This window comes from Gopherus flavomarginatus, chromosome 18 (assembly GCF_025201925.1).
Source record: "Gopherus flavomarginatus isolate rGopFla2 chromosome 18, rGopFla2.mat.asm, whole genome shotgun sequence".
NCBI classification, from domain to species: Eukaryota; Metazoa; Chordata; order Testudines; family Testudinidae; genus Gopherus; species Gopherus flavomarginatus.
In genome coordinates this window covers 3541362-3673186 of record NC_066634.1, presented here as the reverse complement: position 1 = coordinate 3673186, position 131825 = coordinate 3541362, and the positions used below count along the sequence as shown (strand labels likewise).

Below are 131825 nucleotides of genomic sequence, written 5' to 3'. Positions count from 1 at the left end.
ACCAGCAGGGCTGGGCTGGGCTAGCAGGGAGCTGTGGGTCGGGAGTGAGGGGCACCGGCAGGGCTGGGCTGGGCTAGCAGGGGGCTGTGGGGTGGGAGTGAGGGGCACCAGCAGGGCTGGGCTAGCAGGGCCTGCGGGTTGGGAGAGGGGGGGTTCTGGCAGAGCTGAGGGGGGAAGCCTGGGGCTCCCTGTGCCCCACATCTTTGTTAGGCCCCCTGCTCCCTCAGCCCCCAGGGAGCATACGCCCCTCAGGTGCCCCCCAGCCTTTGCCAAGCCCTCCCGATCACATCCTCCCACAGGGAAGGTTTCAGGGGTGGGGGATGGCTGGGTGGGTCTCTGGTTCCCACGTTGGGGTTGGTGGGGGGGGACAACGGCAACAGGAACCGAGAGGCAGCCGCACCCCGAAAGGGTTAAGAACAAAACAGTTGGGGCAGGCGGGTGGGGGCACCGCAGGGTCACAAACCTCAGTTACAGAGGTGCTGCAATTCGGGGGTTAGGGGCACCGGCAGGGCTGGGGGGGCAGGGGGCTGCAGGTCAGGAGTGAGGGGCACCGGCAGGGCTGGGCTAGCAGGGGCTGCGGGTCGGGATTGAGGGGCACCGGCAGGGCTAGGGGGGTGGGCAGGACTGGGCTAGCAGGGGGCTGCGGGTCGGGAGTGAGGGGCACCAGCAGGGCTGGGCTAGCAGGGGGCTGCAGGTCGGGAGTGAGGGGCACCGGCAGGGCTAGGGGGGTGGGCAGGACTGGGCTAGCAGGGGGCTGCGGGTCGGGAGTGAGGGGCACTGGCAGGGCTGTGGGCGACACTCTGTCCCCCAACTTCAAGTCCAGAATCCTCTTTAGATCTCGGTCTTCACACTCCTGCCCCTCATCCAAGGCCCCCACCTCACCCTGCACCCTGATCCCAACTTGGACCCCCCGCTCTGCACCCCCCATCCCAGCCTGGATCCCTGCTCTGCACCTCTCGGCTGGCGGGGCGCGGGCCCAAAGTCACTTTAAGGATGAATCTGAAACTTGTAACCATGAGCAACACGACCCCCCCCTTGCCCCCACCCAGGGATCCCCGCGCTGATGCAACGTGACTTGGTGGTGAGAGAGACACTGAGCCGGGGAGGGGGGCACCAGGAGCGCACAGGTTGGGGTGGAGGCAGAAGGAGGCAGTGAATATGGGGGGCAGGTGGCATAGAGAGCAGGGGGCAGTGGATGGAAGGGGCATAGAGGGCAGGAGGCAGTGGATGTGGGGGGCAGGGGCAGTAGGGGGCAGAAGCAGTGGATGTGGGGGGCAGGGGGCAATGGATGGAGGGGGCAGGGGGAAGTGGATGTGGGGGGCAGGGGCAGTAGAGGGCAGAAACTGGATGTGTGGGGCAGGGGGCAGTGGATGTGGGGGGAAGTAGCGGGGCAGGCCAGGGAGGCAGTTTTGCCCCAAATATTCCAAACCCCTAAATCAGGCCCCAAATGGCCTGGATTCTCCCCCAGGCCTGGGGGGCGGCAGCCAGGTTTGGTGGAACAGAGATGTGGGGGCTGGTTCTTGCTGCCTCCTAGGACTCTGGGACCTGGGAATTTATCAGGGACAGCCCCCCCCCAGCCGTGTCCTGCAGCGTCACTGGGGCGGGTGAAGTGTGGGGTGGGGGAGCCGGATGGGTGGAGGGAATGGGGGGCAGTGGGGTTCAGACACTGAGCTGGGGGTTGCTGGGGGGGTGCTGGATTGGGCCCCCGCCCCCGCTGTCTCCACCTTGGCTCCCGTCCCCGTAGTGTGGAATCCAGCCCGGATCTTCCCGCCCGGCCTGGCCTGGCCCCTTAATGTCGGCCTGATGCTGATCTGTCCTGACACCCCCTGCACCCCCCCTCGCGCCCCCATTGCCCTGAGGGCCGCATCCAGCTCCCTGTCACCAGCTCTGCTGCAGCGCTGCTGGGGGAGGAGCAGGAGGAGGGGGGTAGCGGGGGACAGGGGACAGCAGATGAAGGGGGCAGTGGGAGATGGGGGACAGCGGATGGAGGGGGCAGTGGGGGATGGGGGATAGCAGATGGATGGGGGCAGCAGGGCATGGGCAGGAGGGGGCAGTGGGGGATTGGGCAGTGGATGAGGGGGGCAGTGGGGGATGGGGGGACAGCAGATGGATGGGGGCAGCAGGGCATGGGGGACAGCGGATGGAGGGGGCAGTGGGTGATGGGGAGACAGTGGATGGAGGGGGCAGTGGGGGATGGGGGGACAGCAGATGGATGGGGGCAGCAGGGCATGGGGGACAGCGGATGGAGGGGGCAGTGGGGGATGGGGGACAGCAGATGAAGGGGTCTGTGGGAGATGGGGAACAGTGGATGGAGGGGGGAAGTGGGGGATAGGGAGACTGCAGATGGATAGGGCAGCAGGGGATGGGGGGACAGCGGATGGAGGGGGCAGCAGGGGATGGGGGGCAGGAGGGGGCAGCAGGGGATGGGGGACAGCAGATGGATGGGGGCAGCAGGGCATGGGGAGCAGGAGGGGGCAGCAGGGGATGGGGGGACAGCAGATGGATGGGGGCAGCAGGGCATGGGCAGGAGGGGGCAGGGGGGGATGGGGCAGTGGATGGGGGGGCAGTGGGAGTGGGTGGGACTAAGGGGCTGAGATGGGGGGACAGGGGGTATCTGCCCCCCCCCACAGCTCCCCCTGCTGGGGGATGCTAGGGCTGAAGTATAAAGGAGGCCCCCCCCGCCACAGCTGGAGCGTCCCTGCTCCCCACCGCCCCCCCGCTGGTGACAGGGGGGTGACATTAACAGGAATAGCTGGGGGGAGCAGCACCTCCCCCACCCCGGATGCCCCAGGTGTTTCCTCCTCAGGTCCCTGCCCCCCCCCGCCCTTGTTGACAGCCAGAAGTCGTTTCCTGCGGCAGCCGGCGTGTGTTTATTGTAGGGTCTCCCTGGCTGGGAGACGGAGGGGCCTGTGGGGCTGATGGCTGGCGCTGGGCTGGGGGGGTCTTTCCCTCACAGGCGGCTGGACAGACGGACTACGGGGGCCTGTCGTTATTTACAGATGGGCTTTATTGACACACCAGACAACTTATCACAGCGGGGGGCTCAGAGTGAGGTCATGGGGATGTCGGAGGCCCGGGGGGGACAGGTCAAGGGTCAGGGCAGTGGGAGAATTGGGCCTTTCTCTTCCCCCACCCCAGGGTCTCTCATCCCTAGATGGGTCCGTCCGTGCAGGGAAAGATCTGGGGGTTGGGGGGAGCAGACAGGCCCCCCTTCCTGTGATGGGAGTGTGGGGGGGGCACCCACTATCCCATCATGCCCCAGGACGACGAGGAGCTGACACGTTTCCCAGAATCCTTTGCCAGCCCGGCTGAGTTGACGCATTTCCCAGAATCCTTTGCGAGGCCTGAGCACTTCTCCCAGAATCCTTTGCAGGGTCCATGGAGTCCCAGAATCCTTTGCAGGGTCCTGTTGGTTCTTTACTGCCCCCCTCTCTAGGGGTGGGGGTGGGGAACACAAGACGGGGGGGTGCCACCCCCCCCAGTGGGGAGGGGAGGGGGACATGGGGAAGAGCTCGGTAATGGGGGGTTTGTCCCCCCCCAACACACACCACACTGGGTCACAGCGGCTCTAACAGACACCGACATGCAGGAACTGGGGGGGATGACTGGGGATGGGGGTGCAGGGGGCTCCCCCTTCCTGGCCATGACTTACCCTGGAAAGCTGGGGGACTCCGCCACCACCCCCACCCCCGGGGGGCAGGCACAGCCATCCCCCCCCCACACCCCCTGGAAGGATCTGCTTTCTCTCATCTTTACAGACGTGGCCAATACTGGGGGACCTCCGGGTCCCCACCAGGGACCTGCACGGGGACTGACACGCCGGGGGAGAGGAGACCTGGGGGCAGAGAGAGACGGGGCGTTAGGCGGGCAGGAGAGAGCCCCAAAGGATCCAGGGGCAGCTGGCCATACGGGCCGTGCCAGGCCGCGGAGTCTCTGCCCAGGGGCAGCTGGTCCATACGGGCCGTGCCAGGCCGTGGAGCCTGTGCCCAGGGGCAGCTGGTCCATACGGGCCGTGCCAGGCTGCAGAGCCTGTGCCTAGGGGCAGCTGGTCCATACGGGCCATGCCAGGCTGCAGAGCCTGTGCCTAGGGGCAGCTGGTCTATACGGGCCGCCAGGCCGTGGAGCCTGTGCCCAGGGGCAGCTGGTCTATATGGGCCATGCCAGGCCGTGGAGCCTGTGCCCAGGGGCAGCTGGTCTATATGGGCCATGCCAGGCCGCGGAGCCCGTGCCTAGGGGCAGCTGGTCCATACGGGCCGTGTCAGGCAGCAGAGCCTGTGCCCAGGGCAGCTGGTCCATACAGGCAGTGCCAGGCCTGGGGACGTAGAAGAGACCAATGCCCAAGATCACCCAGTAATCCCATAATGCCCTGGGGGTGGCCCCAGTGCGTGGGGGGTAAGACAGCGTTGGCGTTGCTCCCAGAATGCTTTGCCCGCCCCTGGCCTTAGCCCTGCTCCCAGGATGCTTTGCCCCGGGGGGCCCCCCCTCACCGGTGGAGGTGTTGGTGCCGGCGCCCAGGCTGGGGGTCCCCATGTGGGCTGGGAGCTGGGCCGGGCCGTATGGGTCGTAGCCGCGGCCCGAGGAGCCACCTGGGATCATGCAGGAGAAGGACGAGCTGCCCTGGCTGGCGACAGGCTGGATGGCCTGCAGGGTGGGGGGGAGGCTGTGAGACTCCTGTGCTGAGCCCCCCCAAAACCCCCAGCCTAAGCCCTCCCCCCATGCCAACCCCACATACCCCCCTGGGCTGAGTCCCCCCTCCCAACCCCCACAGTCTGAGTTCCTCCCCGACCCCACATATCCTGTGCTGGGCCGAGCCCCCCTCACTGACCCCCACATAACCCCCCCAGGCCTAGCCCCCCTCACTGATCCCCCTCAACCCCCACGGTCTGAGTCCCCCCCCCCACATACCCCCCTGGGCTGAGTTCCCTCCCCGACCTACCGCAATCCCCACGGTCTGAGTTTCCCCCCGACCCCACATATCCCCTGCCAGGCCGAGCCCCCCTCACTGACCGCACGTAACCCCCCCTGGGCCTAGCCACCCCAACCCCCCGCAATCCCCACGGTCTGAGTTCCCCCCCACCGACCCCACATATCCCCTGCCAGGCCGAACCCCCCTCACTGACCCCACGTAACCCCCCCGGGCCTAGCCACCCCAACACCCGCAATCCCCACGGTCTGAGTTCCCCCCCGACCCCACATATCCCCTGCCAGGCCAAGCCCCCCTCACTGACCGCACGTAACCCCCCCCGGGCCTAGCCGCCCCAACCCCCCGCAATCCCCACGGTCTGAGTCCCCCCCCCGACCCCACATATCCCCCGCCAGGCCGAGCCCCCCTCACTGACCGCACGTAACCCCCCCTGGGCCTAGCCACCCCAGCCCCCCGCAATCCCCACGGTCTGAGTCACCCCCCCGACCCCACATATCCTCTGCCAGGCCGAGCCCCCCTCACTGACCGCACGTAACCCCCCCTGGGCCTAGCCACCCCAGCCCCCCGCAATCCCCACGGTCTGAGTCACCCCCCCGACCCCACATATCCCCCGCCAGGCCGAACCCCCCTCACTGACCCCACGTAACCCCCCTGGGCCTAGCCGCCCCAACCCCCCACAATTCCCACGGTCTGAGTTTCCCCCCGACCCCACATATCCCCTGCCAGGCCGAGCCCCCCTCACTGACCCTATGTAACCCCCCCCCGGGCCTAGGCCCACCCCCAACCCCCCACAACCCTACAGTCTGAGTTCCCCCCCACCGACCCCAAATATCCTCTGCCAGGCCGAGTCTCCACCTGACTCCATGTAACCCCTCTCTGGGCTGACCCCCCGCCACGCCGACCCCATGTACCCCTCCTAGGTTAAGCTCTCCCCCCAAGGACCTCCCCCAGGCTGAGACACTGCCCACACGTCAACCCCATGTACCCCCCCAGGTCCCCTCCACGCCCGCCTCCCCCACCCCAGCAGGTCCCCGCCCCTCTCACCTGCATGGGGAGGCTGTTGGCCATGGAGAAGCTGGGCAGTGGGGGGAGGGCTCCATAGCTGTTGGGGAGGGGGCCCTCACTGCGCCCCAGCATGGCACCTGGCAGGAGAGGACAGTCATCCACTGGCTGGGGGGGTCAGGGAGGGATATGGCGTCCCTTGGGAGGTGTTTGGGGGGAAGAGGATGGTGGGGGGGTTGAGGTAGCGACGCAGCGGGACAGTTCTTAGTGTTGTCTCTAAAACTACGTGCCTCAGTTTCCCCGGCGTGTTACTCAAGTATCTCTGTGGTGGGACAAGGCAGGTGAGGGCTGCAGGTGGGACCCCGCCGCCCACGGACAGGTGTGTGTGTCTCGGGGGGGGAGTTGGCTGTTGGGGAGGGGGGTGGCACCGACTAGGGTGTATGGGGGTGGGCTGGAGGGGGTGAGGGAGCAGTTGGGGGAGGTACCTGATCCAGCAGGGGGTATGGATGGGGACCGGCGGGGTACCAGGGGGCAGTGGGGGCAGGGGACAGCGGGGAGGGCTGGAGGGCAGATGAGACAGAGAACAGTGTGGGTGGGTGGGGGTAGTGGGGGGTACCTGGGGGTAGTGGAGGGTACCCAGGGGCAGTAGGGGTACTGGGAGGGCACTGAGGGGTACCGGGGGCTAGTGGGGGGTACCAGCGGGTAGTGGGGGGTACCCAGGGGCAGAAGAGGTACCGGGGGCAATGGGGGGATGCCAGAGAGCAGTGGAGGGTACCTGGGGGTAGTGGGGGGTACCCAGGGGCAGTAGGGGTACTGGGTTGGCATCGAGGGGTACCAGGGGGTAGTGGGTGGTACCCAGGGGAAGTAGGGGTACAGGGTTGGCACTGAGGGGTACTGGGGATAGTGGGGGGTACCCAGGGGCAGTAGGGGTACTGGGTTGGCACTGAGGGGTACCTGGGGGTAGTGAGGGCTACTCAGGGGCAGTAGGGGTACTGGGTTGGCACTGGGGGGCAGGGGGGGTACCCAGGGGCAGTAGGGGTACTGGGTTGGCACTGAGGGGTACCAGGGGTCGTAGGGGGGACCCAGGGGCAGTAGGGGTACTGGGTTGGCACTGAGGGGTTCCGGGGTGTAGTGGGGGTTACCCAGGGGCAGTAGGGGTACTGGGTTGGCACTGAGGGGTACCAGGGGCAGTGGAGGGTACTCAGAGGCAGTAGGGGTACCGGGTTGGCACTGAGGGGTACTGGGGATTGTGGGGGGTACCCAGGGGCAGTAGGGGTGCTGGATTGGTACCGGGGGTAGAAGGGGGTACCCAGGGGCAGTAGGGGTACTGGGTTGGCACTGAGGGGTACCGAGGAGTAGTGGGGGGTACTCAGGGGCAGTAGGGGTACTGGGTTGGCAGTGAGGGGTACCAAGGGGAGTGGAGGGTACTCAGAGGCAGTAGGGGTACCGGGTTGGCACTAAGGGGTACTGGGGATTGTGGGGGGTACCCAGGGGCAGTAGGGGTGCTGGATTGGTACCGGGGGTAGTAGGGGGTACCCAGGGGCAGTAGGGGTACTGGGTTGGCACTGAGGGGTACCGAGGAGTAGTGGGGGGTACTCAGGGGCAGTAGGGGTACTGGGTTGGTACCGGGGGGTAGTGGGGGGGACCCAGGGGCAGTAGGGGTGCTGGGTTGGCACTGAGGGGTACCGAGGGATAGTGGGGGGTACTCAAGGGCAGTAGGCGTACTGGGTTGGTACCAGGGGGTAGTGGGGGGACCGAGGGGCAGTAGGGGTACTGGGTTGGTACCGGGGGTAGTGGGGGGTACCCAGGGGCTGTAGGGGTACTGGGTTGGCACTGAGGGGTACCGAGGAGTAGTGGGGGGTACTCAGGGGCAGTAGGGGTACTGGGTTGGTACCGGGGGGGTAGTGGGGGGACCCAGGGGCTGTAGGGGTACTGGGTTGTTACCGAGGGAGTAGTGGGGGGGACCCAGGGGCAGTACGGGTACTGGGTTGGTACCGGGGGGGTAGTGGGGGGAACCCAGGGGCAGTAGGGGTGCTGGGTTGGCACTGAGAGTTACTGGGGGATAGTGGGAGGTACCCAGGGGCAGTAGGGGTGCTGGGTTGGCACTGAGAGTTACTGGGGGATAGTGGGGGGTACCCAGGGGCAGTAGGAGTGCTGGGTTGGCACTGAGGGGTACCGAGGGATAGTGGGGGGACCCAGGGGCTGTAGGGGTACTGGGTTGGTACCGGGGGAGTAGTGGGGGGGGACCCAGGGGCAGTAGGGGTACTGGGTTGGCACCGGGGGGTAGTGGGGGGTACCCAGGGGCAGTAGGGGTGCTGGGTTGGCACTGAGAGTTACTGTGGGATAGTGGGGGGACCCAGGGGCTGTAGGGGTGCTGGGTTGGCACTGAGGAGTACCGGGGGGCAGTAGGGGTACTGGGTTGGTACCGGGGGGTAGTGGGGGGACCCAGGGGCAGTAGGGATACTGGGTTGGTACCGGGGGTAGTGGAGGGGACCCAGGGGCTGTAGGGATGCTGGGTTGGTACCGGGGGTAGTGGGGGGGACCCAGGGGCAGTAGGGATACTGGATTGGTACCGGGGGGTAGTGGGGGGGACCCAGGGGCAGTAGGGGTACTGGGTTGGTACCGGGGGGGTAGTGGGGGCGACCCAGGGGCAGTAGGGGTGCTGGGTTGGCACTGAGAGTTACTGGGGGATAGTGGGGGGTACCCAGGGGCAGTAGGGGTACTGGGTTGGTACCAGGAGGTAGTGGGGGGTACCCAGGGGCAGTAGGGGTGCTGGGTTGGCACTGAGGGGTACCGAGGGATAGTGGGGGGTACTCAGGGGCAGTAGGGGTACTGGGTTGGTACCGGGGGTAGTGGGGGGTACCCAGGGGCTGTAGGGGTGCTGGGTTGGTACCGGGGGTAGTGGGGGGGACCCAGGGGCTGTAGGGGTACTGGGTTGGTACCGGGGGAGTAGTGGGGGGGACCCAGGGGCAGTACGGGTACTGGGTTGGTACCGGGGGGTAGTGGGGGGAACCCAGGGGCAGTAGGGGTGCTGGGTTGGTACCGGGGGGTAGTGGGGGGAACCCAGGGGCAGTAGGGGTGCTGGGTTGGCACTGAGAGTTACTGGGGGATAGTGGGGGGTACCCAGGGGCAGTAGGGGTGCTGGGTTGGCACTGAGGGGAACTGAGGGATAGTGGGGGGACCCAGTGGCTGTAGGGGTGCTGGGTTGGCCCTGAGGGGTACCGGGGGGCAGTAGGGGTACTGGGTCGGTACCGGGGCTAGTGGGGGGGACCCAGGGGCAGCAGGGGTACTGGGTTGGTACCGGGGGGGTAGTGGGGGGGACCCAGGGGCAGTAGGGGTACTGGGTTGGTACCGGGGGGTAGTGGGGGGACCCAGGGGCTGTAGGGGTACTGGGTTGGTACCGGGGGATAGTGGGGGGGACCCAGGGGCAGTAGGGGTGCTGGGTTGGCCCTGAGGGGTACCGGGGGGCAGCAGGGGTACTGGGTTGGTACCGGGGGGGTAGTGGGGGGGACCCAGGGGCAGTAGGGGTACTGGGTTGGTACCGGGGGGTAGTGGGGGGACCCAGGGGCTGTAGGGGTACTGGGTTGGTACCGGGGGTAGTGGGGGGACCCAGGGGCAGTAGGGGTGCTGGGTTGGTACCGGGGGTCGTGGGGGGGACCCAGGGGCTGTAGGGGTGCTTGGTTGGCACTGAGGGGTACCGGGGGGCAGTAGGGGTACTGGGTTGGTACCAGGGGGTAGTGGGGGGACCCAGGGGCAGTAGGGGTGCTGGGTTGGTACCAGGGGTAGTGGGGGGACCCAGGGGCTGTAGGGGTACTGGGTTAGCACTGAGGGGTACCCGGGTGCAGTAGGGGTACTGGGTTGATACCGGGGGGTAGTGGGGGGACCCAGCGGCTGTAGGGGTACTGGGTTAGCACTGAGGGGTACCCGGGTGCAGTAGGGGTACTGGGTTGGTACCGGGGGTAGTGGGGGGACCCAGGGGCTGTAGGGGTACTGGGTTGGTACCGGGGGTAGTGGGGGAACCCAGGGGCTGTAGGGGTGCTGGGTTGGCACTGAGGGGTACCGGGAGGCAGTAGGGGTGCTGGGTTGGTACCGGGGGTAGTGGGGGGACCCAGGGGCTGTAGGGGTACTGGGTTGGTACCGGGGGTAGTGGGGGGGACCCAGGGGCTGTAGGGGTGCTGGGTTGGCACTGAGGGTTACCGGGGGGCAGTAGGGGTGCTGGGTTGGTACCGGGGGTAGTGGGGGGACCCAGGGGCTGTAGGGGTGCTGGGTTGCTACCGGGGGTAGTGGGGGGGACCCAGGGGCTGTAGGGGTGCTGGGTTGGCACTGAGGGGTACCGGGGGGCAGTAGGGGTGTTGGGTTGGTACTGGGTGTAGTGGGGGGTACCGGGGGCTGTAGGGGTGATGGGTTGGCAGTGAGGGGTACCGGGGGGCAGTAGGGGTACTGGGTTGGTACCGGGGGTAGTGGGGGGGACCCAGGGGCAGTAGGGGTACTGGGTTGGTACCAGGGGGTAGTGGGGGGGACTCAGGGGCAGTAGGGGTACTGGGTTGGTACCGGGGGGTAGTGGGGGTGCTTGGTTGGCACTGAGGGGTACCGGTGGGCAGGAGGGGTGCTGGGTTGGTACCGGGCGGTAGTGGGGGGTTCCCAGGGGCAGTAGGGGTGCTTGGTTGGCACTGAGGGGTACCGGGGGGCAGTAGGGGTGCTGGGTTGGTACCAGGGGGTAGTGGGGGGACCCAGGGGCAGTAGGGGTACTGGGTTGGTACCGCGGGTAGTGGGGGGGACTCAGGGGCAGTAGGGGTACTGGGCTGGTACCAGGGGGTAGTGGGGGGGACTCAGGGGCAGTAGGGGTACTGGGTTGGTACCGGGGGGTAGTGGGGGTGCTGGGTTGGCACTGAGGGGTACCGGGGGGCAGTAGGGGTACTGGGTTGGTACCAGGGGGTAGTGGGGGGGACTCAGGGGCAGTAGGGGTACTGGGTTGGTACCGGGGGGTAGTGGGGGTGCTGGGTTGGCACTGAGGGGTACCGGGGGGCAGTAGGGGTGTTGGGTTGGTACCGGGTGTAGTGGGGGGTACCGGGGGCTGTAGGGGTGCTGGGTTGGCACTGAGGGGTACCGGGGGGCAGTAGGGGTACTGGGCTGGTACCGGGGGGTAGTGGGGGTGCTGGGTTGGCACTGAGGGGTACCGGGGGGCAGTAGGGGTACTGGGCTGGTACCGGGGGGTAGTGGGGGTGCTGGGTTGGCACTGAGGGGTACCGGGGGGCAGTAGGGGTACTGGGCTGGTACCGGGGGGGTAGTGGGGGTGCTGGGTTGGCACTGAGGGGTACCGGGGGGCAGTAGGGGTACTGGGTTGGTACCGGGGGGTAGTGGGGGGTACTGGGGGGCTGTAGGGGTGCTGGGTTGGCACTGAGGGGTACCGGGGGGCAGTAGGGGTGCTGGGTTGGTACCAGGGGTAGTGGGGGGGACTCAGGGGCAGTAGGGGTACTGGGTTGGTACCGCGGGTAGTGGGGGGGACTCAGGGGCAGTAGGGGTACTGGGTTGGTACCGCGGGTAGTGGGGGGTTCCCAGGGGCAGTAGGGGTGCTTGGTTGGCACTGAGGGGTACCGGGGGGCAGTAGGGGTGCTGGGTTGGTACCGGGAGGTAGTGGGGGGTTCCCAGGGGCAGTAGGGGTGCTTGGTTGGCACTGAGGGGTACCGGGGGGCAGTAGGGGTGCTGGGTTGGTACCGGGAGGTAGTGGGGGGTTCCCAGGGGCAGTAGGGGTGCTGGGTTGGCACTGAGGGGTACCGGGGGGCAGTAGGGGTGCTGGGTTGGTACCGCGGGTAGTGGGGGGGACTCAGGGGCAGTAGGGGTACTGGGTTGGTACCAGGGGGTAGTGGGGGTGCTGGGTTGGCACTGAGGGGTACCGGGGGGAAGTAGGGGTACTGGGTTGGTACCGGGGGGTAGTGGGGGTGCTGGGTTGGCACTGAGGGGTACCAGGGGGCAGTAGGGGTACTGGGTTGGTACCGGGGGGGTAGTGGGGGTGCTGGGTTGGCACTGAGGGGTACCGGGGGGCAGTAGGGGTACTGGGTTGGTACCGGGGGGTAGTGGGGGTGCTGGGTTGGCACTGAGGGGTACCGGGGGGCAGTAGGGGTACTGGGTTGGTACCGGGGGGTAGTGGGGGTGCTGGGTTGGCACTGAGGGGTACCGGGGGGCAGTAGGGGTGCTGGGTTGGTACCGCGGGTAGTGGGGGGGACTCAGGGGCAGTAGGGGTACTGGGTTGGTACCGCGGGTAGTGGGGGGGACTCAGGGGCAGTAGGGGTACTGGGTTGGTACCGGGGGGTAGTGGGGGTGCTGGGTTGGCACTGAGGGGTACCGGGGGGGCAGTAGGGGTACTGGGTTGGTACCGGGGGGTAGTGGGGGTGCTGGGTTGGCACTGAGGGGTACCGGGGGGCAGTAGGGGTGCTGGGTTGGTACCGCGGGTAGTGGGGGGGACTCAGGGGCAGTAGGGGTACTGGGTTGGTACCGCGGGTAGTGGGGGGGACTCAGGGGCAGTAGGGGTACTGGGTTGGTACCGGGGGGTAGTGGGGGTGCTGGGTTGGCACTGAGGGGTACCGGGGGGCAGTAGGGGTACTGGGTTGGTACCGGGGGGTAGTGGGGGTGCTGGGTTGGCACTGAGGGGTACCGGGGGGCAGTAGGGGTGCTGGGTTGGTACCGGGGGGCCGTAGGGGTACTGGGTTGGTACCGGGGGGCAGTAGGGGTACTGGGTTGGTACCGGGGGGTAGTGGGGGTGCTGGGTTGGCACTGAGGGGGTACCGGGGGGCAGTAGGGGTACTGGGTTGGTACCGGGGGGTAGTGGGGGTGCTGGGTTGGTACCGAGGGTAGTGGGGGGGACTCAGGGGCAGTAGGGGTACTGGGTTGGTACCGGGGGGCAGTAGGGGTGCTGGGTTGGTACCGCGGGTAGTGGGGGTGACTCAGGGGCAGTAGGGGTGCTGGGTTGGTACCGGGGGGCAGTAGGGGTGCTGGGTTGGTACCGAGGGTAGTGGGGGGGACTCAGGGGCAGTAGGGGTACTGGGTTGGTACCGGGGGGCAGTAGGGGTGCTGGGTTGGTACCGCGGGTAGTGGGGGGGACTCAGCGGCAGTAGGGGTACTGGGTTGGTACCGCGGGTAGTGGGGGGGACTCAGCGGCAGTAGGGGTACTGGGTTGGTACCGGGGGGTAGTGGGGGTGCTGGGTTGGCACTGAGGGGTACCGGGGGGCAGTAGGGGTGCTGGGTTGGTACCGGGGGGTAGTGGGGGGACCCAGGGGCAGAAGCGTTACCAGGTGCAGTGGGGGGTGCCAGAGAGCAGCGGGGGGTACCTGACCCGGTGGGGGGCGCGGCCGGGAAGGCCCCGGTGCCCAGGGGCAGGTGCCCGGACCCGCCCGCTTGGCGCCGCTGGTTTCGGAGCTTCTCCTCACGCCGCCACTTGGCCCGTCGGTTGGAGAACCAGACCTGCGGGGGGGGGGAGGCGTCAGGGTCCCTGTGCAGGTGGGGGGCCCCCCAGACAGAGCTGTCCCCCCGGGGGCCCTGTGGGGGGTTCCCTTGGGGTGGTGAATGGGGGGCCCCACTGGGGCGTCCGGGATCTCCCTTGGAGCGGGGGGTTCCCCACTGGGGGCTGAGGAGGTAACCCTGGAACCAGGGGGGTCTCCTTCGGGGCAGGGGGCCACCTCTGGGGATCGGATGGGTGTCCCTGGGCTTGAGGGGTCTCCCTTGGGGTGGGGGGCCCTGGGGAGGTCTCCCTCACCTGGATCCGGGCCTCGGGTAGGTCGATCTTGGCGGCCAGGCGCTCGCGGGCGAAGACATCGGGGTAGTGAGTCCGCTCAAACTCTGCATGGCGGGGGAAGCATAGTCAGAGACAGACCCCCTCCCCAGCCCCCGTATACCTCGAGCATCTCCAGCCCCCCCGAATATGCCCAGGGCACCCCAGGTCCCCCCACATCTCCGGCCCCCCCGGATATGCCCAGGGCACCCCAGGTCCCCCCACATCTCCGGCCCCCCGGATACGCCCAGGGCACCCCAGGTCCGCCCACATCTCCGGCCCCCCGGATATGCCCAGGGCACCCCAGGTCCCCCCACATCTCCGGCCCCCCGGATACTCCCATGGCACCCTGGTCCCCTCGCATCTCCAGGCCCCAAGATATGCCCAGGGCACCCCAGTCCCCCTACATCTCCAGTATCCCCGAAGTGGGAAAGTTCTTAATGTTTTCTCTGAATACTGGGAGGGTGCCTCAGTTTCCCCTGTGCAGTTCTCAAGGATCTAGGGGGTGGGTGTGATGAACTGGGAAAGTTCTTAATGTTTTCTCTGAATATTGTCTTGGTGCCTCAGTGTCTCCTAGGCAGCTCTGAAGTATCTAGGTGGTGGGTTAAGGGGGTGTGATTGCTGCAGAGGAAGGGGCCAGTGCACCTACATGCCTGGCACTCTGTCTCCTGGCAACGGATGGCCTGGGCCCCCCCTCTGCAAAGGTGCCAGCTGAAGGTGTTGGAGACAAAGGGATCAGATGATCTCCTGGCCCGGGAAAGGGGCTGAGCAGAGGAGGGGCTGCAGGGGGTGTCAGTCTGGAGCTGGCTGGGGACGAGGAGTGAAGTGCAGACGTGGGGGTCTGGCTCGCTGCCCCCCAGAATGGACCCAGCTGAGGGGTCCCGTTCTCTGTACCTACAAGCTCTGTGTTAGACCCTGTTCCTGTCATCGAATAAACCTCTGTTTTACTGGCTGGCTGAGTCACGTCTGACTGCGGAGTGGGGGTGCAGGACCCTGTGGCCCCCCAGGACCCCGCTGGGGCGGGCTCGCTGTGGGAAATGCACGGAGGGGCAGAGGATGCTGAATGCTCCAAGGTCAGACCCAGGAGGTGAAGCCGTGGGAGCTCCTTGCCCTGCAGACAGTCTGCTCCAAGGGACAGGAGGCTCCCCAAAGTCCTGCCTGGCTTGGTGGGGGCAGTTCCCGAGCATCGCCCGGGGACCCGTGACAGGGGGATAAGGGGGTGTGATTGGTGCAGAGCCCCAGAGGGCAGGGGAATAGCTGACGCCCTGTCTCCTGGCAACTAATGGCCTGCTCCCCCCCGCCCCCCCCCCCAAGGTGCCAACTGAAGGGGCTGGAGAACAAAGGGATCTGGTGACCTCCTGGCCCGGGAGAGACCCAGGCCAGAGGAGGGGCTGGGGGGGGTCAGTTTGGAGCCGGGTGGGGAGACAGGGGGAGGCAGAACCGGGGTCTGGGGTCCCCCCCCCAAGATGGACCGGACTGGGGGGTCCTGGTCTCTGTATCCACAAGCTCTGGGTTTTGGGCTGTTCCTGTTAGCGGCCGACGGAGAGTCCCGGGGCATCGCAGGAAATGTGGGGTGCAGGGCCCGACTCCCCCACACTCCGGGATGGGGATAAAGGGGGGCTGAGCACTGCAGTGACCCCTAGAGGGCAGGTGGGATCTCGCCCCTGGGCCGCCTGGGCACAGAGACTGGCCCCCCTGGCAACTGATAGCCAGGCCCATCCTCTGCAGGGAGCCAGCCGGCCCGGAGGTGCTAACGCCCGCGGGTGCCCCCTGGGCAGGGAGCTGGGCGGGTGTGACAAGCTGGTGGACGAGGGGCCGGGGGGGTTGCTCCGTATGGGGCTGGTGGGGGGAGCTGGGGCACTGGCACTAAGGGGTCGGGGGGCTCTGGGCTCGGGCCCGACCCAGCCGGGCTTGGCTGTAATTTCTGTCCTTGGCTCCAAGGGGGGGGGGTCCCAGGGGGCGGGAAGCTGCGGGGCTCACTCCAGTGAGAGTGACCTCTGGGGGGGGCAGGCTGCAGGGCCCCCCCCCCCACGTGCTGGGCCAGGCCAGGTGGGAGCACCGGGCCCATGGACCTGAGACACCCCAGAGTCCAGCTCAGCCCCCACATCCCCGCTGACCCCCCCTCACCTTTCTCCAGGGCCTCGATCTGCTCCTGGCTGAAGGACGTTCGGTTCCTTTGCAGTTTGCGTTTCAGCTGCAGCCTGAGCTGCGAGTCGTCCGGGTCGTCGGCGCTGGCCCCGGGCAGGGGCTCGGGCTCCAGGCCACCTTCCAGCTGCTGGCAGCTGTCTGGGGGGGCAAAGGGGAGACACATCACCCCCCCAGGGAAGGGGAGTCCCCTATGGACTAGCTCCTCCCGTGGGGAAGAGGGGCTGGGCAAGCAGCGGCTGTGGGTCGGGAGTGAGGGGCATGGGCAGGGCTGGGGGCGCTGCGGGTCGGGAGTGAGGGGCACCGGCAGGGCTCGGGGGGCTGCGGGTCGGGAGTGAGGGGCACCGGCAGGGCTGGGGGCGCTGTGGGTCGGGAGTGAGGGGCACCGGCAGGGCTGGGGGGGAGACCAGGGCTGGGCTGGCAGGGGGCTGCGGGTCAGGAGTGAGGGGCACCGGCAGGGCTGGGGTGGCTGCGGGTTGGGAGTGAGGGGCACTGGCAGAGCTGAGGGGGCTGCGGGTCAGGAGTGAGGGGCACTGGCAGAGCTGAGGGGGCTGCGGGTCAGGAGTGAGGGGCACCGGCAGAGCTGGGGGGGAACCTAGGGCTAGCAGGGGCTGTGTGTCGGGAGTGAAGGGCACCAGCAGGGCTGGGAGGGCTGTGGGTCGGGAGTGAGGGGCACAGGCAGGGCTGGGGGGGGCTGCGGATCAGGAGCGAGGGGCACCGGCAGGGCTGGGGGGGAGGGGGGCTGTGGGTCGAGAGTGAGGGGCACCGGCAGGGCTGGGGGGGAGCCCAGGGCTGGGCTGGCAGTGGGCTGTGGGTCGGGAGTGAGGGGCACCAGAAGGGCTGGGGGGGAGCCCAGGACTGGGCTGGCAGGGGGCTGTGGGTCGGGAGTGAGGGGCACCGGCAGGGCTGGGGGGGCTGTGGGTCGGGAGTGAGGGGCACCAGCAGGGCTGGGGGGGGCTGTGGGTCAGGAGTGAGGGGCACCGGCAGGGCTGGGGGGGAGGGGGGCTGTGGGTCGGGAGTGAGGGGCACCAGCAGGGCTGGGGGGGCTGGGGGTCGAGAGTGAGGGGCACCGGCAGGGCTGGGGGGGAGGGGGGCTGTGGGTCGGGAGTGAGGGACACCAGCAGGGCTGGGGGGGAGGGGGGCTGTGGGTCGGGAGCGAGGGGCACCGGCAGGGCTCAGGGGGGCTGCGGGTTGGGAGTAGGGGGCACCGGCAGGGCTGGGGGGGTGGGGGTCGAGAGTGAGGGGCACCGGCAGGGCTGGGGGGGGGCTGTGGGTCGGGAGCGAGGGGCACCGGCAGGGCTGGGGGGGAGGGGGGCTGTGGGTCAGGAGTGAGGGACACTGGCAGGTCTGGGGGGGGCTGCGGGTTGGGAGTGAGGGGCACTGGCAGAGCTGGGGGGGCTGTGGGTCGAGAGTGAGGGGCACCGGCAGGGCTGGGGGGGAGGGGGGCTGTGGGTCGGGAGTGAGGGACACTGGCAGGTCTGGGGGGGGCTGCGGGTCGGGAGTGAGGGGCACCGGCAGGGCTGGGGGGGGCTGCAGGTCGGGAGTGAGGGGCACCGGCAGGACTGGGGGGTCTGTGGGTTGGGAGTGAGGGGCACCGGCAGGGCTGGGGGGGAGGGTGGCTGTGGGTCGGGAGTGAGGGGCACTGGCAGGTCTGGGGGGGCTGTGGGTCGGGAGCGAGGGGCACCGGCAGGGCTGGGGGGGCTGGGGGTCGAGAGTGAGGGGCACCGGCAGGGCTGGGGGTCGGGAGTGAGGGGCACCAGCAGGGCTGGGGGGGGCTGTGGGTCGGGAGTGAGGGGCACCGGCAGGGCTCAGGGGGGCTGCGGGTTGGGAGTAGGGGGCACCGGCAGGGCTGGGGGGGAGGGGGGCTGTGGGTCGGTAGTGAGGGGCACAGGCAGGGCTGGGGGGGGGCTGCGGGTCAGGAGCGAGGGGCACCGGCAGGGCTGGGGGGGCTGCGGGTTGGGAGTGAGGGGCACTGGCAGAGCTGGGGGGGCTGCGGGTCAGGAGTGAGGGGCACCGGCAGAGCTGGGGGGGAACCTAGGGCTAGCAGGGGCTGCGGGTCAGGAGTGAGGGGCACCGGCAGGTCTGGGGGGGGCTGCGGGTCGGGAGCGAGAGGCACCGGCAGGGCTCAGGGGGGCTGCGGGTTGGGAGTGAGGGGCACTGGCAGAGCTGGGGGGGCTGTGGGTCGAGAGTGAGGGACACTGGCAGGTCTGGGGGGGGCTGCGGGTCGGGAGTGAGGGGCACCGGCAGGGCTGGGGGGGGCTGCAGGTTGGGAGTGAGGGGCACCGGCAGGGCTGAGGGGGCTGTGGGTCGGGAGCGAGGGGCACCGGCAGGGCTGGGGGGTCTGTGGGTCGAGAGTGAGGGACACTGGCAGGTCTGGGGGGGGCTGCGGGTCGGGAGTGAGGGGCACCGGCAGGGCTCAGGGGGGCTGCGAGTTGGGAGTAGGGGGCACCGGCAGGGCTGGGGGGGGTGGGGGCTGTGGGTCCTGAGTGAGGTGGGGGACAGCAGCATTGGGGGTGGCTGGATACATTCTCCCGTATCTCTGCCCCCCGCCGGCCCCCTCCCGCTGCCCCCCCAGCCCAGCGCCGCCCGTGTCCTGTATCCAGCCCGTCAGCTCGTGCTGCGCCGGGCGCCCGCGGGGACACAAACCCGCCCGTCAGCTCTGCCACCCTGATGCGAAGCGACAGCCCCGGCTGGGCTCCCCCCCCAGCCCCCGCCGGGCAGGTGACAGGCCAGGGGCCGAGCGCTAGAGCCTGGGGGAGGTCTGACCCCCGGCCCCTGTTCTCCGCCCCCCCCCTCCGCCAGCCTGGCCTCGGCCCCAACCGTCTCCTTGGGGGGGATCTGCTGGGGTCACAGTGAGAAACACGTCCCCCCCAGCTACGGGGGGGTGAAGGAGAGGGGGGAGTGTGGCGGGAGAAGGAGGAGGAAGAGGGAGGCAGTGGGGGAGGGGAGCAGAGTGGGGGGCACAGGCTGGGGTGGGGAGGGAGCCCGGCAGTGGGGGAGGGGCAGTGTGGGGCGCGCAGGCGAGGGGGGGATCGGGGAGAGAGCCTGGCAGTGGGGGGGCAGTGTAGGGTGCGCAAGCCGGGGGGGGTCGGTGAGGGAGCTCACCAGTGGGGGCGGGGTGGTGTGGGGCGTGCAGGCCGGAGGGGGTGTCAAGGAGGGAGCCTGGCAGTGGGGGAGGGGTGGTATGTGGTGCGCAGGCCGGGGGGGGGATCGTGGAGGGAGCCCGGCACTAGGGGGGCAGTGGGGGGGCGCAGGATGTGGGGGATCGGGGAGGGAGCCCGGCAGTGTAGGGGAGGGCAGTGTGGGGCACGCAGGGCCAGGGGGGAATCGAGGAGGGAGCCCGGAGTGGGGGGGGGGCAGTGTGGGGTGCACAGGCCGGGGCAGGTATCGAGGAGGGAGCCCGGCAGTGGGGGGGGGGGCGGTGGGGGGCGCACAGGCCGGGGGGAATCGGAGAGGGAGCCAGGCAGTGGGGGGGGAAGTGGGGGGCGCAGGATGGGGGGGATCGGGGAGGGAGCCCGGCAGTGGGGGAGGGCAGTGTGGGGCACGCAGGGCCAGGGGGGAATCGAGGAGGGAGCCCGGCAGTGGAGGGGGCAGTGCGGGGTGCGCAGGCTGGGGGGGAATCGAGGAGGGAGCCCGGAGTGGGGGGGGCAGTGCGGGGTGCGCAGGCTGGGGGGGAATCGAGGAGGGAGCCCGGAGTGGGGGGGGCAGTGTGGGGCGCACAGGCCGGGGCGGGTATCGAGGAGGGAGCCCGGCGGTGGGGGGGGCAGTGGGGGGGCGCACAGACGGGGGGGAATTGTGGAGGGAGCCTGGCGGGGGGGCAGTGTGGGGCGCGCAGGCTGGGGGGGGATCGGGGAGGGAGCCCGGCAGTGTGGGGGGGGCAGTGCGGGGTGCGCAGGCCGGGGGGGGGATCGTGGAGGGAGCCCGGCAGTGGGGGGGCAGTGGGGGGCGCGGAGGCGGGGGGGGATCGGGGAGGGAGCCCGGCAGTGGGGGAGGGCAGTGTGGGGCGCGCAGGCCGGGGGGGGTATCGAGGAGGGAGCCCGGCGGTGGGGGGGGCGGTGGGGGGCGCACAGACCGGGGGGGAATCGTGGAGGGAGCCTGGCAGGGGGGCAGTGTGGGGTGCGCAGGCCGGGGGGGGGATCGTGGAGGGAGCCCGGCAGTGGGGGGGCAGTGTGGGGCGCGGAGGCGGGGGGGGATCGGGGAGGGAGCCCGGCAGTGGGGGAGGGCAGTGTGGGGCGCGCAGGCCGGGGGGGGATCGGGGCGGGAGCCCGGTGGGGGGAAGGGGAGAACAGGCTGAGGGCTCAGGGTCCCCCCACCCACCCCTGCCCCACACCTACCTGGGTTGGGCTGCCCGGGGACCAGCCCGTCCGGGTACCAGTCCTGCCGCCCACCCCAGCCTGTGCTCTGAATGTTCAACATCCTGATCTTCTCATACATCCCATCTGCCCCCATGGACCGGCACCGGGGGGCGGGCGGGGGGCCGGAGGTCACCCCCTCGGCCGGGTCCGGGGGGCAGCAGCTGTCCCAGGGGCCTGCGGAGAGCGGGACGAGTCAGACACAGACGCAGCTGGTGAATGGGGCGCGGGGATGCGGCTGGCTCTGGGGTGGGGTGCGGGGGGCGGCAACACGGGGATGTCGCCCTGCGGAGCAGACGTCTTTGCTGCCAAATCAGCCAGGCCCAGGCGCTGCCGTGTCCTTCACAGGACCCTCCCCCATGGGGGCAGCTGCCGCTCCGGGGGGGCAGGGGGCACTGGGGAGGGGGTGGGCTTCTCCTTTGCCCTTCACTCAAGACCCACAGCCCCCTGCCAGCCCAGCCCTGGGCTCCCCGCAGCCCTGCCGGTGCCCCTCACTCCCGACCTGCAGCCCCCACCAGCCCGGCCCTGCCCCCCCCAGCCCTGCCAGTGCCCCTCACTCCCAACCCGCAGCCCCTGCCAGCCCGGCCCTGCCCCCCCCAGCCCCACCGGTGCCCCTCACTCCCAACCCGCAGCCCACAGCCCTGCCGGTGCCCTCACTCCCGACCCGCAGCCCCTGCCAGCCCGGCCCTGCCCCCCCAGCCCTGCCAGTGCCCCTCACTCCCGACCCGCAGCCCCCAGCCCTGCCGGTGCCCTCACTCCCGACCCGCAGCCCCTGCCAGCCCGGCCCTGCCCCCCCCAGCCCCACCGGTGCCCCTCACTCCCAACCCGCAGCCCCCAGCCCTGCCGGTGCCCCTCACTCCCGACCCGCAGCCCCTGCCAGCCCAGCTCTGGGCTCCCCCTTTGCCCTGCCGGTGCCCTCACTCCCGACCCGCAGCCCCTGCTAGCCCAGCTCTGCCCCCACCAGCCCTGCCAGTGCCCCTCACTCCCGACCCACAACCCTGCCAGCCAGCCCTGCCCCCCGGCCCACAGCTCCACTGATTGGGGACCCAGCTGCGTTCTCTCGGCCTGTGACTCGCACACGAGAGCCGGGCTGGGGGCCGGGAGGAGGGTGGGGGGGTCTCAGGTTTCCAGCTCTATATAGGGGGAGCAGGCTGGGTCGAGAGTGGCTGGCCCCTCCCTGCAGTGGGGCTGGGGACAGACAAGAGGGACCAGAAAGCAGCAGCTTCGGTGGTCTCAGTCGATCTGTCCATCCGTCCGTCCATCTCCGTGCATCCATCCATCTCTGTCTGTCCGTCCGTCCATCCCTCCCTCCCTCCCATCCATCCATTTCCGTCCGTCCATCCATCCATCTCTGTGCATCCATCCATCTCTGTCTGTCCATTCGTCCATCCCTCCCTCCCCACCATCCAGCCATCCATTTCTATCCGTCCATCCCTCCATCCGTCCATCTCCGTCCGTCCATCTCTGTCCATCCCTCCATCCATCCACCTCTGTTCATCCATCCGTCTGTCTGTCCGTCCGTCCATCCCTCCCTCCCTCCCCACCATCCATCCATCCATCTCTGTCCATCCATCCATCCCTCCCTCCCTCCCCACTATCCATCCATCCATCCACCTCTGTTCATCCATCCATCTCTGTCTGTCCGTCCGTCCATCCATCCCTCCCTCTCTCCCCACTATCCATCCATCCATCCATCTCTGTCTGTCCATCCATCTGTCCGTCCGTCCGTCTATTCAACCATCCATCTGCCCGTCAGTCCAGCCGGCTGGCCATCCATCCACCCATCACCCTCCATCCATCTCCCCTTCATCGATCCTTCTGTCTCTCATGTCATACAACCCCCACATGGCCCATCCCCTCCCACACCCCTCTCAGCGTGGGTCTCTCGTCTGGCTCTTAGCGCGTTGGGGTGTCCCTCCCTGGCCCCAGAAAACCCTCAGTTGAGAGGAAACAGCCCAGAGGGCCCCCCCCAACCCCCATGAGTGCAGCTTGAGAGTCAGGATTGAGGGGCCCAGCAGAGCAGGGGGGAAGTGGGGGGCTGTGGGTTGGGATTGAGGGGCCTAGCAGAGCAGGGGGGAAGTGGGGGGCTGTGGGTCAGGATTGAGGGGCCCAGCAGAGCAGGAGGGAAGTGGGGGGCTGTGGGTCGGGATTGAGGGGCCCAGCAGAGCAGGGGGGGAAGTGGGGGGCTGTGGGTCAGGACTGAGGGGCCCGACAGAGCAAGGGGGAAGTGGGGGGCTGTGGGTCGGGATTGAGGGGCCAGACAGAGCAGGGGGGAAGTGGGGGGCTGTGGGTCAGGATTGAGGGGCCCAGCAGAGCAGGGGGGAAGTGAGGGGCTGTGGGTCAGGATTGAGGGGCCCAGCAGAGCAGGGGGGAAGTGGGGGGCTGTGGGTCGGGATTGAGGGGCCCAGCAGAGCAGGGGGGAAGTGGGGGCTGTGGGTCGGGATTGAGGGGCCCAGCAGAGCAGGGGGGAAGTGGGGGCTGTGGGTTGGGATTGAGGGGCCCGGCAGAGCAGGGGGGAAGTGGGGGGCTGTGGGTCAGGATTGAGGGGCCCAGCAGAGCAGGGGGGAAGTGGGGGCTGTGGGTCAGGATTGAGGGGCCCGGCAGAGCAGGGGGGATGTAGGGGGCTGTGGGTTGGGATTGAGGGGCCCGGCAGAGCAGGGGGGAAGTGGGGGCTGTGGGTTGGGATTGAGGGGCCCGGCAGAGCAGGGGGGAAGTGGGGGGCTGTGGGTCAGGATTGAGGGGCCCAGCAGAGCGGGGGGAAGTGGGGGGCTGTGGGTCGGGATTGAGGGGCCCGGCAGAGCAGGGGGGAAGTGGGGGCTGTGGGTTGGGATTGAGGGGCCCGGCAAAGCAGGGAGGATGTAGGGGGCTGTGGGTCGGGATTGAGGGGCCCGGCAGAGCAGGGGGGAAGTGGGGGCTGTGGGTCAGGATTGAGGGGCCCGGCAGAGCAGGGGGGATGTAGGGGGCTGTGGGTCGGGATTGAGAGGCCTGGCAGAGCAGGGGGGAAGTGGGGGCTGTGAGTCGGGATTGAGGGGCCCGGCAGAGCGGGGGGAAGTGGGGGCTGTGGGTCAGGATTGAGGGGCCCGGCAGAGCAGGGGGGAAGTGGGGGCTGTGGGTCGGGATTGAGGGGCCCGGCAGAGCGGGGGGAAGTGGGGGGCTGTGGGTCAGGATTGAGGGGCCCGGCAGAGCGGGGGGAAGTAGGGGGCTGTGGGTCAGGATTGAGGGGCCCGGCAGAGCGGGGGGAAGTGGGGGCTGTGGGTCAGGATTGAGGGGCCCGGCACAGCAGGGAGGATGTAGGGGGCTGTGGGTCAGGATTGAGGGGCCCAGCAGAGCGGGGGGAAGTGGGGGGCTGTGGGTCAGGATTGAGGGGCCCGGCAGAGCAGGGGGGAAGTGGGGGCTGTGAGTCGGGATTGAGGGGCCCGGCAGAGCGGGGCAAAGTGGGGGGCTGTGGGTTGGGATTGAGGGGCCCGGTAGAGCGGGGGAAAGTGGGGGCTGTGGGTCAGGATTGAGGGGCCCGGCAGAGCGGGGGGAAGTGAGGGCTGTGGGTCGGGATTGAGGGGCCCGGCAGAGCGGGGGGAAGTGGGGGCTGTGGGTCAGGATTGAGGGGCCCGGCAGAGCAGGGGGGAAGTGGGGGCTGTGGGTCGGGATTGAGGGGCCCGGCAGAGCGGGGGGAAGTGGGGGGCTGTGGGTCAGGATTGAGGGGCCCGGCAGAGCGGGGGGAAGTGGGGGGCTGTGGGTCAGGATTGAGGGGCCCGGCAGAGCGGGGGGAAGTGGGGGCTGTGGGTCGGGATTGAGGGGCCCGGCAGAGCGGGGGGAAGTGAGGGGCTGTGGGTCGGGATTGAGGGGCCCGGCAGAGCGGGGGGAAGTGGGGGGCTGTGGGTCGGGATTGAGGGGCCCGGCAGAGCGGGGGGAAGTGGGGGGCTGTGGGTCAGGATTGAAGGGCCCGGCAGAGCGGGGGGAAGTGGGGGGCTGTGGGTCAGGATTGAGGGGCCCGGCAGAGCGGGGGGAAGTGGGGGGCTGTGGGTCAGGATTGAGGGGCCCGGCAAAGCAGGGAGTTTCCCCATTTTGTGTCCTGTCACCCCCCAATGCCCCAGACCACCCAGAAATGCGCCCCCCCCCACCCCACGTATGGGTCTGTCCCCCTATGAAGCCCACATGACCTGCCCCACCCGTGTGCCTGGGTCTGTGGGTGGAAATACCTTGGATCTGTCTGGCTCTGGTGTGTGGATCCTGGTGAGGTCGGGTCAGAACCTGTATCTGGGTCGGTGCTGGGATCCGTTCGGTGCCGGGATCAGGTCGGTGCCAGTGGAATCGGGTCAGTGCCGGGATCGGGTCAGTGCCGGTGGGATCGGGTCGATGCTGGGATCAGGTCAGTGCCAGTACCGGGTCAATGCTGGGATCAGGTTGGTGCCGGGATTGGGTCGGTGCAGTTACCAGGTCGGTGCTGGAATTGGGTCACTGCCAGAACTGGGTTGGTATTGCTGGGATCGGGTCAGTGCCGGGATCGTGTCGGTGCCGGCGGGATCAGGTTGCTGCCAGTACCGGGTTAGTGCCGGTACTGAGTCGGTGCCACTGGGATCAGGTTGGTGAGACGGGGATCGGGCTGGTGCCAGGATCGGGTCGGTGCCACGGGGATCGGGCTGGTGCTGGGATTGGGTCGGTGCCGGTGGGATCGGGTCGGTGCCACAGGGATCAGGCTGGTGCCACGGGGATCAGGCTGATGCCGGGATTGGGTCGGTGCCACAGGGATTGGGCTGGTGCCACGGGGATCGGGCTGGTGCCGGGATTGGGTCGGTGCCACAGGGATCAGGCTGGTGCCACGGGGATTGGGCTGGTGCCGGGATTGGGTCGGTGCCACAGGGATCAGGCTGGTGCCACGGGGATCGAGCTGGTGCCGGGATCGGGTCGGTGCCACGGGGATTGGGCTGGTGCCACGGGGATTGGGCTGGTGCCACGGGGATCGGGTCGGTGCCAGTGGGATCGGGTCGGTGCCACAGGGATCGGGCTGGTGCCACGGGGATTGGGCTGGTGCTGGGATCGGGTCGGTGCCGGTAGGATCGGGTCAGTGCCACAGGGATCGGGCTGGCGCCGGGATCGGGTCGGTGCCGGTGGGATCGGGTCAGTGCCACAGGGATCGGGCTGGTGCCAGGATCGGGTCAGTGCCACGGGGATCGGGCTGGTGCCACGGGGATCGGGCTGGTGCTGGGATCGGGTTGGTGCCGGTGGGATCGGGCTGGTGCCACGGGGATCGGGCTGGTGCCGGTGGGATCGGGTCAGTGCCACAGGGATCGGGCTGGCGCCGGGATCGGGTCAGTGCCGGTGGGATCGGGTCGGTGCCACAGGGATCGGGCTGGTGCCACGGGGATCAGGCTGGTGCTGGGATCGGGTTGGTGCCGGTGGGATCGGGTCGGTGCCACGGGGATCGGGCTGGTGCCGGGATCGGGTCGGTGCCACAGGGATCGGGTTCGTGCTGATACCGGGTCAGTCCAGGGGTACTAAAGCAGCGAGTGCCATCCACCCACCTGCAAAGTAAACATGGGAAGAAAATTCAGAGGTGGGGGGAGGATGGACACACACCCCCGCCCCCTGCCCTGTCCTGGGGTGCAGCTGCACAGACCCATCGTTATGGATGTAATGGTACTAACGAGGTGGGGGGAACTGGGAAAGGTCCATGAGGGAGGGGCAGGGACCCCCAGAAAGGAATCCCTGGGGATTTTTGGGGATGCGGCACCAGGGACACCCCATTGTCCTGGCTCCGGGAGCCCCCCAATTCCTCTATCACCCCCTAGCCTCTCTGATACCCCCCTTCAATGCCACAACCCCAACCCCCTGCTGCCCCCAACCTCAGCACCACGACACCCCTACCCTCTGCTGCCCCCCAACCTCGACGCCCATTCCACCGGCACCAGGACCCCCTGCACGCCCCAATGTGCCTGTCCCAGGACCCCCAGGCGCGCTCACCCCCACAGACCTCACCTACGATCCTGGACAAAGTTGGGGTCCCCTCATGAGCAGCGTCTAGCCCCCCATTGTACTAGCTCAGCACCCCTGTCTCTGCCCCCTGCGCACCCCCTATCTCTGAGTCCCCCGGCTGCCCCCCAGGGCCCTGCTACGCACCCCTGTCTCTGCCCCCTGCGCACCCCCTATCTCTGAGCCCCCCGGCTGCGCCCCAGGGCCCCGCTACGCACCCCTGTCTCTGCCCCCTGCGCACCCCCTGTCTCTGAGCCCCCCGGCTGCGCCCCAGGGCCCCACTACGCACCCCGTCTCTGCCCAGCTCCGTGCCAGGTCTGCTGCCAAGCGGGCGTCGGAGAGAAATAAAGTTCCCAGGCGCTGTGGGGAGACAGGGGGGCGGGGGGGCGCTGGGGGGAGCGGGGGGGGGCAGGCCGCCGTGTGGTGACATTTGTGCTAAGCTGCAGTGTCAGCTTTGAACTTAATTCCCTCCAATGGGTTGTGGGGGGGGGTCGGGGGGCAGGGGGGCTCTGGGGGGGCCGGGGGAGAGTCCTGGACAATCAGCCCACGCTCCAGTGCTTGAAAAGATCCCCCAGAGCCGCTCAGGACTGGGGACACGGGGGGGGCACAGGGTGGGGGGACAGACCGGTGGGGGGAGCACTGGGGAGTGTGGGGCGGTGTCTCCTCCTACCCCTACGGCCCTCAGGCCCCCAACCCCCGCCCCACGTGATTGGAGGGAGCCTGTCCATGGGGGGGGCAGGGAGGTGGGGGAGGAGCCGTGGGGGGGGCGGGGACAGGTGAGCACAGCCCTGGGCTGGGGGTGGGGGCAGGGCTGGGCAGACAGGGGCTGCAGGTCGGGAGTGAGGGGCACCGGCAGAACCCCCCACACACATACCCCCCCTTTCCTGGCCTGGAGCCCCGTGGAGCAGCACCTGGGAGGGGACTGGGGTCCACTGGTTGGTTGGGGGGGCTGGGAGCCAGGACTCCTGGGTTCTCTCCTGGCTCTGGGAGGGGAGTGGGTCCTAGTGGTTAGAGCGGGGGGGGCTGGTGGATTCCTCTGTGTCACTGGGGGTGGGGGTCATTGTTGATACCAAGTGGGTTGGACCAGCCCCAGCCCAGCCCCTCCCCGCCTGGCCCCATAGCACAGCTGGGAGCTGTGGGGGAAGCCTGGGCCTGCCCTATCCGCCCCCTCTGTGCCTCCCTGCCCCCCACAACACACCCTCATCTTCCCCAGCACCCCCCACTGCCTTCATCCTGTACCACCCCTCGCACCACCACTGCTCCAGCCCCCCCTTTCCCCTCCGCACGGCCCCCCGCCCAGCCCCCCTCCAGCTGGCAGTGCCGGCCACGCTCCGATTCTCCATAGCCTGGAGCCCCATCTCGCGTGTCTGACACCAGATCCTGCCTGGCAGCCCCCCCTCCCACCTGGCAGCCTCCTCCCCCCTTTGCCAGCCCACCCCAACCCAGCAGCCCTCCACCCCCTGCTGTCCCCAAACCTCACTCTGAGAGCCCCCCCTCCTAGGCTCAAAAAGGGGGTAAGTGACATCCCCTCCCGCTACACGCTGCCCCCCAAGAAACCCCCTGAAATCCCACAGCCCCAACCTTTCTCCCCCAGAAATGGGGCAGCACGAACACACGCCTCTGTGAACCCCCCCAGCACTGCCCCACATCCCCCAGCTCCCTGAGCGCCGACACCCCACAGCTGTGGGGAGCGGGGGCAGCGGCACTGGGGGGGGCTGAGGGGAAGGGGGCTGTGGTGGGCAGGGCTAGAGGAGGCTGGGGAGCTGGGGGGTGGAGCTGTGGGGATCTAGGGGGCAGAGCTGAGGGGGAAGCTGGGGGGCGGCCCAGGGGGCAGGAGGTTAAGTACAAATTCATGTAGCTGAGACAATGTCAATTAAAAATGCAAAGCGAGCGAGTGCTGTGGGAAGGGGGGGAGCACAGTGCGTGAGGGGGGGACACAGGGGAAGTGGGGCTCTGTCAGAGCCCATCCATCCACCGGGCCAGGGACCGGGCTAGGGCGGAGGATGGGACAGAGCAGGGGCCGGGGGGCGCAGGTTTGGGTCTGTAATTCCCCCTCCCCACCCAGCCACCGCATCTGGGTCAAGATGGAGCAGCCCCTGCTATTGGGACAAAGCCAATAATTCCCCCCACCCACCCCAGGGAACCCTCTAAAACCCCACCTGGACGCCTGGGTTCGCCCTCGGCCTCCTCGTCTGCTCACATCCTCCCCACGAAAGGCACAGGGATTGGAGGGGCCCAGATACCCCCCTTCTTGAACCCTGCCCTGTCAGGGACCCCCCCCATCTCGCACCCGGGAGCCCCTCTCCTTAACACTGGGGCCTCCCCCGAGCCCCCTGAAGCCCCCACCCCAGCCCCATCGGATCCGATTAGCACCGAATCCTGACAGGAGCCTGATCTGGCTAATTGCGGCTGCCGAGCCGCTGTGCAAAGCGCCCGGGGGGGTGTCTATCCCCCCCTCCCCTCCCTAGCCCTGACACCCCCCATCAATCCATTTTCCCAGCAGCCCCTGCGGATCCACCCCCCCTCCAGGCCCAGATTCAGAGGTGGCAGGGGGGCAGCTCCCTGATTTACAAAACAGGGAAACCCGACCCCCACAGAGCTCCGAAGGGAGCAGGTCACACACCCGGACGCCTGGGTTCTATTCCTCTTCGGTTCCCCCTCCGCTTGACCCATAGCAGAGCTGGGACAAATCTGGGCATCAAGAAATACAAGTGGCCAAGGAAAGGGGCTGCGGGTTCGGAGTGAGGGGCACCGGCAGGGCTTGGGGGGGCAGGGGTGTCTGGGCTGTGACTCTGTGGCGGGCACCCCGGGATCCTGGATGACAGGGGGGCAGCTCCGCTCTAATGCTCTGGATCGGGCCGGGCTGCTCGGCCACCTCACATCGAAGTGACATGTTTAGGAGAAGGGGGCTGGGGGGGGGTCACCTGATGCCACCTTGTGTTTGGCCTCTGCTCAGTCAGCGCGGGGTGGGGGGGGCTGACCTGGCCTCGTCCTGCAGCATCATTTGCCATTAGGGACGACAGCCTGCACCGGTGCCCCTCACTCTCGACCCACAGCCCCGCCGGTGCCCCTCACTCCCGACTCGCAGCCCCCCAGCCCTGCTGGTGCCCCTCACTCCTGACCCTCAGCCCCACAGCACTGCCAGTGCCCCTCACTCCTGACCCGCAGCCCCCAGCCCTGCCGGTGCCCCTCACTCCTGATCTGCAGCCCCCCAGCCTGCCGGTGCCCCTCACTCCCGACTCGCAGCCCCCCAGCCCTGCCAGTGCCCCTCACTCCTGACCCTCAGCCCCTAGCCCTGCCGGTGCCCCTCACTCCTGATCTGCAACCCTCCAGCCCTGCCGGTGCCCCTCACTCCCGACTCACAGCCCCTGAGCCCTGCCAGTGCCCCTCACTCCTGACCCTCAGCCCCCCAGCCCTGCCAGTGCCCCTCGGTCCTGACTTGCAGCCCCTGAGCCCTGCCAGTGCCCCTCACTCCTGATCTGCAGCCCCCCACCCCTGCCGGTGCCCCTCAGTCCTGACCCGTAGCCCCACAGCTCTGCTGCTGCCCCTCACTTCCGACCTGCAGCCCCTGCTCACCCAGCCCTGGGCTCCTTGCCCCATAGCTCTGGGCTGTACACCTCCCATGCCCCAGGCAGTAAATACAGGCCTCAGGGGACCCCTCATGCCTGGGGGGCGAACCAGCCTCGTAGCTGGGCAGGGGATGCGGATCCTCAGGCTCCTCTCCGAGCCAGCTGGGGAAGGCTGGGCAGGAGCAGAGCAGCTGGTGCCCCCCCTCCCATGGGCCAGGACCAGCCAGATGGGGAGAAGCCTCCAAGCTGGGAGCCTGGGATCGGTGTCATGAAAACACATGGGGGCGAGGGAGCCTAGGGCTGGGCTGGCTGGGGCTGCGGGTCGGGAGTGAGGGGCACTGGCAGGGCTGGGGGGAGCCCAGGGCTGGGCTGGCAGGGGCTGCGGGTCGGGAGTGAGGGGCACCGGCAGGGAAAGGGGGGAGCCCAGGGCTGGACTAGCAGGGGCTGCGGGTCGGGAGTGAGGGGCACTGGCAGGGCTGCGGGATGTGGGTCAGGGCACTGATTTCCTGCAGAGATTCATTAGCACCTGCCCAGAACATCTGGGCTCTAATGAATTAGGGGTGAGACCTTGAATCCAGACTCCGGGGTTCTCTCCTGGTTCTGGGATGAGAGGGGGGCCCAGTGGTTAGAGTGGGGGGGGGGCTGGGCGCCCGGACTCCTGGGTTCTCTCCTGGCTCTGGGAGGGAAGTGGGGTCTCTAGCGGTTAGAGCAGGGCGGGGGCTGGGCGCCCGGACTCCGGGGTTCTCTCCCTGGCTGTGACGGGCAGTGGGCCGAGGTCTCTGGATACCAAACCCTGAACCTTGTTTAACACAGTTTCTGGGACCTGTTCCCACTTTTGGCGCTTTGGGCCCATGGAGCTAAGGCAGCCTGCCTCAGTTTCCCCTCTGCGCACAGCCCTGGTCCTGGGGGCTCTGGGCCCCCCACGGGGCAGCCCAGCAGTTGGACAGTGGGTCCCGGGGGCTGGGTCAGGGGCCCAGCTCTGCTGCTGCGTCCCGCCCCACAGCTGCCCCAAAGCCCCACCCCCCGCACGGCACGTCACCAGCTGGGACAGGGGAAGCTGGGGCTGTGCTGCCCCCTGGCGGGCGAAGGGAGAAACGTTCCGCGCAACCCAGAGACAAGCCGAGGGGCGGCGGGGGGGGGGTGGCTGGACGGACAGACGGCCGGGGGAGGGGTGGGGGGACAGCCAGCCAGGGGAGGGGTTGGGGATGGCTGGATGGACAGACGGACGGAGGGGTGGAGGATGGCTAGACGGACAGATGGCCGGGTGAGGGGTGGGCGGCCGGCTGGGGGAGGGGTTGGGGATGGCTGGACGGACAGACAGACGGAGGGGTGGAGGATGGCTGGACGGACAGACGGGCGGAGGGGTGGAGGATGGCTGGACGGACAGACGGACGGAGGGGTGGAGGATGGCTGGACGGACAGACGGACGGAGGGGTGGAGGATGGCTGGACGGACAGACGGGCGGAGGGGTGGAGGATGGCTGGACGGACAGACGGGCGGAGGGGTGGAGGATGGCTGGACGGACAGACGGGCGGAAGGGTGGAGGATGGCTGGACGGACAGACGGGCGGAGGGGTGGAGGATGGCTGGACGGACAGACGGGCGGAGGGGTGGAGGATGGCTGGACGGACAGACGGGCGGAGGGGTGGAGGATGGCTGGACGGACAGACGGGCGGAAGGGTGGAGGATGGCTGGACGGACAGACGGGCGGAGGGGTGGAGGATGGCTGGACGGACAGACGGGCGGAGGGGTGGAGGATGGCTGGACGGACAGACGGACGGAGGGGTGGAGGATGGCTGGACGGACAGACGGGCGGAGGGGTGGAGGATGGCTGGACGGACAGACGGGCGGAAGGGTGGAGGATGGCTGGACGGACAGACGGGCGGAGGGGTGGAGGATGGCTGGACGGACAGACGGGCGGAGGGGTGGAGGATGGCTGGACGGACAGACGGACGGAGGGGTGGAGGATGGCTGGACGGACAGACGGACGGAAGGGTGGAGGATGGCTGGACGGACAGACGGACGGAGGAGTGGAGGATGGCTGGACGGACAGACGGACGGAGGGGTGGAGGATGGCTGGACGGACAGACGGGCGGAGGGGTGGAGGATGGCTGGACGGACAGACGGGGGGAAGGGTGGAGGATGGCTGGACAGACAGACGGACGGAGGGGTGGAGGATGGCTGGATGGACAGATGGGCGGAAGGGTGGAGGATGGCTGGACGGACAGACGGGCGGAGGGGTGGAGGATGGCTGGACGGACAGACGGACGGAAGGGTGGAGGATGGCTGGACGGACAGACGGACGGAGGGGTGGAGGATGGCTGGACGGACAGACGGACGGAAGGGTGGAGGATGGCTGGACGGACAGACGGGCGGAGGGGTGGAGGATGGCTGGACGGACAGACGGGCGGAGGGGTGGAGGATGGCTGGACGGACAGACGGGCGGAGGGGTGGAGGATGGCTGGACGGACAGACGGACGGAGGGGTGGAGGATGGCTGGACGGACAGACGGACGGAGGGGTGGAGGATGGCTGGACGGACAGACGGACGGAGGGGTGGAGGATGGCTGGATGGACAGATGGGCGGAAGGGTGGAGGATGGCTGGACGGACAGATGGACGGAAGGGTGGAGGATGGCTGGACGGACAGACGGACGGAAGGGTGGAGGATGGCTGGATGGACAGACGGCCGGGCGAGGGGTGGGCGGCCGGCTGGCCGGAGGAGGGGTTGGTGATGGCTGGATGGACAGACAGACGGAAGGGTGGAGGATGGCTGGATGGACAGACGGACGGAGGGGTGGAGGATGGCTGGACGGACAGATGGGTGGAAGGGTGGAGGATGGCTGGATGGACAGACGGCCGGGCGAGGGGTGGGCGGCCGGCCGGCCGGAGGAGGGGCTGTCCAGGTGCCCCGTGAGGCCGAGCACCGAGAGGGCACCCATGGAGCGATCACTCGGTGACCCGGGCGGCTTCATCCCAGAGCGTGGGGGAGGGGATTGTCCGGTGTCACCCGCGTCTCTGCTCCTGGGGCGCTCGGGGCCTGGGGCGGGGGGGGTTCATCGCGGGTGGGACCCCGGGTCGGCGCCGGGCTGGCGAGAACAGGGTTCTTGCTCCGCTGGGGGCGATCGCTGGATCTCTGAAGGCCGGTGAGGGGAACCCGGCGTCTGTCGGGATCCGCAGCTGGAGCAGCCCGGGGGGCCCAGGAAGTTGATGCTGAAGCAGGAGTGTCCCAGAGGCAGTTTGGAAATTCAGGCTTCTGCCCAGTCACCTTCTGCTTTGGGAGCCTTTCGGGGGCCCCGGGGGGCACATTTTGCAGCTTTTTCCGCAACCACCAGGGCCAGAAACGTGCGTTTTCTTGAAGGCTGAAATCATCCCAGATCCCCGTGGCCTGAGCGGTTTGAGGATGGTTTTGGAGAGTCCCGAGATTCCTTCAGTGAGAGCGAAGATGGGACAGGAATTTTCCGGAACTATTTTGTAGGGACACAGTGCGTGCCTCAGTTTCCCCTAGGAGATGCTCTGTGCCCTGCAGGTGGCACAGGGCTGGTTACTCCCTGAGGAGGCCCAGAGATTCAGCTGTGACCTGAGCCGGGTGTCTGGGGCCCGGTCCTGGTCCCGGAGACCCAATCACCTGGACATTGGCTACCTGGCAACTAACAGCTGCGGAGGGGCCCCCCCTTGCAGGAGACTGGCCGGCAGCTGGATCTGACCAGCCAGCGAGCAAAGGGGGGGCGTCCCCAAGCTGGGGATAGGGACCGAGCAGGAGCCAGGGGGTCACTGCTGGGCCAGGCTCTGGGGCACCGGAGCAGGCCAGGGGGTAACTCCTCACTCTGCTACCCAAGGAGCGTCAGTGCCACGTCCCAGCTCCTGACAATCCTGACCAGCCTCGACCGGCCATGGGGTGCCCCCCGGGGGGTACAGGGGTCTGTCGCTGGTGGAGGGAAGCTGGTGGGGCTGCAGGCTCTGGGGGGGCTGCAGGCTCCAGGGGGGCCAGGCAGCCGTGGGGCTGACCTTGGCAGAAGAGCGGGACCCCTGGGGGTCTGGCCCATGGATGGGGGCCTCCCTGAGGCTGTCTCAAGGCTGGGGGCAGAGCCGAATCCTCCTCTGCCTCGTTCCCCTCCCTGCCCCACGCTTCCTGTGTGAACCTCGGCCCGGGCCCCACCTTCCCTTGCTCAGCCCCGCAGCCCAGGGTGAAACGTTCCTGCCCCACGTAGGCCCCGAGAGATGGGGGTCGAGCCCCCCACCTTCGCTCAGCTGCCCTCTCTCCAGTTCAGCACCAGGATCCCAGCCACGGGGGCCCCACTGGGACGGGGAGGGAGCTCTGGTGTGTGGATGGGCCCATGTGATGCCATAGGGATGCTGTATGGGGCTTGGTCAGAACCCACAAGCCCCATTCCCCATCCCCCTGCCCCGCCCCCACAGACCCCCGATTCCTACCCCCCGGCCTTGTCCCCCCCACAGCTCCCTGGTCCCCTAAGTGCTGCCCTCCAGACCCGGCACATCCCCTGCCCCCCACAGCCCAAACCCCATCCCTGTCCCCCATTCCCACAGCCCCCCCACAGCCTTGCCCCCCATTCCCACTGAACCCCCGTCCCTGCCCCTATTCCCCACACCCCAAACCCCGATCCCCACAGACGCCCATACCTACCCCCCTCTTCCCCAACCCCCATCCCTGCCCCCATTCCCACCGCCCCCCGCGTGTCCCCCTTTTCCCGGGCCAGGAGTAAAACTTGCGGGAGATACTTTGTGTCAACGTGGCGCCGGGCAGCCAATCAGCGAGCGGCCTGGCCCCGTCCCCTTGGCGATACCGACCTCCGATTGGCAGCACCGGGCCGGGGGCGTGGCCCCGTGAGGGCGGAGTTTCAAGGGTTGGGGGGAGCTGCGTCCCCCCCCCGTCGAAGACGGGAGCCTGGCGCGGCGCGGTGCGAAGCTGGGCGAGGTATGGGGGGGCCTGAGTCTGGGGGACCCCCTGCAGTGGGCGAGGTATGGGGGGGCCTGAGTCTGGGGGACCCCCTGCAGTGGGCGAGGTATGGGGGGGTCTGAGTCTGGGGGACCCCCTGCAGTGGGCGAGGTGTGGGGGACCCCGAGTCTGGGGGACCCCCTGCAGTGGGCGAGGTATGGGGGGGCCTGAGTCTGGGGGACCCCCTGCAGCTAGGCGAGGTATGGGGGGACCTGAGTCTGGGGGACCCCCTGCAGTGGGCGAGGTATGGGGGGGCCTCAGTCTGGGGGACCCCCTGCAGTGGGCGACGTATGGGGGGGCCTGAGTCTGGAGGACCCCCTGCAGCTAGGCGAGGTATGGGGGGGCCTGAGTCTGGAGGACCCCCTGCAGCTAGGCGAGGTATGGGGGGCCTGAGTCTGGGGGACCCCCTGCAGTGGGCGAGGTATGGGGGGGCCTGAGTCTGGGGGACCCCCTGCAGCTAGGCGAGGTATGGGGGGGGCCTGAGTCTGGGGGACCCCCTTCAGTGGGCGAGGTGTGGGGGGGCCTGAGTCTGGGGGACCCCCTGCAGTGGGCGAGGTGTGGGGGGCCTGAGTCTGGGGGACCCCCTGCAGTGGGCGAGGTATGGGGGGGCCTGAGTCTGGGGGACCCCCTGCAGCTAGGCGAGGTATGGGGGGGGCCTGAGTCTGGGGGACCCCCTTCAGTGGGCGAGGTATGGGGGGCCTGAGTCTGGGGGACCCCCTGCAGCTAGGCGAGGTATGGGGGGGCCTGAGTCTGGGGGACCCCCTGCAGTGGGCGAGGTGTGGGGGGGCTGGGTCCTGGGGGACTCCCTGCAGTGGGCGAGGTGTGGGGGGGCTGGGTCCTGGGGGACTCCCTGCAGTGGGCGAGGTGTGGGGGGCTGAGTCTGGGGAACCCCCTGCAGCTGGACGACGTGTGGGGGGGCTGGGTCCTGGGGGACTCCCTGCAGTGGGCGAGGTGTGGGGAGGCTGAGTCTGGGGAACCCCCTGCAGCTGGACGACGTGTGGGGGGGCTGGGTCCTGGGGGACTCCCTGCAGCTGGGCGAGGTGTGGTGAGGCTGAGTCTGGGGGACTCCCTGCAGCTGGACGAGGTGTGGGGGGGCTGGGTCCTGGGGGACTCCCTGCAGTGGGCGAGGTGTGGGGAGGCTGAGTCTGGGGGACCCTCCTGCAGCTGAGTGAGATGTGGGGACCTGGGTCATGGGGGATCCCCCAGCAGCTAGTGAGGTATGGGGGGCTGGGTCCTGGGGGACCCCCCTGCGGATAGGTTGGCATATCCCCCATGTCAGTGGAGTCCTAGCCTCTTGATTCCCCTCAAGAGGATTTCCCCCCCAGGCTCTGTGGAACAGGGGCGGGGGCAGTGGGAGAGCTGTGGGGCAGGAGTCAGTGGGGTTCTATGGGGCTGGCTGGTGGGAAGTGGGGGTAGGTGTCAGTTGGGGAGCAGCTATGGGGCAGGCTGGTGGGAAGTGGCGGCAGGTTTCAGTGGAGGAGGGGCTATGGGCAGGGTGGTGAGGGGCTGTGGGGCAGGCGTCAGTGGAGAGGCGCTATGGGGCAGGGTGGCGAGGGGCGGTGGGGCAGGCATCAGTGGGGGAGGGTGGCGAGGGGCTGTGGAGCAGGTGTCAGTGGGGGAGGGGCCATGGGGCAGACTGGTGGGAACTGGGGCAGGAGTCAGTGGGGGAGTGGCTATGGGGCAGGGTGGCGAGGGGCTGTGGGGGAGGGGCCACGGAGCAGGCTGGTGGGAACTGGGGCAGGAGGGTGCTGCGGGTGCCAGACTGGCCCTAGGGCACGTGGCGGGGGGGCCCCGCCCCCACGGCCAGTGCAGCCCCAGCCCCCACCTGTCCCCCCCAGGGCTGCGGCAGGCCGAGGATGCTGTGGAGCCGGGGGCTGCTGGTGCTATGCCTGGGCCTGGGGCTGGGGCTGGGGCTGGCCAAGCCGCCCCCCGAGAAGCGGGACCGGGTGCACCACGGGCAGGAGCTGAGTGACCACCCGCACGACGACCGCCAGGGCTTCCAGTACGACCACGAGGCCTTCCTGGGCAAGGAACAGGCCAAGACCTTCGACCAGCTCACGCCCGAGGAGAGCCAGGAGCGCCTGGGGTGAGCCAGGGAACCCCGGAGTCCGGGTCCCAGCCCCCGCTCTAAGCACTGCACCCCACTTCCCTCCCAGAGCCGGGGGAGAACCCAGGAGTCCTGGCTCCCAGGCCCCCTGTGCTCTAACCACTAGCCCCCACTCCCCACCCAGAGCCAGGAGTGAACACAGGAGTCCTGGCTCCAGCCCCCCGCTCTAAGCACTAGACCCCCCTCCCCTCTCAGAGCCAGGGAAAGAACCCAGGAGTTCTGGCTCCCAGCCCTAATCCTCCTGCTCCAACCACTTGGCCCCACTCCCCTCCCAGAGCTGGGGAGAGAACTCAGGAGTCCTGGCTCCAGCCCCCCCCCAACCACTAGACCCCACTCCCCTCCCAGAGCCGGGGAGAGAACCCAGGAGTCCTGGCTCCCAGCCCCTCCACTTGCTCCAACCACTAGACCTCACTCCCCTCCCAGAGCCAGGGAGAGAACCCAGGACTCGTGGGCTCTCTCCCTGTTTTTGTGGGACCCCTCCATCCATTCTCTGTAGAGGGGTCAAGGGTGGGACCCAGGCGTCCAGCGCCCCCTGACTTCTCCCCCCCACCCCGGCAGGAAGATCGTGGATCGGATCGACCGGGACCGGGACGGCTTCGTGACCCAGGCCGAGCTGAAGGACTGGATAAAGCACACCCAGAACCGGTACATCTTCGAGAACGTGCAGAAGAACTGGCGGGACTACGACCGGGACGGCGACGGGCGCATCGCCTGGCCCGAGTTCAAGAACGCCACCTACGGCTACTACGAGGGTGAGGGGGACCCCCCCTGCCCCCCAGGGTCCTTCTCCAACTGCGTGAGACCCAGCGCCCCCCCGCCCCGGGTTCTCTCCCTGGCTCTGGGAGGGGAGTGGGGGCTGGGAGCCCGGACTCCTGGGTTCTATCCCTGGCCCTGGGAGGGGAGAGGAGGTTGGTGAGTTAGAGCAGGGGGCGCTGGGAGCCAGGACTCCTGGGTTCTCTCCCCAGCTCTTGGAGGGGAGAGGAGGCTGGTGAGTTAGAGCAGGGGGCACTGGGAGCCAGGACTCCTGGGTTCTCTCCCCAGCTCTGGGAGGGGAGAGGAGGCTGGTGGGTTAGAGTGGGGGGGCTGTGCACCAGGACTCCTGGGTTCTCTCCCTGGCTCTGGGAGGGAAGTGGGGCTTGGTGGTTAGAGCAGGCGCGTGGGGGCTGGGAGCCCGGACTCCTGGGTTCTATCCCTGGCCCTGGGAGGGGAGTGGGGGCTGAGATGGAAGGTGAGATGCCCGGCCGTAGGGAGGGGTCGCTACTGAGGGGTCAGGGTGGCAGTAGAGTGAGACTGGGGGTGCTGGTGGTGAGCAGGCTGTTATGCTGGGGGGCGGGGTCAGGCCCCAGCTGGGGTGGGAGAGGCAGGGTGGAGGGGGCCAGGCCCTGCTATGGGGCAGGATAGGGCAGCCCTGAGAGAGGGAACCCCCTCCCCCCCCCGCCAACTCCCTTGAGCAGGTGGGTGGTGTCTCTGTCACCACCGTGTGGCTAGCGAGGGAATAACCCGCTTGATATGGGGGCGCTGGGCGCCAGGACTCCTGGGTTCCATCCCCAGGCGGGGGGCTCACAGCTCCGCGCCCCCAGGGGAGGAGTTCGGAGACCTGGAGGACAAACAGTCCTACCGCAAGATGCTGGCGCGGGACGAGCGGCGGTTCAAGGCGGCCGACAGGGACGGGGACATGGTCGCCACGCGGGAGGAGTTCACCGCCTTCCTGCACCCCGAGGAGTTCGACTACATGAAGGACATCGTCGTCACGGTGAGGGGCCCGGACGCCTGGGTTCCCTCCGCAGCTCTGGGAGGGGAGTGGGGGCTGGTGGTTAGAGCAGGGTGGGGCTGGGAGCCAGGACTCCTGGGTTCTCTCCCTGGCTCTGGGAGGGGGGTGGGGTCTAGTGGTTAGAAGGGGGGGCTGCGACCAGGACTCCTGGATTCCCTCCCCGGCTCTGGGAGGGGAGGGGGAATCTAGTGGTTACAGCAGGGAGGACTGGGAGCCAGGACTCCTGGGTTCCCCTGGATGCATTCACTGCACTCCCATCCCCCAATTCCTGTCTCTGGCCAGGAACCCCTCAGCCCCAGGAGAAGCTGAGGCTGGGGGAAGGGGGGGTCAGTGTTTCCACAGCTGTTCCCATGATGCTCAGCAGCACCTAACTCCTGCCCCCCCCAGGAAACGATTGAAGACATTGACAAGAACGGGGACGGCTACGTGCAGGTGGACGAGTACATTGGTGAGTGGGGGGGGTCCCTGCGGGGAGGGTTGGAGTCAGCAGGAGCCTGGCCTGGGGGGGCGTTCCAGGCCCTGAGCCTCTCCGCGACCCCCCCCCCCCGGTGACATGTACACCCCCGAGAGCGGCGAGCCGGAGCCCGAGTGGGTGCAGAGCGAGCGGCAGCAGTTCCTGGATTTCCGGGACCTGGACCGGGACGGGCGGCTGGACCGGGCCGAGATCGGCCACTGGATCCTGCCTCAGGACTACGACCACCCCGAGGTGGAGGCCAAGCACCTGCTGTACGAGTCCGACAAGGACAAGGTGAGTGGCGGGAGAGGGCTGGGCTGACCCGAGGGGAGGGGGAGCCTGGACCCCCCCACACACTGTAACAGGCTCTGCCCCCCCAGGACCAGCGGTTGACGAAGCAGGAGATTCTCGACAACTGGAACATGTTCGTGGGCAGCCAGGCCACCAACTACGGGGAGGATCTGACCCGCAAACACGATGAGCTGTGACCGGGGGGGGGGGCCTGGGCCCCCTTGTCCTCCACAACACCACTACAAGGACCCGGGGGGAAGGGGACTTATTTATTGGGGGGCTATACGGATTGGGAGGTGTGGTAGGGCATGGACTAGGGGCTAGGAGCCAGGACTCCTGGGTTCTCTGCCCCCCCACTCCGGGAGGAGAGAGGGGTCTGGGGGTTAGAGCTGGGGAGGGGCATCACTCCTGGGTTCCATCCCCAGCTCCGCATGCCCAGGGAGAGCCATTCCCTTCCCTGTGCCTCAGTTTACCTGTGAGCTGCTGGCAGAATGGATCCCTCCCCCCCACCCACCTGCACTGCAAAAAGCAACAGTATTAACATGGGGGGGGCGGAGCTAGACACACAAATCCCTGCCACCCCCAGCTGAGACCGAGGTTTCCAGGCCCTGTCCCTCACTCACACAGCCGGGGGGGGGCACCAAAATGGCCCCTGTGGTGGGGCACAGGAGCGGCTCCCCCAGGCCCCCTTTCTGCAGCAGGCGTTAGTTGCCAGCGAGTGGGCGGGGGGTGCAGGGATGGGGGGAAATCGGTGCTGCTGCAGGGGCGGGGTGTCCCAGAGCTGTACACGCACACGCTGCAATAAACAAGGTCCCCCCCACCTCTGTCAGGCTGTGTGTGCTGTGTTGGGGGGGAAGGGCCTTTCCCCACGGGGGGGGGCAAGCACTGGCCCTTTCATAGACTCATAGACTCATAGGTCAGAAGGGACCAATCTGATCATCTAGTCTGACCTCCTGCACAAGGCAGGCCACAGAACCCCACCCATCCAATTTTATACAACCCCTATCCCAGGACCGAGTTATTGAAATCCTCAAAAATGGTTTGAAGACCTCAAGCTGCAGAGACATCACCAGCAAGCGACCCGTGCCCCACGCTGCAGGGGAAGGCGAAAAACCTCCAGGGCACCTGCCAATCCGCCCTGGAGGAAAATTCCTTCCCGACCCCAAATATGGCGATCAGCTAAACCCTGAGCATGTGGGCAAGAGTCACCAGCCAGCACCCAAGAAGGAGTTCTCCGCAGCAACTCAGTACCCATCGCATGCAACATCTCCCCGCAGACCATTGAGCAGACCTCTCTGGTGGTAATTCAAGATCAATTGCCCAAATTAACGATCCTATCATAACATCCCCTCCATATACTTATCAAGCTTTGTCTTAAAGCCAGGAAAGTCTTTTGCCCCTACTACTTCCCTCGGAAGGCTATTCCAGAACTTCACTCCCCTAGGGACTGGCTGGCTTGGGGGGGTGGGAACAGGGCTGTTCCCCTCAGGGGGCAGTGGCCCCAGGATGGGGAGGGGGCACAGGGCCATTTCGATGCTGTGAGCCGGTTCTCCCTCTGCTGACACCCCCCCCGGGCCTCTGCCGTGTGTGGCGGGGCCCTGGGGCTGGGCAGGGGGCTGTGGGTGGGAGCCAGGGGCAGCTGTTGGGTGTGGATGGGTTTGCTCTGTGGCCTGCACTGGCTCCAGCCCGGTAGCCAGCCCAGCTGCTCCGGAGTGAATTGCCCATGGAGACCACAGGCTTGGGGCGGGGGGCCCCGCTCCCCCCAGCCAGCCAGACACCCCCTCTGCCTCGCCCAAAACAGCCCCTGCTCTCAGCCTGGCCTAGCTCTGTACCCGCCCCGGGGCCAGGGTGCTGCTTTGCCATCTCCTGGGCTTGCGTTCGTGTAACGAGCCGGTGCCTGGCACTGCTCAGGAGTGGGGAGGGGGGTTTCCCGACCCCTGCAGTTCCTGCCCCCACCCGGGGCTATAGGGCCAGAAAGGACATTGCCCCAGCTCCAGTCAGAAATGGCGCTCAGCTTGGGCTGGGGTCTTCCCCTGGAGCCTTGTGCTCGCCACGTCCTTTCCAGACGCCGGTGACCAACGCTGGACGCAGTTCTCCAGCCACGGGAACTTGGCGGGGCGGCGGCAGTGGCGAATCCGCCCAGGAATACATCCCCTCCCGTGAAATGCAAACCAAAACCGTGCGCGCTTTTCTCGCAGTGGCACCGGCTTATAGCGCAGGCTACCTGCAGACTCAGGCAGGCACCGCCGCAAAGCGACTCCAGCCCTGAGCCCCGCCGCAGCCCAGCCCGGGTCTGGGTTGCCCGCAGGCGGATCCCAGGGCTGCTGGGCCGAGCTACCCTGGGATGGAGGGTGGGGGGATGAATTAGCTGCAAACGGGAACGTGGTCGGCAGGACATGACGACACGGTCCCATGGCGAGAGCGAAAAGGAACCGAAGGACTAATAGGGGAGGCTCGACGCCGCGGTAGCCTCACACAGAGGGAGGCTGATGTGGCGGCCCAAGAAGCTTCTCGGCACCCCAAACCCCAGGGGGGATCCAGACAGGGGAGGCGGCCATGGGACTAGTGCGAGCGGGCAGGGACTGAAGCGGGAAAGCCGAGTTCCCGCCAGTGAGGAAGGGGAGACCAGCAGGGGCTCCTCAAACATGCTCGAGGACGGGCTGGGTCGGCCGCGCTGGGGACGGGAGAAGATGGGAAGGTGGCGCTGCTCCCTGCCGGCTTCGCTCCCGGCTTCTCCCAAAAAATAACGCAACCGGACACCTAGCGCCGTTACCCCAGGCCAGAGGGGATGGGACGGGATGCAGCTCGGGACGGGTCGCTTGAGATCTGGCCAATCGCAATGAATTCACGTCTCGGGGCCGGGGCCAGAAGAACCTCGGAGCCACTGGCGATGATAACGGCAAACACAGCTGACAGGAGAGTCCCGGCAGCCCGGAGCAGGGCCGGCGTGGTGCCCGTCTTTCAAAAGGGGCAAACTTGGGAGCTGAGGAAGTATCGAGCAGTCGGGCAGGGTTCCCAGAGGCGAGGCCGGGGGGTCTATACTCCTGCAGGATTCTGTGCCATGGCACGCGCAGAGCTCCTGGCCGGGGCAGGTTACTGCCCGATGGGGACCAGGGCCGCGGAGCGAGTCGGAGGCTGCAGGGGCAGGCGCCGGAGGGTGGGAGGCCTAGAGGGCGGCGTGAGCTCAGTTTGGAGAAGGGGGGACATGACAGCGATCAGACCCACATGCGCTATGAGGGGGACACGGCTTTATTTACAGATACACGACAAGCAGGGCGGAGGCAGAGGGGGCCCCCCCAGCTGGCACTGACCCAGCACCTGCCTCAGTTTCTCTGCTCAGGAGGGCAGGTGGTGGCGCTGGGGTCTCGGGGGTTAAAATGACACCCCCCCCTCCACCACGTGGCACAAGCTCCGCCTCTGGAACGAAGGGGCGGGGCTAGGCCTGCATGACAGGGCGGGACTTCTTGGCTTCCAGACACACCCCAGATCCCGCGAAGCCTGTGCCGCCCTGGAAGACAGGAGAGAGGTGGAGATTAGGGGGGCTGCCCTGACACTGTCCCCCCAACACACCCCACCCCGCCCCCACTCACCCGCTGCAGCACGATGATGTCCTCCTCCTGCAGCTTCTCCCCGTTCACCGGGTCCACCATGTCCTTCTTCAGCAGCCGCTCCACACACTCCAGGGTGACCACGGCGCCCCTGGGGGGGAGAACGGCTATGGGGGGGGGCAGAGGGCCCAGGCCCACCTGCCTGCTATTAGCCAACTGCCCAGCCAATGAGGGTGAGTCTACACTCCCCGGTGCCGGCGGTGCCCCTCACCCCTGACCCGCAGCCCCCTGACCCCCCAGCCTTGCCGGTGCCCCTCACCCCCAACCCACAGCCCCCTGCCCCCCCCAGCCTTGCCGGTGCCCCTCACCCCCAACCCACAGCCCCCTGCTCCCCTAACCCTGCCGGTGCCCCTCACACCCAACCTGCAGCCCCTTGATCTCCCAGCCCTACTGGTTCCCCTCACCCCCGACCCACAGGCCCCTGCTCCCCTAACCCTGCCGGTGCCCCTCACACCCAACCTGCAGCCCCTTTTAGCCCAGCCCAGCCCCGCCGGTGCCCTTCACCCGCGACCCACAGCCCCTGCTTGCCCAGCCCTGCTGATGCCCCTCACCCCCAACCCCTTCTAGCCTGGCCCTGGGCTCCCCCCAGCTCTGCTGGTGCCCCTCACTCCCGACCCGCAGCCCGACTCACGAGGGGCGCAGCACGGCACAGGGCACCGAGTTGCCCAGCATGTCGCGGGTGACGGCGCAGACGTATCGGTCCTGCCGGTTGATGAGCCCGACGCGATCCACGGCTGGGTCCAGCAGGGTGAAGCGCACGGGGGTCAGGTCCTGCAGCTTGAGGGGTCGCCCGCTCATGGGGCAGTATACACACCGGTCCTGCAGGGGGGAGAGACGGGGGCTGGCACTCAGGACCCCTGGGTTTTCCCCGAGGTCTGGGAGGGGAGTGGGGTCTAGTGGTCAGAGCAGGGGGGGCTGGGAGCCAGGACACCTGGGAGGGGAGTGGGGGCTAGTGGTTAGAAGGGGGAGGTAACTTGTCAGGAGTTGCCTCAGCCCCTTGCCCTGCGCTGGGGATCTCACAGGCAAGTGACAGCCCGTGTAGAAGTGCCGGGGGTGGGGTGGGGGGAATGCTATTGGGGAGGGGGGGGGCTTCAGCTCCTCCCAGGATGCTTTGGGAGAGCTTCAATATGTGTGTGTGGAGGGGGCAGGCGGAGGGAGGGGTGGGGGCGGGACCCCAGGGCACTCACCGGCTTCCGCACCACGCTGGCCTTGGCCTCAGGGGTCAGTGACGGGATCCAGAAGCTGGGCAGCTGCTTGGCCTCCTCCGTGCTGCTCGGGCCGGGCTGGGGGTCCCCTGGAACACAGCAGTGGCCCTCACTCCCAACCCGCACCCCTGCTAGTCCAGACCTGCCCCCCTGCTCTGCCAGTGCCCCTCACTCCCGACCTGCAGCCCCTGCCAGCCCAGCCCTGCTGGTGCCCCTCACTCCCGACCCGCAGCCCCTGCTAGTCCAGCCCTGCCCCCCTGCTCTGCCAGTGCCCCTCACTCCCGACCTGCAGCCCCCGCCAGACCAGCACTGCTCCCCGACCCCCAGCACTGCCGGTGCCCCTCACTCTTGACCCGCAGCCCCCCAAGTCCAGCTGGTGCCCCTCACTCCTGACCTGCAGCCCCTGCCAGCCCAGCCCTGCCCCCCAAGCCGCACCGGTGCCCCTCACTCCCAACCTGCAGCCCCTGCCAGCCCAGCCCTGCCCCCCAAGCCGCACCGGTGCCCCTCACTCCCAACCCGCAGTCCCTGCCAGCCCAGCCCTGCCCCCCGAGCCGCACCGGTGCCCCTCACTCCCAACCTGCAGCCCCTGCCAGCCCAGCCCTGCCCCCCAAGCCGCACCGGTGCCCCTCACTCCCAACCCGCAGTCCCTGCCAGCCCAGCCCTGCCCCCCGAGCCGCACCGGTGCCCCTCACTCCCAACCCGCAGTCCCTGCCAGCCCAGCCCTGCCCCCCGAGCCGCACCGGTGCCCCTCACTCCCAGCCCTGCCCCCCAAGCCGCACCGGTGCCCCTCACTCCCCACCTGCAGCCCCGTACCTGACTTGTGGTCGAAGGGATTGAGGGGTTTGCTGACGATGCTCATCTCCTTGGCCAGGAAGCCCTTCACCTTGGCATCCTCAGCCGCCCGGCTCAGCTCCTCCAGCTCCGTCCGCTTCTCCTTCTTCTGCTTCTCGTAGGCCTGCAGCGCAGGGGGAGATGGGGGGTTGCTGCAGGGACAGCCCCCCCGTCACCCCAACACCCTGCCCCCCCCCCCAGGCTGTCAGTGATGGGCCTCACGCCTGCCCCCTGCAGTTCCTCGGCTCAGAACCATGTACCTCGACCAGCCACTGGGGGGCCAGGCACCCCCACCCTGAGCCCAGAGGAGGAATCACCCAGTCAGGGGACCAGAAGACGAATTACGACCTCCCAGCCTTGCCCCCCCGCCCCCAGCTCTAGCGAGGCCCCTCCTGCCCCGCAGCCCCCAAGGGGAGCAACAGGGACCCTGTGGGGCCATTACCTTCATCTGCCGGGCGATCTGCTTCTTCTGGTGCAGGATGTACTCCAGGATGGCCTCCTTCTCATACAGGTACCCGTCGGGCCTGGCGGGGGGAGAAATAGGGGCGGGGGGCTCAGATGCAGCCCCCCCCCCCACACACCCCTTAACCCGCCTGCAGACCGGGACGCGCCGGCTCGGGGGCTATGTGGCTGGGCGGCTTTAAAGCACCATTGGGGGGTTGAATAATATGTGGCTGCCAGGACCCAGAAGGGCCATTTCTCCTTTTAGGGTGTCTATGCAGCTGCCAGGACCCCCACATCCATGTGGGGGTGTCTCTAGTACCCCGATACCTACGTGACCACCGGGTCCTTGCAGGGCTGCAGGGACAGGCAGCAGCAGTCAAAGTCCTTGACGGCATCTCGGCTCAGACGGACGTTCTGGGTCCCGTAACCGGAGGCGGCTGGGAAGTGGGGGGCGGAGGGGGGAAGAGTGTCAGGGCACAGGGATGGAAGCTGATCTCCCCCCACCCCCAGCCCTGCCGGTGCCCCTCACTCCCGACCCGCAGCCCCTGCTAGCTGAGCCCTGCTGATGCCCCTCACTCCCGACCCACAGCCCCTGCTAGCCCAGCCCTGGGCTCCCTGTAGCCCTGCCAATGCCCCTCACTGCCGACCCGCAGCCCCCTGCTAGCCCAGCCCTGGGCTCCCCTCGGCCCTGCTGGTGCCCCTCACTCCCGACCTGCAGCCCCCTGCCAGTCCAGCCCTGCCCCCGCCAGCTCTGCAGGTGCCCCTCACTCCCAACCCACAGCCCCCTGCCAGCCCAGCCCTGGTCCCCCACCCCACCCCAGCTCGGCCAATGCCCCTTTCCCGCAGCAGGCGGAATCTCACCCGTGTCCTTCTTTTTCTCGTGGTAGGTGTACACAGCGCCAGCCGTGCAGTTCTTGCCGTGACGTGTCATCCTGGCTCAGCGTCCCTGGGGGAGGAAGTCAGTTAAGTCCCGAGGCCGCACTGATCCCAGATCCAGTTTCCTGGGAAGAGCCCTCCCACCCCCCCGCCAGGAAAGGGGGAACCCCCCCAGGCCCCCTCCGATCGCCAAACCCGACGGGAGACGCAGCTGTGATCAGTCCCCCAAGGGACAAACCTTCCAGGAACCCCCCTGGGTCTGCTTTGGTCACCTCGTCCAACCCCCTGCAGCACCCGGGCCAGAGAGCCGCCTGTGTTGGCCTGAGCCCCTCGGTACCTAGAGAGGGACCCAGTTCCCCCTTCCCCTTCTCATGACACTAAATACCCATAAGCTCCTGGACTCTGGCTGACACTTGTATCCTGTGCCGAGCCCTCTGCAGCTCATCACTCCCCTCCCTGGTGAGGTGGGGGCCCCAGGGCCCTGCCTTGAGATGCCCGTTTACACACCCGTAGGGAACTGCGGAAGATTGTGTTACGGCCTAGCTAGCGTATTTCCACTTTCTCGGCGGCCGGTAACTGTAGGACACAGCATGCCAGTTACAATCCGCTTTCAGCTGGTTAGAATCGCTTTGCCTGGCCTCTGGCCAAGGGGTGGACACGGCCTGTGGAAAGACCCTATTTGCTTATGTTTGAGTTGTTTTCTGGTTTTGTATATGTAGCTGCATGGTCCTGGTCCCGCCTTTGGGCTCCATACCAGGCCGAGCTTCAGTGCGCTGGGTTCCCCGCCTCCGTGACAGCAACGCCAGGAGTCCCCGTTGCGGGTGTGTCACTTTACCTTCATTAAAGCCAACAGCTCACAGTGTGTGTGGGCCTCGTTCTTGCAGAGCACCCTGGGTAGGCCTGTAGCCTCCCAAGAACCTTACATTTGGCGCAGCGAGCAGGTGCTCTGGGAGATGATGCCGTTTTGGCCGAAGGTAGGGGAAGCAGGGACGCCGTCGCTGTCCCTACAGCGCATACCCGGGTGGCCCCAGACGGAGCGCTGGGGGCCGGTAGCGCGGGTTCTGGCCGGGTGGGCTGCCCCGGCCGAGTGGCCGGAATTCCAGCAGGTGTCTGGAGTGACCCCCGCACAGCTGACTGAGGACTTACAGCGGCTGCGGGCGAACCTGCGTTCTGGGACGGAACGGCGAGCCATGGGGGAGCTAGGGTGGCTCCTCCTAACCGCCCTCCGGGCCCAGGATGAGGAGGTGCTCCGCTTACAGCGGGCCCTGGAAGGAAAGGCGCTGGAGTGCGCGGCCCACGCGGAGGCCTGTGCTGTGGCCCAGGAGGTCGTCACCTCCCAGGCGGAGCACGTCCAGGAGTTGACGAGATGGTGTGAGGTATTGGTGGCCCGGGTTGCGAATAAACATTGTCTCAGACTCGGGCGGCGGCCGGTGACCACGGCCCAGGTATGTGCGGTGACCGCCGCCCCCTTTTGGGACCCTGAGGCCTGGGACGGTAACATTTGGGGCTCGTCCTCCTCGGAGGAGGAGGAGCTGAGGTCTGCGGTGGCACTCGCCCACCCCGTGAGAGAGTTACGAGCCGAGGGTGGCCAGCTGCAACCAGAGATCGTTAGGACCTTCAAAACAAGTGCATTGCAGATCGTAAAGACGTTTCGCCAGGAGCCCGGGAAGGCATCCTGCGTTGGCTGGTCCGGGCCTGGGACAATGCTGGTAATACGGTCATGCTCCTCCGGTCTGAGCTGCAACAGTTGGGTGTCCTGTCACAAGATTCCCAGGTACGTGCGCAACTGTCCAACCCCCCGCAACGCAGGGGGAATGAGGAGTCGTGTTCCCTGTACCGCTGGCTGGCGGTGGCGGTAAGCGCGGCCTACCCATCGGTGGGGGAATTGGAGGCACAGGCAGGCCCCTGGAAGACTATTGCCGAAGGGGTACAGACTCTTCGGCAGTTGGGGATGGCCGGGGCCGTAGAGATGGGTGGCATGGACGGGCCAGATGACATACCGGTCACTAAGCCCATTAAAGCCACCTTACTGCGCTTGGCCCCAGACGAGCTGAAGCCCTCGCTCCTCGCGGTTGTTATGGCAGCGGATGGGCATGTTGGAGACCTGGCTGCCACCCTTATGCAACTGGAGACTGTCCTGGCCGCGGCCCGGCCCAGGGCCGTCCGAGCCGCAAAGGGACAGCAGGGCAGGGGACAGGCCGGTGGGGGACAAGAGAAGGGGGAGCTGCGGGTGCTCCGGAAGACTTTGTGGTTAGATCTCTTGCAGGCCGGTGTCCCTCGAGAGGAAATCAACGGGAAGCCGACAGCGGACTTGTATAAGCGATGGATGCAGCTACCCGCCTCTAAACGAAGCACCGGAGGCAAGGGGGACAGGGGCGTGGAACAAAACAAGCCAGTGGAGCCCTCTGCTCCACCCGCTGAGGGGCAATTGCCGCGCCCCCATTGAGGGCGTGGCGGGTCCTCTGTTCCATGCGTGGCTGCAGCCACATACGGGAGGGAGGCGGGGGACCGACGCCCTTAGGTACCCCTAGTAATCCGCTGGCCGAGGGGAGGGGTTCAACACGTTTTGGCGCTACTCAATACAGGTGCCGAAGTCACGATCTTACACTCTGCACAAACCCAATTCCGGGCTACCCTGGTGAAGGCCTCGGAGGAGCTGAGACCCCGGCGTATGAGGTCATGGTCACCTTGACCCTGGGGAAGGCCCCCCCGTTCCAGGCCATGGTTCTGGCAGCTGCCATCGGGGAATACATCCTGGGCATCGATGTCCTGAGAGGCCGTTTGGTGGACACGCAGTACGGCCTTTTTGCATTCAGCCATCCCCGGTACGTAAGTGCGGCGTGGGTGTGGGAGGTGCGGACGTTGACGATCCTGCGGGGCACCCCATGCTGGGAGCCCGTGGTGTTATAGACTCATAGACTCATAGGTCAGAAGGGACCAATCTGATCATCTAGTCTGACCTCCTGCACAAGGCAGGCCACAGAACCCCACCCATCCAATTTTATAACAACCCCTATCCCAGGACCAAGTTATTGAAATCCTCAAAAATGGTTTGAAGACCTCAAGCTGCAGAGAATCCTCCACCAAGTGACCCGTGCCCCACGCTGCAAGGGAAGGCGAAAAACCTCCAGGGCCCCTGCCAATCCGCCCTGGAGGAAAATTCCTTCCCGACCCCAAATATGGCGATCAGCTAAACCCTGGGCATGTGGGCAAGACTCACCAGCTAGCACCCAAGAAGGAATTCTCTGCAGCAACTCAGTACCCATCCCATCCAACATCTCCCCGCAGAGCATTGAGCAGACCTGTCTGGTGGTAATTCAAGATCAATTGCCCAAATTAACGATCCTATCATAACATCCCCTCCATATACTTATCAAGCTTTGTCTTAAAGCCAGGAAAGTCTTTTGCCCCTACTACTTCCCTCGGAAGGCTATTCCAGAACTTCACTCCCCTAATGGTCAGAAACCTTCGTCTAATTTCAAGTCTAAACTTCCTAATATCCAGTTTATACCCATTCGTCCTCGTGCCTACATTAGTACTAAACTTAAATAATTCCTCTCCCTCCCTAACGTTAACCCCCTTGATATATTTATATATTTCGTTTATATAGAGCAAGCATATCCCCCCTCAGTCTTCTTTTGGCCAGGCTAAACAAGCCAAGCTCTTTGAGTCTCCTTTCATAAGGCAGTTTTTCCATTCCTCGGATCATCCTTGTAGCCCGTCTCTGAACCTGTTCCAGTTTGAATTCATCCTTCTTGAACATGGGACACCAGAACTGCACACAGTATTCCAGATGGGGTCTCACCAACGCCTTATATAACGGTACTAACACATCCTTATCCTTGCAGGAAATACCCCACCTGATGCATCCCAAAATCGCATTTGCTTTTTTAACAGCCGTATCACATTGGCGACTCAAAGTCATTCTGCTATCAACCAGTACCCCAAGGACCTTCTCCTCCTCCGTCGCTTCCAACTGATGCGCCCCCAACGTATATCCAAAATTCTTATTATTAATTCCTAAATGCATGACCCTGCACTTTTCACTATTGTATTTCATCCTATTTCTATTACTCCAGTTTACAAGGTGGTTCAGATCTTCCTGAATAGTATCCCTGTCCTTCTCCATGTTAGCAATACCCCCCAGCTTCGTGTCATCCGCAAACTTTATTAGCACATTCCCGCTCTTTGTGCCAAGGTCAGTAATAAAAAGTTTAAGTAAGATCGGTCCCAAAACCAATCCTTGAGGGACTCCACTAGTGACCTCCTTCCAGCCTGACAGTTCACCTTTCAATACGACCCTCTGTTGCCTCCCCCAGCCGCTGTGGTCTTTAAGAAGCAATACCACCTCCCAGGAAGGGAAGAGGAAATCACCCAAACGATAGCGCGCTGTTGGAGGCCAAAGTTATCCGGCCCACCCTAAGCCCCTACAACAGTCCCCTCTGGCCCGTACGGAAACCGGATGGGACCTGGCGTATGACAGTAGATTATCGCGAGCTGAATAAAGTGACCCCCACCCCCCCGCTGACGGCTGTGGTGCCAGATATGGTAACCTTGATCGAGCATATTGCAGCAGCTGCCCAACCGTGGCATGCCGTTCTTGACCTTGCTAATGCTTTTTTCTCCGCCATTGCCCCGGGTAGCCAAGAGCAATACGCCTTTTCATGGCAGGCTCGCCAATACACCTTCTGTGTGCTGGAAGCATTCCCCAACCATATGTCACCAGCTGGCCAGCGCTGACCTGGCCCGGATACCGTTACCACCGCTAGCCCATCGCTATCACTATATTGATGATGTCATGGTCTCTGGCCCCTCCCGCCAGGTGGTGGCGGACGCCTTACACGCCATTGTGGAGGGCCTGGAGACGCGTGGGTGGAGCCTCAACCCGCAGAAAATACAGGGCCCCGCTCAGACGGTGGTCTTCTTGGGCATTCTGTGGGGGGGCCGGAACGGCAGATTCCTCAAAAGGTGCGACAAACTGTGCAGGGTTATCCCACACCCCAGACAAAGAGGGAGCTGCAAGCCTTTCTTGGTTTACTTGGGTTTTGGCGTACGTTCATTCCCCATCTCGCGTTCCTCACGCGGCCCTTACAAGCCTTAGTACAGAAGGCAGTGCCCTGGCAATGGGCGCGTAGCCACCAGACCGCCTTTGACCTGTGCAAAGATGCCCTGCTTACGCACACTTGGCTCCACGCCCCACAGCCCGGGGTCCCGTTCGAGCTGGAAGTCACCACGGTGGCGCACGTGGCCTCCTGGGGGCTCTGGCAGCCGGTAGGGGGCCAACAGAAAGAACCCATCGGCTTCTGGTCCCGGGCCTTGAAGGGGGCGGAGCCCGGCTACACCCCTCTGGAAACACAAATCCTGGCCGTGGTCTGGGCATTACAAGACACAGAGCATGTGACAGGCCCTACACCAGTGGTTGTGCGCACGCCCATCCCCCTGGGACGCTGGGTGCAGGAGGACCCCGCCCAAATGCCGCCAGGAGTCGCACAGAATGCCACCCACTTCAAGTGGAAGCATTATTTACAGCAGCGCATGCTGCTGGGCTGGCCCTCTATCTCCACCTCCCACGCCGTCTTGCTGGGGGCGATCACCTTTGAGCATGTGCCCTCTCTCACGGACGAGCTGCCACCCGTGGAGGACCCTGTGCCCCCCTCTCCGGTAGGAGAGGCCCGCCCCATGGACCAGCTGTCCGCCAAGGAACGGGTCTACGCATGGTTCACGGATGGGTCGGCGGCCTACACCACCCAGGGGACCTGGCAGTGGAGGGCGATAGCGTACGCCCCATATGCGGACATGGTGGCCATGGCTTGGGGGACAGCCGGCTCTAGCCAATGACCATTGAAGGTTCCCCACCACGGGCTTATATTTATACAGACAGCTGAGCCCTGTAAAAGAGGCTCCGGACCTGGGTGACGGCCTGGGAAGCAAAGAATTGGGAATTGGCCGGCCGGCCCCTGTGGGGAACTGCGCTATGGCAACAGCTCCTCCACTATGCCCAGCGGGCCCCCCGGCTGTGCGACACGTGGACGCCCACATGAAAGCCCAGACCGCAGAGGCCCACTGGAATGCGGCGGCCGACGGCATGGCCCGAGAGGAAGTCGTGCAATTGGCCGAGCGCTACCATGTGGAAGGGGGCCATCGCGGGGCCCACACAACACAGTATGCGGCCCTGCGCCAGGGTACCTCCCTCCCACTGGCAGCGTGCCGCACTGTCCGGGCAGGTTGCCCAATCTGCTCCCGCTTGGCACCCATTGCCCTTCCAGGACCGGCCGGTCGAATCTACTGAGCCACGGGCCCCTGCCAAGATTGGCAGGTCGATTACATAGGCCCTTTGCCCCAGGAGCGGCGCTAGCAGTATGCCTTCACGGCCGTGGACACCTATACTGGCCTGCTATTGGTGCACCCGAGTACAACCGCGGCAGCGACAACCACACTGGCAGCGCTGCCAACAACTGTGTTCCTGTTATGGGACCACACGCACTGTGCAGAGTGACCTAGGGACCCACTTCACGGCCCAGGCTCGAGGCCCAGTACTCGGAGAAGTACGCCAGGGAATGTTACGGAATAGGTTGGCCGATGATTATTTGCTACTCAGGCACGGCCACCCCTGCCAGGACTCTGCCGGGATGTGCTGCTTTAATGTTACTGATCTTGGGCCCTCCGTAGAGGCCGCTTTGGAGCGTCTTTGCCATCTGGCGGAGGGCATTCGCCAACAACAGGGGGATTCCTGGCTCTGGTCCTGGCTCACCTCCTTACATGGCTGGGCTGCCCACTTGGTGCAGGGTCTTTGTCTTGGCCTTTTTTGTTTATTGAGCTTATATGCATGTTGTATGCGTAGCCGAAGCTGTTGTTCCCGGTGCTCCACATCCGTCCCCTCGGGGTCCTCATGGTCACTGGCGTCACTCAAGAAAGCGAGGGGAAGAATGTAGGGAACCGCGGAAGATTGTGTTACGGCCTAGCTAGGGTATTTTGGCTTTCTCGGCAGCTGGTCACCGTAGGACACGGCACACCAGTTATAATCCACTTTCAACTGGTTAGAATCGCTTTGCATGGCCTCTGACCAAGGGGCGGACACGGCCTGTGGAAAGACCCTATTTGCTTATGTTTGAGTTGTTTCTGGTTTTGTATATATAGCTGCCTGGTCCCGGTCCTGGTCCCGCCTTTGGACTCCATACCAGGCCGAGCTTTGCTGCGCTGGGTTCCCCGCCTCCGTGACAGCACCGCCAGGAGTCCCCGCTGCGGGTGTGTCACTTTACCTTCATTAAAGCCAATAGCTCACAGTGTGTGTGGCCTCGTTCTTGCAGAGCACCCTGGGTAGGCCTGTAGCCTCCGAAGAACCTTACAACACCTCAGGATTGTGTTAGCCGTTTCGGGCACCGCACCGTGTGGGGAGCCTGCAGCACGCTGGGAGCTTCCCCCAGCGAGTCCACCTGAATGGGACCCCTGGAGAGTAATGCACCCCAAGCTTAGTCTGGAGGGAATCTCAGCCAGTTTAACTGTCTGGAACCAGCGCCTGGCTCCTTAGCTGCTAGCCACCAAATGTCCAGGCCTCGTCTTCCTGGTTCTCCATGGGGGTGGGGCCCGGACAGCCAGGGGTCAATCACACCTGATCCTCTGCAGAGCTCAAACCTTCTCCCCCCACCTAGTCAAATACGCAACACACAAGGGAAACCGAGGCACACGCAGCATGCACACAAACCATTACGAGGATTCCCACTTCGTCACCGCTCTGCCCCCTTCGAGACCAAAGGGAGCGGGGTCATTTTGGCCGCTGATCTGGGGAAGCTCAGTCCCCTCCCCGCCCCGGGACAAAGCATCTGCCAATCCACTCACATGGCCCGCCTCCAACTCATGATCCTGGAGGATCAGACTCGTCTCAGCACCTTGGCATTAGCCCCCGTCATTTGGTGCAGCCCGTCGGGGCGAGTGGTTGGTGTACACAGTAAAGTGCCCCCCAAATAGATCCGGCTGAAGCTTTTTAAGAGCCCACCCTATGGCCAGGTCTCCCTTCTCCCTTGAGGCCTAGCAGGTTCTCGCTCAGGTACACGACGGGGTGTCTCCTCCTTAGCATCACCCCTGGATCTGAGGCGTCGGGGACACCAGGACGGACTTATTGAAGTCTGAGTTTACCAGAACCGGGCCCTGGCTTAGAGCCTCCTTCAGAGCCCAGTAATGATCCACCCAGCGCTGGAAGGCGGCAGATACCCCTTGAGGCCGAAAGGCAGGACCTGGAACTCAAAAAGCCCTGCAGAGTTTGTAACAAAAGAGGTGCCAGGACTCAAGCACTTGTTCACTTTCATAACTGATACGGCCAAGCCCGGGGGTGCCGGGGCCGGGAACGGCCAAGCCCGGAGGGGCCGAGCACAAATTAAACACTTCCTATTGGGGTGGTGACGGCAGATTTCAACCTGCCTCTCCGTGCAAAGGTGCCAGTAACCTTTGGTGAGATCCACAACAGCGAGATAACCCTCCCCCCACCCCCCACTTGTCTAGAATCTTGTCCGGCCCAGGCATGGCGACGGCATTGAGCTTCCAAGAGTCCACACCGAATTGGTTCAACTCCCCCCACCCCATCTTTCTTGGGGACCAGCCCCACAGGAGAGGCCCAGGGGCTGGTGGGCAGCTGGATCACCCCTGAAGCCAGCACCTACTCCACCACCAATTCTCCATCAGGAGCGGCTTTCCTCTCCCATTCATCCCTCACCAAGTCCAGGGGTCCCCTCACTCTCCTTCAGAAGAGCAACTCAAAAGAGGAGAACCCTGTGGATTCTTGGGGCATTTCCCAGTACGCGCACAGCAGGTGGGGTAGATACTTGTCCAGGGGCTGGTCCATACAAGTGCTCAGCATCAACTTTAAGGTCCCAAAAAACCTCTCCATCAGCCTGTTGGACTGAGGGGGATACACTAAGGCCCAGGTGTGCCAGACCCCATATTTCTCCCAGAGCCCTGGAGCGGGCTGACATGAAATTGGACCCCAGGTCTGTAAGGATCTCCTTGGAGAACCCCACTCTGCTGAAAATGGTCAGCAGCACGTCCGCCATGGTGTCTGCCTCAATAGAGGACAAGGCCACCACCTGTACGTAGCGGGTAGTGAAATCTACCCCCACCAAGATGCATTTCTTCCCTGACTGGGTGGTCTTGCTGAGGGGTCCCACTATGTTCATGGCCACCATCTGAAAAGGTTCCTCTGCGATGGGCAGGGTCCTCAAGGCTGCTTAACCCTTGTCCCGGGCCTTCCCCACCCTCTGGCAGGAGTCGCAGGACCTGCAGTGCTGCCGGACGGCATCAAAGGCTCCGGGCCAGGAAAAATTCTACAGCAACCTCTGCCTGGTGTCCTGAGAGAGGACCATCCCTGGTCAGGTACAGTAGCCTGTGCCGGTGCTTCTGGGGGACCACCAGCTGCCCCCCATCTCCCCGGGGGAACCCATTTCTGACACAGGAATCTTCCCCTAAGGGGTCCAGCAACGCCGTGGCCAGCAAAGGTCCTCAGCTTCTCTCAGGAGGGATCCTTCCGCAGCTCGGTCTGGAAGTCAGCTGCTGCGGTAGGGAGCGGAACCTGGCCCAGCTCACTGGCAGCCCTCATTGGCTGTGCCTCGGTTTCCCCACCTCGGGACAAAGCGTCAAGCCCTGTCCCCAGGTAACTCACTTCCTCCCAGTCGGAAGGTCCTGAGCCCCCTGCTGGGCTGTACGCTCAGAGGCAGGGCAGGGAGGGTGACTAATCAGGGGATGCCCCCCCTGCATCCCGCCACGAGCTCCCCACAGGAAGTCCCCCTAGATGGGACCCCTGGGGGAGACACCCCCTGAAAGGGAGCAATGCACCCCCTGATTAGTCAGGAGTGACTCTGGGATGGTAGGCACCATGTGGCCAGGCGCTGTCTTTGGGGTAATCCATGGGCGTGGGGCCCAGGCAGCCAGACAATCACACTTGGTCCTCTGGGGCTCTGCAGAGATGGAACAATCTTTTTCCCTCCACCTAGTCAAACACGCAGCACACAAGGAAACTGAGGCACCCACAATATTCACACCAAACATTACGGAATTTCCCACAAACCTTTTCCAGGTTCGTCCCCCAGCCTGTCTGTGCGGCTGGCGCTCTCTGCTCCCACAACCCCAGTGGGTTTGCCTACACCCAGCTTACCCAGCCAATCCAAATTACTTTGTATCCCTGACCTGTCCCCCAGGTTATTTATCACACCCCCAATTTTTGGGTCATCTGCAAACTTTATCAGCCATAGTTTTGTGTTTTCTTCCAGGTGTGACAAAGCGGGAATATTTTGTAATTTTTTTGATGAGGCCTGTCCGTGCCTCAGTTTCTCCCATGTGCTGCATTGGTGCCTAGTGGGTGGAAGCGGGTTGTCTGCTTAGACACAGGTGTGGATGGAGCCCAGCTGCGTGGGCCTTAGGCCCCATATCTGTGGAGAGGGATGCTCCTGCCTCCAAAAAAACCTGACTGTTCTGACGGCGAGCGCCACTGCACATGCTGGCCAAGTCTCCTTCAGAGGTCTGGGGGACTTGCTGAGCGAAACTCACAGTAGGACGCAGGGGGGGCTGCAGGCCCAGAGGTCCAGTCTCAGGAGGCAGTGAAGCCGCGGGGCTGAGTCTGGCAGAAGAGTGGGACCCCCCGCCCCGGCAATCCAGCACACTCAACACAGCCTTCTGGAGACCATTCCAAAGCTGGGGGGCAGCCCCCATCCTGAGGGCCAGTGACGTCAGGTCATTGGTAAAGGTGTTAAATAGCAAAGGGCCCGACCCCTGCAGGACCCCAGGGGAAACACGCCCGCTCAATGACGATGCCCCGTTTACAGGCTGCGATCTAGCCGTTAGGCAGTTTTTCATCCCCATCACGTTGGCCGTGGTAAATGTGAGATCAGTCTAACTTTGACTGCTAACCAAAACGTCACCCGGTAGCATGCGAGCGGCCGCACAGCCGGCGACGATTGCTCCATAGGCGCCGTTACCTGTATCCCCCCGGGGATGTCGGCAAACACAGATCTCAAGCTCGTCCGACGGGCCCTGTTCTCGGAAAGCCCACGTCAACTGGCATCAATCACGTTTCCCTCCATTAACGCCTGATTCGCCGAGTCCCGCACCAGCCGCGGGGTCCCCGTCAGGCCAACAGGCCGTCGTTCCCCGGGGCGCGTCGTTCGCCCTCTTTAGACACAGGCAGGACGACAGGGCTGGCCCCACGGGTCCTGCTCCAGGCAGCCCCTGGGACTGTCCCTCTGCAGCTGGGGACCGCGGGAAGCCCCCCCACGCTGAGGCGCGACCTGGATTTAGCCCAGCGGAGCAGACACCCCCCCCCCCGCAGGATCAGGGCGCAGCCGCCCCACAGGCGGGTGGATTGGAGCTGGGGGGGGACGACACGGGACATCCCCGCTCCCTCCCCAGGGCCAGGCAGACCACGGGGTACCTCGTGGGGGGAGGGGGAGGTGTGGGGGGCTGTCAGGGTGCTGGGGGGGTCAGGAGGGGGGACCCGTTTCCAGGGGGACCCCCCATGCGCGGGTGGGGGAGGGGCGGGGGACCCGTTTCCAGGGGGGACCCCCCCATGCGCGGGTGGGGGAGGGGCGGGGGGACCCGTTTCCAGGGGGGACCCCCCATGCGCGGGTGGGGGAGGGGTGGGGGACCCGTTTCCAGGGGGACCCCCCCATGCGCGGGTGGGGGAGGGGTGGGGGACCCGTTTCCAGGGGGGACCCCCCATGCGCGGGTGGGGGAGGGGCGGGGGGACCCGTTTCCAGGGGGGACCCCCCAGCACATCCTGATGGTTTCCTGGTTACCGCCCCCCCGCCGCCTCACCTCTCCTCTCCTCTCCCACCGCACCGGAAACAGGAAGTGGAGGAGGCCGGAAGTGGAAGCTCCACACATATCCCCTGAGGTGCAACGGGGAAATGAAGCCGGCCTGAAAACGCGACCCGACGGGACGGTTCCGGGGCGGGTTGTTCCCCCCTCGGGAAAGTGGGGCCAGGCAGGGCCGGTCCTCGGTGTTCTGGGGCCCTACGCCGCACCCCCCGGCCTCTGTGGGAAGTGGGGTGACCCAGCCCCAGTCTGCTCTGCTCCCCTGGCTCCCAGGCTTGGGGGGACCCATCCCCACCCCCAGCACTCGCCGACAGGCTGCGCCGGGTCGCTCCACTCACCAGTGAGTGCCGGCCTGACCCCTGCAGCCGTCCTCAGGGCCGGGGGCCTCCCCCCATTTTCTGTCAGTCTCCCTAGAGAGGGAGAGAACCCAGGAGTCCTGGCTGCCAGCCCCTCCCCCCCCGCTCTAACCACCAGCTCCCACTCCCCTCCCAGAGCTGGGGAGAGAACCCAGGAGTCCTGGCTCCCAGCCCCTCCCCCCTGCTCTGACCCACCAGCTCCCGCTCCCACTCCCCTCCCAGAGCTGGGGAGAGAACCCAGGAGTCCTGGCTCCCAGCCCCTCCCCCCTGCTCTAATCACCAGCTCCCACTCCCCTCCCAGAGCTGGGGAGAGAACCCAGGAGTCCTGGCTGCCAGCCCCTCCCCCCCGCTCTGACCCACCAGCTCCCACTCCCCTCCCAGAGCTGGGGAGAGAACCCAGGAGTCCTGGCTGCCAGCCCCTCCCCCCCCCGCTCTGACCCACCAGCTCCCACTCCCCTCCCAGAGCTGGGGAGAGAACCCAGGAGTCCTGGCTGCCAGCCCCTCCCCCCCCCGCTCTGACCCACCAGCTCCCACTCCCCTCCCAGAGCTGGGGAGAGAACCCAGGAGTCCTGGCTCCGAGCCCCTCCCCCCCCCGCTCTAACCACCAGCTCCCAGTCCCCTCCCAGGGCCAGGGAGAGAACGAGTCCTGGCTCCCAGCCCCGCAATCTACCCTCCCTCTGCCCCAGAGTCCCGGCCCAGCTCTCCAATCCCATTTCAGTCCCTCAGAAACAGGCTCCTTACCTGGAAAGGTCACTGTGGGAGGGGGCGGGGGAGGTCTCCCCACCTGGTTGCTGCCCCAGCCCTGCAGAGTGGGGTGAAGGATGCACAGGGTGGCAACATGTACAGCGCCCCTCACCTGAGTCCTGTGCCTGCCCCTGCAGGGTCCCCACTGCCTGCTCCCCGACTCCTTCCCCACCAAGCACCATTTCCCACCCCATCCCCCCCACTCAGCTCCCCCCCGGGATCTGCCCCCCCGACATCCTCCACAGCACCTGCCCCCATGCAGACCCCCACTCAGCCCCCACCGGATCCCTCCCCCGCACAGCCCTCCAAGCCCTGCTCCCCCGGGATCCCCCACACAGCACCCTCAGCATCTGTTCCTCCAGGTTTCCCCCCCCCCCCCGATCTCCCCACGCTACCTCCTGGCACCTGCACCCCTGGGATCCCCTCACACTGCACGCCCGGCACCTGCCCCCCCGGAACTCTCTGGGAATCCCGCCCCCGCCCCTGGAATCCACCTGTCCAGGCTGCACCTGCCCCTCCTCCGCCATGTGACCTTTGGACCCTCCCCCGCCCTCACCTGGGCTGTCTCTGTCCAAAACAAGGACCCAGGCGTCCGGGTCCAGGAACCTCGATCCGTTGGGGCCCCCCCTCGCCGCGCTCCCCTGAGATCAGCCGGACCCCGCCCCCCTCCGACACACCCGGACCGGTCCAGGGGGCCGGGTTAGGGGCAGAGCCCCCCGCCCCCCCCTTTCTGATCGGCCCCGCCCCCTTCCCGGACGGGCGGCAGGTGAGGTCGGGCTCGGGCTTCGCCTGGAAACTTTCCCGTGGGGTCCTGGGGCGCCGGGGAGGAGGCTGGGGGGGCCTGGCAGAGGTGGAGGTAACCGGGAACTAGTGAACTCTGGGCACCTCCCTGTTGTGTGGGGTGGGGCAGAGGTGACATGGGAGGGTTTGGGGCCGGGACAGGGGGTGGGAGCGTGATTTTGGGGTGTTGGGGTGCTAAAGGGACTGGGGTGAATTTTTGAGGGTGTTAGGTGAGTCGGGGGTGGGTGTATTTGGGGGTGCTGGAGGGATGGGGTTCAGGGGGTGGATTTGGAGGTGCTGGAGGGATGGGGTTCAGAGGGGGTGGATTTGGGGGTGCAAGAGGAGTCAGGAGATGGGAGTTCAGGAAGGGGCTGGATTTGGGGTGCTGAAGAGATGGGAGTTCTGGGAGGGGTGGATTTAGGGGTACAGGAGGAGATGGGATGCAGGAGGGGATGGATTTGGGGTGTCTAGAGGAGTCTGGAGATGGGAGTTCAGGAAGGGGGTGTATTTGGGGGTGCTGGAGGAATTGGGGGATGGGCTTTGGGAGCAGTTTGTGGGTGGTGGAGGAATTGGGGGATGGGATTCACTGCCCCAAGAGCAGGGGGGATTTGGGGTAACGCAATGGGGGAATTTGGTGGTGTCAGCCTGGTACCAATTGCAGATCATGGAGTTGGGGGTGCCCAACTCCGGGGGTGATGGAGAAGGGGCACCAAGGGATGTTGGGCTGGCTGCCCCCCACCACTGACACGCCCCCCCATTGCAGGTCCCCTCCTCCCACCATGTGGAGGTCGCCTGTCCTGCTCCTGCTGGGCCAGGCTTTCGTCTCCACCTTTGCCAGCCCTCCCCAAAGGCAGCAGCCCCACACACCACTCGGGGGACAAGGTAAGTGTGTGTGTGGGGGGGCTTTAATGGGGGTCCCAGACCCTGGGAGAGGGAGCAACTCAGGATCCTGGCTGAATCCCTCCCTCTCTCAACCCATTAGGAGAGTGCGTGCCCTAAATTGGGACCTCTTAGATCCCACTCCCATCCCAGAGTCAGGGAGAGAACCCAGGTGTCCTGGCTCCCAGCCCCCGCACCCCCGGCTCTAACCACTAGACCCCACTCCCCTCCCAGAGCTGGGGATAGAACCCAGGCGTCCTGACCCCCATTCTCCCCCCTCCCTCCAGTGTTCCTGGGTGCAGATGCCGCACAGGGATTCTTGGGGCGCCGACTTCTCTACAATCACTGGGACTTCGAGCTGGTGACGCCGGGGAACCTGGAACGCGAGTGCTGGGAGGAGGTTTGCAACTACGAGGAGGCGCGGGAAGTCTTCGAGAACGACGTTGCAACAGCTGAGTACTGGGCGGGCACACACAGAGCTGGGGGGGGTCACGGAGGCCTGGGAGGCTGCAGAGGGGGAGGGGACTTGGGTGCCACAAGGGGATTGGGTGTAGGGGGGATGGGGGAGTGGGGTCCCCATGACCCAGCAGGGAGCAGCCATGTCTCAGGGAAGGATCCCAGCTGGCCCAGAGCCCGGACACCTGGGTTCTCACCTCCCACCCCTGTCTCCCTGGGGCGGGTGAATTCCTTCCCAGCCTGGTGCAGGTGGGTGCGTCACCCGGGTTTGGGTGGGGGTGGAAGCCCACGTTACCCATGGGGCCCTGCGGCATGAGAGCAGAGGGGGCGGGGCAGGCGGTTAACCCTTCTGACCCCATGAGCCGGCTGGGTCCTAATCCCTGTACTGCTCCAGGGGCAGAGGGATTCGCCCTCATTTTGTGGGGGGTGAGGCAGCTCTGAGGTACCACCAATCAGCCTGGTAGCCCCCCTCCCAGATCACCCCCATCTAGCTCAGCATCCCATCTCTGAGCAGGTGCAGTCCCAAACTATGCCATTACCAGGTAACATGCCCCCCGCCCCTAGGGAAGTCACCCCCCCCCAGCCCCGCAGGCCTCCTTACTTAGGGGTCAGGTGAGCCATGCTCGCCACCCAACGTCGGGGACCTTGTGTCAGGGAGTTCTGCAGGCCCAAGTGCAACAGGACTCTCCCAGCCTCCTTGCACCCCCCCCATGAAATCCTGTGGCATAGAGTTCCCCAGGCCCACCCTCGCTGTGTGGGATGAGCTGTGAATTTGCCCCTTTCCATTTCATGATGGATGGGGAAGGGGGGAGGCTGAGGCTCCTGGGCTCAATCCCTGGTGCTGGGAGGGGAGTGGGGTCTAGTGTTTGGAGCAGGGGGGACTGGGAGCCAGGACTCCTGGTGGAAAGTGGGGTTTAGTGATTAAGGGTCTCTAAATGGAGGGTGGAGGCAGATGTGGGGGAGCAGAGCAGCTGTACCCCTATATTAACCACCCATCTCTTGCGTTCCTCCCCCCCAGAAAGCCTTTTGGGACACTTATCCCCACAATGGGAAAGGCGGGAGCTCAGGTCAGTGTGGGCACCCCCCCTAGATGGGAAAGACCCCACACCCCATTGCCTGCCCCCCCTGAACCAGCCAGTGTCTGCCCTGGGGCCAGATGGGAGCCAGTACCCCCTGGAGGGGACAGGCTCCTGCCCCATTCCCAGCCCCCATAAGCCAGCCAGTCCCTGCCCTGGGGCCGGATGGGAGCCAGCGCCCCCCAGAGGGGACAGGCTCCATGTCCCATTCCCCCCCACCCCCGCCCCCGAACCAGCCAGTCTCTGCCCCGGGGCCGGATGGGAGCCAGTGCCCCCTAGAGGGGACAGGCCCCATTCCCAGCCCCCCTGAGCCAGCCAGTCCCTGCCCTGGGGCCGGGTGGGAGCCGGTGCCCCCTAGAGGGGACAGGCCCCATTCCCAGCCCCCCTGAGCCAGCCAGTCCCTGCCCTGGGGCCGGGTGGGAGCCGGTGCCCCCTAGAGGGGACAGGCCCCATTCCCAGCCCCCCTGAGCCAGCCAGTCCCTGCCCTGGGGCCGGGTGGGAGCCGGCTGCCCCTAGGGACACAGGGTCTCCTGTCTGCTAACCCCCTGCCCCCCCGTGCAGACAGCCCCGGGGTGGACGTGGCCGGGCTGGTGGCCGGGCTGGTGGCCGGGCTGGTTCTGATGATCATGGTCGGCGTCATTGCCATGTATTGGGTCAAGTACCGGTCCAAGGAGCGCAGGCAACGCAGGTAAGGGGGGGCCCAGCAGGGCCTGGAGGGAAAGGGAGGGGCCAGACACATGAGGGGCATGGCCCCCCGGGGGGGGAGGTAGGGGAGGAGAGGGGGTGGGGGGAGGGGCATGGCCCCCCAGGGGGGGAGGTAGGGGAAGAGAGGGGGTGGGGGGAGGGGCATGCCCCCCAGGGGGGAGGTAGGGGAAGAGAGGGGGTGGGAGGAGGGGCATGCCCCCCCCAGGGGGGAGGTAGGGGAGGAGAGGGGGTGGGGGGAGGGGCATGCCCCCCAGGGGGGAGGTAGGGGAGGAGAGGGGGTGGGGGGAGGGGCATGCCCCCCCAGGGGGGAGGTAGGGGAAGAGAGGGGGTGGGGGGAGGGGCATGCCCCCCCCAGGGGGGAGGTAGGGGAGGAGAGGGGGTGGGGGGAGGGGCATGGTGCCCCCAGGAGAGAGGAGGGGACCGAAGATGGGGGTGGGGCACAGAACATTCAGGGGAGGGCAGGGAGTGGGAGGGTTGCAGCACCCCTGGGGGGGAGGGGCTCGGCACCCCCAAGGGAGGGGAGGGAGCTGTGGGAGAGGTGCCCCCAGGGAAGCAGAGGTGGTGGGAGGGATCGCAGCACCCCCAGGGAAGGGAGGGGCATTACATGGAAGGGAAGGGGAGGGCCAAGGAGGAGGGGCAGGGCATTCTCCGGGGAAGGAGAGGAGCAGGAGCTGGTGGGAGGGGCACAGCACCTCCAGGGGGAAGGGAGGGGGTCGCAGCACCGTTAGAGGAGGGACACAGCACCCCCAGGGGAAGGGTGGGGTCGCAGCACCCCTGGGGGAGGGGCACAGCACCCCCAGGAAGAAGGGAGGGGTCACAGCACCCCCTAGTGGAGGGGAGAAAGGGGGGAGCAGCACAGGGCCCACGGGGGAGGTGCTGAGGTGACGTTCCCCTGGTGGATTTGCTGGGGGAGTGGTGTGTGCCCCCCATAATCCTCCTGTTTGTCTCCCCCACAGCGTCCACGTGCCCCTGAATCCCGATGTGCCCCTGACCTGCCTCCCTGGCGACCCCAAGCCGCTGGGCCCCCCTGGGCTGCCCTCATACCAGGAGGCACTGGAGGCGTCAGGTGTCCACGATGCACCTCCCCCGCCCTATCCCAGGTGGGGGCCACCTCGGCTGTCTGTCTGTCCGTCTGGGGGGGTTGGGGGGTGCTGGGAGCCAGGACTCCTGAGTTCTCTCCCTTCCTAGCTGTGTGACAATCTGTAAATAATTTTTCGTGTGTTTCGTGTGGCAGCTCTTTGGGGCTCGGATGGTCTCACTAGGGTTTGTGCAGTGCCAGGGCCCCCTCGCTTTGGCTAGGGGGGTGGGGTCAGTGCAGCCCCCTATCAGCCCGTTCTCAGGCACACAGACTCCCCCCCGGCTGAGATCAGAGCCCCCACTGACATAGGCTGGTGCAGGCAGGGCCCTGTGAAACTTGAGCCTGGGGCTACGCGGGTCTGGGGTGCGCTGTTTGCAAAGCGGGGGACACCGACTTTGTGTCCCCTCTGCCTGGGCCCCAGCGTGTAACCTAATTTCCTTTTTCCTCCAGGGCTCCCAGCTCTTCTGCCCAGCCCCACTGATCGGACCCACAGCCACTGGATTGCTGCTACGTGTGTGTGTCGGGGGGCGAGTATGCATCCGTTGGACATGATGAGTGTGTGGTGAATGTGTGAGACAGTAAGTGTGCAAAGCATGAAGTGAAATGGGGTGAATGTGCAGGTGTGTGTGAGGTGAGCGTGCAAGGTGAGTGTACATGCATGTGGCACATGGTGCATGCAAAGGGGAGTGCAAGGCAGGGGGCACATGGGACTGGAGTGAGTGTGCAAGGTTGGAGAGTTGCATATGATCGGGCCGTGTATGTAAGGCACGTGGATGAATGTGCCCGGTGTGTGTCTGTGTGTGAGTCTGAGACACGAGAGTGCATGTGATTGTGATGTGGGGTGAGTGTGTGAGGATGGCGGGCATATGTGATGGGGAGTGGGTATGCAACATATGAGGGATGTGTGTGATGGGGAGTGGCTGTGCAAGATGCACACTCGCTCTACTTCACACACCCCGTGTAAGATAGGAAATGTGATGGGGAGCAAGTGTGCAAGACATTGGGGCATGTGTAGTGTGGGACGAGTGTGCAAGGCTAGGGGCATGTGCAACAGGGATGGGTGTGTGTGCGCCAGACACGGGGGCATGTGTGCTGGGGGTGGATGGATGAGTGAGAGACAGCGGGTCAAAGTGTGCAAGACACAAGTCTGTGTGGAGGAGTGAGGGGGCACGAGCATGCTGGGTGATGTGCACACATGCGATGGGGTGAGTGCGAGGATGAAGCGAGCATGTGACACACTGAGTGTGTGTGCGACGCACAAGCGTGTGCTTGTGCTGTGAGTGGCGTCTGACAGAGTGCGGGGCACAGAGGAGCCAGCCAGGGATGACGCTGACCCACCCGGTCCCCATCCCCCTGGATCCGGCTGCACCGGGGCTGGGACCCGCCTCCCGCGCCGGGATTGTTGTCAGTGAAATAAAGCGCCAGCCGTTTGCTAGAACCTGCCGTGTCCTACGTCTGGGGTGAGGGCGCGTCTCGCCGGCTGAGTGCTCCTGGGTGTGAAACCCTGCCCCAGCCGGCCCCCTTTCCCGCAGCGGGGTGCGTGATCGTACCTGTGCGGAGAGCCGCTCCGGCCACACCTGGCACGTGCCACCAGGGCTGAGCCACGGCTGGGGACACGGGGACACTGGTGCACACTGCCAGGGGTGAGCCACACCTGGGCACACGAGGATGCTGGTGCACGCTCTGCCGGGGGTGAACCATGCCTGGGGACGCAGGTGCACGTGCTGCTGGGGCCGAGCCACGCCTGGGGACACGAGGACACTGGTGCATGCTCTGCCAGGGGTGAGCTACGCCTGGGGACACAGGGATGCTGGTGCACGTGCTGCTAGGGCCACGTCACGCCTGGGGACACGGGGACGCTGGTGCACGCTCTGCCAGGGCCAAGTCACGCCTGGGGACACGGGGACGCTGGTGCACGCTCTGCCAGGGCCAAGTCACGCCTGGGGACACGGGGACGCTGGTGCACGCTCTGCCAGGGCCAAGTCACGCCTGGGGACACGGGGACGCTGGTGCACGCTCTGCTGCTGGTGCATCTGTGCAAACTGCTTCCTGAGCCAAGGCTTGGACCTGTGTGGCTGGGGTGTGAATGGTGCTGATGCACGCCCAGCGATCCTGTGCATGTGGAAACTCAGCATGCATCATAGCCCCCTCGTGCTGCGGCTTGCAGGGCGGCCTGATGCCCGGGTGAGGGGCGCTGAGGCCCTGGTAGCTCAGGTTTGGAGGAGGGAAGGTTGCAGGCCACGGATTGGCCTGTTGCTCTGCCTATCATTTATCTACATCAGCGGATCACGCTCCTCCATTGGAGCGGATTGGTGGGAAGAGACAGACAGGCAGCTCAGCCCAGCCAATGAAGCCTCGAGTAGGATCATGGCGGGAAGGGCTTTAATCCGGCTCCTTCTCACTGGAACTACAGCTTCCAGGATGCAATGCTTCCACTTCATTCCAAGCAGCCGGCTTCCTTCCTTCCTCCCGGTGCATGATGGGATTCGTAGTCCCTCCTTTCTCCCCCTCCCGCCAGAGGCTGCCATATCCCCTGTGTTTTGTAGGCCAAGGCAGACCATGGGGGCCTGGCCTACAGCTGGGGCCAACCTAGGACCCTGTTTATAAGAGTGGGGGGAGGAGTTGGGGCATGACCAGCCCCTGGATGCCTGGGTCCTGCCCCACATTTTCTGGGCCCCACCCTCAGGTCTCCAATGCAACCCCCACCCCGGCCAGCCCCAGTCCTTGGCCAAGTAGGTGCCAGTGAGTCGTGGCCCCCCTGTCTCTGCCAGTGGTGAGGGCCTGTGGGGAGGGCATGGGGTGACAGAGTCAGAGGTATGTGTGGGGGTCCCCCCAACGTTCCTTGCTGTGTGTCTGAGATTGCACACCTGTGTGCATTGGGCAGGGTTCACTCTGCACACGCCTGGGATGGGGGCCGTGCAAGACCGACACAAGTGACGGGTTTTGCAAGTTGCACAGACACATTGGGAGGTTGTGCACACGTGTGTGTGATATCAGGGATGGGTGTAGCACAGGTGCCGTGTACGTAGCTGTCATCCTGATCCTCCATCCCCTTGGCCCCCTCCTCCCTGCCCCAATCCCTCCTTTCCCACCACCCTTTTCTGTCTCTGCCCCACTCCTTCCCCACCCCTCCCTCCTCCTCTCTGCCCAATCCCTCCTTTCCCACCTCCCCTTTTCTGTGTCTGCCCCACTCCCTCCATCCCCTCCCTCTCTGCCCCACTCCTCTTTCCCCCTCCTCCTTTCTGCCCCACTCCCTCCCCACTCTGTCCTTCCTCCTCTCTGCCCTTCTCCATCCCTCCATCCTCTCTCTGCCCCACTCCTTCCTCCTCCTCTCTGCCCAATCCCTCCTTTCCCACCCCCCCACTCCATCCTTCCTCCTCTCTGCCCTTCTCCATCCCTCCGTCCTCTCTCTGCCCCACTCCCTCCTTCCTTAACCCTTCTCTCCTCCTCTATCTCTACCCCATCCCCTGCCTCCCCGTCTCTGCCCCACTCCCTCCTTCCCCATCCCTCCCTCCTTCCTCCTCTCTGCCCCACTCCCCCCGCCCCGTCTCTCTCCCTCCTCCCCCGGCTCTGTCTCGTTCCTCCCCTTCTCCTCCCCCCAGCACGGGATTGTGGGAGGAAGCGGGGCGGACAGAGACACCCAGCGAACATGGCTGCACCGTGATCCGCCTCGCCAGCGGCCGCCGCCTCCCGCAGCCCCAGCGCCAGCGCCGCCAGCGCGGGGCCCGAGCCAGCCCGGCGGGTCCCGGCCGGGGGCAGCGGCGGGCGCAGCGGCGGGGACCCCCCCGCCCCCCCCCCGCCCCGCCGCGCCCCCCCCCCCCCGCAGGGGACGCGCAGGCCGAGGCGCGGCCCCTGGCCCCCCCGCCGGCCCCATGGACAGGAACTACCCCAGCGCCGGCTTCGGGGACCCGCTGGGCGCCGGCCCGGGATGGAGCTACGAGCGCTCGGCCAAGGCCAGGTGAGCGGGATCGGGCCCCCGGGTACGCCCTGGGGACGGGGGGGCTCCCCCACCCTGTGCCTGCAGCCCCCCCGAAATCCGTGCACGGGGGTGGCGGGACGAGGGTCCCCCCCACCTGTGCACAAGGCCAAGCCAGGCTCAGCTTCGGGGGGGGGCAGGCCTATTAGGGATTCCCCTGCCCCCCAATAGGCCTCTTAGAGAGCAGGGTGGGGGGTGGGACAAGCGGGCCCCATCGTGCCCTGGGCAGCACCAACCAGCACCCGGGGGGGGGCTGGGAGCCGTTTGTGGGGGAAGCCCCTGGGGGAGGGGCTCCAGGCACCTCCCCTTAGAGAGCAAGTGCAGACCCCCAGGTCAGGCGACAGGGAACCCAGGAGTCCTAGTGCTCAGCCCTCCCCTCCCCCCCCCAGCTCCAACCCACTAGAACCCCCTCCCGTTCTACAGCCAGAGAGAGAACCCAGGAGTCCTGGCTCCCAGCCCCTGCCCTCCAACCACTAGACCCCACTCCCCTCCTAGAGCTGGTCACAGAACCCAGGAGTCCTGGTTCCCAGCCCCCGCCCTCCAACCACTAGACTCCACTCCCCTCCTAGAGCTGGTCACAGAACCCAGGAGTCCTGGCTCCCAGCCCCCACCCTCCAACCACTAGACCCCACTCCCCTCCTAGAGCTGGTCACAGAACCCAGGAGTCCTGGCTCCCAGCCCCCACCCTCCAACCACTAGACCCCACTCCCCTCCTAGAGCTGGTCACAGAACCCAGGAGTCCTGGCTCCCAGGCCCCCGCCCTCCAACCACTAGACTCCACTCCCCTCCTAGAGCTGGTCACAGAACCCAGGAGTCCTGGCTCCCAGGCCCCTGCCCTCCAACCACTAGACTCCACTCTCCTCCTAGAGCTGGTCACAGAACCCAGGAGTCCTGGCTCCCAGGCCCCTGCCCTCCAACCACTAGACTCCACTCTCCTCCTAGAGCTGGTCACAGAACCCAGGAGTCCTGGCTCCCAGGCCCACTCCCCTGAGATGTCATGGTACCTTCTGAGAGACCTTTCTCTGAATGTGTCTAAAGCAGTAATATCTAGTGGTTAGAGCAGAGGGGTGCTGGGAGCCAGGACTCCTGGGTTCTCTCCCTGGCTCTGGGAGGGGAGTGGGGTCTAGTGGTTGGAGCAGGGGGACAGGGAGCCAGGACTCCTGGGTTCTCTCCCTGGCTCTGGGAGGGGAGTGTGGTCTGGTGGTTAGAGGAGGGAGGGGGGCTGGGAGCCAGGACTCCTGGGTTCTTTCCCCAGCTTTGCTGCAAGCTCTGACCTTCCCTGGCTCTCAGTGTTTCGCTCTGTACCATGGGCTTGAGAGCCGCCCTCCTGCTAAGTTGTGCTGGGACTGCCCCAGTGGGGGCGGGGAGGTAGGGGTGTGGAGGAAGGGGGGCTGCATGGGGGGCAAGGTAGAAGTTTGGGGGGAGGGGGAGGTCAATGGGGAAAGGGAGGAGTGTGGGGAGGCTGTTGGGGGAGGGGGTTTCTTTCCCTCTGGCTCAGCTCTGACCCCCTTCAGCCTGCCCCACTGGTCCCAGCGTGGGGGGCAGGAGCTTGCGTCCCCAGCCCCCAAGTGTGTGATGAGTTTGTGGGTTTCCAGGCTGCTCCCCTGACGGAATGGGGGCCGGGGGGGGATTCCCCCTGGACAGGGGGCGGCGGTGAGTGTGACCTCCCACCCCACTCCCAGACTGCTGGGGAGGTCCTGGCTGCAGGGAACGGGGGTGGGATGCAGTCCCTGCCCCCCAGGCGTTGGCTGTTCCCCACAGCCCCAGGGGCATCTGCATTCTGGCCCCCCCACCCCATCCCCAAGGCACCAATCTCTGTGTGACACCTCCCTGCCCCCCAGCAGCGTCCCGTGAGTGAGAGCTGCTGGTTGAAGAAGCTGGAAGGTGGGGGAGGGGAGCAAGGGTAACTGGGGCTGGGGAGTGGGGCCTAGTGGTTAGAGTGAGGGGGCGGGGCTTGGAGCCAGGACTCATCTGGGAGTGGGGCCTAGTGGGTTTGGGGGCTGGGCATTGGGGTTCAAAGACTGGGCTCTTGTGGGCTGCGTTTTGGGGAGGGCGGGCGGTGTGGGGTGGCGCCCGCCTGGCCGGTGCATTTCCTCTGCCGGCCGCTGCACTGCTGCCTCGGTGCATGCTGGGGCTCTGCTGCATGTCTACTGGAGGCAGGTGCACCTGCGGGGTGGGGGCGAGGGAGGTGCAGGCATCTATCTGCAAGCAGAACCCCCCGACATGGACAATGCATCTGCACACAGCGCAGAGCTGCTGCGGGGTGCAGCCTGCAGGGCTGTGCAGGCACCACATGCTCAGCCGCCTGCGGCCTGGCGTGTGTCTGGTAGACTCAGTTGCCTCTGGATGGTGAAGGGAGTTTTTGGTGCTGCTTGCACCCTTCTGCCGATGGCTGCACCTGCGTGGTACATGCCTTCCCTTGCTGGTGCAGGCCCCTGCACTGCCCAGGCGTTTGCTGCATGGCGCATGCATCCTGCTGGGGGTGGTTGCATGTGCATAACGTGTTGCCATTGCATCTCCCTGGAAGCGGTTGCTCCCCAGCATGGTGCCTACCTTTGCCACACGGTGCACGCACCTGCTCAGTGAATGCATTTGCAAGGGCACAGGCAGCTCTCGGCAGGTTTTTGCACCTCCACGGCCTGTGCATTTACAGTAGTGCATGCATTTTCTGCAAGGAGGTCCCTGGGCGCAGCCCATGCATTCCCTCCGTGGGGTGTGTATCCCTCCACAGGGAGATTTGCCTGTATAGGACATTCCTTTGCATGTCTCTGCAGGCAGTTGTGTGCATATGGTGCATGCATTTTCCATGCTAACTGCAGCTCTCCTGCTCCTGCACAATGCATCTATTTGCTGTGATGCCTGCATCAGTCTGCAGCAGGTTGCATCCCATGTTGCATGCAGTTGTGCATGCATCCCCACAGCAGGGCGCGTCCCTGTGTTGCATGCAATTATGCATGAATCTCTGTAGCAGGGCGCATCCCTGTGTTTTATGCAATTGTGCATGCATCTCTCTACAGCTGAGCGCATCCCCGTGCTGCATGCAATTGTGCAGGCATCTCTCTGCAGCAAGGTGCACCCACCATGCTGCATGGAATCATGTAGGCATCTCTCTGCAGCAGGGCGCATCTCCATGCTGCATGCATTTGCTGTGGTGCCTGCATTTCTCTCTCAAAGAAGGGGCTCCTTAGCGCAGATCCTGCATTCACTGCCTGCTGCATCCGCCCCTTGTACAAAGGAGTGCAGCCACATAGTGCGTGGATTGCCACAGTGCATGCGTCGCTGAGCGGGCCTGGACCTGGGCAAATCCCATGCATTTGTGCCGCGGCGCATACCTCATTCTCCAGACGGCTGCCTGCGCCTGGGGTGTTCATTTGCCTCTCTGGAGAGGTTGCAGCTTTGCCCTGGCTCACGCCTGCATCTGTCCGCAGCGAGTTGCATCGAGGGCCTGCAGCCTGGGCCAAGCCTTCGCTGCATGGCACATGGATCCTTCAGCTCCCAGTTGCGCCTGCCCAGCATTGCATGCCCCAGCGTGGCCCTAGGCCGCCAGGAGGAAGGGCGCGTCTGAGGGGTTCAGTGCTGGGTGCAGGCACTGGTGTGGGGAGTGGGGGCGGCTGAGAGCTAGGACTCCTGGGTTCTCTTGTAACAGGGAGAGGGGTGTCCTTGCTGGGCAGAGCTCAGGGTCTGATTGGGGTACGGTTCCCAGCTGGGAAGTTCCCTCTGCTTAGTAGGTGGTTGGAAAAATCTAAACCTGTCTTCACAACTCTTGGGGATGGAGGGGAGCCCGGGGAGCTGCGGGTCGGGAGTGAGGGGCACCGGCAGAGCTGGGGGGCCCAGGGCTGGGCTGGCAGGGGCTGTGGGTCGGGAGTGAGGGGCACCAGCAGAGCTGGGGGGGGGCCCAGGGCTGGGCTGGCAGGGGGCTGCGGGACAAGAGTGAGGGGCACCGGCAGGGCCGGGCTAGCAGGGGCTGTGGGTTGGGAGTAGGGGGCACCGGCAGGGCTGGGGGGCCCAGGGCTGGGCTGGCAGGGGCTGTGGGTTGGGAGTAGGGGGCACCGGCAGGGCTGGGGAGCCCAGGGCTGGGCTGGCAGGGGCTGCGGGTCGGGAGTGGGGGGCACCGGCAGGGCTAGGGGGCCTAGGGCTGGGCTGGCAGGGGGCTGCGGGTTGGGAGTGGGGGGCATCGGCAGGGCTAGGGGGCCAAGGGCTGGGCTGGCAGGGGGCTGCGGGTCAGGAGTGAGGGGCACCAGCAGGGCTAGGGGGGAGCCCAGGGCTAGGCTGGCAGGGGGCTGCGGGTTGGGAGTAGGGGGCATCGGCAGGGCTGGGGGAGCAGGGATGGGATGGGGGGGCTGTGAGTCGGGAGTGAGGGGCACCGGCAGGGCTGGGGGAGCAGGGATGGGGTGGGGGGGGGGCTGTGCATCTCCGTTTTGGTGCCAGGCTCCTTTCTGTGCTGCTAGCGAAGCTGGGAAGTGCGTGTGGGGGGGGGGGAATCAGACATCTGGAGCCAGAGCCAGGGACTACGTTTCCCAGAATGCCCTGCTGTCACCAGCTCCTGTTCCAGATGCTGGGAGGGGGATGGGGGGAAACCTTCCCGCTTCTCTGAGCCATGGGGCTGGGGCTGGGGGATCCATGGGGCGGGTTCTGCTTTTCCAGGGTCTGCCTGTGGGGGAGACAACTGGGCGGGGGGGAATCCATGGTGAAAGCACCTCCCCCACTGCAGGGGGATCACTGATGGAACTGGTGCCCCCCAGAGGGGACAGGCCCCGGGCTCCATTCCCTGCCCCCCGAGCCAGCCAGTCCCCGCCCTGGGCGCTGAGGCCCCAGGCCCCATTCCCTGCCCCCCTAAGCCAGCCAATCCCTGCCTTGGGGCTGGATGGGAGCCGGTGCCCCCTAGAGAGGAAAGGCCCCACGTCCCACCCCTCAGGAGCTGGGGGCAGGGTTGGGGGGGCATGACTGTCACTGATGCTGTCCTCCCCCCCTCCCCAGCCTGGTGTACGGCGGGTCCCGGACGTCCCATCCCGACACAGACATTCTGCACCGCCAGGCCTACGCCGCCCCTCACCCCCTGCAGGGCTATGCCACGAACCACCACCCCGCAGGTACGTCCCCGTCTTCTCCCGCTCGTGCGTCCGTCCATACTCCTGGCCGTGTGCCCTTCCCTGTGTCTGTCCATCCGTCCGTCCTCCTGCTGTGTGCTCGTCCCACTGTGTGTCCATCCGTCCGTCCATACTCCTGGCCGTGTGCCCTTCCCTGTGTCTGTCCATCCGTCCATCCTCCTGCTGTGTGCTCGTCCCACTGTGTGTCCATCCGTCCGTCCTCCTGGCCGTGTGCCCTTCCCTGTGTCTGTCCATCCGTCCGTCCGTCCTGCTGTGTGCTCGTCCCGCTGTGTGTCCATCCGTCCGTCCTCCTGGCCGTGTGCCCTTCCCTGTGTCTGTCCATCCGTCCGTCCTCCTGCTGTGTGCTCGTCCCGCTGTGTGTCCATCCGTCCGTCCTCCTGGCCGTGTGCCCTTCCCTGTGTCTGTCCATCCGTCCGTCCTCCTGCTGTGTGCTCATCCCGCTGTGTGTCCATCCGTCCGTCCTCCTGGCCGTGTGCCCTTCCCTGTGTCTGTCCATCCGTCCGTCCTGCTGTGTGCTCGTCCCGCTGTGTGTCCATCCGTCCGTCCTCCTGGCCGTGTGCCCTTCCCTGTGTCTGTCCATCCGTCCGTCCTCCTGGCCATGTGCCCTTCCCTGTGTCTGTCCATCCGTCCGTCCTCCTGCTGTGTGCTCGTCCCGCTGTGTGTCCATCCGTCCGTCCTCCTGGCCGTGTGCCCTTCCCTGTGTCTGTCCATCCGTCTGTCCTCCTGGCCGTGTGCCCTTCCCTGTGTCTGTCCATCCGTCCGTCCTCCTGCTGTGTGCTCGTCCCGCTGTGTGTCCATCCGTCCGTCCTCCTGGCCGTGTGCCCTTCCCTGTGTCTGTCCATCCATCCGTCCGTCCTCCTGCTGTGTGCTCGTCCCGCTGTGTGTCCATCCGTCCGTCCTCCTGGCCGTGTGCCCTTCCCTGTGTCTGTCCATCCGTCCGTCCTGCTGTGTGCTCGTCCCGCTGTGTGTCCATCCGTCCGTCCTCCTGGCCGTGTGCCCTTCCCTGTGTCTGTCCATCCGTCCGTCCTGCTGTGTGCTCGTCCCGCTGTGTGTCCATCCGTCCGTCCTCCTGGCCGTGTGCCCTTCCCTGTGTCTGTCCATCCATCCGTCCGTCCTCCTGCTGTGTGCTCGTCCCGCTGTGTGTCCATCCGTCCGTCCTCCTGGCCGTGTGCCCTTCCCTGTGTCTGTCCATCCGTCCGTCCTGCTGTGTGCTCGTCCCGCTGTGTGTCCATCCGTCCGTCCTCCTGGCCGTGTGCCCTTCCCTGTGTCTGTCCATCCCTCCGTCCTCCTGCTGTGTGCTCGTCCCGCTGTGTGTCCATCCGTCCATACTCCTGGCCGTGTGCCCTTCCCTGTGTCTGTCCATCCGTCCGTCCTCCTGCTGTGTGCTCGTCCCGCTGTGTGTCCATCCGTCCGTCCTCCTGGCCGTGTGCCCTTCCCTGTGTCTGTCCATCCATCCGTCCGTCCTCCTGCTGTGTGCTCGTCCCGCTGTGTGTCCATCCGTCCGTCCTCCTGGCCGTGTGCCCTTCCCTGTGTCTGTCCATCCGTCCATCCTCCTGCTGTGTGCTCGTCCCGCTGTGTGTCCGTCCATCCGTCCTCCTGCTGTGTGCTCGTCCCGCTGTGTGTCCATCCGTCCGTCCTCCTGGCCGTGTGCCCTTCCCTGTGTCTGTCCATCCGTCCGTCCTCCTGCTGTGTGCTCGTCCCGCTGTGTGTCCATCCGTCCGTCCTCCTGGCCGTGTGCCCTTCCCTGTGTCTGTCCATCCGTCCGTCCTGCTGTGTGCTCGTCCCACTGTGTGTCCATCCGTCCGTCCTCCTGGCCGTGTGCCCTTCCCTGTGTCTGTCCATCCGTCCGTCCTCCTGCTGTGTGCTCGTCCCGCTGTGTGTCCATCCGTCCGTCCTTGTGGCCATGTGTCCGTGCCGCTGTGTGTCCACCCGTCCGTCCTCCTGCTGTGTGCTCGTCCCGCTGTGTGTCCATCCGTCCGTCCTCCTGGCCACGTGTCCTTCCCTCTGTGTCTGTCCATCCGTCTGTCCTCCTGCTGCGTGCTCGTCCCGCTGTGTGTCCATCCGTCCGTCCTCCTGGCCGTGTGTCCGTGCCGCTGTGTGTCCACCCGTCCGTCCTCCTGCTGTGTGCTCGTCCCGCTGTGTGTCCATCCGTCCGTCCTCCTGGCCACGTGTCCTTCCCTCTGTGTCTGTCCATCCGTCTGTTCTCCTGCTGTGTTCCCCTCGCTCTGTGTCTGTCCATCCATCCGTCCTTGTGGCCATGTGTCCATGCCGCTGTGTGTCCACCCGTCCGTCCTCGTGGTCGTGCGGCTGTCTGTCCGTCCTTCCTCCTGGCCGCGTGTCCCTCCCTCTGTGTCTGTCCCTCCATTCTTGTGCCATGTGTCCGTGCCGCTGTGTGTCCACCCGTCCGTCCTCGTGGCCGTGCGGCTGTCTGTCCGTCCATCCTCCTGGCCGTGTGTCCCTCCCTCTGTGTCTGTTCCTCCATTCTTGTGCCATGTGTCCGTGCCGCTGTGTGTCCACCCATCCGTCCTCGTGGCCGTACGGCTGTCTGTCCATCCATCCTCCTGGCTGTGTGCCTGTCCTGCTGTGCATCTGCTCCTCCCCCCACCTGTCTCTCTGCAGCCCCTCGTCCGTCTGTCCCTGGCTGTCTGTGTGTCCACCTGCCCCTCTCCGCCGCCTGGTCTGCCCTCCATTATCCATGGGTCTGGTGCCCTCTGCCTGTCTCCCCCCCCAGGCCTCGCTCATCTCCACTCTCTGCCTGTCTGCTTCTGTTAGACCTACCAGCACTCCCACAACGCCCTGCCCCTGTCTGCCTGTCCCATCTCTGCCCCCGTCTCCCCATCCGTCCGTCTGTCTGCCCTGCCCCCGTCAGCCCACCCCAGTCTCCCCTGTCTCTGCCCCCGTCTGCCTGTCCCGTCTCCTCGTCTCTGCCCCCGTCTCCCCATCCGTCTGTCTGCCCTGCCCCCGTCTGCTCCCCCCAGTCTCCCCTGTCTCTGCCCCCATCTGCCTGTCCCGTCTCCCCGTCTCTGCCCCTGTCTCCCCATCTGTCCGTCTGCCCTGCCCCCATCTGCCCTGCCCCGTCTGCCTGTCCCGTCTCCCCGTCTCTGCCCCTGTCTCCCCATCTGTCCGTCTGCCCTGCCCCCATCTGCCCTGCCCCGTCTGCCTGTCCCGTCTCCCCGTCTCTGCCCCCGTCTCCCCGTCTTTGCCCCCGTCTCCCCATCCGTCTGTCTGCCCTTCCCCGTCTGCCCGTCCCATCTCCCCGTCTCTGCCCCTGTCTGTCTGTGCCCCCCTCACTGTCTCCCCCCCGCAGGTCTCTCGGGGCTCTTCGAGACGGGACTCCATCATGCCAGCAGCGCCACCCCCGATGCCTCCGTCATGAACCTCATCTCGGCGCTGGAGTCGCGGGCCCCCCAGCCCGGCCCCTCGGCCTCCTCGCTGCTCTCCCAGTTCCGCACCCCCTCCTGGCAGACAGGTATGTGGGGGTGGGGAGAGCCCCCCCAGGGGCAGGGTCTGTATGGGGACACTCCCAGCTGGGGCGGGGCATGCCCCTGCTCCTAGGCCTTAGCTCCGCCCCCTCAGCTAGGCCCCCGCCTCCCCCCTTAGCCCCGCCCCCTCAGCCAGGCCGGGCTGCCCCCCCTTAGCCCCACCCCCTGTTCAATCCCCTCCCCAGCTGGGCTTGGACTGGCTTGAAGCCCCACCCCCAGCCCCACTGTAGGACCCAGATCTCCCAACGGGGGCCTGTCCCGGGCGGGGGCTGTGGGTGCAGGCGGGTGCCGCTCCATTCTCTGACACCCCGCCCCCCCCCCGTTTTCCCCCCCAGCCATGCACACTCCAGCCCCGGCTGAGCTCTTCATCTCGGGCGCCATCCCCGGCTCGGGCACCTTCCCATCGTCCTCGGCGCTGTCGGCCTACCAGCACCCGGCCTCCTTCAGCGGGCGCAGCTTCCCGGTCACCTCCTCGCTCAGCCTGCAGGACGCAGCCTTCAGCCCCAGCTCCAACGGGCTCCTGTCCCCGCACGACCCGCTGCTGCACATCAAATCCTCCCAGGCCAGCGTCCCCTCCTCCCTCAGCTTCGACCGGCTGGGCAGCGCCGTGCTGGGCACCGGGCTGCCCTCCCAGAGCTCGGCCTACCGCAGCGCCCAGGAGTCGGCCTCCCGCCACCTGCCCTCCCAGTTCAACCTGCTCTCGTCCTCCCTGGGGCCCCCCTCGGACCAGTCCTCGCAGCTGTACAACACCTCGGTCTTCTCCAGCTCGCCCGCCGCCTCCATGGAGCGGGCCGTCCCCCGGCAGGACAGCGTCATCAAGCACTACCAGCGTCCCTCCAGTGCCCAGCCGCAGCTGCCCGCGGCCCACTCCCTGCAGCACTTCCTGAGCTGCGGGGGCAGCTACCAGCAGATGTCCCACCGCGCCGGCCTCTCCTGCAGCCCGCTGGGCGAGCCCTCGCCTGCCGGCTCCGAGGGCTCCCAGAAGCCGCCCCAGGCCCCCCGCCAGGAGCCCGGGCAGAGCTACCGGCCCATCATCCAGTCGCCCGGCTACTCGGGCGCGGCCGCCGGCGGCTCCTCCAAATCCAAGAGCTACTCGGCCTCCCGCCAGACCCCCCGCTCCACCGCCACCCCCAAGTGCCAAAGCAGCTTCTCCGTCTCCGTCGCCAAGCCCAGCTCGGTCATCGCCAGCCAGTCCCAGGCCTACTCGCCCGGCCAGCCCCAGAGCCTTCTGTCCATGAGCCAGCCCCAGAGCTACGCCGTCAGCCAGCCCCAGAGCCTCTCCTCCGTCAGCCAGGCCTCCCAGTTCAGCGGCAGCCAGGCGCAGGACCTGACCAGCGTCAGCAAGGCCCAGAGCTACGGCCCGGGACAGGCCCAGCCGGGCGGGCAGGGTGGGCAGGGCGGGCAGGGGCTGCAGCCCTGCGTGAGTCAGAGCCAGGCCTTCTCTCCGGAGCAGCTGCAGGGGCTGTCGACGGTGGGTTACAGCGTCCAGGCCGAGCCCCATGTCTCGGTGAGCCAGACGCCCAGCTACGGGCCGGCCCACTCCCAGGGCATGCCCACCGCCAGCCCCTCGCTGAGCTACAGCACCGGTCACTCGCCTGCCATGCCCAGCCACCCGCAGCCCATCGGCTACGCCCACGGGCAGAGCCTTCCCGACTCCAGCCCCTCACAGATTGGCCGACCCCTGCAGTCGCCCACGGCCGCCCGGCCCCAGAGCGTGAACTCACCTGGGCAGTCCCAGAAGTACCTGACGTCGGTACTGTCGCCTTCCTTCATGCAGCCGGCGCATGGGCAGAGCTACCCAGGCGTGGAGCGGGCGGCCTCCTACGGCAAGGCCAAGGCCGAGTCGGACCTGCTGGCGGCCGAGCGGGCGGAGGACGAGGATTTCCTCATTCAGCACTTGCTGCAGTCCCAGACGCCGCCCCCCCGAGGGCCGGCCGAGGGGCTGGTGCAGTGCGAGGAGCGGGGGGCCAAGGGGCTGGCTTACGGGGGGCTCAGCAAGTCGGAGGAGCGCTACCACCTGCAGAGTGTCATCCGCACCAACTCCAACCTGGACAGCCAGGGCCTGGAGCTGTCCCTGCAGGGCCTGAAGGAGAAGAAGAAAGGGGAGCGGCCCCACGCCCGCTCCACCCCAGAAGCGCTCGCCACCTCCGTGGTGCATTACACCCACCAGGCCGGCTCCATGGACAGCTACGCCCAGGACATGAAGAAGTCGGTGGAGCATCTGCAGGCTGGGGCCAAGGACCTGGGCCAGGCCCACTCCTACCTGCAGAAGACCCCTGAGCATGGCCCCCAGCCCCACCGCATGGTGGGCGAGCCCCCACCCATGGAGCTGCTGCCCGGCCAGCAGGGGGCGCCACTGCTGCTGGACTCGTCCCCCGACCTGCCCCAGCTCTCCCTGCCCCCTCCCCAGCAGCAGCAGCAGCAGCAGCAGTCCCAGCTGCTGCAGTCGGTGCTGACGCACACCCAGAGCCAGCTGCATCCCCGGGCCAAGGTGCACCTGCTGGAGCCGCAGCGCCTGCACCCGCCCGAGCCCCCCTCGCCCCAGCTCCAGCTGCAGGCTCTGGAAGCTCACCTGCACCAAGCCCACGTCCGCTCGCAGGGCCTGGACCCCCAGCAGTCCCCCCAGCTCCAGGGCCAGCTGCAGGCCGAGAACATGGAGGTGCTGGGCCAGTCCCAGGAGATCCAGGACTTCCTGGAGCCCGACCTGAGCCTGGAGTCTCACCTGGGCCAGGGCGGGGCCGGCCTGGAGCCTGACTCCTCCCAGCAGGTGCCCCAGGCCCAGCTGGAGGCCAAGGACCAGTTTGAGAGCCCCAGCCCGCAGGGCTCCAAGCAGCGCTTCGTGCCCCTCACCTCCATCTGCTTCCCCGACTCGCTGCTGCAGGACGAGGACCGCAGCTTCTTCCCCGGCATGGAGGACATGTTCGGGCCGGGGGCCTGTGGCCCCGACGACTTCCCCAAGCCCGGCTGCGGGGAGGACGAGCCGCCCAGCCTGGAGCGGGCCGAGGGCCTGAAGGGGGGGGCCAGTGGCTACGACATGCTGCCGGCCGGCCAGGGCTACCAGGGCTATTGCCCCAGCGAGGGTGGGGACGGCTCCCACCTGGCCATGGAGCCGGTCAAACACGAGCTGCCCTCCACCGTCAACGCCGAGCCGCTGGGGCTGATCCAGGCGGGCCACGGCGGGCCGGAGGGGGCGGCCAAGCCAGGCCTGACCTCGCCCATCTTCTGCTCCTCCAAGCCCAAGAAGCTGCTGAAGACGACCTCCTTCCACCTGCTCAAGAAGCGGGACCCCCCGTTCCAGCCCCCCAAGAAGGCCTACGCCCAGGAGTACGAGTTCCAGGACGACGAGGACAAGGCCGACGTCCCGGCCGACATACGCCTCAACAGCCGGCGCCTGCCCGACCTGCTGCCCGACCTGATCTCCAGCTGCCGGGCACGGCCCAGCCTCAGCCCCATGGGCGACATCGACTTCTGCCCCCACCACAGCGCCGCCGACGGCCCCAAGAAACGGGGCCGCAAGCCCACCAAGCCCAAGCGGGACGGGCCCCCCCGGCCCCGCGGCCGGCCCCGCATCCGGCCCCTGGCCGAGCCCCACGGCGTCCTGCCCCCCGACGGCGCCAAGAAGCCCCGGGGCAGGGGGAGGGGGCGGGGCAAGAAGGGGGGTGAGGAGGGGGGCGAAGGAGGGGCCGGCGCTGAGCCCCTCAAGCCACTCAAGGTAACGGGGAGGGAGGGGCCCTGGCTGGGGAGGGAGGGGCTGGGGGTGTTGTCCTGGCTTTAGAGGGAGGGACTTGGGGCCTGGCCCTGGCTCAGGAGGGAGGGGTTTGGGATGGGGGCGGGGCCCTGGCTGGGGAGGGAGGGGTTTGGGATGGGGGCGGGGCCCTGGCTGGGGAGGGAGGGGTTTGGGATGGGGGCGGGGCCCTGGCTGAGGAGGGAGGGGTTTGGGATGGGGAGGGAGGGGTTTGGGATGGGGGCGGGGCCCTGGCTGGGGAAGGAGGGGTTTGGGCTGGGGGCGGGGCCCTGGCTGGGGAAGGAGGGGTTTGGGCTGGGGGCGGGGCCCTGGCTGGGGAGGGAGGGGCTGGTCTTTGGTTCCCAGCAAGGCTGATCTATTGAGGGATGTGGGGGGGTCCTGGGGGTCAAGATCTCCCAGGCTTCGGGGCCTGGGGGCGGCAGGGAGCCTGGAGAAGGGGCGGCCCCAGCTGGGCTGTCCCGTCCCCCCCAGCTCCCCTGAGCCCTGCTCTCCCCCCAGATCAAGCTGGCGGTGCCCAAGGGCGGCGAGGGGGCCCCGGCAGAGCCGCCCGCCCCCGGGCCTGCGCCCCCCGAGCCGGGGCTGGACAGCAGCCAGACGCGGGAGAAGATCAAGGCAAAGATCCGGGAGGTGGAGGAGAAGCAGCCGGAGATGAAGTCGGGTTTCATGGCTTCCTTCCTGGACTTCCTCAAGTCGGGCAAGCGGCAGCAGCTGCCCACGGCCGCCGCCAGCCCCCCCAAGACCCCGCGGCCCCCCACGGCCCAGCCCCATTTCGGTCTGGCGCCCCCCCTGCTGCCGGGGGCGCTGGACGGAGCCGAGGGCGAGGGGCTGGTCATGAGCTGCACCAGCCCCTGCAAGCGACTGGACGAGGAGCTGAAACGCAACCTGGAGACGCTGCCCTCGTTTTCCTCCGACGAGGAGGACTCGGTGGGCAAGAACCAGGACCTGCAGAAGAGCATCTCGTCCGCCATCTCCGCCCTGGACGACCCGGCCGAGCGCAAGGAAGGCGACGGGGCCGGTGGGTGCCACGTCCCCCCGGGGTCTCCCTGCCTCGCGGGACCCTGCATCCCCTGGGCCCGCATCCCCCTGGGGGTTCCTGCGCTTTGCATCCCCCTGAGGTTCCCCGGCCCACGTCCCCTGGGGATTCCCCTACCTCACGGGACCCTGCCTTCTCCCCGGCCTGCCTCCCCCTGGGGGTCCCCCTGCCTCGCGGGACCCCGCATCCCCCCGGGGGTTCCCCCACTTCTCATCCCCTCGGGCTCCCCCTGCCTCACGGGACCTTGCATCCTCTCGGCCCACATCCCCCGGGGATTCGCCTGCCTCGCGGGACCCTGCCTCTTCCCCAGCCCATGTCCCCCCCCCAGGGTCCCCATGCCTTGTGGGACCCTGCATCCCCCCGGGGGTTCCCCCAACTCGCATCCCCCCGCATCTCCTCCCCTGCCTCACATCCCCTCGGGAGTCCCCCTGCCTCACGGGACCCTGCATCCCCCCCAGCCCGCATCCCCAGGGGGGTTGCCCCACCTTGTATCCCCCTGCATCTCCTCCCCAAGTGTTCTCCCTGCCCCGCATCCCCCCTGCCCCATACCGCCCTGCATTCTCCTGGGATGATCCCCTGCCCTACGTCCCGCTGGTGGGTTCTCCTGCCCCACATCTCCCCTGCCCTGCATTCCCCCACTCCACATCCCCCTGTGGCTCCTCACCCCATGGCCCCCCATGTCTTCCTGGGGTGTCCCGCCACCCCATGCCTCCCTGCCCCATGGCCCCGTGCATCTCCCCACCCCGCGTCCTCTGGGGTGTCCCAGCATCCCCCTGCCCTGTGTCCCCCAGGACCCCCGGGGCCTTTCCCTGCCCCCCCCCCATCCCTGGGACATCCCCACCTCCCTCTGCCCCAGGTCCCCTCTTGTCCCTGGGGCTGCTGAATCCCCTGTACTCTGCTGTAGAGTGCCCCCAAACCTTTTTGGGTGCCTCCTATTCCCCTATTATGGGGTCCCCCAGTCCCTTGCTCCCCAGGTTGTCCCCCACCCCAGCTCTTTAGACCCTGCCCCACTCACTTTGGTCCTCCAGGGGATGGCCCTACCCCCATGGTGCTTCCCCCCAGGACCCCCAGTCCACACCCCAGAATCCCCCAGAGGGCACCCTCTGACCCCTGCACTAACCCTACTCCCTCCCCACCCACAGACGCCCCCGTGGTGGAGGAGAAGCCGCTCAGCCCAGCCCCCTCTGAGGCCTCCCAGCAGGAGCCCCCCCCGGCCACCTCCCCGGCCTCGCCCCCCGAGCCCCCCCTGCCACCCCCCGAGGGGCCCCCAGCCCAGGCCTCCCCTGAGCTGGAGGAGCTGGAAGACGCGCGGCCCCTGCACCTGGCCAAGAAGCAGGAGACGGCGGCCGTGTGCGGCGAGACGGACGAGGAGGAGGCAGAGAGTGGGGGGGAGGGGATCTTCCGGGAACGCGACGAATTCGTCATCCGCGTGGAGGACATCCAGGCCCTCAAGGTGGGGGGCTGTGGGTCAGAAGTGAGGGGCACCAACAGGGCTGGGCTAGCAGGGGGCTGCGGGTCGGGAGTGGGGGGCACCAGCAGGGCTGGGCTGGCAGGGGCTGCGGGTCGGGAGTGGGGGGCACCAGCAGGGCTGGGCTGGCAGGGGCTGCGGGTCGGGAGTGGGGGGCACCAGCAGGGCTGGCGGTGCATGACCAGGGCTGGGCTGGCGGGGGCTGCGGGTCGAGAGTGAGGGGCACCGGCAGGGCTGTGGAAGGTGGGCAGGGGGCTACAGGTCGGGAGCGAGGGGCACCAGCAGGACTGACGTGGGGCAGGGCTGGGCTAGCAGGGCCTGCGGGTCGGGAGTCAGGGTCACTGGCAGAGCTGGAGGGGGCAGGGCTGGGTGGAAGGGGCTGCGGGTCAGGAGTGAGGGGCACTGGCAGAGTGGAGCGGGGGGCAGGGCTGGGCTAGCAGGGGGCTGTGACCCCCTCTCCCTCTGTGTCTCCAGCTAGCATTGCAGACGGGCCGGGAGCCGCCCCCCATCTGGCGGGTGCAGAAAGCCCTGCTGCAGAAATTCACCCCCGAGATCAAGGACGGGCAGCGGCAGTTCTGTGCCACCAGCAACGTGAGTGTCCCTTGCCCCCCTCCCTCCCCAGAGCATGGGGTGACCCTGCCCCACCTCACTGACAGACCCCTGGTGCCCCATCCCAAGCCAGCCTAGGGATTTTCCTGTGTCACCCCCGGGGGATGCTCGTTGGGAGGAAGATCCTGGCGGAGGGGGCCGTGCCCCATGAGGACGGGGTGCCCGGGGGCCACGTTCCCAGCGGGGGCGGGGACACTGGGGAGAGAAGTTTCCGTCTCTGTTCCCGGCTCCCCTTTCGGACGGGGGAGTCGAAGACACCCCAGAAGCAGCCTCCTCCCTCCCCTGCCTTTCCTCTCTCCCCCCTGATCTCTGCTCCCCTCTCCCCCACCAAGTACCTGGGCTATTTCGGGGACGCCAAGAACCGCTACCAGCGTCTCTATGTGAAGTTCCTGGAGAACATCAACAAGAAGGATTACGTACGCGTCTGCTCCAGGAAGCCCTGGCACCGGCCGCTGCAGGCCGTGAGGTGAGGAGGGGTGCAGAGAGGGAGGGGGGTGCACCCTGACCCCTCCCTGGCGTGTTTCCTGCCCGCTCTGGGCTGGGGCTCCGGTGCCGGGCTCCCTAACGGGCCCCCTGCCCCCTTCCCGCCCCGTGCAGGAGGCAAAATCAGCCCAAGACTTCAGGCGCCAAGGTCCCGGCCCCAGCCAAGGCCGAGAAGCAGCCAGAGGCGTCGGAGCGGGCGGAGATGCCGGAGAAGGGCCCCAAGCCGGAGAAGGGCCCCAAGCCAGAGAAGGTGGAGCGGGCCCCCAAGCTAGACAAGCCCCTCAAGGCGGAGCGGGCCGAGAAGCCGCCCCGGGCGGACAAGCCAGCCAAGGCTGACAAGGCCCCCAAAGCGGAGAAGACGGAGCCCCCGGCACCTGCCCCCCCTAAGGCTGCTCCGGCTGGTGCCCCCAAGCCCAAACCCAAACCCGCCAAGGTGAAGGCGGAGCCGCCTCCGAAGAAGAGGAAAAAATGGCTGAAGGAGGCTGCATCCTCCTCGGACTCGGAGTCCAGCCCGGACCAGCAGAGCGAGGAGGGTGAGCCTGGGGGGGGCGTGCAGGGGGAGGGAAGAGCGGGGAGTCATAGTGCCGGGGCCCGGCTCTGGCCGGTCAGTTCAAGCCACAGTGCCAGCCTTCCACGGGGCCGGGGCAGGGCTGGCCCCACAGCTCCTCCGCCCAGCTCCAATCCTACCACGTCCTTTTCCCCATGTTACTGGGGTCACCCCCATTCCCTCCCCCCTGGGTACAGGACACCCCATCCGGCCCAACTGCAGGAGAGGCCTGGGAAAACCCCACATGTAAACCCCAGAGAAAGAGAAATAGAGAACCAAAGAAAACGCCCCCAGGGCGAAAGAGCAGAGTGAAAGAGGAGGTTGGGGAAAAGGCGTCCTTTAAAAAGTCAAATCCCAGTAAGGAAAGAGGCCTAAGTTCTGGCAAGTCAAGTGCAAAAGGATCCTTGGGCAAAAAGAGAATTTAAAAAGCAACCAGCAACTAGTCACTGGGGTGTGTCACCAATCGCTTAACTCAGCCTCTGGCCCAGATGGCTGGAGGGGAGCTCATGTGATGCCGATTTTTAAAAAAGGTCCCAGGGGTGATCCTGGCAATTCCAGGCCGGTGAGCCCAACTTCAGTACTGGGCAAAGTGGTTAAAACCGTGGTGAAGAACAGCATGGACAGACACAGAGACAGACGTGATGTGTTGGCTTTTGGAAAGGAAAATCACGCCTCACCGATCTATTAGAGTTCTTCCAAGGGGTCGACACGTGGACAAGGGGGAGCCAGGGTCCTTAGACTTTCAGAAAGCCTGTGACAAGGTCCCTCACCCAAGGCTCTTAAGCGAACTAAGCTGTCATGGGATAAGGGGGAAAGTCCCTCATGGGTCAGTAACTGGGGAAAGACAGGAAACAAAGGGGTGGAATAAAGGGTCAGTTTTCAGACTGGAGAGAGGTGAATAGCAGGGTCCCTTGGGGGTCTGCACTGGACCCAGCGTGTGTCAACATGGGCATAAGTGAGCTGGGAAAAGGGGGAATCAGGGAAGCGGCTGAGTTTGCAGCTGACACAAAATGATGCAGGATAAATCAGTCTGAAGCAGCCCGAGAAGAGTTACAAAGGGACCTCACCGAGCTGCAGGTGAAATTCAGGGACGATTGAATCCCCACTCTGCATACGCAAGGCTGGGGCCTGAATGAGCTGGTCCCACTCAAGCAAGAGCTCTGGGAGTCATTGTAGGTCGTTCTCGGCAAACGTCCACTCAGTGGGCAGCGGCCGTCAGAAAAGCCAACCGCCTATTGGAAAGGGATAGATAATACGTGAATCAATATCCAATGCTGCTATATAATTCCATGGCACGCCCACACCCCCAATACTGCATCCCGTTCTGGTTGCCCCATCTCAAAAAAGACCTACTCGGATGGCAAAAGTGGCGGAGAACGGCGACAAAAACACTTAGGGGCCAGAACAGCTTCCATATGAGGAGAGGTGAAAAAGCCGGGGCTGGTTCAGCTTGAAAAAGGGACGAGTAAGGAGAGGTATGAAGGAGATTTATAAACTTGTGACTAGTGTCAAGCAAGTGACTAGGGACGTGTTATTTACCCCTTCTCATAACACGGAAAACAAGGTGTCATCCGATGAAATTACCAGGCAGCGGGTTGAAAACAAACCTAAGGCAGTATGTCTTCACCCAACGAACTGTTAACCTGCGGAACTCCTTGCCAGCGGATGTCGTCAGGCCAAAAGGGTTCAGAAAAGAATGAGATCAGGGCCTGGAGGGTGGATCCGTCAGTGGTTATTAGCCAGGATGTGGGGGGGGACACTGCCTGTGGCCACGGGTGTCACTGGAGCTGGGATTGGCTGACTGGACGGGTGGGCCGGTGGTTATTAGCCAGGATGGGGGGCGGACACTGCCCCTGGCCACGGGTGTCACTGGAGCTCGGACTAGCTGACTGGACGGGTGGGCCGGTGGTTATTAGCCAGGATGGGGGGCGGACACTGCCCCTGGCCACGGGTGTCACTGGAGCTGGGATTGGCTGACTGGACGGTTGGGCCGGTGGTTATTAGCCAGGATGGGGGGCGGACACTGCCCCTGGCCACGGGTGTCACTGGAGCTGGGATTGGCTGACTGGACGGGTGGGTCAGTGGTTATTAGCCAGGATGGGGGGCGGACAGTGTCCCTGGCCACGGGTGTCACTGGAGCTCGGACTAGCTGACTGGACGGGTGGGCCGGTGGTTATTAGCCAGGATCGGGGGCGGACACTGCCCCTGGCCACGGGTGTCACTGGAGCTCGGACTAGCTGACTGGGTGGGTGGGCCGGTGGTTATTAGCCAGGATGGGGGGCGGACACTGCCCCTGGCCACGGGTGTCACTGGAGCTGGGATTGGCTGACTGGACGGGTGGGTCAGTGGTTATTAGCCAGGATGGGGGGCGGACACTGCCCCTGGCCACGGGTGTCACTGGAGCTGGGATTGGCTGACTGGGTGGGTGGGCCGGTGGTTATTAGCCAGGATGGGGGGCGGACACTGCCCCTGGCCACGGGTGTCACTGGAGCTGGGATTGGCTGACTGGACGGGTGGGCCGGTGGTTATTAGCCAGGATGGGGGGCGGACACTGCCTGTGGCCACGGGTGTCACTGGAGCTCGGACTAGCTGACTGGGTGGGTGGGCCGGTGGTTATTAGCCAGGATGGGGGGCGGACACTGCCCCTGGCCACGGGTGTCACTGGAGCTCGGACTAGCTGACTGGGTGGGTGGGCCGGTGGTTATTAGCCAGGATGGGGGGCGGACACTGCCCCTGGCCACGGGTGTCACTGGAGCTCGGACTAGCTGACTGGGTGGGTGGGCCGGTGGTTATTAGCCAGGATGGGGGGCGGACACTGCCCCTGGCCACGGGTGTCACTGGAGCTCGGACTAGCTGACTGGGTGGGTGGGCCGGTGGTTATTAGCCAGGATGGGGGGCGGACACTGCCCCTGGCCACGGGTGTTATGGGACTGGCTGCCTGGGCAAGTGGCTTGCTCAAAGCTCTGTTCAGTTTGCTCCTCTCCCCCGCACCCAGCTTGATTCGAGGACCGGTGGCTTCTGGTTTTGGCTAGCTAATGAGGGCCCACGGACAAAGTGGTTAGGGCGACCCGTTGTCTCTGGTGTCTGAGCCTCCCCTGTACTCCTACACACCTTCCCTTTCACATCCGTGCACTTCGCAGGATGGGAGGGAGCTGGGGCAGCCCCTGGAATTTGCCACTTTGGGCAATTCCGGGACCCCTCTGGCCACCAGTGGGTGGTGCCGTCATCCCCACCAATGGGGTGAGCTGGAACAGGTGGTATGCAAATGAGCCTCACTGTGGTTGGGCGGTGCTCCCGGGCTTTACCACTAGAGGGAACCAAAGTGCCTCTTAGCACAAGGTGCCAGGCCCTGGAGCTTGCAAGGGGGGGAGTGAATCGGTGGGGGGGCAGCCTGGGTGGGGGGGTCTGACTCTGGGAGAGGGCCCTGGGGGAACTACAGACTCTCGGGGGGACGGGATCTTGGCCCTGGAGGGGTCTGACTCTGGGGGATGGGATCTTAGCCCTGGGATGTTCTGACGGGGGGGGTGTCTTGGCCCTGGAGGGGTCTGACTCGGGGGGGACGGGATCTTGGCCCTGGAGGGGTCTGACTCGGGGGGATGGGATCTTAGCCCTGGGGTGTTCTGACGGGGGGGGGGGTGTCTTGGCCCTGGAGGAGTCTGACTCGGGGGGACGGGATCTTGGCCCTGGGGTGTTCTGACGGGGGGGGGTGTCTTGGCCCTGGAGGGGTCTGACTCGGGGGGACGGGATCTTGGCCCTGGGGTGTTCTGACGGGGGGGGGTGTCTTGGCCCTGGAGGGGTCTGACTCGGGGGGACGGGATCTTGGCCCTGGGGTGTTCTGACGGGGGGGGAGTGGGGGTGTCTTGGCCCTGGATGGGTCTGACTCGGGGGGACGGGATCTTGGCCCTGGGGTGTTCTGACGGGGGGGGTGTCTTGGCCCTGGAGGGGTCTGACTCGGGGGGACGGGATCTTGGCCCTGGGGTGTTCTGACGGGGGGGGGGTGTCTTGGCCCTGGAGGGGTCTGACTCGGGAGGACGGGATCTTGGCCCTGGGGTGTTCTGACGGGGGAGGGGTGTCTTGGCCCTGGAGGGGTCTGACTCGGGGGGACGGGATCTTGGCCCTGGGGTGTTCTGACGGGGGGGGTTGTCTTGGCCCTGGAGGGGTCTGACTCGCGGGGGGGTCCTGGCCCTGGGGGGACTACAGACTCTGGGGCGGGGGGCTGGTCCCTGGGCTGGGAGCTGGTGTGCTGGGGGGATGCCGGTGGGGGGAAGCTCTGTGTGGTGTGGAGGTATAAGGGGGGGGCTGGCCATGGGGCGTGGCCAGGCCCCCCCCCTCACATCTGTGCCCCCCCAGAGCGGGTGCCAATGGGCCGGGTGTTGAACACGCGGGCGATGAAGGAGATGTACCGGAGCTACGTGGAGATGCTGGTCAGCACGGCCCTCGACCCCGACATGATCCAGGCCCTGGAGGACACCAACGGTGGGTACCCGCCCCGCTCCCCCCCCCCGGCGGCTGGGTGGGCCCCCCGCTTCCCCCCCCCAGCTGGGGCCCCCCCCGCTTCCCCCCATGGCTGGGGCCCCCCCCGCTTCCTCCCATGGCTGGGGCCTGCACCTCGCCCCCCCCCGCTTCCCCCCATGGCTGGGGCCCCCCCCGCTTCCCCCCATGGCTGGGGCCTGCACCTCTCCCCCCCATGACTGGGCCCCCCCCGCTTCCCCCCATGACTGGGGCCCCCCCGCTTCCCCCCATGGCTGGGGCCTGCACCTCTCCCCCCCATGGCTGGGGCCCCCCCCGCTTCCCCCCATGGCTGGGGCCCCCCCCGCTTCCCCCCATGGCTGGGGCCTGCACCTCTCCCCCCCCATGGCTGGGCCCCCCCCGCTTTCCCCCATGGCTGGGGCCCCCCCCGCTTCCCCCCATGGCTGGGGCCTGCACCTCTCCCCCCCCATGACTGGGCCCCCCCCGCTTCCCCCCATGGCTGGGGCCCCCCCGCTTCCCCCCATGGCTGGGGCCTGCACCTCTCCCCCCCCATGACTGGGCCCCCCCGCTTCCCCCCATGGCTGGGGCCCCCCCACTTCCCCCCATGGCTGGGGCCTGCACCTCTCCCCCCCCATGGCTGGGCCCCCCCCCGCTTTCCCCCATGGCTGGGGCCTGCACCTCTCCCCCCCATGACTGGGCCCCCCCCCGCTTCCCCCCATGGCTGGGGCCTGCACCTCTCCCCCCCCATGACTGGGCCCCCCCCCCCGCTTACCCCCCCGCGGCTGGGTGGGCCCCGCGCTTCCCCCCCCAGCTGGGGCCTGCACCTCTCCCCCCCCATGACTGGGCCCCCCCCGCTTCCTCCCATGGCTGGGGCCTGCACCTCTCCCCCCCATGGCTGGGCCCCCCCCCGTGGCTGGGTGGGCCCCCCGCTTCCCCCCATGGCTGGGGCCTGCACCTCTCCCCTCCCATGACTGGGCCCCCCCCGCTCCCCCCCCGCGGTTGGGTGGGCCCCTCGCTTCCCCCCATGGCTGGGGCCCCCCCCGCTTCCCCCCATGGCTGGGGCCTGCACCTCTCCCCCCCATGGCTGGGCCCCCCCCCCGCGGCTGGGTGGGCCCCCCGCTTCCCCCCATGGCTGGGGCCCCCCCCGCTTCCCCCCATGGCTGGGGCCTGCACCTCTCCCCCCCCATGACTGAGCCCCCCCCCGCTTCCCCCCCATGGCTGAGTGGGCCCCCCCGCTTCTCCTCACGGCTGGGGCCTGCACCTCTCCCCCCCATGACTGGGCACCCCCCCGCTTCCCCCCATGACTGGGCCCCCCCCGCTTCCCCCCCCGTGGCTGGGTGGGCCCCCTGCTTCCCCCCATGGCTGGGGCCCTGCACCTTTCCCCCCCATGACTGCCCCCCCTCACTCCCCCCCCCCACGGCTGGGGGCCTACACCTCTCCCCACAGCCAGGGAAGCGGGGAATCTGCCCTGCCCCCCACACACACTGTGGGAGGGGTCCCCCATTGTGGGGGGGTTACTGACAGCTCCATTGGAGATGATGAGGGGGGATGAGCCCAGGTGGCCAATCCTGGGGCTGGGGGGCATGATAGCCAGTGACCTTTGCCCTCTGTCCCCCCCAGACGAGCTCTACTTGCCCCCCATGCGCAAAATCGACGGGATCCTGAACGACCACAAGAAGAAAGTCCTGAAACGGGTGTCGCTGCACCCAGCGCTGCAGGTGAGGGCGTGGGGGGGCTGGGTGGGGGCTTGGGGGGCCCTGGGGCTGCGTGGGGAACTCGGGGGTGGGGGCCTGGGGCTTGGTGGGGGAGACACTGTGGGGCCTGGGGCTGGGTGAGAAATGGGGGGGGGAGACGCTGGGGGGGCGGCTTGGGGGGCCCTGGGACTGGGGGGGAGACGCTGGTGGGGCCCTGGGGCTGGGTTCTTTGCACCTGTGGGGCGGGGAGGGGCCCTGTAACCTAGGCCCCATGCGCAGGAGGCACCCCCCCATCCTGCTGTGACCCCCGTGCCCCCCCCAGGAGGCGCTGCACACCTTCCCCCAGCTGCAGGCAGAGCCGGGCGAGGCGCTGGTGAGGCTGCGCCCCACGGGGCAGCCCTACAACCGCAAGACCCTCAACAAGCTGAAGAAGAGCGTGTCCAAACCCCAGGTGGGTGCGGGGGGGCGGGGGCTGCGGCAGGTGGGGTGGTGGCGGGGGGAGGGGCTGGAGCCCCCGACTGACCCCCCCTTTCGTCCCCTCAGGAGTTCAAGGTCGACGTGGAAAAGTCGTTTTTCTTCACCCTGTACCATTCCCTCCATCACTACAAATACCACACCTTCCTGCGCTGCAAGGATGAGGTGAGACCCCCCACAGCCCCCCCAGGCCCCCCACAGCCCCCCGGCCCCCCACAGCCCCCGACCTGCCCCCCCCACACCATTCCCTCCGTCACTACAAATACCACACCTTCCTGCGCTGCAAGGATGAGGTGAGACCCCCCACAGCCCCCCCCGGCCCCCGACAGCCCCCCGACCTGCCCCCCCCCACACCATTCCCTCCGTCACTACAAATACCACACCTTCCTGCGCTGCAAGGATGAGGTGAGACCCCCCACAGCCCCCCCCGGCCCCCGACAGCCCCCCGGCCCCCCACAGCCTCCGACCTGCCCCCCCACACCATTCCCTCCGTCACTACAAATACCACACCTTCCTGCGCTGCAAGGATGAGGTGAGACCCCCCCACAGCCCCCCCCGGCCCCCGACAGCCCCCCGGCCCCCCACAGCCCCCGACCTGCCCCCCCACACCATTCCCTCCATCACTACAAATACCACACCTTCCTGCGCTGCAAGGATGAGGTGAGACCCCCCACAGCCCCCCCCGGCCCCCCCGACAGCCCCCCGGCCCCCCACAGCCCCCGACCTGCCCCCCCCACACCATTCCCTCCGTCACTACAAATACCACACCTTCCTGCGCTGCAAGGATGAGGTGAGACCCCCCCACAGGCCCCCCACAGCCCCTGACCTGCCCCCCCCCCACCATTCCCTCCATCACTACAAATACCACACCTTCCTGCGCTGCAAGGATGAGGTGAGACCCCCCCACAGCCCCCCGACCCCCCCAGCCCCCGACCTGCCCCCCCCACCATTCCCTCCATCACTACAAATACCACACCTTCCTGCGCTGCAAGGATGAGGTGAGACCCCCCCACAGCCCCCCCCGGCCCCCGACAGCCCCCCGGCCCCCCACAGCCCCCGACCTGCCCCCCACACACCATTCCCTCCATCACTACAAATACCACACCTTTCTGCGCTGCAAGGATGAGGTGAGACCCCCCCACAACCCCCTCCAGCCCCCCCTAGCCCCCCGGCCCCCCCCCCCACCATTCCCTCCATCACTACAAATACCACACCTTCCTGCGCTGCAAGGATGAGGTGAGACCCCCCCACAGCCGTCCCCCCGGCCCCCCACAGCCCCCGACCTGCCCCCCCCACACCATTCCCTCCATCACTACAAATACCACACCTTCCTGCGCTGCAAGGATGAGGTGAGCCCCCCCACAGCCCCCCCTGGCCCCCCACAGCCCCCGACCTGCCCCCCCCATTCCCTCCATCACTACAAATACCACAGCTTCCTGCGCTGCAAGGATGAGGTGAGACCCCTCCACAACCCCCCCCAGCCCCCCCTAGCCCCCCGGCCCCCCCCCACAGCCCCCGACCTGCCCCCCCCACCATTCCCTCCATCACTACAAATACCACACCTTCCTGCGCTGCAAGGATGAGGTGAGTCCCTCCCACAGCCCCCTTCGGCCCCCTACAGCCCCCTGACCCCCCACAGCCCCCGACCTGCCCCCCCCACACCATTCCCTCCATCACTACAAATACCACACCTTCCTGCGCTGCAAGGATGAGGTGAGACCCCCTCACAGCCCCCCGGCCCTCCACAGCCCCCGACCTGCCCCCCCCGCACCATTCCCTCCATCACTACAAATACCACACCTTCCTGCGCTGCAAGGATGAGGTGAGACCCCCCCCACAGCCCCCCCCGGCCCCCGACAGCCCCCCGGCCCCCCACAGCCCCCGACCTGCCCCCCACACACCATTCCCTCCATCACTACAAATACCACACCTTCCTGCGCTGCAAGGATGAGGTGAGACCCCCCCCCACAGCCCCCCCCGGCCCCCCCCACAGCCCCCAACCTGCCCCCCCCACCATTCCCTCCATCACTACAAATACCACACCTTCCTGGGCTGCAAGGATGAGGTGAGGCCCCCCCGACCCCCCACAGCCCTCGATCTGCCCCCCCCCATTCCCTCCATCACTACAAATACCACACCTTCCTGCGTGCAAGGATGAGGTGAGACCCCCCCCACAGCCCCCCCGACCTGCCCCCCCCATTCCCTCCATCACTACAAATACCACACCTTCCTGCGCTGCAAGGATGAGGTGAGACCCCCCAGCCCCCCGAGCCCCCACCTGCCCCCGACCTGCCCTCCTGTACCATTCCCTCCATCACTACAAATACCACACCTTCCTGCGCTGCAAGGATGATGTGAGACCCCCTGATAACCCAGCCCCCCACTATCCCAGTCATGACCCCCCCATCTCTGCTGGTGTCCCTCATTCCCAACCCACAGCCCCTGGCTAGCCCAACCCTGCCGCCCCCCCCAAGCCCTGCCAGGGCCCCTCACTCCCGACCCGCAGCCCCTCCCCTTTGGTGCCCCTCAATCCCAACCCGCAGTTCCCTGCTAGCCCAGGCCTGGGCTCCCCCAGCCCCGCCGGCCCCCCTCACTCCCGACCCGCAGCCCCCTGCTAGCCCAGCCCTGGGCTCCCCCAGCCCTGCCGGCGCCCCTCGCTCCCGCCCGCAGCCCCCTGCTAGCCCAGCCCCGCGCTCCCCCAGCCCTGCCGGCGCCCCTCGCTCCCGCCCGCAGCCCCCTGCTAGCCCAGCCCTGGGCTCCCCCAGCCCCGCCGGCCCCCCTCACTCCCGACCCGCAGCCCCCTGCTAGCCCAGCCCTGGGCTCCCCCAGCCCTGCCGGCGCCCCTCGCTCCCGCCCGCAGCCCCTGCTAGCCCAGCCCTGGGCTCCCCCAGCCCTGCCGGCGCCCCTTGCTCCCGCCCGCAGCCCCTGCTAGCCCAGCCCTGGGCTCCCCCAGCCCCGCCGGCGCCCCTCACTCCCGACCCGCAGCCCCTGCTAGCCCAGCCCTGGGCTCCCCCCAGCCCCGCCAGCGCCCCTCACTCCCGACCCGCAGCCCCTGCTAGCCCAGCCCCGCGCTCCCCCAGCCCCGCCGGCGCCCCTCGCTCCCGCCCGCAGCCCTGACGCGTGTCTCCCCGCAGACGTCGGCCATCGAGGGGCAGGACGCGGACCTGGGCCAGGAGGAGGTGGTCCAGCAGTGCATGCGGAACCAGCCCTGGCTGGAAAAGCTCTTCGACTCCTTCAGCGACCTCCTGACACAAGCCCAGACCAAGTGCGCGTGACCCCACCGCCATCTCCCCCCCCCCGCCGCGGCACAGGCCCCGCCCCCCAGGCCGGGCTGGGGAGGGCTCTGGATGGAGGATGCGCGGGGGGGGCATTGGGGATCCGCTCCCCACCCCCCATCTGCGGTGGTGATCTCCAGGACAGACCCCCCCACACACACACCGCGGCTTGGGGTGGCTGTGGCCCAGAGCGCGGGGGAAGAGGGGTGGCTCTGGGGTCGATGGACCTGCCCCCCCAGTTTCCCCTCCCGTACAGAGAAATTTTATTTATATATATATGTATAAATGTCTATTTAGCAGCTTCCTTTCTCTGTATGGGTGTGGGGGGAGGCCCCCCCACAGCCGGGGAAGCCTGTGGGGCGTAGGGGGTACGGGTGAGAGGTGGGGGGTGATGGCTTAGGTAGCCAGGACTCCTGGGTTCAATCCCCAGCTCTGGGAGGGGAACAGAATCGGGGGGGGGAGCCCGGACTCCTGGGTTCTGTGCTCAGCGCACCCACCTTGTCCCCTATTCCTGCCCACCCTCCCCCCACAGCAGGGTAACGATGGGGGGCTATGAAGTATTATTGCTCCCCATGCCCTCCCATGGCATGGCCAGGCCACCCCCCCCAATACGGTGGGTCTGGTTCCCCACTCAGAGCTATTTATTGCCAAGCCCAGGGGAGGGGAGCCAGCCCCCCCCCAGAGCATAGCCCCCCATCTGTGTCTGGGAGGGTCTCACAGGGGGCCAGCCAATGAGTCCGTGCGCTTCCCCCAGGGCGGGTGGGGGCAGATTCCCTGTCCCCCCCCAACGACTATTTAATCCTTCTCTTAGGCCGTGTTTGGCGGGGGGGTGGGGGCGGTTGTTATTTTTGTCGTTGTGTGTTTTTGTTTTGTTTTTTTATCAGCAGATTTTCTTGTACATAATGTATAGGGTCAAAGTCTATGTATCATATTGTATTTGGCTAACGGACACCCCCGCGGAGCCCCCCCGCCCCCCCTTAGCTGTGAAATTCTTCGGCTTGGATCAACTTCGAAGGAGGCCGGGGGGGGGGTCTGAGTTTTGGGGCATCATTATTATAATTATATAGACAGTTTGGGGGTGGGGTTGGGCCCCAATCCCACTCTCCCCAGGCCAATCTGAATTTTTTAACCCTGGATACAAAATCCAGCCTAGATTAGTGAGATTTGGTCAGGGCTCCCCCCTCACCAGGACCCTCCATTTTCCAGCCTCTTCCCCCCCCCCCCCCGCCTCTCTCCACCTCTGTGGTATAGATCTGGGAGGGGGGGATGGGCTGCCCGTGACTCCCCCTCCCCCATGGCCTCCTCCCCACTTTCGGGGGGGGGACTCCAGGTACTTTTGGGGGGAGGGGGGTTGCCATAGACTGGGAGCTGCATTGGAGCCCAGTCCCTCTGGGAGGGGGCCCTGTACCTCTCCCTCCCAAGGGAGTCCCCCCAACGAATCCTGCCACAGCTGGGTTCTTTTAAATTCGTTCTCTGACCCCTTTCTGCTTGGGGGGAGACAAGGGTGAGAAAGGGAGGGCTCCTCTCCTCACCCCCTATTTGGGGGCACTCCCCCCTTTGGGCTCAATTGTTGCTGGCGCTGGGATATTCTGTGCCAGCCCCAAATCTGCCCCAAACCAGCTCCCTTCTCCCCCGGCGGGGAAGGATTCCAGCACCCCCGGTGGGGGAGGGGAATTTGGGGTGATTCCCCTCTACATTCAGTGCCCCAGTGTCTGTAGTGCCCTGGGGAGGGGGCTGTGGCCAGTGAGGGGGGCCCCCAGTCCCATGCCCTGTCACCCCCAGGAGGTGGCGCAGCCGAGGTGCAGCCATGGCCCCCTAATACCAGAACCCATGCTAAAGCACTAAACTGTTTTTGGGGGAGGGGGGGACTCCAGAGCTGGCCAAACTCCAGGTACCCCGAAGCGTGGGGAGCTGGGAGTCCCCCTCACCCTGGAGCTAACCCTTTGGTCTAAGGCTCCCCAATCCCGCCGCCCCCCCCCCCCCTTTTTTACGCTGTGTACTCTGTGTCCGTGGGTTTTGCGGCTGGGAATGTGGTCTGTATGGATGTTGCGATATATTTTTATTGTTTAGTCGCGTCTCCGTCTGGTTTTCTCGCCCCCCCCCCCCGATCCCGCGTGCACCCCCCTGTCCTGCTGCCTTATGGGGGAGGCATTCCCAGCACTCAGCCAAACTCTGCTCCGCAAGGAGCCCCCCCTCCTTGCACCCCATGATCAGCGGGCGGGCGGGGGAGAAGTCAGGGGGGGTTGGAGACGTTGCAGCTAGGTTCCCCTCTGCCAAAGAGAGTCCCCAGCTTTCCCTGCAGCAGGGGGGCACCCCAAAAATCACTGGGCAGCCAGCTTCCATCGGCCCAATGGATTGGCTGCAAAGAGCACCCCAACCCTCCCCCTGAGGCGTTACTGGGGGGCATGGACAGACGCACCCTGAAATGGGCAGGTTCCAGCCCTCCTCTGAGGCTGGATCGGAGCTAGCACCCCCCCCCCCCCCCCGAGGCCTATGTCCCTTCACCCAGTTCCCTGGCCTGGGGCCGGATGGGAACCAGCGCCCCCTCGGGAGACACAGCAGAACCCAGGAGTCCGGGTGCTGGGTTGAGGCCCCCACTCTGCCTCAGCTTCCCACCCAAGCATCTTGGGGCTTTTATTCCAATCCCCATCCCCACTGGTGGGGCTAGCGAGGGGGCATCTTGCACCCAGCGTGCCTCCCCCTTGTCCTTAGCCCCCTCAGAGGGGCAGTCCCCACCCCCCAATAATGACGCTGACGCCACCCTGGCTTTAAGGCACTTTAATGCAACCTGCGCTTGGTGGGGGAGGGGCTGTGGTATTTACAGAGGGGGGGACACCCCCCACCCCAGCAGCCAAACCTGCTCCCAACTCCCTGCTACTAGGGGGGGGCTAGGGGTAGACCCCTCCCTGCTGCATCTTAACCAGACTAGTCTGTTTGCCCCCATCCCCTTGGGGGGGAGATGAGCTGTGACCCCCCCCAAAGCAGTGCATAGAAATAGCAGTGAGGTAACTAACCATGTTTATACAGACCCCCTCCCCCCCGGTCCCAATCCTCCTGCAGGATCAGGCTACAGAATGCAGCATGGGCCCCCCCACCCCACCCCACCCCCAATAAAGCTTTGTTTTGCATAGAAAAAACCAACCTTTCAGAAGGAGCCCAGCCCACTGGGGAACCCTCCCCCCTCGCGGAGGGGGGGGGCAGCACCGTCCCCCTTAACGGGAGTCTCACATTTCTCCTTTCCCCAACTGAAATGGGGCCTGGCTTTGTGCCCCTGCCCCTCATACAATGGTGGGGGGCAAAGTGACCACAGGGGGAACTTGGACTGAGACCCCACAAACTCTCCAGCCACGGGCTGTCTGTCATGGGACCCCACCCTGCTACCCCGCATCGTTGAGGGGAGCTGCTACCCGCTGACCGCCTCATGCAGGGTGACCACTGCCCAACCCCTACGGACCAGGGGGGAACCACCCCCTTGCTCTGTCCCCCAAAATATCACCTGGGCTCCCCATCCTCTGCCTCCCCTATTTATAGATATGTACAAACACCTATGGACTATACCCCCCTCCGTCTTGCACAGCTGGGTGAGTGTTGGGGGGGCTGAGATTGTGGGGGGCCCCATGTCACAGGATGCAGCAGGGGCAGCCGCTGGACTCTTTAGTTGTGGGGTGCACAGTAGGAGCAGGGGGGGTCTCCAGCTCCTGGAACCTCCTGCAAGAGAGAAGGGGGGAGACACTTAGGAATGGAGCCCAAATGGGGGGAGGGTTGCCCCTCCTGGGGGGTACTGGGAGGGGAACTGCTGTTTTGGGGGAATCCCTGAGGGAGTCAAACCCCACACAGTGGGGGACATGCCCCATGGGGGGGAGGGGGCTGATGGTTCCGCAAGGAATTCACTGAGAGTTAAGTGGGGGGGGGCACAAAGGGGGACTGAACCCCCTTTGGAGGGATCTCACGGGAAGTTTGTTAGGAATCTACCCCCAGGGGGAAATGCCACTCCACTGTGGGGGTGTCCCTGGTGAGACATCCTGCAGGGCATGCTCCCCTGTTTTACGGGGTGCCTTGGGGGAACGGGGGCTTCTGGGGGGTCAGAGCCCCCCCCATACCTGATGGCCCGGACCACCTCATGGAAGGACTCATCTACGTTGAGGCGGATCTTGGCCGAGGCCTCCATGTAGGGGATGCGATTCTCCTGGGCGAAGCCCAGCGCCTCCTCCTTGGGCACCTGGGGGGCACGGGAGGGTTACAAGCAGCTCCTCGATCCATTCGGCTGGTGGGGGCGGGGGACAAGCTGGGCACCTCTCAAAACCCCAGGGCACCCGGGGGACCCAGGCATCCGGGCTTCAGACAGCCCATGCCACCGCAGGCAGAGACACTTCCTGTCCGTCCAAGATGGCCACCGACAGAGCACGTGTGGCCCATGGGGCGGGACTTCGTGTCTGGGTACCGTCCACGGTGGCCACCGACAGCGCGCGAGTGGCCCATGGGGTGGGACTTCCTGTCTGGGCACCGTCCAAGATGGCTATCGACAGCGCGAGTGGCCCATGGGGCGGGACTTCCTGTCTGGGTACTGTCCAAGGTGGCCACCGACAGCGCGCGAGTGGCCCGTGGGGTGGGACTTCCTGTCTGGGCACCGTCCAAGATGGCTATCGACAGCTCAAGTGGCCCATGGGGCGGGACTTCCTGTCTGGGTACCGTCCAAGGTGGCCACCGACAGCGCGTGAGTGGCCCATGGGGCGGGACTTCCTGTCTGGGCACCATCCAAGATGGCTATCGACAGCGCGAGTGGCCCATGGGGCGGGACTTCCTGTCTGGGTACCGTCCAAGGTGGCCACCGACAGCGCGCGAGTGGCCCATGGGGCGGGACTTCCTGTCTGGGTACTGTCCAAGGTGGCCACCGACAGCGCGCGAGTGGCCCGTGGGGTGGGACTTCCTGTCTGGGCACCGTCCAAGATGGCTATCGACAGCTCAAGTGGCCCATGGGGCGGGACTTCCTGTCTGGGTACCGTCCAAGGTGGCCACCGACAGCGCGTGAGTGGCCCATGGGGCGGGACTTCCTGTCTGGGTACCATCCAAGGTGGCCACCGACAGAGCGCAAGTGGCCCATTGGGCGGGACTTCCTGTCTCAGCCCCATCCAAGGTGGCCAATGACAAGAGCGCGAGTGGCCCATGGGGCAGAACTTCCTGTCTCGGCACTGTCCAAGATGGCCACCGACAGAGCACAAGTGGCCCATGGGGCGGCACTTCCTGTCTCAGCCCCATCCAAGGTGGCCAATGACAAGAGCGCGAGTGGCCCATGGGGCGGGACTTCCTGTCTCGGCACTGTCCAAGATGGCCACCATGGCTCAAGCCCAGTGGCCCTTGGGGCCCCATCAAGACACCCCAGTGTAGGTGGAGCGCAGAGACCCCACCTGGCGCTGCAGGTCCAGGTCAGCCTTGTTGCCCACGAGGATCATGGGAAAGTCGTCCCGGTCTTTGACCCGCAGGATCTGGGTGTGGAACTTGCTGATCTCGGTGAAGCTGCAGGGGGACGAGACGGAGAGTGGATGGGGGGTCCTTGCCGGAGGGGAGGGGGCACAGGAGGCTGTGATTGGGGGGCTGCTGTGGCCCAGGCCCCCGGGGGTGGGGGGGATCTCATGGGACAGGTACAGGGTGGTTGCTGTAGTGGGGGGGGGGGGTCTCAGTGTGGGAAGGGCCTTACCTGCCGCGATCATTGATGGCGTAGATGAGCAGGAACCCCTCCCCTGTGCGCATGTACTGCTCCCGCATGGCCCCGAACTCCTCCTGCCCGGCCGTGTCCAGGACTGTGGGGCAGAGACAGGGGAGGGGGGGCAGTGTTAGCTTTCCCCACAGCCTGAGGGCCAGGGCTCCTCGCCCTCCCATCCCGTCCCAGAGCCAGGGAGAGAACCCAGGAGTCCTGGCTCCCAGCCCCCCCTCCTGTTGCCCACCCATAGAAATTCCTCCCACCTCTGAAGCCTCCCCCATAGCAGGGGCAGGTGGGTCCCTGGGCTCAGCCCCTGTCCTGGCTGGGTCAGGGCTTCTCCGAAGCAGGGCGCAAGCCAGATCCCCCTCCCCGACACACTCACTGTCCAGCCGGGTTGGGGTCCCATCAATGGTGCAAATCTTCGTGTAGGAGTCCTCGATTGTGGGGTCATAGTCCGAGACAAAGTACGACTGGGGGGGGAGGGGGAAAGGGGGGTTATAGCCCCTATTAGAACCCAGGCGTCTGGGTTCCCTCCCCCCGGCTCTGACCACTAGACCCCACTGCACTCTGAGAACTGGGGAGAGAACCCAGGAGGCCGGGCTCCCAATCCCTCCCCTGCTCTAACCACTAGACACCACTCCCCTCCCGGACCCAGGGAGAGAACCCAGGAGTCCTGGCTCCCAGCCCCCCTGCTGTAACCACTAGACCCCACTCTCCTCCCGGAGCCAGGGAGAGAACCCAGGAGTCCTGGCTCCCAGCACCCCCTGCTGTAACCACTAGACCCCACTCCCCTCCCGGAGCCAGGGAGAGAACTCAGGAGTCCTGGCTCCCAGCACCCCCCTGCTGTAACCACTAGACCCCACTCCCCTCCCGGAGCCAGGGAGAGAACCCAGGAGTCCTGGCTCCCAGCCCCCACCCCTGTCCCCGTTCAGTTCTTGAGAAGATTTGGTTTAACGTGGAACAAGCGGCTGCTCCTGCCCCCCCTCGGGCCCCCACCCCCCAGTCCTGCCCCTCCGCCCAGGCCCGTCCGGGGCAGCGGGAGGGGTAGGGCGCCTCCCTCTCTCCCGGCCCCAAATTCCTGCTGCGCTCCCCGCCCTGAACTACGGCGGCGGAGGGGGGGGAGGAAATAGGAATGTCCTCTGCCCCCTCGGCTCTCTGCCCCCCCACGCAGGCCGGGCACCCCCACCTCCAAGCCCGCCCGCCCGAGCCAGGACCCCCCAAATTCCCCTGCCCCCCGAATCTCCTTACCCAGCCCCCCCGGGATTCCCCACAGCCTGAACTTTTCCAGGGGACGAAACTTTGCCGCCCTGGGAAGGGGGGATCCCGGCCGGAGGGGAGCCCCCCCACACCGCCCCGGGCCCCCCCTTACCTGAATAAACTGGATGGTCAGGGCGCTTTTCCCCACGCCGCCCCCTCCCACCACCACCAGCTTGTATTTCTCCTGGGGTGCGCCCGGCTCTTTGGGGGCCATGACTGGGGGGGAGTTTTCAGCCCGGGGGGGGTCCTCCCACCCCGCCCCCTCCGCAACCCGCCCGGCGATGCGCTGGAGTCCCCGGAATATGGCTGGCTATTCCCCCTCCCAGACCTGGGCGGGGTCCTGCTTTATGCTAATCTATGCTAATAAGGCGATCGCATAGTCATGAGGCGCCGGGCGATTCACAAAAATCCACTTCCCTATATGGCGCGCGGGCGAGATGGAAGCGGGGGAGCAGCCCAGTGCACCCCCCCAACTCCTCTAAACCCCGAGCTGGGAGCCAGGACTCCTGGGTTCCATCCCCAGCTCTGGGGGGGAGTGGGGCCTAGTGAGTAAGGGGGGCTGGCAGCCAGGACTCCTGGGTTCCATCCCAAGCTCGGGGGGGGGGAGGGGGAGTGGGGCCTAGTGGGTAAGGGGGGCTGGGAGCCAGGCCTCCTGGGTTCTCTCCTGGGCTCTGGGGGGGGAGTGGGGCCTAGTGGGTAAGGGGGGCTGGCAGCCAGGACTCCTGGGTTCCATCCCCAGCTCTGGGGGGGAGTGGGGCCTAGTGGGTAAGGGGGGCTGGCAGCCAGGCCTCCTGGGTTCTCTCCTGGGCTCTGGGGAGGGAGTGGGGCCTAGTGGGTAAGGAGGGCTGGCAGCCAGGACTCCTGGGTTCCATCCTCAGTTCGCGGGGGGAGTGGGGCCTAGTGGGTAAGGGGGGCTGGCAGCCAGGACTCCTGGGTTCTCTCCTGGGCTCAGGGGGGAGGAGGAATGGGGCCTAGTGGGTAAAGGGGGCTGGCAGCCAGGACGCCTGGGTTCTGTCCCTGTGCGATTGTCCCTCTTTCCCCCTCTGCATCATCGCCCCTCCCAACCAGATTGCACCCCACCCACTTAGCCCCACATATCCCTGTGCGGGGGGGGGGGGGGGGGTTACAGCCTAGGCACAAGGACCCAGCGGAGCTGGGGGGGCCATGACCTCACTACATTCCTTTCATATGGTGTGTTAAGGAAGTCGACTCAGTTTCCCCCTCCCCCTCCGGGCACCGCCCCCCCCCATCCCGCAGCCCTCCCCTTCCCGGAGCCTGGAGGGGGAGGGGCAGCCGGATAGAGCTGCTGGGGGGCTGGGTAGGAAACTGCCTGCCCATTCCTCTCCCCCCTTAGTCCTAGGGATGGGAGGAGGGTCAGGCTGGAGTCAGGGACCCCCTCCAAGCACTGTGGCCTCCTGGTCAAGGGGAACCCCCAGAATAGGGCCAAAAAGGAGCCTGGGGGAGAGTAGAACCCAGGAGTCCTAGCTCCCAGCCCCCCCGCTCTAGCCGCTAGACCCCACTCCCCTCTCAGAGCTGGGAGAGAACCCAGGGGACCTGGCTCCCAGCCTCCCCCTGCCCTAAGTACCAGACCCCAGACCCCACTCCCCTCTCAGAGCTGGGAGAGAACCCAGGAGTCCTAGCTCCCAGCCCCCCCGCTCTAACCACTAGACCCCACTCCCCTCCCAGAGCCGGGAGAGAACCCAGGAGACTTGGCTCCCAGCCTCCCCCTGCCCTAACTACCAGACCCCACTCCCCTCCCAGAGCTGGGGAGAGAACCCAGGAGTCCTGCTTGAACCTCCCACCTCTGCTCTAGCCACTAGACCCCACTCCCCTCTCAGAGCCAGGGAGAGAACCCAGGAGTCCTGGCTCCCAGCCCCCCGTGCTCTAACCACTAGACCTCACTCCCCTCCCAGAGCCAGGGAGAGAACCCAGGAGTCCAGCTTCAACCCCGCAAGGAAAATGGGGTTCAGGGCAGTGTGGGGCTGTGGTTAGGGTGTTTCCCAGGGAAGAGGCTTGGGGCTTTTTGGGCTGAGTTTTGGAGGTCTGTGGCTTGGGGTGTGGGGGGACTGGGACTGGATGAGGCTGGGGTTAGGGGCGTTCAGGTTGGGAGTGGGGCTGGAGTTTGGGGCTACAGGAGCCTGGGAGGTTCCGAGACTTGGCCTTTTGGGGGAGGGGGGGTTCCGACCCTAGCACCAGTGGAGGTGCAGGCCTGTTATAACCAGGGGGAAAGGGGTGGCTGGAGTGGGGGTGGCTGGGTAACCCCGGTCCCTCATCTCTCTGATTCCCCTCCAGTCCAGGACCCCACATCACTGAGCCCCCATGGGGGCCAGGACAAGCTGGGAGCATTAATCCCTCCCCCAGACCCTCCCTGGCTCCGTCATCCTTGCCCACCACACCTGCCTCTCTCCCCCCTCCCAGCTGCTGCTGAGTCCCCACTTTAGGGGGTGATGCCCACGCCTGACCTGCACCCCCTCTTTCTCCTGCGCTCCCCCTCCCAGTGATATGTCTTCCATTGGGTCTCCTGAGGTGAGGGGGCTAGGAACCTGCTGCTCCTCCTTTGGCTCCAGCACTCCCAAGGTGGGGGATTGGGGCCCACCCTTGAGTCCCAGGGACCGGGGGCTGGATGCTAGTGGCAGACAAAGTCCCATGTGCCGTCCATCCCATGAGGGGCCGGGTTCTCCTGTGCTCTGGGCCACAGCCCCTTGGGTAGCTGCTGTAGCCAAACGCAGGGGGCTGGGCTCCATGGAGGGGCAAGGAGGTGCCTGGGTGACATGGGCGGGGGCAGTCGTGGGGCGCCATGGGGCCTTCTGGGCTATGTGGTTATCCAGCCCCCCCCCCATCTGCACCTGGCATTTTCCATTCCCCCCTCCCCTTCTGCACCCAGCAGGCTCCTCCGTCCCGGATGATGTTATGGCAGGGGGATGACATCACATCAGTGTCTCAGGAGGATGATGTCGCAGTGGACGGAGTGGGGGGTGATGACATGATGAGGTGGAATCCCAGAGGAAGATGTCATGGAGTGGGGGGGTGACATTACACCACTGTCTTGGGAGGATGACGCAGTGTGGCAAAGGGGATGATGACATGAGGGGGTGGAGTCCCGGGGATGATGTCATTGCAGGGGCATGATATCACAGCAGTGTCTAGGGAAGATGATGTCACACTAGGCAAGGGGGGTGATGACATCAGGGGGCAGAATCCGAGGGATAATGTCATCCCGGGGGGTGACATCACAGCAGTGTCTCGGGAAGATGATGTTGCAGTAGGCAAAGGGGGGTGATGACATGAGGGGGCAGAGCCTGAAGGGATGATGTCATGGCGGGAGGAAGACATCACAGCAATGTCTTGGGAAGATGATGTTGCACTAGGCAAAGGGGAGTGATGCCATGAGGGGGTGGAGTCTCAGGGGATGATGTCATGGCAGGGGGTTGACATTACAGCAGTGTCTCGGGAAGATGATTTCGCACTAGGCAAGGGGGGTGATGACATGAGGGGGCGGAGTCCCAGGGGATGATGTCATGGTGGGGGGATGACATCACAGCAGTGTCTCGGGAAGATGATGTCGCACTAGGCAAGGGGGGTGATGACATGAGGGGGCAGAGTCCCTGGGGATGATGTGACCACGGATGATGTAATGGTGGGATAGGATGACATCACAGCAGCCTCTTGGGGATGATGTCACAGCGCTGTTCCATGGCAGTTTGACGGAGCGTCGAAGCGATGATGTCACGGCTCGATAGGACTCCTGGGTGCCACAATCGCTAAAACTACCGCTCCCATGATGCACCAGGCGCTCCCGCAAGGCATGGTGGGATCTGCCTGCCCGCCGCCGCTCAGCCCAGTCTCTCCCAGGCTGCCCCGCGGCAGGGCGGCGCGAAGCTCCCTGGGACACGCAGTCCCGGCCCGCGGGGAGGGGGAGGGAAAGGCAGGCGCCGGGCCCCTGAGTCATGGTGGGGGGTGCGGACTACACCTCCCGGCACGCCCCGCGCGGCGGCGGGCGGGCCGCGGGGGATGCCGGGAGCGGTAGTTCCCCCAGGAGCGGCGGACTCCATCTCCCGTCGGCCCCCGCGGCGCCGCAGCGGCCGAGCCGGAGCCGGAGCCGGAGCCGAGCGGGGTAAGATGGCGGCGGCCGCGGCGGCCGGGCCGGGACAGAGGCGCCCATTGTCCTAGGGGAGCGGCCGGGCCGGGCGGGGCCCCGCGCGCAGGTACCGGGGGTGCGGTGGGGGGAGGGGTTGTATGGGGTGCGGTGGGGGAAGAGGGTTGTAGGGGGTGCGGTGGGGGGTGGATATAGTGGGGGGAGGGATTGTATGGGGTGCTGGATATAGCGGGGCAGGAAGGCGGTGGATATAGTGGGGGTGCGGTGTGGGGGAGGGGGTTGTATGGGGTGCGGTGGGGGGAGGGGTTGTGTGGGGTGCTGGATATAGCGGGGCAGGAAGGGGGTATATATAGTGGGGTGCGGTGTGGGGGAGGGGTTGTATGGGGTGCGGTGGGGGGTGGATATAGTGGGGGGAGGGATTGTATGGGGTGCTGGATATAGCGGGGCAGGAAGGCGGTGGATATAGTGGGGGTGCGGTGTGGGGGAGGGGGTTGTATGGGGTGCGGTGGGGGGAGGGGTTGTGTGGGGTGCTGGATATAGCGGGGCAGGAAGGGGGTATATATAGTGGGGTGCGGTGTGGGGGAGGGGTTGTATGGGGTGCGGTGGGGGGTGGATATAGTGGGGGGAGGGATTGTATGGGGTGCTGGATATAGCGGGGCAGGAAGGCGGTGGATATAGTGGGGGTGCGGTGTGGGGGAGGGGGTTGTATGGGGTGCGGTGGGGGGAGGGGTTGTGTGGGGTGCTGGATATAGCGGGGCAGGAAGGCGGTGGATATAGTGGGGGTGCGGTGTGGGGGAGGGGTTGTATGTATGGGGGGAGTGGTGGATCTAGTTGGGGGGATGGGAAGGGGGTGCAGTGTCGGGGAAGGGGGCTGCATGTGGGTGGTGGAGGATGTAGCATTGGGGGCAGGAAGGGGAGGAGGTTGTAGGGGACCTGGGGGTGGGGTGGATATAGCATGGGAAAGGGAAGGGGGCAGCGTGGGGGGTGTTATATGGGGGTATGTAAGGGGTGCAGTGTAGGTGGAGAAGAGGGGGTACAGTGTGTGGGAGGAGGTTATAGGGGGCATGGTGGTTGTGGATACAGTATGGGGGCAGGAAGGGGAGGAGGTTATGGGGGGCCTTGGATGTGGGGGTGGATATAGCAAGGGGATGGGAAGGGGGGGCATTGTGGGGGGCATGGGAAGGAGAAGGGGTGCGGTGTAGGTGGAGAGGAGGGGACGCAGTGTGGAGGAGGAGCTATGGGGTCCTTGGGGGTGGTGGATACAGCATGGGATGTAGAAAGGGGATGGGGTGTGGCATAGGGGAGGGTATTATAGGGGGCATGGTTGGGGGTGGTATAGTGTGGGGGCAGGAAGGAGGTGTGGTGGGAGGGGTTATATGGGGGGTGGGATGGCATGGGGGGGTTCCAAGCAGGGGTTGTGGAGGTGAAGGGGTTAATGTGGGACCAGCCAGGGTGGGGGTGGACCAGGAGGGGCTCGGGTTAATGGTGGGGGTGGGTGGAGATGAATCTAGGCATGGGGATTGGAGGCCAATGGAGGAAGAAGGAAGATGGGACAATGGGGTGCCTGACCGTGGGGTCATTAATCTGGGGAAGGGGAGGGGAGGGGGGCTGGAAGAGATGAGGGAGGAAGGAGGGACAGGGCTAATGGAGTGGCTGAGGGTTGAAGAGGGAGGGAATTGCTGGAGTGGCTGGGAAGAGGGAGGTGATGCTCAGCCCCTGTCTCTGGGCAGGGGAATGAAGCTGCACCCTCACCCCACATCCTAGGGCAGGTGGCTGAGTTGAGCTGGTGCACAAAGGCCAGGGGCTGTCTCTGGGGAGACTGCCCCCCCACCTCTCACTCAGCCACACAGCAAAGGGGTGGGGGGCCCATGATGGGGCGCCCAGGTCAGAGGGGGACCCTGTGATTCTGTTTTCCCTGTTGAGCTCACAGCTTCAGCCTGTGCTGGGGCAGAGGCATGTCCTGGTGTGGGGAAGAAACAGGACCTTTCCTCTCTGGAGGGTGCTGGCCCTAATCTGGGGCTGCGGATTGGGATTGAGGTGGGGTCTAGTGGTTAGAGCGGAAGGTTTGGGATCCAGGATGCCTGGGTTCTATCCCCGGCTATGGCTAGGGAGTGGGATCTAGTGGTTAGAGCGGGGAGGGGGCTGGGAGCCAGGACGCCTGGGTTCTATCTTCCGCTCTGGCTGGGGAATGGGGTCTAATGGTTAGAGCGGGGGGGGGGGCTGGGAGCCAGGCTGGGCACAGTGGCTGCATTGCTTGTGGTGGTGGTAGCTGGTGACCTCGCTCACCTTCCCTGTTTGCAGGATCCTCTCCGTCCGCGGCCATGGAAGAGGAGGAGAATCCAGCTCCCCCAGCATCAGAGGATCCAGCGGGGGGCAGTGAGGAGCAGGGGCGGCCGAGCGATGCCACCCCGGACAGGGAGTCGTGTCAGCCGGGTGCTCTCTGCACTGAACAAGTCATCATGCTGGTAAGATCCGTGGTCCTGTGCTGCCCACCCAGTTCCAGGGGCCTGGCGCTGTGCAAGACATCTGTTGCTGGATGGGATGTGGTGGGGAAACTACAGGTCCCAGCATGCACTGCTCCCTTGCGCTCAGTGTGTGGGGACTGGGAACTACGGGTCCCAGCATGCATTGCACCCTCGCACTCAGTGTGTGGGGACTGGGAACTACGGGTCCCAGCATGCATTGCACCCTCATGCTCAGTGTGTGGGGACTGGGAACTATGAATCCCAGCATGCACTGCTCCCTTGTGCTGTGTCTGGAAGGCCCTGGGGAGTGCAAATCCCAGCATTCACTGCTTCCTCACACTCAGTGTGTGGGGACTGGGAATTACGGGTCCCAGCATGCACTGCTCCCTTGTGCTGTGTCTGGAAGGCCCTGGGGACTGCAGATCCCAGCATGCACTGCTCCCTCATGCTCAGTGTGTGGGGACTGGGAACTATGGATCCCAGCATGCACTGCTCTCTCACGCTTAGTGTGTGGGGACTGGGAACTACGGGTCCCAGCATGCACTGCTCCCTTGTGCTGTGTCTGGAAGGCCCTGGGGACTGCAGATCCCAGCATGCACTGCTCTCTCACACTCTGTTTGTGGGGACTGGGAACTATGGATCCCAGCATGCACTAGTCGCGCTCAGTGTGTAGGGACTCTGGGTCCCAGCATGCACTGCTCTGTTGCGCTCTGTGTGTAGGGCCTGGGAACTACAGGTCCCAGCATGCACTGCTCCCCTCCACATCTGTGGGCCTGGTCTACTGGGTTTCCTGCCCAGGTGGGGTCCCATTTTGGGGTGATCCTGGTACCTCCCTTTGCGCTGGGAGTTCCTTGCCTGGGGTGCCTCCAGCGGGTGGAGGCTGGGCCAGGGACAGCCTGTCCGGTGTTCCCCAGCCCGGCTCAGGGGATGAACTTTTGGGGGTGGCTGGGGAGCCCCTGCTAACCGACCCCCTCTCTCAGCAGAAGGCCTTGCAGCAGGTGGTGAGTGGCAGCTTCCAGAGTGAGCGGCCGGGCCGGGCCAGCGAAAAAGGTACGGACCGGGGGGCAGCGGGGTGGGGGCCCGGGGACGACCAGCTTGGGATCAGGTCCGGCCCTGAGTCTGGGATACCCAGCCTCTGCCTCCTTTGTGAGCCAGACCCGATGGCTTCCCCATCTGCACCCCTGGGGTATGGGATGGGGGCAGCCCCGGCGACGGGCCGAGAGCAGCGGGGCCGACCCTGTGTCCCTGTTGCAGATGCGGAGAGGAAGATGATGAGCTGGAAGAAATGGTGCCGGAGCCCCCGGGTGGATGGATCTGGCAGTGGCAAGGGGGGCACTGGGGACCCTACAGGCACATGTGACCAGAGCAGCACTGTGAGTGACCCTGATCAGCCTGGACCCCCAGGACGTGGGGATTAGGAGCGCCAACCTCCCTTGCGCTCAGGGTGCTGGCCCCTGGGAACTGTGGGTCCCAGCATGGACTGCTCCCTCAGCTCCATGTACATGGATCCGGGTCCCAGCATGCACTGCTTCCTCAGCATTATGCACCCAGCATGCACTGCTCCTTCAGCTCCATGCACCCAGCATGCACTGCTCCCTTAGCTCCATGCCTGGGAATCTGGGTCCCAGCATGCACTGCTCCCTCAGCTCCATGTACATGAATCCGCGTCCCAGCATGCTCTGCTGCCTCAGCTCTATGCACCCAGCATGCACTGCTGCCTCAGCTCCATACTTGTGGAGATGGGTCCCAGCATGCACTGCTCCCTCAGCTCCATGCCTGGGAATCTGGGTCCCAGCATGCACTGTTTCCTCAGCATTATGCACCCAGCATGCACTGCTCCTTCAGCTCCATGCACCCAGCATGCACTGCTCCCTTAGCTCCATGCCTGGGAATCCGGGTCCCAGCATGCACTACTTCCTCAGCATTATGCACCCAGCATGCACTGCTCCTTCAGCTCCATGCACCCAGCATGCACTGCTCCCTCAGCTCCATACTTGTGGAGATGGGTCCGAGCATGCACTGCTCCCTCAGCTCCATGCACCCAGCATGCACTGCTTCCTCAGCTCCATGCATGGAACTGGGTCCCAGCATGCACTGCTCCCTCAGCTCCATGTTTGTGGAGATGGGTCCCAGAATGCACTGCTCCTTCAGCTCCATGAGTGGATCCAGGTCCCAGAATGCACTGCTCCCTCAGCTTCATGTTTGTGGAGACGGGTCCCAGAATGCACTGCTCCCTCAGCTCCATGAGTGGATCCAGGTCCCAGCATGCACCACTTCTGCTCTGCGTGGGGGTGGGATCTGAATCCCGGCATGCACTGCTCTTTCCCATCCCAGTGATGGGGTGCTGTGCATGCTGGGAGCCATGGCCTGGGAAGCAGCTGCAAGGGGTCAACCCTGGGAGCTGTGGTGGTGGAGAGGGGGCGGCCCCCCGCTGGCCCTGCCCAACCTGTCGTCTTCTCCCCAGGTCCCCGAGGCCCTGAGCCTGTTCTCCGGCCTGGCGGGGGCCCTGCAGTTCCTGCAGAGGTCGTGTGCCGCCTCCATGCAGACCCGGCTCCTCCTAGGAGATGAGGGGCTCCTGGGGCCCCCGGGCATCTGGTAAGGGCAGATCCCGTGCACCCCAGCTGGGGGGGACACCTGAGGAGTGGGGTCACAGCAGGGGAGCTGGGATCCTAGACTCCTGGGTTCCATCCTGGCTCTGGGAAGGGAGTGGGGGGCTTGTGGTTGGAGAAGGGGGTAAGGGGTGGGGGGCCGAGGTCTCTCTCTCTCTCTGGCGTGTGACCGGAATAGGGAGGGTTGTGGATCATATGAACTTGCTGGTCTCAGCAGAGGCCCAGTCGTGTCACAAAGAGCCCCATAAGGGGAGGGGTCCCCCGGGGTTCCCCCCCAGCCTTCAGGGTGGGGCGCAGAGCCCTGCTCCAGCTCTGACCGGCCTCTCCTCCTCCTGGCAGCGGGGACGCGGAGCCGGACGAGGTGGAGCTGGTGGCCGAGGTACGGCTGGGGGACGTGGCTGCTGCGTCCAGCATCTTCAGGAGAGAGCGGGCCTGGAGGGTGCACAAATCAGGTAGGGCTGGGGGTGGGGAGGACGGGCCACGGGGCACATCCCCTCCAGGGAGTGCCGGCTCCCATCCGGCCCCAGGGCAGGGACTGCCTGGCTCGGAGGGGGGCGGGGAACGGGACATGGGGCCTGTCCCTTCTGAGGGGCACCTGCCCCAATCCAGCCCCAGGGTTGGGGGAGCATGCGAGATGCTGGGGGTGGGGTGGGGGGTACCAGGCTGGTCCCATTGCAACCCCCATCCTGCCTCTTTGAATTTCCCTGCAGTCTCCCTGCCCAGCCCCTCGGCTCCGCGCTGGAGAGGAGCCAGCAGCCTCCCCGTCGCTCTGGACCTGCCCTCCGGCCCCCTGGACCTTAAGTGGCCCCACCGGACTCGTGGGGGCGCAGCCCCGCTCCCCAGCACGGGCAGGACTCGGCGTGTGCCCGGCCGCTGGGCTGTGGCCCTGGGCACCGGCACGGGGGTCTCCAACGGGCAGCAGCGACCCCAGGCCCCGGCAGGCAGGGACCCGGAGGCCCAGCGCTCCCAGCCGCCCCCCGCCAGCGCCCTGGAAAAGACCGATTCCAGCTCCTCCTCCTCCTCTTCCTCCTCCTGCTCCTCGTCCTCCTCCTCCTCCCAGCAGGCGGCGCCCCCCGGGGGCGGGGACAGCAACCTCTGCCCCCTGCGCTCGCCAGACCTGGATATTTATGATCCCTTCCACCCAACGGACGAGGACAACCCGGGCGGGGACTTCGGCTACGCGGCCTCGCCCGGCAAACAGCAGGACCAGAAGTACGACCCCTTCGATCCCACCGGCTCCAACCCCAGCTCCTCCCGCAGCAGCCCCTCCCCTGACGAGGAAGAGGAGGAGGAGGAGGAAGAGGAAGAGGACGACGCGGCCGCCCCCCGGCCCGACATGTCCCACAGCATCAGCCGCATCTCGGAGACCCTGGCCGGCATTTACGATGAGAACAGCTTGAGTCAGGACTTCCCTGGCTCGGAGAAGGGGCGGGACGAGGCGGAGCCCAGCGAGGCCCCCGTGGCTGGTGGCCGGCGCCCCGAAAAGGAGCCGGTTGCCGGGGCCGACTCCACCCTGCCCGAGGAGGAGATTGCCTCGGAGCAGTCGGACGGGGCCCCCGAGCCGCCCCCGGAGCCGCGGCGCCGCGTCTTCGTGGTGGACCTTGCCAGCAAGAGCCGCTCGGAGGCAGAGGCCAACCCCAAGCTGGAGGGGAAGGTGTCGCTGGAGGTGGTGACGGCCGGAAACCCCAAGGCTCCGGCCCGGGGGGAGAAGGGCCCCAAGGCGGGCCGGCACCGGGGCGGGCGGCGCCCCTCTCTGGACTGGGCTGGCGCCGACTCGGAGATCGAGGAAGGCGAGATCGTGCAGCCGGAGGACGAACGCTACAGCCCCATCCGGCTCTTCCGCAGCCGGTGCCGGCCGGCCGAGCAGCGCCCCCTGCGGGTGGCGGAGGGCGATGACTTCCTGTCTCTCCACGCCGACTCGGACGAGGAGGGGGACTTCGGCGAGAGCCAGCCTGAGCCCCGGTGGAAGGCAGCCGCCGACCTGCGGCGCAAGATCCTGACGCAGCGCCGCGAGCGGTACCGCCATGACTCGTCCAAGCACTCAGGCTCCAGCTCCGGCTCCCGCAAGAAGGCCAAGCGCTCCCGCGAGCGCCGGCCCCCCAAGGCCAAGGAGCCGCGCGCTGGCCCCTGGCCCCCCAAGAAGAAATCCAAGTCACGTTCGAAGTCCAAGGAACGGCGGCGCTCCCGGTCCCGCCGGCGCGGCTCCCGGTCCCGGTCCCGCCGGCGTGGCTCCCGCTCCTGGTCACCCTCCCTCAGCACCAGCCTGTCGGCCATGGGCTCGGAGCGGCGCCGGCGGTCACGGGAGAGGCGGCGGGGCCGGCGCTCGCGCTCAGGGAGCCGGGCGCGGCACAAGGAGAAGCACCGGGACGGCGGCGGCAGCGGCAAGAAAAAGAAGAAGCAGCAGCGCTCCCGTTCCCGGGAGAAGCGGCCGCCCCGCGACAAGCAGCGCGAGGTGCACGTCCTGGAGGAGCCCAAGGCGGAGGAGCGTCGCCGGGACGCCCGCACCGTCGTGCCGCCCTCCATCCAGGACCTCAACGACACTGATCTCTTCACCATCAAGAGGACCATCACGGTTAGCCGGCAGGACGGCTCCCCGGAGCCGGCCAAGCGGGAGGTGCTCTATGACTCAGAGGGGCTGAGCTTCGAGGGCTGCTTCTCGGACCGTGAGCCCGCTGAGGGGCCCCGGCACCTGGGCGGCAAGGGCGAAGGGGGGCTGCCCCGCAAGGAGCGGCCGGAGGAGGAGGCCAAGCCGCCCAAGGAGAAGGAGCGGAAGCGGGGGTACCCAGAGGAGCGTCCCGCGCCCCGTGACAAGTCCAAGAAGAGGTTCAAGGAGGCGCCGGGCCGGTCGGCGCCCGAGGCGGGCAAGGCGGAGAAGGAGAAGTCGCGGCCGGAGCGGGAGAAGCCCCCCCGGAAAGCCAAGGCCGGGCACAAGGACAGCGGCAAGGCGGGCGGCTCGGGCCGCAAGGTCAAGCTGCAGTCCAAGGTGGCGGTGCTGATCCGCGAGGGCGTCAGCAGCACCACGGTCTCCGGCAAGGAAGGCGGCTCCATCGGCATCAAATTCAGCCGGGACAAGGAGAGCCGCTCGCCCTTCCTCAAGCCGGAGGAGAAGGGGCCCGGGGCCGAGGCCAAGGCAGAGCCGGCCAAGGAGCCGGGCGGGAAGGCCAAGAAACTCAAAGGGCTGAAGGCCAAGGCGGGGCTGAAGAAGGCCAAGGGGCCGGGGGCCAAGGCCAAGGGGCCCTCGGAGGCCAAGAAGAAGAAGAAACTGAAAGCCAAGACGGGGCTGAAGAAGTCGAAGGCCGACAGCTGCAGCCAGGGGGCCGGGAGCCCGCCCGCCCCCACCCCGGAGCCGATGGGGGGCGCCGGCTCCCCGCTCAGCCCCCCGCCCAAGCCGCCGCCCGCCCCGGCCGAGCAGGAACTGACCCCCGACTCGCAGACGGTGGACAGCAGCTGCAAGACGCCCGAGGTCTCCTTCGGGGGCGAGGAGGCGGCCGTGCCCGCGCCTGGCGAGCAGCAGAGGGCACCGGCGGGCGAGCCCCAGGCCGACAGCCTCTCCGAGCCCAAGGAGGAGCCAGCCCGCGCCCTGCCCCCGCCCCCGGCCCCCATGGCCTGGAACTTGCAGGGGGGCGTGGACTGCACCACAAGCGGCGTCCTGGCACGTAGGTGACGGGGAGGGGGCTGGCTGGGGGGTGGGGGGCAGCTCCAGCCCAGGATGGGGGAGGCAGGGCATGGGGGTTGGGTCTGCCAATGCTTGGGGGGTCATGGGGGAAGCAGTGGGGTGAGGGCCACCCCAGCTCTGACCCTCCCCCCATCTCTCACCCAGTGACCGCACTGCTCTTCAAGATGGAGGAAGCCAACCTGGCGAGCCGGGCCAAAGCCCATGAACTGATCCAGGCCACCAACCAGGTAGGGGGCACTCTGCCCGGCTGTGGGGCTGGGCCCAGTGTCCCCAGGCGGCACTAGGGGGCGCTGTGCTGCAGGGAGCAGGGCAGGGCAGTAGGGGGAGCTATCCTTGGCTGGTGGAGCTGGGCCAGTGTCCCCGTACGGTGCTAGGGGGCGCTGTGCTGCAGGGAGCGGGGCAGGGCAGTAGGGGGAGCTGGGCCGGTGTCCCCGTGTGGCGCTAGGGGGTGCTGTGCTGCAAGGAGTGGGGCAGGGCAGTAGGGGGAGCTCTCCCCGGCCAGTGGGGCTAGGCCAGTGTCCCCGTGTGACGCTAGGGGGTGCTGTGCTGCAAGGAGTGGGGCAGGGCAGTAGGGGGAGCTCTCCCCGGCCAGTGGGGCTAGGCCAGTGTCCCTGTGTAACGCTAGGGGGTGCTGTGCTGCATGGAGCAGGGCAGGGCAGTAGGGGGAGCTCTCCCCGGCCAGTGGGGCTAGGCCAGTGTCCCTGTGTAACGCTAGGGGGTGCTGTGCTGCATGGAGCAGGGCAGGGCAGTAGGGGGCGCTCTCCTTGGCCGGTGTCCCCGTGTGACGCTAGGGGGCGCTGTGCTGCAGGGAGCGGGGCAGGGCAGTAGGGGGCGCTCTCCAGCCATGTCATGACACCAGTTGTCGCACTGAGCCCAGCGTTGGCTGGGAAACCCGGCGTCCTGCCTGAAGCCCCACGGGCGATTATCTGCTCCTGACCCCCCTCTTCCCTGCCCCCCTGGAGGGGCAGCGTCTCCACATCGGGCAAGGGGTCCCCGTATACCCAGCCCCCGCGCCCCACCCCAGGGGAGCCACGTGCCAGCACTGGGTGAGGGGTCCCCGTATACCCAGCCCCCGCGCCCCGCCCCAGGGGAGCCACGTGCCAGCACTGGGTGAGGGGTCCCCGTATACCCAGCTCCCGCGCCCCACCCCAGGGGAGCCACCTGCCAGCCCTGGGTGAGGGGTCCCCGTATACCCAGCCCCCGCGCCCCACCCCAGGGGAGCCACGTGCCAGCACTGAGTGAGGGGTCCCCGTATACCCAGCCTCCGCGCCCCACCCCAGGGGAGCCACGTGCCAGCACTGGGTGAGGGGTCCCCGTATACCCAGCCCCCGCGCCCCACCCTGAGGCTAATCACCTTCTCTCTCCCTAGATCCTGAGTCACACCAAACCCTCCACGTCCCTAGTGGGCTCCCAGGCACCCGCGCCGCCTCCCACCCACACGGCCGCCCCCTACCTGCTGCACAGCTCCCTGCCCCTGGGGGGCTGCAGCTCCACCCCCCCGACCCCCACCGGGCTGCCTGGCACCCTCGGCCCGGCCTCGGTGGGCACTGGCAGCGGGACGCTCTTTGGCACCGGCTCCGGCAGCGACCTGGGCAAGCGGGATGGGAGCACCAGCTCTGACGGGCGCGGGGACACCGATAAGGTTAGTGACGTGGGGGACCCTTGTTTGAGCACCGAGGTGGGGCAAGGCTGGGGTGTGACCCACAATGCACTGGGGCGGTCGTGAGCTTGTCAGTGGTGGGGTCTGTCCCGGGCTGTGAGCTGGGGGGTGACCCACAATGCACTGGGGCGGTCGTGAGCTTGGCGGTGGTGGGGTCTGTCCGGGGCTGCGAGCTGGGGGGACCCACAATGCACTGGGGCGGTCGTGAGCTTGGCGGTGGTGGGGTCTGTCCGGGGCTGCGAGCTGGGGGGTGACCCACAATGCACTGGGGCGGTCGTGAGCTTTGCAGTGGTGGTGGGGTCTGTCCCGGGCTGTGAGCTGGGGCGTGACCCACAATGCACTGGGGCGGTTGTGAGCTTTGCAGTGGTGGTGGGGTCTGTCCGGGGCTGTGAGCTGGGGGAAGACCCACAATGCACTGGGGCAGTCATGAGCTTGGCGGTGGTGGGGTCTGTCCGGGGCTGCGAGCTGGGGGGACCCACAATGCGCTGGGGGGACCCACAATGCACTGGGGTGGTCGTGAGCTTGGCGGCGGTGGGGTCTGTCCGGGGCTGCGAGCTGGGGGGGACCCACAATGCACTGGGGCGGTCGTGAGCTTGGCGGCGGTGGGGTCTGTCCGGGGCTGCGAGCTGGGGGGTGACCCACAATGCACTGGGGCGGTCATGAGCTTGGCGGTGGTGGGGTCTGTCCAGGGCTGCGAGCTGGGGGGACCCACAATGCACTGGGGCAGTCGTGAGCTTGGCGGTGGTGGGGTCTGTCTGGGGCTGCGAGCTGGGGGACCCCCTCCCCGGTGTGCTGACCCCTGCTCCCCCCCCAGTACCTGAAGAAGCTGCACACGCAGGAGCGGGCGGTGGAGGAGGTGAAACTGGCCATCAAGCCGTACTACCAGAAGAAGGAGATCACCAAGGAGGAATACAAGGACATCCTGCGCAAAGCGGTGCACAAGGTGGGGCTGCGGGGCACCCGCGGGCTGGGGGGGCTGCAGCTGGGTGCCCCCCCCCCACTGACTCCCATTCTGTCCCCCACAGATCTGCCACAGCAAGAGCGGGGAAATCAACCCGGTGAAGGTGAACAACCTGGTGCGGGCCTACGTCCAGCGTTACAAGTACTTCCGGAAACACGGCCGCCGCATGGAGGAGGAGCCGGGGGGCCCCAAGGACCTGGGGGGGCTGGAGAAGGCCTCACTACCCATGCCCCCCCTCTGAGCCTGGCAGGGGGCCCACCCCCCCATCTGCGTCTCTGGCTGACTCGGACCCCCTTATGCAAAGGGAGGGGGGTGCTCATGGCCTCCCCCCAGGCCCTCCAGACTCTGAATGGTTTTAAACAGGAAGTTTTACTCTGTACATATGGGGGGGCTGGACTTGCGGGGGGTGAGCCTGGCTGGGGGGGGGGGCCTGTTTGTGGGCTACTGTCCCCTCGACTTCCCCCACTTAACTCATGTTAGCATGTTTTTATTTGGATTCCTCCCCCCGAGGAATCTCTCATCCAGCCCTCCCCCCCCGACCCCCAGCTGCCCTAGGGGGAGCAGCTCTCTGGGTTGAGATGCCCCTCCACAGCTGGTGCCCCCCATCTCTCTGCCCCCCATCTCTGTATCTTCCTTCTGTCTCTTCATAAACTGCGTTAGCCACTTGGCTCTGGATCGTCTTCTTGGGGCGGGGGACACGTGATAGCAGGTCTGGGGGGCTGGCTCTAGGGGGCAGGGTTGGGGGCTGCCCCCCAGCCAAGGCACAAGGAGTTCCCCACCCTTTCCTGGAGCAGGTTCTCTCTGCCCCCGCCCCCCGTCCCGGGGAACACCAGCCCCCAAACCCAGTCCAGAGGGGCCACATCCCACGTCGGGGTCCCCCTAGAACCGTGCCCCACCCCAGAGCGGTGCCCGGATAAATGGAGGGAGGCATGTGGCCAAGGAAGGCCCCATGGCCATGGTGGGAGCGGGGGGGGCGCACTCAGGAGAGCCGGGGGCGTGGGGGGAGCTGAGCTGGGAACGGGAGAGGACGGGACGGCAGCGCTGCTCCCTGCCGGCTTCGCTCCCGGCTTCCTAGTGCCGTTACCCCAGGCGCAGCTCAGGGCGAGTCGGCCGCGATCTGGCCAATTGGAACGAATTCAAGTCAGCGAGGCCAGAGGCTGGACGAACCTCGGAGCCGAGAGCGGCAAACGCAGCTCCCGGGGGAGTCCCGGCAGCCCGGAGCAGGGCCGGCGCGGTGTCCGTCTTTAAAGGGGGCAGAAGGCGGCGCCGGGGAACCCCAGCCCAGTCAGCCAGACTTCGGTCCCTGGGCAAACCTTGTCTGCGACCCCTGGAGGAGCAGGGGCTGGGATTCACCAGGACCCAACGCTGCCCACGGAGCTGGATTTCCTCCCCGGCACAGGAAGCGGTTTGGTGGCGGGGGATACGGTGGACGTCGCGTCCCTGGACGTCAGTCTGCTAAGGCAGCTGGAGAGATGCAGGCTGCGGAATTGCTTAGCCAAGTGCAAAGGGAACGATGGACAGGCCCCAGGTGGGGTTCGGCGGGGACCTGTGCTGGGGCCGGCGTTAACGACCTGGCTGTGGGGATCCAGAGCCGGCGGCTCCAATCTGCTGCTGACACGAAGCTGGGAGGTTGCCAGCCCCTCGGAGGACAGAGCCAAGGCTCAGAGGGATCTTGGTAAATGGGAGAACTGGGCTCTAGGCGGCACCACGAAATGCAGCGGAGACAAGTGTCAGGTGCTGCACGGAGGGAAGAGCACCCTGCTGCACCAGTACAGGATGGGGGTTGAGTGGCTTGGCAGCGGCCCTGCGGGGAGAGAGCCGGGAGTTGGGGCAGATCCTGGCTGCAGCCTGAGTCAGCAACGCGACGCTGCAAAGGCAGGTTTAGAATTGTGTTCCCAGTGGCACAGCAGGCAAGTCCCGGGAGGTGAGCGGCTCCTGGGGGATCCTGCACCGCGTTCACACCGGGCACAGAAAATACCTTCTGGACAGCCAGTGCGGGGCACGTGGGACTGCTGCAGGGGTCACGGGGGGGGGACTCAGAATGACTAATGGGGGGGACGTGGGGGGGGCTCAGGAGCTAGTGGGGTGACAGCATTGGGCTGAATGGGAGGGCGCTGCAGGGCCACGGGGATGGGGGGGTGCAGGGACACATAGGATTGGGGGCAGATGTGCCTGTCTGGATGGGAGAGCCTAGGGGTCAGCCATGGTCTGCACAGGGGAGCCTCCCCACTCCCTAACAATCCATCCGCCCCCTCCCCCAAAAACCTGTTCCATATTTTTCCCACCCACAACCCTCCAGGTTCACTCGAAGGCTCCTTCCCTCTCCCTCCGCTCCTCCGTTACCCCGACTCCCCGAGCCTCGGCGTGGCGGGAAATACGGCTCTGCTGTGGTGTTGGAACGAATCTACTCGCATTTCTGTATTAATTTGCCGAGTAAGGAATTGATTTGTCAGAACACCAGTTCCCGAGTCCCTTTTCTCTTTGGGGGGGGAGGTCTGTATTGTTACCGACGGACGTGCCGACCGGTATTTTGAAATAAATGACCAAAATCCGTGAAAGTGGCAAGATTAGAGGGTGTTATTTTGACAGACAAAAACAGGCAGAATTTGAAACCAGAATTGTTAATAGCTTGGCGCAGAATCCCCCCCGGGGGTGCGATCGTTCCGCGCGGCTCCGGTGAGGCCTCGGCGGGAGCCCCGCATGTGTGATGTTCGGAGAAGAGGTGGCTTGAAATGCTGCCACAAAAACGCCAGCTGGGGGCCCGTTGTTCTCGCTGCCCCAGAGGGCAGGACAAGAGGCGACGCCTTCACCCTCGGGCACGGCCGAGCGAGAGGAAAAGCGTCCTAAGGGGGTAAGAAAAGTCCGACGACGGCCGGGGCGAGGGAGGTGCCCAGAAGGAGGCCGGGGAGACACCTGTCTGGGATGGACGGGGGCTTGGAGCAGCTGATCCTTGGCCTTTCTAGCCCTATGGGGCTCCAAGAACCAGGCGGCCCCACCCCAGAGTGGCCTGATGGTACAGACAAGGTGGGTGAAGCCCGGGGCTCTGTCCCGGACGCCTGGGTTCGGTTGGGAGGGGGAGCGCGAGCGTCCGGCTAGCCGTAGGGCTGGCTCTCCATCCGCTCCTCCCAGTCCCGCAGGGCCCCCAGCAGCCCGGCCTCCCCCAGCGAGTCCGAGATGCGCAGGTCCAGCTCCTCCGCCCGCAGCGAGGACGCCCCCCCAGCCTGGCTCAGCTGGTGCAGGGTCTGCAGGGCTGTGGGCACCACCTGGGGGGCGGGGGAGAGGGTTGGTGTTTGCGGGATTCCCAGGGCTAAGCGGCTGGAGCCAGCTCAGTACCATCTAAACCCAGCTGGTGCCAGCCCCCCCCCCCCCCCCACCCAGCCCCATGGGTCGTGGCAGAGCTGCGGCTCCTGGTCGCTCTGGGGCAGGATTTCCGCCCATTTCGTCCACCTCCCCATGGACAAGCCCCCCTCTCCCCCAGGGCCAAACGCCCTCAGCCACTCTTTATGGGGGGGGGGGAGGACAGGAGGGAATCCCCTTGGCCCCCCCCCCCCCAGCAGGCCCGGGAGAGGGAGGGAGGGGGCCAGATTCCTACCTGCACCATGATGAGTTTCTTTTTCCAAGAGCGCCCCGTGTCTGGCCAGGCCTCCCCCAGGCAGAGCCACAGCTCGTAGGTGGGGGAGCTGCCCTGCCCCTCCATGAAACAGATGAGCTCTGGGGGCAAAAGGGGGAGCATCAGCCAGGTGGGGGGGGCAAGGGTCCCCACAGGGCCCCCCCACCGCACCCCTTGGGGGGCTCCCTCTCCCCTGTACCTCTGACGAAGCGCGGCAGGTCGTAGAGGGGGGTGCACCCCTCCTTGGACAGCTCCCCGCCTTCGGCCCCCAGCTCGGGGGTCTCCGTGCGCCCCCAGTAGGCGTGGAGGCGCCCCAGGCGGGTGGCGCAGAGGGCAGGTCCCTCCACCTGCAGCCGCACCCCGGCCCCCAGCCCCTGCAGCAGCCGGGCCGTGTACGAGGCCTGCACCCGGTCCGGCAGCATCCCGGGCTCGGGCAGCACCACGTCCGCCAGCTCGGGGCAGGGGCTGGGCCCAGGGCTGGGGGGCACCAGCCGGAAGCCCTGCGGGTTGGAGACCAGCGTCTGCAGCACAAGGTGCCCCCGGTAATAGACCCGCACCTCGAAAAACGTCACTGCAGGGAGAGAGTGTATGAAGCGGGAGACAACAGCCCCCCAGTAACAGCCATAGCCCCCAGCAGACCCCCCAATGCCCCCATGATCCCCCCGTAACAGCCAGAGCCCCCAGCAACCCCCCAATGACCCTGATCCCCCAGTAACAGCCAGAGCCCCCAGCAACCCCCCCATGATCCCCCTGTAACAGCCAGAGCCCCCCCAGCAGCCCAATGCCCCATGATCCCCCTGTAACAGCCAGAGCCCCCCCAGCAGCCCAATGCCACCCTGATCCCCCTTAACAGCCAGAGCCCCCCAGTAGCCCCATAAATCCCCACAGCTCCCCGTACCCCCATGATACACTAGTAGCAGCCATAGCCCCCTCCCCCCGTGACACAGACCCACCCTCACTGCTCCTGCTGCCCCCCTTGCCCCAGAGATGTGGGTGCAGCACGGGGCGGAGGAGGGGTCCTGACCATCCCCCACCCCTACAGCCCCAGCAGTGGCCAGCGGAGGGCGCCAGGTCACTCACTCAGCACGTTGGACCCCAGCAGCTGCTCCAGGGAGCTGGGGGCCGGCTCCAGGGGAGGGAAATCCCCGAACCCCAGCGAGAGGGCGCCCCCTAGGGGGAGAAAGGGCAGCGGTGAGGGACGGCACACAGGGCAGGGCTGCGGGTCGAGAGTGAGGGGCACCGGCAGGGCTGTGGGGGGACAGGGCCAGGCTATCAGGGGGCTGCGGGTCGAGAGTGAAGGGCACCGGCAGGGCTGTGGGGGGACAGGGACAGGCTATCAGGGGGCTGCGGGTCGAGAGTGAGGGGCACCCGCAGGGCTGTGGGGCGACAGGGCCAGGCTATCAGGGGGCTGCGGGTCGGGAGTGAGGGGCACTGGGAGGGCTGGTGGGGTGGGGGGCACAGATGGGGATTTACCCACCTGTTGCTGCGTCACTGGCATATGAGGCACCTGGTGCTCCTGCTGGGCCAGGAGCATCTGGAACAGAAAGTCAAATAGTTAAGGGGGGGGGGGGGGGCTGGGAGCCTGGACTCCTGGGTTCTCTCCCCGTCTCAGGCAGGGCTCTTCGGGGGGGCGGTTCCTAGCCGGCCGACATGATGCAGGACCCGGTGGGAGAAGCCTGGCGACCCCGGGGCCAGGGACGAACCCTCCGCTGGGGCGCCTGGGGCTGGACGAAGCGATCGGCGCCGATGGGTCCAGGCCGCCTCCTCAGCTGGGCGCCCCGGGTGTTCTGGGCAATCACGGGGGGTCCCTGCGGTGCCGGGGGGTCCCTGCGGTGCCAGGCACCGAGCAGGGGCTTTACAGCTGGGCCTGACCCCGGCCTGCCGGCACCGCTTCGGGGCTCCGCCTTCTCGGGGAGGGGGCAGGAGGGCCTGAGCACTGGGGGGGCTGGAGAACGCGCCGCCCACGTCGGAGTGAAGGGAGCGTCCCAGGGCAGGCGACCAACCTGGGGGCTGGTGCAGCTTCACCCAAGTGACAAGGCCAATGCTGGGGGGGGCCTGGTAGCCAGGACTCCTGGGTTCTCTCCCTGGCTCTGGGAGGGGAGTGGAGACAAGCCAGGACTCCTGGGTTCTATGCAAAGCCTGGTGCGGCCAGACCTGGGGCAGGGGCTGTTCACTCAGAGCTGGGACTGGCTCCAAGGGTGCCCATCACCCCGGCCTCCAGCCCAGCCACCTCCCCCGGGGGCACTCACCCTCGTCGGGGCTGGAGAGGGCCAGTGCATTCAGAATGTCGTCCAGCTCCTCATCCTGGGGGGGGTGGTGCAGAATTTGGGGTGTCACTAAGGGGAAGGGCCCCCCAGTACCCACCATTCCCCTCCATACCCCGCCCCCCGAGCCGGCCAGAGCTGCCCCTTCCCCAACCCCATGCCCTGACCCAGGCTGCTCTGTGCCCCGGCTCCTCCCGCCCCCGCCCTGGGGGAGCACTGACCTGGCTGGAGGAGAAGCTGCCCCCCGACTTGTCCAGGAGCTGGCTGCTCGCGTCAGCCTCGGTGCCCCCCACAGCAGCACTGGGGGCCTTGTCCACACCTGGGGGGGGAAGACAGAGCCACGATTTGGGCACAGCCCCACCCGTGCCCCTCACTCCCGACCTGCAGCCCCTGCCACACGAGCCCTGACCCCGCCAGCCCTGCCAGTGCCCCTCACTCCTGACCCACAGCCCCTGCTCACCCAGCCCTGCCCCCACCAGCTGACGGTACCCCTCACTCCTGACCCACAACCCCCCCAGCCCTGCCAGTGCCCCTCACTCCCGACCCGCAGACCCCTGCTCGCCCAGCCCTGCCCCCACCAGCTGATAGTGCCCCTCACTCCTGACCCGCAGCCCCTGCTCCCCCAGCCCCAGGCTCCCCGCAGTCCCTGCTAGTCCAGCCCTAGGCTCCCCCCAGCCCTGGCAGTGCCCCTCACTCCTGACCCGCAGCTCCTGCTCGCCCAGCCCTGGGCTCCCCCCAGCCCTGGCGGTGCCCCTCACTCCCGACCCACAGCCCCTGCTCCCCCAGGCCCAGGCTCCCCCCAGCCCTGGCGGTGCCCCTCACTCCCAACCCGCAGCCCCCTGGTAGCCCAGTCCTGCCTCCACCAGCTGATAGTGCCCCTCACTCCTGACCCGCAGCCCCTGCTCCCCCAGCCCCAGGCTCCCCGCAGTCCCTGCTAGTCCAGCCCTAGGGTCCCCCCCAGCCCTGGCAGTGCCCCTCACTCCCGACCCACAGCCCCTGCTCCCCCAGGCCCAGGCTCCCCCCAGCCCTGGCGGTGCCCCTCACTCCCGACCCACAGCCCCTGCTCCCCCAGGCCCAGGCTCCCCCCAGCCCTGGCGGTGCCCCTCACTCCCGACCCGCAGCTCCTGCTCGCCCAGCCCTGGGCTCCCCCCAGCCCTGGCAGTGCCCCTCACTCCCGACCCGCAGCCCCTGCTCCCCCAGGCCCAGGCTCCCCCCAGCCCTGGCGGTGCCCCTCAGTCCCGACCCGCAGCTCCTGCTCGCCCAGCCCTGGGCTCCCCCCAGCCCTGGCGGTGCCCCTCACTCCCGACCCACAGCCCCTGCTCCCCCAGGCCCAGGCTCCCCCCAGCCCTGGCGGTGCCCCTCACTCCCAACCCGCAGCCCCCTGGTAGCCCAGTCCTGCCTCCACCAGCTGATAGTGCCCCTCACTCCTGACCCGCAGCCCCTGCTCCCCCAGCCCCAGGCTCCCCGCAGTCCCTGCTAGTCCAGCCCTAGGGTCCCCCCAGCCCTGGCAGTGCCCCTCACTCCCGACCCACAGCCCCTGCTCCCCCAGGCCCAGGCTCCCCCCAGCCCTGGCGGTGCCCCTCACTCCCGACCCACAGCCCCTGCTCCCCCAGGCCCAGGCTCCCCCCAGCCCTGGCGGTGCCCCTCACTCCCGACCCGCAGCTCCTGCTCGCCCAGCCCTGGGCTCCCCCCAGCCCTGGCAGTGCCCCTCACTCCCGACCCGCAGCCCCTGCTCCCCCAGGCCCAGGCTCCCCCCAGCCCTGGCGGTGCCCCTCAGTCCCGACCCGCAGCTCCTGCTCGCCCAGCCCTGGGCTCCCCTGCTAGCCCCTCACCTCCCCGGCCTCCCTCGGGCAGGATCTCATAGACCTTGTGGGGGTCGGCGGAGTCTGAGCTGTGATCCCGGAGCACCTGGATCCCCGGCTTCCGGTTCAGGGCGGAGCGGAAGTTGCGTTTCCAGACGGAGGGTGCGGGGGCATCGTGGTCTGGCCGGTAGCTGCCGCTGTCAATGGCCCAGTCCTGGGGGGTTGAGTGGGGAAGAGATGTAGGTAGCTGGCAGCTGGAGAGGCCTAGAGCAGGCTGTGGGGTGGGGGATGATGGGCGTCCCCCAGAGCTCACTTTCCCCGCCCCCCCAGGAGGGCTTCGAAGTGACTGGTCTCCAAGCTCACAGCCCAGCCCCATGCCTGACCGGGCAGCCATTCAGGGAGCGGGAAGGGTCCTGGCGTGGGGGGGGGACCACAGGGCACCGGCCTGGGGAACTCTCTGCTACTGGACGTGGGGAATCCGGTCTCAGGGGTCTAAACCCGGCCACTTGGGGGAGTCAGGAGCAGTTCAGAGCTGCCCATTGGGGGTCCCCCCTGGCACCGTCATTGGCAAAGACGGGAGATTTGGGTAGATGGGTCACCATGGACAAGGGGGGCGAGGAACCATCCTGCCACCCTCCCCCCCGGGTCTGTGGGTGCAGGGGGGCTGGGAAGGGGGGATCTCCGGCTTGGGGCAGGGGCGGGGGGTACCCGGAACAGCTGGAAGTCCTCGGTGGAGGCGTCCTGCCGCAGCCCGTGTTTCCAGGGCACCCGGAACTGGGTGCGCCTCTGGTCCAGCCACCTCACGCCCGGGTAGCATCCCTCGTCCAGCTTCCTCCGCAGCCACGGCACGATCAGCGGCTTCGGGGTCCCCATCGCCGGGCCGGCGCCGCCTAGGGAGAGAGGGGGGCACATGGGGGCTTCCACTCAGGGCAGGGGCTGGGTTGGGGGGCAGAGAATGGGGCCTGGGGCCTGTCCCCTCTAGGGGGGGCTCAGTTGGGGGGCAGGGAGTGGGGGGCTGATTCTCACCCAGGGCAAAGGCTGAGTTGGGGGGCAAGAAATGGGGGCAGGGCCCGTCCCCTCGGGGGGGGCAGGGAATGGGGGCGGGGCTCTGTTGGGGGGCTGGGAGTGGGGCTCCCCCGGTACCTGCACCCTCCGCACAAGGAAGCGGCTCAGAGAAATGGAATCCGCCCCCCCCCGGTCACATGACTCCCCGCCCCAGCACGTCACGTGATGCACAAACTTTTTTCCAGCCCCCTGCTCTAACCACCAGCCCCCACTTCCCCCCCAGGGCCAGGGAGAGAACCCAGGAGTCCTGGCTCCCAGCCCCCACTCCCCTAACCCACCAGCCCCCACTCCCCTCCCGAGCTGGGGAGAGAACCCAGGAGTCTGGGCTCTGGGAGGGGAGAGGCGCTAATGGTTACGTCACGTGATGCACAAACTTTTTGTCTGTGCCGGTTCCTTCCCCCGAGGCCGGGGGCGGGCGCAGCCCCCTCTTTTCCCCCCAGCTGATTGTGGGGCGGCTGGGAGTTCAGCTCAGGAGATCTGGGGCCGGGAGGGGCAGCATCACCCCAGGCCTCCACGCCCCCCCTCGACAGAAGCCATCCAGGAGATGCAGCCACCTCTGGGGTGGGGCTGGGGGTGCTGGGTATACGGGGTCCCCCCTGGGGTGGGGCACGGGAGCTGGGAATATGGGGACTCCTCTGGGGTGGAGGGCTGGGTATACAGGGTCTCCCGTGGGGTGGGGCACAGGGCTGGGTATACGGGGACCCCTCGGGTGGGGCACGGGGGGCTGGGTATACGGGGACCCCTCGGGTGGGGCACGGGGGGCTGGGTATACAGGGTCCCCTCGCCTGGCTCCAAGATGCGCCTGGCTCTGGGTGATGTGAACCAGCCAGGCTGTGAGGCCTGGTCTTGCTCTGTGCCCACAGCAGCCGTGCGCCAAGGTGCACTGCCTGGGTGCCCAGGAGCGGGTGTCGCACGGGGGCTGCATGCACTATTATCCCCCCCGCCCATGGGGGGAGGGCACAGGCTGCAGACGGGGTCGGGGGCGTGTGACAGGGGCATGGGCCTGGGGCGCACAGCGGCTGCTCCCACGGCTGGGCACGCGTGTAACACGCACAGTCACGCGTGAAGCAGCCTCTGTCTCGCCCGGTGCCAGCTGCTCCTCGACACCCCTTGGAACACCCCCTCCCCCGCCAGTTGCCTCCCGGGCCCGGGGCAGGGCGGACACGGACACGCGCATCTCTCTGCTGCCGACCAGCCCCGCACTGCCCGGCCCCACGCTGCTCAGCCTGGCTCCCTATTGCCCAGCCCCCCACTGCCCACTCTGGTGCCCTATGTCGCTGTACCCCAGCAACCCCATCTTGGGTGAGCAGCGCCAGCCTGGGGGGACCGAGGGGCCGGGGTTACCCTGGGACACCAGCCCCTCCCCCTGCTCTAACCACTAGCGCCTCTCCCCTCCCAGAGCCCAGACTCCTGGGTTCTCTCCCCAGCTCGGGGAGGGGAGTGGGGGCTGGTGGTTAGAGCAGGGCGCTGGGAGCCAGGACTCCTGGGTTCTCTCCCGGCTCGGGGAGGGGAGTGGGGGCTGGTGGTTAGAGCAGGGGGCTGGGAGCCAGGACTCCTGGGTTCTCCTCCCAGCTGGGCTCCTCCCACAGGGTCCAAAGAGCCCCGGGCGTGGAAAGGGGCGGGGCTGATTGGTTTCTAGATATGCAAATAAACAAGGTCCCACCCCTTCTTCTCATTTGCATATCGCGCTCAATGGACGCGCCAGAGGCGTGGATTATGGGCCCCGCCCCCTCCTCTAAGCCCCGCCCCTCAGGGGGCGGTGCCTGCTCGGTTTCCTGCTGCTCAGAAAGTTTCGGGCGCCCCCCCCCGCCTCGGAAAGTTGAGAGGGGCGGGGCCGGGGTATTTGCTGGGGGGGGGCGTCGGGGGGGTGGAAAGGGGAGGGGGAGCGGCGGGGGTGTGGAAAGGGGAGAGGGGCGGGGCGGGGGTATTTGCTGGGGGGGAGTGGAAAGGGGAGAGGTAAGTGGGGGGAGGCTTGAGTGACACATTCTCCCGCCCCGCCCCCCCGCCTAGATCTGCCCCCCCCACAGGTGCGATCCGGGGTGGCCTTGAACTTGGCTCTGCGAATCGCGGCTGGAGCCCGGCGCGTCACCCTCCCCCCCCCGCTGGGCAGGGAGTCGCCCGGGTTGTGTCCGGGGGGGCTGGACAGAGATTTCCCCCTCGCCCCGTGTCTGACCCCCCCTTGCCCCCCCCCCAGGCAGGGCCATGGCGGCCCCCCCCGAGCAGCGCGGCCGGCTGCAGGAGGAGACCCGGCTCGTGCTGGAGGCCTTCCTGCGGGGGGCGCTGGGCCAGCGGCCCCCCCTGGGGCACGTGGGGGGCAGCTACCATGACCCCCACTGCTACGCACACAGGTAAGGGGCGCATGCAGGGAAGGGAGGACATTGCGGGGGGGGGAGAGCTGATGGAGTTGGGGGGGATCTGCAGGTGGGGGGGAAGGTGGGGAAGGGTGGAGGGCTGGGGAGGGGGCACATACAGGGTGGGCGGATATGCAGGCATGGGGGGCAGGGGGAGGGGAGACGTGCACAGGAGGGGGGATGGGGGACATACAGGGTGGGGGGACATGCAGGGATGGGGGAGGGGGGATGTGCTGTGGGGGGCAGGAGACTCATTCTGGGGAAGAGATCCCTGCCCCCTGACTCTCTGCAGGTGCCCCGTGGAGCTGGGGGGGGCGCCTGCCCCAGGGGGGGCCTGGACCCCCCTGCACGAGGAGATCAGCCGGGTGGAAGAGCGCAAGCACGGCTTTAAAACCAGCATGAAGCGGCTGCTGCTGCGACGGACCAGCCCCAGCCGGGACCCCCCCGGGACAGAGCCCCGCAAAGGGCCGAAGCAAGGGGGGGAGGGGCGCCCCAAGCACGGCCGGGGGTTTTCCTTCAAGGGCGTGCTGCGGAGGAAGGGGCCCCCCCGGGAAGAGACAGAGCCCCCACCTCCTCCCTCCACACCCCCCAGCTCCCTTCCAGTCACCCCCTGCTACTGCTCAGACACCCTGACCGCACAGCCGGACCCCCCGCCTCTGGGTAAGAGAGAACCCAGGAGTTCGGGCTCCCAGCCCCCCCCGCTCTAACCACTAGCCCCCACACCCCTCCCATTGCTGGGGATGGAACCCAGGCGTCCGGGCTCCCCCCTCCCCTGCTCTGACCCCAGCTCTCTCCCCAGGCCGGGTGGCCGAGGACCCCGAGTTCTACGCCCGCGTGGCCCGCAAGCTGGACCAGCTCGTGAAGCGTCAGCGGAGCGGCCCAGGCACTCCCAGTGGGGTCCTGTCCCCTGGGGTCATGGCCGGGCCCCTCAGCCCCGAACTGGGCCCCGGGCCCCCAGGTGAGCAGGGGACCTTAGTCCTCCCCCCCCCGCCCCCCAGAGGCGGCTCTGGGTCACAGGCCTGTGTCTCTCCCCCAGCCCCGCCGGAGCCGGCCAGCGAGACACACAAGGAGCAGGTGATACAGAGACTGGTGGCCCTGCTGGAGGAGCAAGCCGGGGTCATCAACGAAGAGGTACTGACCCAGTGCCCCTCACTCCTGACCCGCAGCCCCTGCCAGCCCAGCCCTGCCGGAGCCCCTCACTCCCGACCCGCAGCCCCTGCCAGCCCAGCCCTGCCGGTGCCCCTCACTCCCGACCCGCAGCCCCTGCCAGCCCAGCCCTGCCGGTGCCCCTCACTCCCGACCCGCAGCCCCTGCCAGCCCAGCCCTGCCGGTGCCCCTCACTCCCGACCCGCAGCCCCTGCCAGCCCAGCCCTGCCGGTGCCCCTCACTCCCGACCCGCAGCCCCTGCCAGCCCAGCCCTGCCGGTGCCCCTCACTCCCGACCCGCAGCCCCTGCCAGCCCAGCCCTGCCGGTGCCCCTCACTCCCGACCCGCAGCCCCTGCCAGCCCAGCCCTGCCGGTGCCCCTCACTCCCGACCCGCAGCCCCTGCCAGCCCAGCCCTGCCGGTGCCCCTCACTCCCGACCCGCAGCCCCTGCCAGCCCAGCCCTGCCGGTGCCCCCTCACTCCCGACCCGCAGCCCCTGCCAGCCCAGCCCTGCCGGTGCCCCTCACTCCCGACCCGCAGCCCCTGCCAGCCCAGCCCTGCCGGTGCCCCTCACTCCCGACCCGCAGCCCCTGCCAGCCCAGCCCTGTTGGTGTCCCTCACTCCCGACCCGCAGCCCCTGCCAGCCCAGCCCTGCTGGTGCCCCTCACTCCCGACCCGCAGCTCCTGCCCGCCCAACCCTGGCCCCCTCAGCTCTGCCGATGCCCCTCACTCCCGACCCGCAGCCCCTGCCAGCCCAGCCCTGGGCTCCCCCAAGTCCTGCTGGAGCCCCTCACTCCTGACCCGCAGCCCCCTGCTAACCCAGCCCTGGGCTCCCCCAAGTCCTGCTGGAGCCCCTCACTCCTGACCCGCAGCCCCTGCTAGCCCAGCCCTGGGCTCCCCCAAGTCCTGCTGGAGCCCCTCACTCCTGACCCGCAGCCCCCTGCTCCCTCAGCCCTGGGCTCTCCCCCCACAGATCGAGGCCGACCCGCTGCTCCGCAGTTCCCTGTCCCGCCTGTCGTACCGCAGCTTCTCCCGGCTGGCCGAGGCCTACACCGCGCGGGCCGACCCGGGCAGCCCCAGCCCCCAGCTCACCCGCCTGGCCCTGACCATGGAGCTGACGCGGAAGGTGGCGGGAATCAATAGCCACCCGGTGCAGACGCTGATGGGCTACAGCCTGCAGTACATGGACATGTTCGTGCCCTGGCTGCAGCAGCAGGGCGGCTGGGTGAGAGGAGACCTGGAGGGAGGGGGGGCTGGGATCAGGGGGGGCTGGGCGGCTGCGAAGGGGGGGCCTGGAGGGAAGGGGGGTGGGGGGCTGGGATCAGCATGTGCCGGGGGGCTGGGAGTACCAGGGGGCTGGGGTCAGGGTGTGCCGGGGGGCTGGGAAGGGGGGGCCTGGAGGGAAGGGGGGTTAGGGGCTGGAGTCAGTGTGTGCTGGGGGGCTGGGAAGGGGGGGCCTGGAGGGAAGGGGGGTGGGGGACTGGAGTCAGTGTGTGCCGGGGGGCTGGGATCAGCATGTACCGGGGGGCTGGGAGTACCAGAGGGCTGGGGTCAGGGTATGCCAGGGGCTGGGAAGGGGGGGCCTGGAGGGAAGGGGGGTGGGGGGCTGGGATCAGCATGTGCCGGGGGGCTGGGAGTACCAGGGGGCTGGGGTCAGGGTGTGCCGGGGGGCTGGGAAGGGGGGGCCTGGAGGGAAGGGGGGTGGGGGACTGGGGTCAGCATGTGCCGGGGGGCTGGGAATACCAGGGAGCTGGGGTCAGAGTGTGCCAGGGGGCTGGGTACAGGATGACCGGGGGGGAGCTGTGCCTGTGGGGGAATGGGTGATGTACAGAGCCCCCCCAGGGTCTTTCGTACATGATGTTGGGGGGCCAGGGGGTGGCGGGGGGGGACCCCGAGCAGGAAATGTGGTGCTGATTGGGGCTTGGAGGCAGGCTGGTGCTGACCCCCTGGCTCATAGTGAGCCTGGGGTGGGTTTTTTTGGGGTCGGGGAGCTGATAAACCCCCCCCATCACAGGGGCTAATCTCTCTCCCCACCCCGGCAGGAAAGCATCGCGGGACAGGACGAGATGTTCGAGCTCCTGGACTAGCAGCCCCTGGCCCTGAGGGAGCTCGGGGGGGGGTGTCACAAGACTGGCCCCTCCCCCTTTCCTCCCCAGAATCCGCCTTGTGGGGAGGATTCAGAGCACAGCTGTGGGGGGAGGGGGAAGGGGGCTTTGGGGAGAGGGTACCTGTCCGGGGGGAAGGGCAGGAAACTGAGCCAATCCTCCCCCAATTCTCAGGGAGAGTGGGGGTCACTGGAGGAATCCGCTCCACAAAATCTCTGGGCGTAACCAGGTTGAGGAGGCCCTAGCAGAGAGAGACCCCCCCACTTTTGTTTTGGGTGGTGGGGGACAAGTGATTTTTTTTTTTATATCAAGAATTTTCAATATATTTTAATATTAAAGTGCCTGGCGTGTTTATGTCTCTCCTGCCCCCAGACTGAGGGGGCCCTTCACTGCTGCTAGTGGGAGGCCAGTCCCCTCTGGGGTGGGGCACCGAGATGCGAGGCAGGGGGGCAGGAAAAGGGGCCTGCCGTGATGGAGGGAGGGAGTTGCACTGTGTGGGGTGAGGTGTGCAGGGCTGGGCTAGGGGCGCACAGGGTGCCTGGCCAGGGAGCACAGTCTTCTCT

At 66.8% G+C, this 131825-nt stretch overlaps 9 protein-coding genes and 1 long non-coding RNA gene across 14 annotated transcripts in view; 5 read left to right on the top strand and 5 right to left on the bottom strand.

Moving 5' to 3' along the window:
• The window catches only part of LOC127036810 (uncharacterized), a 4054-nt gene extending 3958 nt beyond the window's left edge, over positions 1–96 (bottom strand). The window contains exon 1 of the long non-coding RNA XR_007770228.1: positions 3–96. This is a non-coding gene — a long non-coding RNA (uncharacterized LOC127036810). The remainder of the gene's footprint in view (positions 1–2) is intronic.
• A 3639-nt stretch (positions 97–3735) lies between these two features.
• On the bottom strand, positions 3736–20285 carry LOC127036804 (paired box protein Pax-6-like). Its single transcript, XM_050928032.1, has 7 exons — positions 20171–20285; positions 15819–15977; positions 13677–13759; positions 13252–13384; positions 5969–6066; positions 4488–4671; positions 3736–3835 (listed from the first exon to the last, which is right to left on the bottom strand). Exons 1-7 carry the CDS (start codon positions 20283–20285, stop codon positions 3753–3755), a joined length of 855 nt encoding a protein of 284 aa, XP_050783989.1. The 3' UTR covers positions 3736–3752.
• Positions 20286–34578: 14293 nt separating this feature from the next.
• RCN3 (reticulocalbin 3) lies at positions 34579–40065 on the top strand. The gene is made up of 7 exons (XM_050928038.1): positions 34579–34657; positions 36517–36764; positions 37344–37537; positions 38366–38538; positions 38944–39004; positions 39081–39304; positions 39391–40065. The coding sequence occupies exons 2-7, from the start codon at positions 36535–36537 to the stop codon at positions 39496–39498; spliced, it is 990 nt and encodes a 329-aa protein (XP_050783995.1). The 5' UTR covers positions 34579–34657; positions 36517–36534; the 3' UTR covers positions 39499–40065.
• Positions 40066–42534: 2469 nt separating this feature from the next.
• NOSIP (nitric oxide synthase interacting protein) lies at positions 42535–57489 on the bottom strand. Of its 2 annotated transcripts, XM_050928031.1 has the most exons (10): positions 53525–57177; positions 46773–47100; positions 46251–46335; positions 45721–45826; positions 45388–45469; positions 44928–45069; positions 44097–44203; positions 43541–43728; positions 42892–43000; positions 42535–42809 (listed from the first exon to the last, which is right to left on the bottom strand). In XM_050928031.1, exons 3-10 carry the CDS (start codon positions 46318–46320, stop codon positions 42738–42740), a joined length of 876 nt encoding a protein of 291 aa, XP_050783988.1. In that variant the 5' UTR covers positions 46321–46335; positions 46773–47100; positions 53525–57177; the 3' UTR covers positions 42535–42737. The 2 variants fall into 2 exon arrangements, with proteins under 2 accessions (XP_050783988.1, XP_050783987.1); XM_050928030.1 differs by lacking the exons at positions 46773–47100; positions 53525–57177 and adding an exon at positions 57227–57489.
• A 478-nt stretch (positions 57490–57967) lies between these two features.
• Positions 57968–64963, top strand: PRRG2 (proline rich and Gla domain 2). The gene is made up of 8 exons (XM_050928035.1): positions 57968–58401; positions 59743–59927; positions 60705–60823; positions 61108–61271; positions 62295–62343; positions 62914–63040; positions 64014–64157; positions 64586–64963. The coding sequence occupies exons 3-8, from the start codon at positions 60721–60723 to the stop codon at positions 64614–64616; spliced, it is 618 nt and encodes a 205-aa protein (XP_050783992.1). The 5' UTR covers positions 57968–58401; positions 59743–59927; positions 60705–60720; the 3' UTR covers positions 64617–64963.
• A 3010-nt stretch (positions 64964–67973) lies between these two features.
• On the top strand, positions 67974–96568 carry PRR12 (proline rich 12). The gene is made up of 14 exons (XM_050928014.1): positions 67974–68093; positions 73089–73201; positions 76527–76688; positions 77037–80413; positions 80945–81461; positions 82622–82932; positions 83422–83538; positions 83889–84022; positions 84154–84572; positions 88937–89062; positions 90677–90774; positions 91073–91201; positions 91294–91389; positions 94359–96568. The coding sequence occupies exons 1-14, from the start codon at positions 68008–68010 to the stop codon at positions 94497–94499; spliced, it is 5826 nt and encodes a 1941-aa protein (XP_050783971.1). The 5' UTR covers positions 67974–68007; the 3' UTR covers positions 94500–96568.
• A 694-nt stretch (positions 96569–97262) lies between these two features.
• RRAS (RAS related) lies at positions 97263–101770 on the bottom strand. Its single transcript, XM_050928036.1, has 6 exons — positions 101567–101770; positions 100580–100667; positions 100195–100297; positions 99905–100013; positions 98600–98718; positions 97263–98207 (listed from the first exon to the last, which is right to left on the bottom strand). The coding sequence occupies exons 1-6, from the start codon at positions 101666–101668 to the stop codon at positions 98120–98122; spliced, it is 609 nt and encodes a 202-aa protein (XP_050783993.1). The 5' UTR covers positions 101669–101770; the 3' UTR covers positions 97263–98119.
• A 3804-nt stretch (positions 101771–105574) lies between these two features.
• Positions 105575–117588, top strand: SCAF1 (SR-related CTD associated factor 1). The gene is made up of 11 exons (XM_050928015.1): positions 105575–105659; positions 107852–108015; positions 108999–109065; positions 109270–109388; positions 110480–110610; positions 110964–111076; positions 111335–114280; positions 114445–114527; positions 115670–115942; positions 116775–116903; positions 116986–117588. The coding sequence occupies exons 2-11, from the start codon at positions 107872–107874 to the stop codon at positions 117160–117162; spliced, it is 4182 nt and encodes a 1393-aa protein (XP_050783972.1). The 5' UTR covers positions 105575–105659; positions 107852–107871; the 3' UTR covers positions 117163–117588.
• Positions 117589–119614: 2026 nt separating this feature from the next.
• IRF3 (interferon regulatory factor 3) lies at positions 119615–125508 on the bottom strand. Of its 2 annotated transcripts, XM_050928020.1 has the most exons (9): positions 125306–125508; positions 124628–124811; positions 123017–123114; positions 122781–122835; positions 122009–122065; positions 121612–121701; positions 120731–121102; positions 120514–120632; positions 119615–120184 (listed from the first exon to the last, which is right to left on the bottom strand). In XM_050928020.1, exons 1-9 carry the CDS (start codon positions 125468–125470, stop codon positions 120014–120016), a joined length of 1311 nt encoding a protein of 436 aa, XP_050783977.1. In that variant the 5' UTR covers positions 125471–125508; the 3' UTR covers positions 119615–120013. The 2 variants fall into 2 exon arrangements, with proteins under 2 accessions (XP_050783977.1, XP_050783978.1); XM_050928021.1 differs by lacking the exon at positions 121612–121701.
• Positions 125509–127659: 2151 nt separating this feature from the next.
• Positions 127660–131600, top strand: BCL2L12 (BCL2 like 12). Of its 3 annotated transcripts, none has more exons than XM_050928017.1 (6): positions 127660–128010; positions 128306–128673; positions 128813–128971; positions 129050–129144; positions 130131–130382; positions 131172–131600. In XM_050928017.1, exons 1-6 carry the CDS (start codon positions 127865–127867, stop codon positions 131505–131507), a joined length of 1356 nt encoding a protein of 451 aa, XP_050783974.1. In that variant the 5' UTR covers positions 127660–127864; the 3' UTR covers positions 131508–131600. The 3 variants fall into 3 exon arrangements, with proteins under 3 accessions (XP_050783974.1, XP_050783975.1, XP_050783976.1); XM_050928018.1 differs by having other exon boundaries at positions 131200–131335; XM_050928019.1 differs by lacking the exon at positions 128306–128673 and having other exon boundaries at positions 127896–128010.
• The last annotated feature ends 225 nt before the right edge of the window (positions 131601–131825 follow it).

Bases quoted from the DNA above. Each gene is read 5' to 3' on its own strand.
- LOC127036804 (XM_050928032.1), bottom strand. From the start codon at position 20,285: ATGGGGGCAGATGGGATGTATGAGAAGATCAGGATGTTGAACATTCAG. The intron at 6,067-13,251 runs GTACCCCCCGCT...CTCTCCTGCCAG, and splicing joins CGCGCCCCCCACCGGGTCAG to GTGCCATGCTGGGGCGCAGT. The intron at 4,672-5,968 runs GTGAGAGGGGCG...GGCTCAGCACAG, and splicing joins CCAACAGCCTCCCCATGCAG to GAGTCTCACAGCCTCCCCCC.
- RCN3 (XM_050928038.1), top strand. From the start codon at position 36,535: ATGCTGTGGAGCCGGGGGCTGCTGGTGCTATGCCTGGGCCTGGGGCTG. The intron at 36,765-37,343 runs GTGAGCCAGGGA...CCACCCCGGCAG, and splicing joins GAGAGCCAGGAGCGCCTGGG to GAAGATCGTGGATCGGATCG. The intron at 37,538-38,365 runs GTGAGGGGGACC...CCGCGCCCCCAG, and splicing joins CACCTACGGCTACTACGAGG to GGGAGGAGTTCGGAGACCTG.
- NOSIP (XM_050928030.1), bottom strand. From the start codon at position 46,320: ATGACACGTCACGGCAAGAACTGCACGGCTGGCGCTGTGTACACCTAC. The intron at 45,827-46,250 runs GTGAGATTCCGC...CCCACTTCCCAG, and splicing joins CGAGAAAAAGAAGGACACGG to CCGCCTCCGGTTACGGGACC. The intron at 43,729-44,096 runs GTGAGTGCCCTG...TCCCCCCTGCAG, and splicing joins CCAGCGTGGTGCGGAAGCCG to GACCGGTGTGTATACTGCCC.
- PRRG2 (XM_050928035.1), top strand. From the start codon at position 60,721: ATGTGGAGGTCGCCTGTCCTGCTCCTGCTGGGCCAGGCTTTCGTCTCC. The intron at 62,344-62,913 runs GTCAGTGTGGGC...CCCCCCGTGCAG, and splicing joins TGGGAAAGGCGGGAGCTCAG to ACAGCCCCGGGGTGGACGTG. The intron at 63,041-64,013 runs GTAAGGGGGGGC...TCTCCCCCACAG, and splicing joins AAGGAGCGCAGGCAACGCAG to CGTCCACGTGCCCCTGAATC.
- PRR12 (XM_050928014.1), top strand. From the start codon at position 68,008: ATGGACAGGAACTACCCCAGCGCCGGCTTCGGGGACCCGCTGGGCGCC. The intron at 73,202-76,526 runs GTACGTCCCCGT...TCCCCCCCGCAG, and splicing joins CACGAACCACCACCCCGCAG to GTCTCTCGGGGCTCTTCGAG. The intron at 91,202-91,293 runs GTGGGTGCGGGG...TCGTCCCCTCAG, and splicing joins AGAGCGTGTCCAAACCCCAG to GAGTTCAAGGTCGACGTGGA.
- RRAS (XM_050928036.1), bottom strand. From the start codon at position 101,668: ATGGCCCCCAAAGAGCCGGGCGCACCCCAGGAGAAATACAAGCTGGTG. The intron at 100,298-100,579 runs GTGAGTGTGTCG...TCTGCCCCACAG, and splicing joins GACCCCAACCCGGCTGGACA to TCCTGGACACGGCCGGGCAG. The intron at 100,014-100,194 runs GTAAGGCCCTTC...GTCCCCCTGCAG, and splicing joins GCCATCAATGATCGCGGCAG to CTTCACCGAGATCAGCAAGT.
- SCAF1 (XM_050928015.1), top strand. From the start codon at position 107,872: ATGGAAGAGGAGGAGAATCCAGCTCCCCCAGCATCAGAGGATCCAGCG. The intron at 111,077-111,334 runs GTAGGGCTGGGG...ATTTCCCTGCAG, and splicing joins CTGGAGGGTGCACAAATCAG to TCTCCCTGCCCAGCCCCTCG. The intron at 114,281-114,444 runs GTAGGTGACGGG...TCTCTCACCCAG, and splicing joins CACAAGCGGCGTCCTGGCAC to TGACCGCACTGCTCTTCAAG.
- IRF3 (XM_050928020.1), bottom strand. From the start codon at position 125,470: ATGGGGACCCCGAAGCCGCTGATCGTGCCGTGGCTGCGGAGGAAGCTG. The intron at 124,812-125,305 runs GTACCCCCCGCC...TCAACCCCCCAG, and splicing joins AGGACTTCCAGCTGTTCCGG to GACTGGGCCATTGACAGCGG. The intron at 120,633-120,730 runs GTACAGGGGAGA...TTTTGCCCCCAG, and splicing joins CCTGCCGCGCTTCGTCAGAG to AGCTCATCTGTTTCATGGAG.
- BCL2L12 (XM_050928017.1), top strand. From the start codon at position 127,865: ATGGCGGCCCCCCCCGAGCAGCGCGGCCGGCTGCAGGAGGAGACCCGG. The intron at 128,972-129,049 runs GTGAGCAGGGGA...TCTCTCCCCCAG, and splicing joins ACTGGGCCCCGGGCCCCCAG to CCCCGCCGGAGCCGGCCAGC. The intron at 129,145-130,130 runs GTACTGACCCAG...CTCCCCCCACAG, and splicing joins CCGGGGTCATCAACGAAGAG to ATCGAGGCCGACCCGCTGCT.